This window comes from Pseudophryne corroboree, chromosome 8 (assembly GCF_028390025.1).
Source record: "Pseudophryne corroboree isolate aPseCor3 chromosome 8, aPseCor3.hap2, whole genome shotgun sequence".
In the NCBI taxonomy this organism is placed as follows: Eukaryota; Metazoa; Chordata; class Amphibia; order Anura; family Myobatrachidae; genus Pseudophryne; species Pseudophryne corroboree.
In genome coordinates, this window is record NC_086451.1 from 153,000,519 (window position 1) to 153,144,697 (window position 144,179).

Sequence of the window (144,179 nt, forward strand, 5' to 3'; positions counted from 1 at the left end):
ACTCAAATATTGAATGCTTATGTCTTATTAATTTAGTAGGAAAGTATTCTAATGACTTGCTTATGACACCCTATAGAATATATTATGTTTAGTACCTTGGACACTGTAGCTTATTCACTTAAATCTCTGATGAATTGAGTGTCTGGTATGCATAGGCTGATCAGCACAGTTAGTAAGGTATTGGGTTTGCGCTATCAAGTTTAGACTGTCATTGGTTCAAATCCCATGTTAACATGCTTTTATTTTACTAGTGTGGTTTGTGGCTCTATAATATAAATATCTATGTCTTTTAACAACAATAGTCAAGTCTTCCAATGGACTTTTTAGTGAAACCCAATAGATAGCTTTATTTTCTCTTTGTTTACTTAAATATTGAATACTTATGTCTTATTAATTTAGTAGGAAAGTATTCTAATGACTTGGTTATGACACCCTATAGAATATATTATGTTTAGTACCTTGGACACTGTAGCTTATTCACTTAAATCTCTGATGAATTGAGTGTCTGGTGTGCAATGGCTGATTAGCACAGTTAGTAAGATATTGGGTTTGCGCTATCAAGTTTAAACTGTCATTGGTTCGAATCCCATGTTAACATGCTTTTATTTTACTAGTGTGGTTTGTGGCTCTATAATATGAATGCCTATGTCTTTTAACAACAATAGTCAAGTCTTCCAATGGACTTTTAGTGAAACCCAATAGATAGCTTTATTTTCTCTTTGTTTACTCAAATATTGAACGCTTATGTATTATAAATTTAGTAGGAAAGAATTCTAATGACTTGCTTATGACACCCCATAGAATATATTATGTTTAGTACCTTGGACACTGTAGCTTATTCACTTAAATCTCTGATAAATTGGGTATCTGGTATGCACAATCTGATTAGCACAGTTAGTAAGGTATTGGATTTGCACTATCAAATTAAGACTGTCATTGGTTCGAATCCCATGTTATCATGCTTTTATTTTACTAGTGTGGTTTGTGGCTCTATAATATGAATGTCTATGTCTTTTAACAACAATAGTCAAGTCTTCCAATGGACTTTTTAGTGAAACCCAATAGATAGCTTTATTTTCTCTTTGTTTACTTAAATATTGAATGCTTATGTCTTATAAATTTAGTAGGAAAGTATTGTAATGACTTGCTTATGACACCCCATAGAATATATTATGTTTAGTACCTTGGACACTGTAGCTTATTCACTTAAATCTCTAAAAAATTGTGTGTCTGGAATGCACAGTCTGGTAAGCACAGTTAGTAAGGTGTTGGGTTTGCACTATCAAATTAAGACTGTCATTGGTTCGAATCTCATGTTATCATGTTTTTATTTTACTAGTGTGGATTGTGGCTCTATAATATGAATATCTATGTCTTTTAACAACAATAGTCAAGTCTTCCAATGGACTTTTTAGTGAAACCCAATAGATATCTTTATTTTCTCTTTGTTTACTCAAATATTGAATGCTTATGTCTTATTAATTTAGTAGGAAAGTATTCTAATGACTTGCTTATGACACCCTATAGAATATATTATGTTTAGTACCTTGGACACTGTAGCTTATTCACTTAAATCTCTGATAAATTGTGTGTGTTGCATGCACTGTCTGGTTAGCACAGTTAGTAAGGTGTTGGGTTTACACTATCAAATTAAGACTGTCATTGGTTTGAATCCCATGTTATCATGTTTTTATTTTACTAGTGTGGTTTGTGGCTCTACAATATGATTGCCTATGTCTTTTAACAACAATAGTCAAGTCTTCCAATGGACTTTTAGTGAAACCCAATAGATAGCTTTATTTTCTCTTTGTTTACTCAAATATTGAATGCTTATGTCTTATTAATTTAGTAGGAAAGTATTCTAATGACTTGCTTATGACACCCTATAGAATATATTATGTTTAGTACCTTGGACACTGAAGCTTATTCACTTAAATCTCTGATAAACTGTGCATCTTGTATGCACAATTTGATTAGCACAGTTAGTAAGGTATTGGATTTGCACTATCAAATTAAGACTGTCATTGGTTCGAATCCCATGTTACCATGTTTTTATTTTACTAGTGTGGTGTGTGGCTCTATAATATGAATGTCTATGTCTTTTAACAACAATAGTCAAGTCTTCCAATGGACTTTTTAGTGAAACCCAATAGATAGCTTTATTTTCTCTTTGTTTACTTAAATATTGAATGCTTATGTCTTATAAATTTAGTAGGAACGTATTGTAATGACTTGCTTATGACACCCCATAGAATATATTATGTTTAGTACCTTGGACACTGTAGCTTATTCACTTAAATCTCTTTTAAATTGGGTGTTTAGTATGCACAATCTGATTAGCACAGTTAGTAAGGTATTGGGTTTGCACTATCAAATTAAGACTGTCATTGGTTCGAATCCCATGTTATCATGTTTTTATTTTACTAGTGTGGTTTGTGGCTCTATAATATGAATGTCTATGTCTTTTAACAACAATACTCAAGTCTTCCATGGACTTTTTAGTGAAACCCAATTGATAGCTTTATTTTTTCTTTGTTTACTTAAATATTGAATGCTTATGTCTTATTAATTTAGTAGGAAAGTATTCTAATGACTTGCTTATGACACCCCATAGAATATATTATGTTTAGTACCTTGGACACTGTAGCTTATTCACTTAAATCTCTGATAAATTGTGTTTCGTATATATGCACAGTCTGGTTAGCACAGTTAGTAAGGTGTTGGGTTTACACTATCAAATTAAGACTGTCATTGGTTTGAATCCCATGTTATCATGTTTTTATTTTACTAGTGTGGTTTGTGGCTCTATAATATTAATGTCTATGTCTTTTAACAACAATACTCAAGTCTTCCAATGTACTTTTTAGTGAAACCCAATGGATAGCTTTATTTTCTCTTTGTTTACTTAAATATTGAATGCTTATGTCTTATAAATTTAGTAGGAAAGTATTGTAATGACTTGCTTATGACACCCCATAGAATATATTATGTTTAGTACCTTGGACACTGTAGCTTATTCACTTAAATCTCTGAAAAATTGTGTGTCTGGAATGCACAGTCTGGTAAGCACAGTTAGTAAGGTGTTGGGTTTGCACTATCAAATTAAGACTGTCATTGGTTTCGAATCCTATGTTATCATGTTTTTATTTTACTAGTGTGGTTTGTGGCTCTATAATATGAATGCCTATGTCTTTTAACAACAATAGTCAAGTCTTCCGATGGACTTTTTAGTGAAACCCAATAGATAGCTTTATTTTCTCTTTGTTTACTAAAATATTGAATGCTTATGTCTTATTAATTTAGTAGGAAAGTATTCTAATGACTTGCTTATGACACCCCATAGAATATATTATGTTTAGTACCTTGGACACTGTAGCTTATTCACTTAAATCTCTGATAAATTTTGTGTCTAGTATGCACAGTCTGGTTAGCACAGTTAGTAAGGTGTTGGGTTTGCACTATCAAATTAAGACTGTCATTGGTTCGAATCCTATGTTATCATGTTTTTATTTTACTAGTGTGGTTTCTGGCTCTATAATATGAATGCCTATGTCTTTTAACAACAATAGTCAAGTCTTTCAATGGACTTTTTAGTGAAACCCAATAGATAGCTTTATTTTCTCTTTGTTTACTAAAATATTGAATGCTTTGGTCTTATAAATTTAGTAGGAAAGTATTCTAATGACTTGCTTATCACACCCCATAGAATATATTATGTTTAGTACCTTGGACACTGTAGCTTATTCATTTAAATCTCTGATAAATTGTGTGTACGGTATGCACGGTATGGTTAACACAGTTAGTAAGGTGTTGGGTTTACACTATCAAATTAAGACTGTCATTGGTTTGAATCCCATGTTATCATGTTTTTATTCTACTAGTGTGGTTTGTGGCTCTATAATATGAATGCCTATGTCTTTTAACAACAATAGTCAAGTCTTCCAATGGACTTTTAGTAAAACCCAATAGATAGCTTTATTTTCTCTTTGTTTACTCAAATATTGAATGCTTATGTATTATAAATGTAGTAGGAAAGTATTCTAATGACTTGCTTATGACACCCCATAGAATATATTATGTTTAGTACCTTGGACATTGTAGCTTATTCACTTAAATCTCTGATAAATTGTGCTGCAGTATGCATAGTCTGGTTAGCACAGTTAGTAAGATGTTGGGTTTGTATTATCAAATTAAGACTGTCATTGGTTCGAATCCTATGTTATCATGTTTTTATTTTACTAGTGTGGTTTGTGGCTCTATAATATGAATGCCTATGTCTTTTAACAACAATAGTCAAGTCTTCCAATGGACTTTTAGTGAAACCCAATAGATAGCTTTATTTTCTCTTTGTTTACTAAAATATTGAATGCTTTGGTCTTATAAATTTAGTAGGAAAGTATTCTAATGACTTGCTTATCACACCCCATAGAATATATTATGTTTAGTACCTTGGACACTGTAGCTTATTCACTTAAATCTCTGATAAATTGAGTGTCTAGTATGCACAGTCTGATTAGCACAGTTAGTAAGGTATTGGGTTTGCACTATCAAGTTAAGACTGTCATTGGTTCGAATCTTATGTTATCATGTTTTTATTTTACTAGTGTGGTTTGTGGCTCTATAATATGAATGCCTATGTCTTTTAACAACAATAGTCAAGTCTTCCAATGGACTTTTTAGTGAAACCCAATAGATAGCTTTATTTTCTCTTTGTTTACTAAAATATTGAATGCTTATGTATTATAAATTTAGTAGGAAAGTATTCTAATGACTTGCTTATGACACCCCATAGAATATATTATGTTTAGTACCTTGGACACTGTAGCTTATTCACTTAAATCTCTGATAAATTGTGTTTCGTATATATGCACAGTCTGGTTAGCACAGTTAGTAAGGTGTTGGGTTTATACTATCAAATTAAGACTGTCATTGGTTTGAATCCCATGTTATCATGTTTTTATTTTACTAGTGTGGTTTGTGGCTCTATAATATGAATGCCTGTGTCTTTTAACAACAATAGTCAAGTCTTCCAATGGACTTTTAGTGAAACACAATAGATAGCTTTATTTTCTCTTTGTTTACTCAAATATTGAATGCTTATGTATTATAAATTTAGTAGGAAAGAATTCTAATGACTTGCTTATGACACCCCATAGAATATATTATGTTTAGTACCTTGGACACTGTAGCTTATTCACTTAAATCTCTGATAAATTGGGCAGCTGGTATGCACAATCTGATTAGCACAGTTAGTAAGGTATTGGATTTACACTATCAAATTAAGACTGTCATTGGTTTGAATCCCATGTTATCATGTTTTTATTTTACTAGTGTGGTTTCTGGCTCTATAATATGAATGCCTATGTCTTTTAACAACAATAGTCAAGTCTTTCAATGGACTTTTTAGTGAAACCCAATAGATAGCTTTATTTTCTCTTTGTTTACTAAAATATTGAATGCTTTGGTCTTATAAATTTAGTAGGAAAGTATTCTAATGACTTGCTTATCACACCCCATAGAATATATTATGTTTAGTACCTTGGACACTGTAGCTTATTCATTTAAATCTCTGATAAATTGTGTGTACGGTATGCACGGTCTGGTTAACACAGTTAGTAAGGTGTTGGGTTTACACTATCAAATTAAGACTGTCATTGGTTTGAATCCCATGTTATCATGTTTTTATTCTACTAGTGTGGTTTGTGGCTCTATAATATGAATGCCTATGTCTTTTAACAACAATAGTCAAGTCTTCCAATGGACTTTTAGTAAAACCCAATAGATAGCTTTATTTTCTCTTTGTTTACTCAAATATTGAATGCTTATGTATTATAAATGTAGTAGGAAAGTATTCTAATGACTTGCTTATGACACCCCATAGAATATATTATGTTTAGTACCTTGGACATTGTAGCTTATTCACTTAAATCTCTGATAAATTGTGCTGCAGTATGCATAGTCTGGTTAGCACAGTTAGTAAGATGTTGGGTTTGTATTATCAAATTAAGACTGTCATTGGTTCGAATCCTATGTTATCATGTTTTTATTTTACTAGTGTGGTTTGTGGCTCTATAATATGAATGCCTATGTCTTTTAACAACAATAGTCAAGTCTTCCAATGGACTTTTAGTGAAACCCAATAGATAGCTTTATTTTCTCTTTGTTTACTCAAATATTGAATGCTTATGTCTTATTAATTTAGTAGGAAATTATTCTAATGACTTGCTTATGACACCCTATAGAATATATTATGTTTAGTACCTTGGACACTGTAGCTTATTCACTTAAATCTCTGATAAATTGGGTGTTTGGTATGCACAGGCTGATTAGCACAGTTACTAGGGTATTGGTTTGTGCTATCAAATTAAGACTGTCATTGGTTCGAATCCCATGTTAACATGCTTTTATTTTACTAGTGTGGTTTGTGGCTCTATAATATGAATGCCTATGTCTTTTAACAACAATAGTCAAGTCTTTCAATGGACTTTTTAGTGAAACCCAATAGATAGCTTTATTTTCTCTTTGTTTACTAAAATATTGAATGCTTTGGTCTTATAAATTTAGTAGGAAAGTATTCTAATGACTTGCTTATCACACCCCATAGAATATATTATGTTTAGTACCTTGGACACTGTAGCTTATTCACTTAAATCTCTGATAAATTGAGTGTCTAGTATGCACAGTCTGGTTAGCACAGTTAGTAAGGTGTTGGGTTTACACTATCAAATTAAGACTGTCATTGGTTTGAATCCCATGTTACCATGATTTTATTTTACTAGTGTGGTTTGTGGCTCTATAATATGAATGCCTATGTCTTTTAACAACAATAGTCAAGTCTTCCAATGGACTTTTAGTGAAACCCAATAGATAGCTTTATTTTCTCTTTGTTTACTCAAATATTGAACGCTTATGTATTATAAATTTAGTAGGAAAGAATTCTAATGACTTGCTTATGACACCCCATAGAATATATTATGTTTAGTACCTTGGACACTGTAGCTTATTCACTTAAATCTCTGATAAATTGGGTATCTGGTATGCACAATCTGATTAGCACAGTTAGTAAGGTATTGGATTTGCGCTATCAAATTAAGACTGTCATTGGTTCGAATCCCATGTTATCATGCTTTTATTTTACTAGTGTGGTTTGTGGCACTATAATATGAATGTCTATGTCTTTTAACAACAATAGTCAAGTATTCCAATGGACTTTTTAGTGAAACCCAATAGATAGCTTTATTTTCTCTTTGTTTACTTAAATATTGAATGCTTATGTCTTATAAATTTAGTAGGAAAGTATTGTAATGACTTGCTTATGACACCCCATAGAATATATTATGTTTAGTACCTTGGACACTGTAGCTTATTCACTTAAATCTCTAAAAAATTGGGCGTCTGGTATGCACAGTCTGGTAAGCACAGTTAGTAAGGTGTTGGGTTTGCACTATCAAATTAAGACTGTCATTGGTTCGAATCCTATGTTATCATGTTTTTATTTTACTAGTGTGGTTTGTGGCTCTATAATATGATTGCCTATGTCTTTTAACAACAATAGTCAAGTCTTCCAATGGACTTTTAGTGAAACCCAATAGATAGCTTTATTTTCTCTTTGTTTACTCAAATATTGAATGCTTATGTATTATAAATTTAGTAGGAAAGTATTCTAATGACTTGCTTATGACACCCTATAGAATATATTATGTTTAGTACCTTGGACACTGTAGCTTATTCACTTAAATCTCTGATAAATTGGGTGTCTGGTATGAACAGTCTGATTAGCACAGTTAGTACGGTATTGGGTTTGCACTATCAAATTAAGACTGTCATTGGTTCGAATCCCATGTTATCATGTTTTTATTTTACTAGTGTGGATTGTGGCTCTATAATATGAATATTTATGTCTTTTAACAACAATAGTCAAGTCTTCCAATGGACTTTTTAGTGAAACCCAATAGATAGCTTTATTTTCTCTTTGTTTACTCAAATATTGAATGCTTATGTCTTATTAATTTAGTAGGAAATTATTCTAATGACTTGCTTATGACACCCTATAGAATATATTATGTTTAGTACCTTGGACACTGTAGCTTATTCACTTAAATCTCTGATAAATTGGGTGTTTGGTATGCACAGGCTGATTAGCACAGTTACTAGGGTATTGGTTTGTGCTATCAAATTAAGACTGTCATTGGTTCGAATCCCATGTTAACATGCTTTTATTTTACTAGTGTGGTTTGTGGCTCTATAATATGAATGCCTATGTCTTTTAACAACAATAGTCAAATCTTTCAATGGACTTTTTAGTGAAACCCAATAGATAGCTTTATTTTCTCTTTGTTTACTAAAATATTGAATGCTTTGGTCTTATAAATTTAGTAGGAAAGTATTCTAATGACTTGCTTATCACACCCCATAGAATATATTATGTTTAGTACCTTGGACACTGTAGCTTATTCACTTAAATCTCTGATAAATTGAGTGTCTAGTATGCACAGTCTGATTAGCACAGTTAGTAAGGTATTGGGTTTGCACTATCCAGTTAAGACTGTCGTTGGTTCGAGTCCTATGTTATCATGTTTTTATTTTACTAGTGTGGTTTGTGGCTCTATAATATGATTGCCTATGTCTTTTAACAACAATAGTCAAGTCTTCCAATGGACTTTTAGTGAAACCTAATAGATAGCTTTATTTTCTCTTTGTTTACTCAAATATTGAATGCTTATGTCTTATTAATTTAGTAGGAAAGTATTCTAATGACTTAGCTTATGACACCCTATAGAATATATTATGTTTAGTACCTTGGACACTGTAGCTTATTCACTTAAATCTCTGATAAATTGTGTGTATTGCATTCACTGTCTGGTTAGCACAGTTAGTAAGGTGTTGGGTTTACACTATCAAATTAAGACTGTCATTGGTTTAAATCCCATGTTTTTATTTTACTAGTGTGGTTTGTGGCTCTATAATATGATTGCCTATGTCTTTTAACAACAATAGTCAAGTCTTCCAATGGACTTTTAGTGAAACCCAATAGATAGCTTTATTTTCTCTTTGTTTACTCAAATATTGAATGCTTATGTATTATAAATTTAATAGGAAAGTATTCTAATGACTTGCTTATGACACCCCGTAGAATATATTATGTTTAGTACCTTGGACACTGTAGCTTATTCACTTAAATCTCTGATAAATTGTGTGTATTGCATGCATGGTCTGGTTAGCACAGTTGGTAAGGTGTTCGGTTTACACTATCAAATTAAGACTGTCATTGGTTTGAATCCCATGTTATCACGTTTTTATTTTACTAGTGTGGTTTGTGGCTCTATAATATGATTGCCTATGTCTTTTAACACCAATAGTCAAGTCTTCCAATGGACTTTTAGTGAAACTCAATAGATAGCTTTATTTTCTCTTTATTTACTCAAATATTGAATGCGTATGTCTTATTAATTTAGTAGGAAAGTATTCTAATGACTTGCTTATGACACCCTATAGAATATATTATGTTTAGTACCTTGGACACTGTAGCTTATTCACTTAAATCTCTGATAAAATGGGTGTCTGGTATGCACAGTGTGATTAGCACAGTTAGTACGGTATTGGGTTGGCACTATCAAATTAAGACTGTCATTGGTTTGAATCCCATGTTATCATGTTTTTATTCTACTAGTGTGGTTTGTGGCTCTATAATATGAATGCCTATGTCTTTTAACAACAATAGTCAAGTCTTCCAATGGACTTTTAGTGAAACCCAATAGATAGCTTTATTTTCTCTTTGTTTACTCAAATATTGAATGCTTATGTATTATAAATGTAGTAGGAAAGTATTCTAATGACTTGCTTATGACACCTCATAGAATATATTATGTTTAGTACCTTGGACATTGTAGCTTATTCACTTAAATCTCTGATAAATTGTGCTGCAGTATGCATAATCTGGTTAGCACAGTTAGTAAGGTGTTGGGTTTGTATTATCAAATTAAGACTGTCATTGGTTCGAATCCTATGTTATCATGTTTTTATTTTACTAGTGTGGTTTGTGGCTCTATAATATGAATGCCTATGTCTTTTAACAACAATAGTCAAGTCTTCCAATGGACTTTTAGTGAAACCCAATAGATAGCTTTGTTTTCTCTTTGTTTACTAAAATATTGAATGCTTTGGTCTTATAAATTTAGTAGGAAAGTATTCTAATGACTTGCTTATCACACCCCATAGAATATATTATGTTTAGTACCTTGGACACTGTAGCTTATTCACTTAAATCTCTGATAAATTGAGTGTCTAGTATGCACAGTCTGATTAGCACAGTTAGTAAGGTATTGGGTTTGCACTATCAAGTTAAGACTGTCATTGGTTCGAATCTTACGTTATCATGTTTTTATTTTACTAGTGTGGTTTGTGGCTCTATAATATGAATGCCTATGTCTTTTAACAACAATAGTCAAGTCTTCCAATGGACTTTTTAGTGAAACCCAATAGATAGCTTTATTTTCTCTTTGTTTACTCAAATATTGAATGCTTATGTATTATACATTTAGTAGGAAAGTATTCTAATGACTTGCTTATGACACCCTATAGAATATATTATGTTTAGTACCTTGGACACTGTAGCTTATTCACTTAAATCTCTGATAAATTGGGTGTCTGGTATGAACAGTCTGATTAGCACAGTTAGTACGGTATTGGGTTTGCACTATCAAATTAAGACTGTCATTGGTTCGAATCCCATGTTAACATGCTTTTATTTTACTAGTGTGGTTTGTGGCTCTATAATATGAATGCCTATGTCTTTTAACAACAATAGTCAAGTCTTCCAATGGACTTTTTAGTGAAACCCAATAGATAGCTTTATTTTCTCTTTGTTTACTCAAATATTGAATGCTTATGTATTATAAATTTAGTAGGAAAGTATTCTAATGACTTGCTTATGACACCCTATAGAATATATTATGTTTAGTACCTTGGACACTGTAGCTTATTCACTTAAATCTCTGATAAATTGGGTGTTTGGTATGCACAGGCTGATTAGCACAGTTACTAGGGTATTGGTTTGTGCTATCAAATGAAGACTGTCATTGGTTCGAATCCCATGTTAACATGCTTTTATTTTACTAGTGTGGTTTGTGGCTCTATAATATGAATGCCTATGTCTTTTAACAACAATAGTCAAATCTTTCAATGGACTTTTTAGTGAAACCCAATAGATAGCTTTATTTTATCTTTGTTTACTAAAATATTGAATGCTTTGGTCTTATAAATTTAGTAGGAAAGTATTCTAATGACTTGCTTATCACACCCCATAGAATATATTATGTTTAGTACCTTGGACACTGTAGCTTATTCACTTAAATCTCTGATAAATTGAGTGTCTAGTATGCACAGTCTGATTAGCACAGTTAGTAAGGTATTGGGTTTGCACTATCCAGTTAAGACTGTCGTTGGTTCGAGTCCTATGTTATCATGTTTTTATTTTACTAGTGTGGTTTGTGGCTCTATAATATGATTGCCTATGTCTTTTAACAACAATAGTCAAGTCTTCCAATGGACTTTTAGTGAAACCTAATAGATAGCTTTATTTTCTCTTTGTTTACTCAAATATTGAATGCTTATGTCTTATTAATTTAGTAGGAAAGTATTCTAATGACTTGCTTATGACACCCTATAGAATATATTATGTTTAGTACCTTGGACACTGTAGCTTATTCACTTAAATCTCTGATAAATTGTGTGTATTGCATTCACTGTCTGGTTAGCACAGTTAGTAAGGTGTTGGGTTTACACTATCAAATTAAGACTGTCATTGGTTTGAATCCCATGTTTTTATTTTACTAGTGTGGTTTGTGGCTCTATAATATGATTGCCTATGTCTTTTAACAACAATAGTCAAGTCTTCCAATAGACTTTTAGTGAAACCCAATAGATAGCTTTATTTTCTCTTTGTTTACTCAAATATTGAATGCTTATGTATTATAAATTTAGTAGGAAAGTATTCTAATGACTTGCTTATGACACCCCGTAGAATATATTATGTTTAGTACCTTGGACACTGTAGCTTATTCACTTAAATCTCTGATAAATTGTGTGTATTGCATGCATGGTCTGGTTAGCACAGTTGGTAAGGTGTTCGGTTTACACTATCAAATTAAGACTGTCATTGGTTTGAATCCCATGTTATCACGTTTTTATTTTACTAGTGTGGTTTGTGGCTCTATAATATGATTGCCTTTGTCTTTTAACACCAATAGTCAAGTCTTCCAATGGACTTTTAGTGAAACTCAATAGATAGCTTTATTTTCTCTTTATTTACTCAAATATTGAATGCGTATGTCTTATTAATTTAGTAGGAAAGTATTCTAATGACTTGCTTATGACACCCTATAGAATATATTATGTTTAGTACCTTGGACACTGTAGCTTATTCACTTAAATCTCTGATAAATTGGGTGTCTGGTATGCACAGTGTGATTAGCACAGTTAGTACGGTATTGGGTTGGCACTATCAAATTAAGACTGTCATTGGTTTGAATCCCATGTTATCATGTTTTTATTCTACTAGTGTGGTTTGTGGCTCTATAATATGAATGCCTATGTCTTTTAACAACAATAGTCAAGTCTTCCAATGGACTTTTAGTGAAACCCAATAGATAGCTTTATTTTCTCTTTGTTTACTCAAATATTGAATGCTTATGTATTATAAATGTAGTAGGAAAGTATTCTAATGACTTGCTTATGACACCTCATAGAATATATTATGTTTAGTACCTTGGACATTGTAGCTTATTCACTTAAATCTCTGATAAATTGTGCTGCAGTATGCATAATCTGATTAGCACAGTTAGTAAGGTATTGGGTTTGCACTATCAAGTTAAGACTGTCATTGGTTCGAATCTTATGTTATCATGTTTTTATTTTACTAGTGTGGTTTGTGGCTCTATAATATGAATGCCTATGTCTTTTAACAACAATAGTCAAGTCTTCCAATGGACTTTTTAGTGAAACCCAATAGATAGCTTTATTTTCTCTTTGTTTACTAAAATATTGAATGCTTATGTATTATAAATTTAGTAGGACAGTATTCTAATGACTTGCTTATGACACCCTATAGAATATATTATGTTTAGTACCTTGGACACTGTAGCTTATTCACTTAAATCTCTGATGAATTGAGTGTCTGGTATGCATAGGCTGATCAGCACAGTTAGTAAGGTATTGGGTTTGTGCTATCAAGTTTAGACTGTCATTGGTTCAAATCCCATGTTAACATGCTTTTATTTTACTAGTGTGGTTTGTGGCTCTATAATATAAATATCTATGTCTTTTAACAACAATAGTCAAGTCTTCCAATGGACTTTTTAGTGAAACCCAATAGATAGCTTTATTTTCTCTTTGTTTACTTAAATATTGAATACTTATGTCTTATTAATTTAGTAGGAAAGTATTCTAATGACTTGCTTATGACACCTTATAGAATATATTATGTTTAGTACCTTGGACACTGTAGCTTTTTCACTTAAATCTCTGATAAATTGGGTGTCTGGTATGCACAGTCTGATTAGCACAGTTAGTAAGGTATTGGGTTTGTACTATCATATTAAGACTGTCATTGGTTTGAATCCCATGTTACCATGATTTTATTTTACTAGTGTGGTTTGTGGCTCTATAATATGAATATCTATGTCTTTTAACAACAATAGTCAAGTCTTCCAATTGACTTTTTAGTGAAATCCAATAGATAGCTTTATTTTCTCTTTGTTTACTCAAATATTGAATGCTTATGTCTTATTAATTTAGTAGGAAAGTATTCTAATGACTTGGTTATGACACCCTATAGAATATATTATGTTTAGTACCTTGGACACTGTAGCTTATTCACTTAAATCTCTGATGAATTGAGTGTCTGGTGTGCAATGGCTGATTAGCACAGTTAGTAAGGTATTGGGTTTGTGCTATCAAGTTTGAACTGTCATTGGTTCGAATCCCATGTTAACATGCTTTTATTTTACTAGTGTGGTTTGTGGCTCTATAATATGAATGCCTATGTCTTTTAACAACAATAGTCAAGTCTTCCAATGGACTTTTAGTGAAACCCAATAGATAGCTTTATTTTCTCTTTGTTTACTCAAATATTGAACGCTTATGTATTATAAATTTAGTAGGAAAGAATTCTAATGACTTGCTTATGACACCCCATAGAATATATTATGTTTAGTACCTTGGACACTGTAGCTTATTCACTTAAATCTCTGATAAATTGGGTATCTGGTATGCACAATCTGATTAGCACAGTTAGTAAGGTATTGGATTTGCGCTATCAAATTAAGACTGTCATTGGTTCGAATCCCATGTTATCATGCTTTTATTTTACTAGTGTGGTTTGTGGCTCTATAATATGAATGTCTATGTCTTTTAACAACAATAGTCAAGTCTTCCAATGGACTTTTTAGTGAAACCCAATAGATAGCTTTATTTTCTCTTTGTTTACTTAAATATTGAATGCTTATGTCTTGTAAATTTAGTAGGAAAGTATTGTAATGACTTGCTTATGACACCCCGTAGAATATATTATGTTTAGTACCTTGGACACTGTAGCTTATTCACTTAAATCTCTAAAAAATTGGGCGTCTGGAATGCACAGTCTGGTAAGCACAGTTAGTAAGGTGTTGGGTTTGCACTATCAAATTAAGACTGTCATTGGTTCGAATCCTATGTTATCATGTTTTTATTTTACTAGTGTGGTTTGTGGCTCTATAATATGATTGCCTATGTCTTTTAACAACAATAGTCAAGTCTTCCAATGGACTTTTAGTGAAACCCAATAGATAGCTTTATTTTCTCTTTGTTTACTCAAATATTGAATGCTTATGTATTATAAATTTAGTAGGAAAGTATTCTAATGACTTGCTTATGACACCCTATAGAATATATTATGTTTAGTACCTTGGACACTGTAGCTTATTCACTTAAATCTCTGATAAATTGGGTGTCTGGTATGAACAGTCTGATTAGCACAGTTAGTACGGTATTGGGTTTGAACTATCAAATTAAGACTGTCATTGGTTTGAATCCCATGTTATCATGATTTTATTTTACTAGTGTGGTTTGTGGCTCTATAATATGAATATCTATGTCTTTTAACAACAATAGTCAAGTCTTCCAATTGACTTTTTAGTGAAATCCAATAGATAGCTTTATTTTCTCTTTGTTTACTCAAATATTGAATGCTTATGTCTTATTAATTTAGTAGGAAAGTATTCTAATGACTTGGTTATGACACCCTATAGAATATATTATGTTTAGTACCTTGGACACTGTAGCTTATTCACTTAAATCTCTGATGAATTGAGTGTCTGGTGTGCAATGGCTGATTAGCACAGTTAGTAAGGTATTGGGTTTGTGCTATCAAGTTTGAACTGTTATTGGTTCGAATCCCATGTTAACATGCTTTTATTTTACTAGTGTGGTTTGTGGCTCTATAATATGAATGCCTATGTCTTTTAACAACAATAGTCAAGTCTTCCAATGGACTTTTAGTGAAACCCAATAGATAGCTTTATTTTCTCTTTGTTTACTCAAATATTGAACGCTTATGTATTATAAATTTAGTAGGAAAGAATTCTAATGACTTGCTTATGACACCCCATAGAATATATCATGTTTAGTACCTTGGACACTGTAGCTTATTCACTTAAATCTCTGATAAATTGGGTATCTGGTATGCACAATCTGATTAGCACAGTTAGTAAGGTATTGGATTTGCGCTATCAAATTAAGACTGTCATTGGTTCGAATCCCATGTTATCATGCTTTTATTTTACTAGTGTGGTTTGTGGCTCTATAATATGAATGTCTATGTCTTTTAACAACAATAGTCAAGTCTTCCAATGGACTTTTTAGTGAAACCCAATAGATAGCTTTATTTTCTCTTAGTTTACTCAAATATTGAATGCTTATGTATTATAAATTTAGTAGGAAAGTATTCTAATGACTTGCTTATGACACCCTATAGAATATATTATGTTTAGTACCTTGGACACTGTAGCTTATTCACTTAAATCTCTGATAAATTGGGTGTCTGGTATGAACAGTCTGATTAGCACAGTTAGTACGGTATTGGGTTTGCACTATCAAATTAAGACTGTCATTGGTTCGAATCCCATGTTATCATGTTTTTATTTTACTAGTGTGGATTGTGGCTCTATAATATGAATATCTATGTCTTTTAACAACAATGGTCAAGTCTTCCAATGGACTTTTTAGTGAAACCCAATAGATAGCTTTATTTTCTCTTTGTTTACTCAAATATTGAATGCTTATGTCTTATTAATTTAGTAGAAAAGTATTCTAATGACTTGCTTATGACACCCTATAGAATATATTATGTTTAGTACCTTGGACACTGTAGCTTATTCACTTAAATCTCTGATAAATTGTGTATCTTATATAAACAGTCTGGTTAGCACAGTTAGTAAGGTGTTTGGTTTGCATTATCAAGTTAAGACTGTCATTGGTTCGAATCCCATGTTACCATGTTTTTATTTTACTAGTGTGGTTTGTGGCTCTATAATATGAATGCCTATGTCTTTTAACAACAATAGTCAAGTCTTTCAATGGACTTTTTAGTGAAACCCAATAGATAGCTTTATTTTCTCTTTGTTTACTAAAATATTGAATGCTTATGTCTTATAAATTTAGTAGGAAAGTATTCTAATGACTTGCTTATGACACCCAATAGAATATATTATGTTTAGTACCTTGGACACTGTAGCTTATTCACTTAAATCTCTGATAAATTGTGTGTGTTGCATGCACTGTCTGGTTAGCACAGTTAGTAAGGTGTTGGGTTTACACTATCAAATTAAGACTGTCATTGGTTTGAATCCCATGTTACCATGTTTTTATTTTACTAGTGTGGTGTGTGGCTCTATAATATGAATGTCTATGTCTTTTAACAACAATAGTCATGTCTTCCAATGGACTTTTTAGTGAAACCCAATAGATAGCTTTATTTTCTCTTTGTTTACTTAAATATTGAATGCTTATGTCTTATTAATTTAGTAGGAAAGTATTCTAATGACTTGCTTATGACACCCTATAGAATATATTATGTTTAGTACCTTGGACACTGAAGCTTATTCACTTAAATCTCTGATAAACTGTGCATCTTGTATGCACAATTTGATTAGCACAGTTAGTAAGGTATTGGATTTGCACTATCAAATTAATACTGTCATTGGTTCGAATCCCATGTTATCATGTTTTTATTTTACTAGTGTGGTTTGTGGCTCTATAATATGAATGTCTATGTCTTTTAACAACAATACTCAAGTCTTCCAATGGACTTTTTAGTGAAACCCAATTGATAGCTTTATTTTCTCTTTGTTTACTTAAATATTGAATGCTTATGTCTTATTAATTTAGTAGGAAAGTATTCTAATGACTTGCTTATGACACCCCATAGAATATATTATGTTTAGTACCTTGGACACTGTAGCTTATTCACTTAAATCTCTGATAAATTGTGTTTCGTATATATGTACAGTCTGGTTAGCACAGTTAGTAAGGTGTTGGGTTTACACTATCAAATTAAGACTGTCATTGGTTTGAATCCCATGTTATCATGTTTTTATTTTACTAGTGTGGTTTGTGGCTCTATAATATGAATGCCTGTGTCTTTTAACAACAATAGTCAAGTCTTCCAATGGACTTTTAGTGAAACACAATAGATAGCTTTATTTTCTCTTTGTTTACTCAAATATTGAATGCTTATGTATTATAAATTTAGTAGGAAAGAATTCTAATGACTTGCTTATGACACCCCATAGAATATATTATGTTTAGTACCTTGGACACTGTAGCTTATTCACTTAAATCTCTGATAAATTGGGCATCTGGTATGCACAATCTGATTAGCACAGTTAGTAAGGTATTGGATTTGCACTATCAAATTAAGACTGTCATTGGTTCGAATCCCATGTTATCATGTTTTTATTTTACTAGTGTGGTTTGTGGCTCTATAATATTAATGTCTATGTCTTTTAACAACAATACTCAAGTCTTCCAATGTACTTTTTAGTGAAACCCAATGGATAGATTTATTTTCTCTTTGTTTACTTAAATATTGAATGCTTATGTCTTATAAATTTAGTAGGAAAGTATTGTAATGACTTGCTTATGACACCCCATAGAATATATTATGTTTAGTATCTTGGACACAGTAGCTTATTCACTTAAATCTCTGAAAAATTGTGTGTCTGGAATGCACAGTCTGGTAAGCACAGTTAGTAAGGTGTTGGGTTTGCACTATCAAATTAAGACTGTCATTGGTTTCGAATCCTATGTTATGTTTTTATTTTACTAGTGTGGTTTGTGGCTCTATAATATGAATGCCTATGTCTTTTAACAACAATAGTCAAGTCTTCCGATGGACTTTTTAGTGAAACCCAATAGATAGCTTTATTTTCTCTTTGTTTACTCAAATATTGAATGCTTATGTCTTATTAATTTAGTAGGAAAGTATTCTAATGACTTGCTTATGACACCCCATAGAATATATGTTTAGTACCTTGGACACTGTAGCTTATTCACTTAAATCTCTGATAAATTGGGTGTCTAGGATGCACAGTCTGATTAGCACAGTTAGTAAGGTATTGGGTTTGCACTATCAAATTAAGACTGTCTTTGGTTCGAATCCCATGTTATCATGTTTTTATTTTACTAGTGTGGTTTGTGGCTCTATAATATGAATGTCTATGTCTTTTAACAACAATACTCAAGTCTTCCAATGGACTTTTAGTGAAACCCAATAGATAGCTTTATTTTCTCTTTGTTTACTCAAATATTGAATGCTTATGTATTATATATGTAGTAGGAAAGTATTCTAATGACTTGCTTATGACACCCCATAGAATATATTATGTTTAGTACCTTGGACATTGTAGCTTATTCACTTAAATCTCTGATAAATTGCGCTGCAGTATGCATAATCTGGTTAGCACAGTTAGTAAGGTGTTGGGTTTGTATTATCAAATTAAGACTGTCATTGGTTCGAATCCTATGTTATCATGTTTTTATTTTACTAGTGTGGTTTGTGGCTCTATAATATGAATGCCTATGTCTTTTAACAACAATAGTCAAGTCTTCCAATAGACTTTTAGTGAAACCCAATAGATAGCTTTATTTTCTCTTTGTTTACTCAAATATTGAATGCTTATGTATTATAAATTTAGTAGGAAAGTATTCTATTGACTTGCTTATGACACCCCATAGAATATATTATGTTTAGTACCTTGGACACTGTAGCTTATTCACTTAAATCTCTGATAAATTTTGTGTATAGTATGCACAGTCTGGTTAGCACAGTTAGTAAGGTGTTGGGTTTGCACTATCAAATTAAGACTGTCATTGGTTCGAATCCTATGTTATCATGTTTTTATTTTACTAGTGTGGTTTCTGGCTCTATAATATGAATGCCTATGTCTTTTAACAACAATAGTCAAGTCTTTCAATGGACTTTTTAGTGAAACCCAATAGATAGCTTTATTTTCTCTTTGTTTACTAAAATATTGAATGCTTTGGTCTTATAAATTTAGTAGGAAAGTATTCTAATGACTTGCTTATCACACCCCATAGAATATATTATGTTTAGTACCTTGGACACTGTAGCTTATTCACTTAAATCTCTGATAAATTAAGAGTCTAGTATGCAGAGTCTGATTAGCACAGTTAGTAAGGTATTGGGTTTGCACTATCAAGTTAAGATTGTCATTGGTTCGAATCCTATGTTATCATGTTTTTATTTTACTAGTGTGGTTTGTGGCTCTATAATATGAATGCCTATGTCTTTTAACAACAATAGTCAAGTTTTCCAATTGACTTTTTAGTGAAATCCAATAGATAGCTTTATTTTCTCTTTGTTTACTCAAATATTGAATGCTTATGTCTTATTACTTTAGTAGGAAAGTATTCTAATGACTTGCTTATGACACCCTATAGAATATATTATGTTTAGTACCTTGGACACTGTAGCTTATTCACTTAAATCTCTGATGAATTGAGTGTCTGGTATGCATAGGCTGATCAGCACAGTTAGTAAGGTATTGGGTTTGCGCTATCAAGTTTAGACTGTCATTGGTTCAAATCCCATGTTAACATGCTTTTATTTTACTAGTGTGGTTTGTGGCTCTATAATATGAATATCTATGTCTTTTAACAACAATAGTCAAGTCTTCCAATGGACTTTTTAGTGTAACCCAATAGATAGCTTTATTTTCTCTTTGTTTACTTAAATATTGAATGCTTATGTCTTATTAATTTAGTAGGAAAGTATTCTAATGACTTGGTTATGACACCCTATAGAATATATTATGTTTAGTACCTTGGACACTGTAGCTTATTCACTTAAATCTCTCATGAATTGGGTGTCTGTTGTGTAATGGCTGATTAGCACAGTTAGTAAGGTATTGGGTTTGCGCTATCAAGTTTAAACTGTCATTGGTTCGAATCCCATGTTAACATGCTTTTATTTTACTAGTGTTGTTTGTGGCTCTATAATATGAATGCCTATGTCTTTTAACAACAATAGTCAAGTCTTCCAATGGACTTTTAGTGAAACCCAATAGATAGCTTTATTTTCTCTTTGTTTACTTAAATATTGAATGCTTATGTCTTATTAATTTAGTAGGAAAGTATTCTAATGACTTGCTTATGACACCCCATAGAATATATTATGTTTAGTACCTTGGACACTGTAGCTTATTCACTTAAATCTCTGATAAATTGTGTTTCGTATATATGTACAGTCTGGTTAGCACAGTTAGTAAGGTGTTGGGTTTACACTATCAAATTAAGACTGTCATTGGTTTGAATCCCATGTTATCATGTTTTTATTTTACTAGTGTGGTTTGTGGCTCTATAATATGAATGCCTGTGTCTTTTAACAACAATAGTCAAGTCTTCCAATGGACTTTTAGTGAAACACAATAGATAGCTTTATTTTCTCTTTGTTTACTCAAATATTGAATGCTTATGTATTATAAATTTAGTAGGAAAGAATTCTAATGACTTGCTTATGACACCCCATAGAATATATTATGTTTAGTACCTTGGACACTGTAGCTTTTTCACTTAAATCTCTGATAAATTGGGTGTCTGGTATGCACAGTCTGATTAGCACAGTTAGTAAGGTATTGGGTTTGCACTATCATATTAAGACTGTCATTGGTTTGAATCCCATGTTACCATGATTTTATTTTACTAGTGTGGTTTGTGGCTCTATAATATGAATATCTATGTCTTTTAACAACAATACTCAAGTCTTCCAATGGACTTTTTAGTGAAACCCAATTGATAGCTTTATTTTCTCTTTGTTTACTTAAATATTGAATGCTTATGTCTTATTAATTTAGTAGGAAAGTATTCTAATGACTTGCTTATGACACCCCATAGAATATATTATGTTTAGTACCTTGGACACTGTAGCTTATTCACTTAAATCTCTGATAAATTGTGTTTCGTATATATGTACAGTCTGGTTAGCACAGTTAGTAATATGTTGGGTTTACACTATCAAATTAAGACTGTCATTGGTTTGAATCCCATGTTATCATGTTTTTATTTTACTAGTGTGGTTTGTGGCTCTATAATATGAATGCCTGTGTCTTTTAACAACAATAGTCAAGTCTTCCAATGGACTTTTAGTGAAACACAATAGATAGCTATATTTTCTCTTTGTTTACTCAAATATTGAATGCTTATGTATTATAAATTTAGTAGGAAAGAATTATAATGACTTGCTTATGACACCCCATAGAATATATTATGTTTAGTACCTTGGACACTGTAGCTTATTCACTTAAATCTCTGATAAATTGGGCATCTGGTATGCACAATCTGATTAGCACAGTTAGTAAGGTATTGGATTTGCACTATCAAATTAAGACTGTCATTGGTTCGAATCCCATGTTATCATGTTTTTATTTTACTAGTGTGGTTTGTGGCTCTATAATATTAATGTCTATGTCTTTTAACAACAATACTCAAGTCTTCCAATGTACTTTTTAGTGAAACCCAATGGATAGATTTATTTTCTCTTTGTTTACTTAAATATTGAATGCTTATGTCTTATAAATTTAGTAGGAAAGTATTGTAATGACTTGCTTATGACACCCCATAGAATATATTATGTTTAGTACCTTGGACACAGTAGCTTATTCACTTAAATCTCTGAAAAATTGTGTGTCTGGAATGCACAGTCTGGTAAGCACAGTTAGTAAGGTGTTGGGTTTGCACTATCAAATTAAGACTGTCATTGGTTTCGAATCCTATGTTATCATGTTTTTATTTTACTAGTGTGGTTTGTGGCTCTATAATATGAATGCCTATGTCTTTTAACAACAATAGTCAAGTCTTCCGATGGACTTTTTAGTGAAACCCAATAGATAGCTTTATTTTCTCTTTGTTTACTAAAATATTGAATGCTTATGTCTTATTAATTTAGTAGGAAAGTATTCTAATGACTTGCTTATGACACCCCATAGAATATATGTTTAGTACCTTGGACACTGTAGCTTATTCACTTAAATCTCTGATAAATTGGGTGTCTAGTATGCACAGTCTGATTAGCACAGTTAGTAAGGTATTGGGTTTGCACTATCAAATTAAGACTGTCTTTGGTTCGAATCCCATGTTATCATGTTTTTATTTTACTAGTGTGGTTTGTGGCTCTATAATATGAATGTCTATGTCTTTTAACAACAATACTCAAGTCTTCCAATGGACTTTTAGTGAAACCCAATAGATAGCTTTATTTTCTCTTTGTTTACTCAAATATTGAATGCTTATGTATTATAAATGTAGTAGGAAAGTATTCTAATGACTTGCTTATGACACCCCATAGAATATATTATGTTTAGTACCTTGGACATTGTAGCTTATTCACTTAAATCTCTGATAAATTGTGCTGCAGTATGCATAATCTGGTTAGCACAGTTAGTAAGGTGTTGGGTTTGTATTATCAAATTAAGACTGTCATTGGTTCGAATCCTATGTTATCATGTTTTTATTTTACTAGTGTGGTTTGTGGCTCTATAATATGAATGCCTATGTCTTTTAACAACAATAGTCAAGTCTTCCAATAGACTTTTAGTGAAACCCAATAGATAGCTTTATTTTCTCTTTGTTTACTCAAATATTGAATGCTTATGTATTATAAATTTAGTAGGAAAGTATTCTATTGACTTGCTTATGACACCCCATAGAATATATTATGTTTAGTACCTTGGACACTGTAGCTTATTCACTTAAATCTCTGATAAATTTTGTGTATAGTATGCACAGTCTGGTTAGCACAGTTAGTAAGGTATTGGGTTTGCACTATCAAGTTAAGATTGTCATTGGTTCGAATCCTATGTTATCATGTTTTTATTTTACTAGTGTGGTTTGTGGCTCTATAATATGAATGCCTATGTCTTTTAACAACAATAGTCAAGTCTTCCAATTGACTTTTTAGTGAAATCCAATAGATAGCTTTATTTTCTCTTTGTTTACTCAAATATTGAATGCTTATGTCTTATTACTTTAGTAGGAAAGTGTTCTAATGACTTGCTTATGACACCCTATAGAATATATTATGTTTAGTACCTTGGACACTGTAGCTTATTCACTTAAATCTCTGATGAATTGAGTGTCTGGTATGCATAGGCTGATCAGCACAGTTAGTAAGGTATTGGGTTTGCGCTATCAAGTTTAGACTGTCATTGGTTCAAATCCCATGTTAACATGCTTTTATTTTACTAGTGTGGTTTGTGGCTCTATAATATGAATATCTATGTCTTTTAACAACAATAGTCAAGTCTTCCAATGGACTTTTTAGTGTAACCCAATAGATAGCTTTATTTTCTCTTTGTTTACTTAAATATTGAATACTTATGTCTTATTAATTTAGTAGGAAAGTATTCTAATGACTTGGTTATGACACCCTATAGAATATATTATGTTTAGTACCTTGGACACTGTAGCTTATTCACTTAAATCTCTGATGAATTGGGTGTCTGTTGTGTAATGGCTGATTAGCACAGTTAGTAAGGTATTGGGTTTGCGCTATCAAGTTTAAACTGTCATTGGTTCGAATCCCATGTTAACATGCTTTTATTTTACTAGTGTTGTTTGTGGCTCTATAATATGAATGCCTATGTCTTTTAACAACAATAGTCAAGTCTTCCAATGGACTTTTAGTGAAACCCAATAGATAGCTTTATTTTCTCTTTGTTTACTCAAATATTGAACGCTTATGTATTATAAATTTAGTAGGAAAGAATTCTAATGACTTGCTTATGACACCCCATAGAATATATTATGTTTAGTACCTTGGACAATGTAGCTTATTCACTTAAATCTCTAAAAAATTGTGTGTCTGGAATGCACAGTCTGGTAAGCACAGTTAGTAAGGTGTTGGGTTTGCACTATCAAATTAAGACTGTCATTGGTTCGAATCCTATGTTATCATGTTTTTATTTTACTAGTGTGGTTTGTGGCTCTATAATATGATTGCCTATGTCTTTTAACAACAATAGTCAAGTCTTCCAATGGACTTTTAGTGAAACCCAATAGATAGCTTTATTTTCTCTTTGTTTACTCAAATATTGAATGCTTATGTATTATAAATTTAGTAGGAAAGTATTCTAATGACTTGCTTATGACACCCTATAGAATATATTATGTTTAGTACCTTGGACACTGTAGCTTATTCACTTAAATCTCTGATAAATTGGGTGTCTGGTATGCACAGTCTGATTAGCACAGTTAGTACGGTATTGGGTTTGCACTATCAAATTAAGACTGTCATTGGTTTGAATCCCATGTTATCATGTTTTTATTTTACTAGTGTGGATTGTGGCTCTATAATATGAATATCTATGTCTTTTAACAACAAAAGTCAAGTCTTCCAATGGACTTTTTAGTGAAACCCAATAGATAGCTTTATTTTCTCTTTGTTTACTCAAATATTGAATGCTTATGTCTTATTAATTTAGTAGGAAAGTATTCTAATGACTTGCTTATGACACCCTATAGAATATATTATGTTTAGTACCTTGGACACTGTAGCTTATTCACTTAAATCTTTGATAAATTGTGTGTGTTGCATGCACTGTCTGGTTAGCACAGTTAGTAAAGTGTTGGGTTTACACTATCAAATTAAGACTGTCATTGGTTTGAATCCCATGTTATCATGTTTTTATTTTACTAGTGTGGTTTGTGGCTCTATAATATGATTGCCTATGTCTTTTAACAACAATAGTCAAGTCTTCCAATGGACTTTTAGTGAAACCCAATAGATAGCTTTTTTTTCTCTTTGTTTACTCAAATATTGAATGCTTATGTCTTATTAATTTAGTAGGAAAGTATTCTAATGACTTGCTTATGACACCCTATAGAATATATTATGTTTAGTACCTTGGACACTGAAGCTTATTCACTTAAATCTCTGATAAATTGTGCATTTGGTATGCACGATTTGATTAGCACAGTTAGTAAGGTATTGGATTTGCACTATCAAATTAAGATTGTCATTGGTTCGATTCCCATGTTACCATGTTTTTATTTTACTAGTGTGGCTCTATAATATGAATGTCTATGTCTTTTAACAACAATAGTCAAGTCTTCCAATGGACTTTTTAGTGAAACCCAATAGATAGCTTTATTTTCTCTTTGTTTACTAAAATATTGAATGCTTTGGTCTTATAAATTTAGTAGGAAAGTATTCTAATGACTTGCTTATCACACCCCATAGAATATATTATGTTTAGTACCTTGGACACTGTAGCTTATTCACTTAAATCTCTGATAAATTGAGTGTCTAGTATGCACAGTCTGATTAGCACAGTTAGTAAGGTATTGGGTTTGCACTATCAAGTTAAGACTGTCATTGGTTCGAATCCTATGTTATCATGTTTTTATTTTACTAGTGTGGTTTGTGGCTCTATAATATGAATGCCTATGTCTTTTAACAACAATAGTCAAGTCTTCCAATGGACTTTTTAGTGAAACCCAATAGATAGCTTTATTTTCTCTTTGTTTACTAAAATATTGAATGCTTATGTATTATAAATTTAGTAGGAAAGTATTCTAATGACTTGCTTATGACACCCCATAGAATATATTATGTTTAGTACCTTGGACACAGTAGCTTATTCACTTAAATCTCTGATAAATTGTGTGTCTGCTATGCACAGTCTGGTTAGCACAGTTAGTAAGGTGTTGGGTTTACACTATCAAATTAAGACTGTCATTGGTTTGAATCCCATGTTATCATGTTTTTATTTTCCTAGTGTGGTTTGTGGCTCTATAATATGAATATCTATGTCTTTTAACAACAATAGTCAAATCTTCCAATTGACTTTTTAGTGAAATCCAATAGATAGCTTTATTTTCTCTTTGTTTACTCAAATATTGAATGCTTATGTCTTATTAGTTTAGTAGGAAAGTATTCTAATGACTTGCTTATGACACCTTATAGAATATATTATGTTTAGTACCTTGGACACTGTAGCTTTTTCACTTAAATCTCTGATAAATTGGGTGTCTGGTATGCACAGTCTGATTAGCACAGTTAGTAAGGTATTGGGTTTGCACTATCATATTAAGACTGTCATTGGTTCGAATCCCATGTTAACATGATTTTATTTTACTAGTGTGGTTTGTGGCTCTATAATATGAATATCTATGTCTTTTAACAACAATAGTCAAGTCTTCCAATTGACTTTTTAGTGAAATCCAATAGATAGCTTTATTTTCTCTTTGTTTACTCAAATATTGAATGCTTATGTCTTATTAATTTAGTAGGAAAGTATTCTAATGACTTGCTTATGACACCCTATAGAATATATTATGTTTAGTACCTTGGACACTGTAGCTTATTCACTTAAATCTCTGATGAATTGAGTGTCTGGTATGCATAGGCTGATCAGCACAGTTAGTAAGGTATTGGGTTTGCGCTATCAAGTTTAGACTGTCATTGGTTCAAATGCCATGTTAACATGCTTTTATTTTACTAGTGTGGTTTGTGGCTCTATAATATGAATATCTATGTCTTTTAACAACAATAGTCAAGTCTTCCAATGGACTTTTTAGTGTAACCCAATAGATAGCTTTGTTTTCTCTTTGTTTACTTAAATATTGAATACTTATGTCTTATTCATTTAGTAGGAAAGTATTCTAATGACTTGGTTATGACACCCTATAGAATATATTATGTTTAGTACCTTGGACACTGTAGCTTATTCACTTAAATCTCTGATGAATTGGGTGTCTGTTGTGCAATGGCTGATTAGCACAGTTAGTAAGGTATTGGGTTTGCGCTATTAAGTTTAAACTGTCATTGGTTCGAATCCCATGTTAACATGCTTTTATTTTACTAGTGTGGTTTGTGGCTCTATAATATGAATGCCTATGTCTTTTAACAACAATAGTCAAGTCTTCCAATGGACTTTTAGTGAAACCCAATAGATAGCTTTATTTTCTCTTTGTTTACTCAAATATTGAACGCTTATGTATTATAAATTTAGTAGGAAAGAATTCTAATGACTTGCTTATGACACCCCATAGAATATATTATGTTTAGTACCTTGGACACTGTAGCTTATTCACTTAAATCTCTGATAAATTGGGTATCTGGTATGCACAATCTGATTAGCACAGTTAGTAAGGTATTGGATTTGCACTATCAAATTAAGACTGTCATTGGTTCGAATCCCATGTTATCATGCTTTTATTTTACTTGTGTGGTTTGTGGCTCTGTAATATGAATGTCTATGTCTTTTAACAACAATAGTCAAGTCTTCCAATGGACTTTTTAGTGAAACCCAATAGATAGCTTTATTTTCTCTTTGTTTACTTAAATATTGAATGCTTATGTCTTATAAATTTAGTAGGAAAGTATTGTAATGACTTGCTTATGACACCCCATAGAATATATTATGTTTAGTACCTTGGACAATGTAGCTTATTCACTTAAATCTCTAAAAAATTGTGTGTCTGGAATGTACAGTCTGGTAAGCACAGTTAGTAAGGTGTTGGGTTTGCACTATCAAATTAAGACTGTAATTGGTTCGAATCCTATGTTATCATGTTTTTATTTTACTAGTGTGGTTTGTGGCTCTATAATATGATTGCCTATGTCTTTTAACAACAATAGTCAAGTCTTCCAATGGACTTTTAGTGAAACCCAATAGATAGCTTTATTTTCTCTTTGTTTACTCAAATATTGAATGCTTATGTATTATAAATTTAGTAGGAAAGTATTCTAATGACTTGCTTATGACACCCTATAGAATATATTATGTTTAGTACCTTGGACACTGTAGCTTATTCACTTAAATCTCTGATAAATTGGGAGTCTGGTATGCACAGTCTGGGTATGCACAGTCTGATTAACACAGTTAGTACGGTATTGGGTTTGCACTATCAAATTAAGACTGTCATTGGTTCGAATCCCATGTTATCATGTTTTTATTTTACTAGTGTGGATTGTGGCTCTATAATATGAATATCTATGTCTTTTAACAACAATAGTCAAGTCTTCCAATGGACTTTTTAGTGAAACCCAATAGATAGCTTTATTTTCTCTTTGTTTACTCAAATATTGAATGCTTATGTCTTATTAATTTAGTAGGAAAGTATTCTAATGACTTGCTTATGACACCCTATAGAATATATTATGTTTAGTACCTTGGACACTGTAGCTTATTCACTTAAATCTCTGATAAATTGGGCATCTGGTATGCACAATCTGATTAGCACAGTTAGTAAGATATTGGATTTGCACTATCAAATTAAGACTGTCATTGGTTCGAATCCCATGTTATCATGTTTTTATTTTACTAGTGTGGTTTGTGGCTCTATAATATGAATGTCTATGTCTTTTAACAACAATACTCAAGACTTCCAATGGACTTTTTAGTGAAACCCAATAGATAGCTTTATTTTCTCTTTGTTTACTTAAATATTGAATGCTTATGTCTTATAAATTTAGTAGGAAAGTATTGTAATGACTTGCTTATGACACCCCATAGAATATATTATGTTTAGTACCTTGGACACTGTAGCTTATTCACTTAAATCTCTGAAAAATTGTGTGTCTGGAATGCACAGTCTGGTAAGCACAGTTAGTAAGGTGTTGGGTTTGCACTATCAAATTAAGACTGTCATTGGTTTTGAATCCTATGTTATCATGTTTTTATTTTACTAGTGTGGTTTGTGGCTCTATAATATGAATGCCTATGTCTTTTAACAACAATAGTCAAGTCTTCCGATGGACTTTTTAGTGAAACCCAATAGATAGCTTTATTTTCTCTTTGTTTACTAAAATATTGAATGCTTATGTCTTATTAATTTAGTAGGAAAGTATTCTAATGACTTGCTTATGACACCCCATAGAATATATGTTTAGTACCTTGGACACTGTAGCTTATTCACTTAAATCTCTGATAAATTGGGAGCATTATATGCACAGTCTGGTTTGCAAATTTAGTAAGGTGTTGGGTTTGCATTATCAAATTAAGACTGTCATTGGTTCGAATCCCATGTTATCATGTTTTTATTTTACTAGTGTGGTTTGTGGCTTTATAATATGAATGCCTATGTCTTTTAACAACAATAGTCAAGTCTTTCAATTGACTTTTTAGTGAAACCCAATAGATAGCTTTATTTTCTCTTTGTTTACTCAAATATTGAATGCTTATGTCTTATTAATTTAGTAGGAAAGTATTCTAATGACTTGCTTATGACACCCTATAGAATATATTATGTTTAGTACCTTGGACACTGTAGCTTATTCACTTAAATCTCTGATAAATTGGGCATCTGGTATGCACAATCTGATTAGCACAGTTAGTAAGATATTGGATTTGCACTATCAAATTAAGACTGTCATTGGTTCGAATCCCATGTTATTATGTTTTTATTTTACTAGTGTGGTTTGTGGCTCTATAATATGAATGTCTATGTCTTTTAACAACAATACTCAAGACTTCCAATGGACTTTTTAGTGAAACCCAATAGATAGCTTTATTTTCTCTTTGTTTACTTAAATATTGAATGCTTATGTCTTATAAATTTAGTAGGAAAGTATTGTAATGACTTGCTTATGACACCCCATAGAATATATTATGTTTAGTACCTTGGACACTGTAGCTTATTCACTTAAATCTCTGAAAAATTGTGTGTCTGGAATGCACAGTCTGGTAAGCACAGTTAGTAAGGTGTTGGGTTTGCACTATCAAATTAAGACTGTCATTGGTTTTGAATCCTATGTTATCATGTTTTTATTTTACTAGTGTGGTTTGTGGCTCTATAATATGAATGCCTATGTCTTTTAACAACAATAGTCAAGTCTTCCGATGGACTTTTTAGTGAAACCCAATAGATAGCTTTATTTTCTCTTTGTTTACTAAAATATTGAATGCTTATGTCTTATTAATTTAGTAGGAAAGTATTCTAATGACTTGCTTATGACACCCCATAGAATATATGTTTAGTACCTTGGACACTGTAGCTTATTCACTTAAATCTCTGATAAATTGGGAGCATTATATGCACAGTCTGGTTTGCACATTTAGTAAGGTGTTGGGTTTGCATTATCAAATTAAGACTGTCATTGGTTCGAATCCCATGTTATCATGCTTTTATTTTACTAGTGTGGTTTGTGGCTCTATAATATGAATGTCTTCGTCTTTTAACAACAATAGTCAAGTCTTCCAATGGACTTTTTAGTGAAACCCAATAGATAGCTTTATTTTCTCTTTGTTTACTTAAATATTGAATGCTTATGTCTTATAAATTTAGTAGGAAAGTATTGTAATGACTTGCTTATGACACCCCATAGAATATATTATGTTTAGTACCTTGGACAATGTAGCTTATTCACTTAAATCTCTAAAAAATTGTGTGTCTGGAATGCACAGTCTGGTAAGCACAGTTAGTAAGGTGTTGGGTTTGCACTATCAAATTAAGACTGTCATTGGTTCGAATCCTATGTTATCATGTTTTTATTTTACTAGTGTGGTTTGTGGCTCTATAATATGATTGCCTATGTCTTTTAACAACAATAGTCAAGTCTTCCAATGGACTTTTAGTGAAACCCAATAGATAGCTTTATTTTCTCTTTGTTTACTCAAATATTGAATGCTTATGTATTATAAATTTAGTAGGAAAGTATTCTAATGACTTGCTTATGACACCCTATAGAATATATTATGTTTAGTACCTTGGACACTGTAGCTTATTCACTTAAATCTCTGATAAATTGGGTGTCTGGTATGCACAGTCTGATTAGCACAGTTAGTACGGTATTGGGTTTGCACTATCAAATTAAGACTGTCATTGGTTCGAATCCCATGTTATCATGTTTTTATTTTACTAGTGTGGATTGTGGCTCTATAATATGAATATCTATGTCTTTTAACAACAAAAGTCAAGTCTTCCAATGGACTTTTTAGTGAAACCCAATAGATAGCTTTATTTTCTCTTTGTTTACTCAAATATTGAATGCTTATGTCTTATTAATTTAGTAGGAAAGTATTCTAATGACTTGCTTATGACACCCTATAGAATATATTATGTTTAGTACCTTGGACACTGTAGCTTATTCACTTAAATCTCTGATAAATTGTGTGTGTTGCATGCACTGTCTGGTTAGCACAGTTAGTAAAGTGTTGGGTTTACACTATCAAATTAAGACTGTCATTGGTTTGAATCCCATGTTATCATGTTTTTATTTTACTAGTGTGGTTTGTGGCTCTATAATATGATTGCCTATGTCTTTTAACAACAATAGTCAAGTCTTCCAATGGACTTTTAGTGAAACCCAATAGATAGCTTTATTTTCTCTTTGTTTACTCAAATATTGAATGCTTATGTCTTATTAATTTAGTAGGAAAGTATTCTAATGACTTGCTTATGACACCCTATAGAATATATTATGTTTAGTACCTTGGACACTGAAGCTTATTCACTTAAATCTCTGATAAATTGTGCATTTGGTATGCACGATTTGATTAGCACAGTTAGTAAGGTATTGGATTTGCACTATCAAATTAAGAGTGTCATTGGTTCGATTCCCATGTTACCATGTTTTTATTTTACTAGTGTGGTGTGTGGCTCTATAATATGAATGTCTATGTCTTTTACCAACAATAGTCAAGTCTTCCAATGGACTTTTTAGTGAAACCCAATAGATAGCTTTATTTTCTCTTTGTTTACTTAAATATTGAATGCTTATGTCTTATAAATTTAGTAGGAAAGTATTGTAATGACTTGCTTATGACACCCCATAGAATATATTATGTTTAGTACCTTGGACACTGTAGCTTATTCACTTAAATCTCTTTTAAATTGGGTGTCTAGTATGCACAATCTGATTAGCACAGTTAGTAAGGTATTGGGTTTGCACTATCAAATTAGGACTGTCATTGGTTAGAATCCCATGTTATCATGTTTTTATTTTACTAGTGTGGTTTGTGGCTCTATAATATGAATGTCTATGTCTTTTAACAACAATAGTCAAGTCTTCCAATGGACTTTTTAGTGAAACCCAATAGATAGCTTTATTTTCTCTTTGTTTACTCAAATATTGAATGCTTATGTATTATAAATTTAGTAGGAAAGTATTCTAATGACTTGCTTATGACACCCCATAGAATATATTATGTTTAGTACCTTGGACACAGTAGCTTATTCACTTAAATCTCTGATAAATTGTGTGTCTGCTATGCACAGTCTGGTTAGCACAGTTAGTAAGGTGTTGGGTTTACACTATCAAATTAAGACTGTCATTGGTTTGAATCCCATGTTATCATGTTTTTATTTTCCTAGTGTGGTTTGTGGCTCTATAATATGAATATCTATGTCTTTTAACAACAATAGTCAAATCTTCCAATTGACTTTTTAGTGAAATCCAATAGATAGCTTTATTTTCTCTTTGTTTACTCAAATATTGAATGCTTATGTCTTATTAGTTTAGTAGGAAAGTATTCTAATGACTTGCTTATGACACCTTATAGAATATATTATGTTTAGTACCTTGGACACTGTAGCTTTTTCACTTAAATCTCTGATAAATTGGGTGTCTGGTATGCACAGTCTGATTAGCACAGTTAGTAAGGTATTGGGTTTGCACTATCATATTAAGACTGTCATTGGTTCGAATCCCATGTTAACATGATTTTATTTTACTAGTGTGGTTTGTGGCTCTATAATATGAATATCTATGTCTTTTAACAACAATAGTCAAGTCTTCCAATTGACTTTTTAGTGAAATCCAATAGATAGCTTTATTTTCTCTTTGTTTACTCAAATATTGAATGCTTATGTCTTATTAATTTAGTAGGAAAGTATTCTAATGACTTGCTTATGACACCCTATAGAATATATTATGTTTAGTACCTTGGACACTGTAGCTTATTCACTTAAATCTCTGATGAATTGAGTGTCTGGTATGCATAGGCTGATCAGCACAGTTAGTAAGGTATTGGGTTTGCGCTATCAAGTTTAGACTGTCATTGGTTCAAATGCCATGTTAACATGCTTTTATTTTACTAGTGTGGTTTGTGGCTCTATAATATGAATATCTATGTCTTTTAACAACAATAGTCAAGTCTTCCAATGGACTTTTTAGTGTAACCCAATAGATAGCTTTATTTTCTCTTTGTTTACTTAAATATTGAATACTTATGTCTTATTCATTTAGTAGAAAAGTATTCTAATGACTTGGTTATGACACCCTATAGAATATATTATGTTTAGTACCTTGGACACTGTAGCTTATTCACTTAAATCTCTGATGAATTGGGTGTCTGTTGTGCAATGGCTGATTAGCACAGTTAGTAAGGTTTTGGGTTTGCGCTATTAAGTTTAAACTGTCATTGGTTCGAATCCCATGTTAACATGCTTTTATTTTACTAGTGTGGTTTGTGGCTCTATAATATGATTGCCTATGTCTTTTAACAACAATAGTCAAGTCTTCCAATGGACTTTTAGTGAAACCCAATAGATAGCTTTATTTTCTCTTTGTTTACTCAAATATTGAATGCTTATGTATTATAAATTTAGTAGGAAAGTATTCTAATGACTTGCTTATGACACCCTATAGAATATATTATGTTTAGTACCTTGGACACTGTAGCTTATTCACTTAAATCTCTGATAAATTGGGTGTCTGGTATGCACAGTCTGATTAACACAGTTAGTACGGTATTGGGTTTGCACTATCAAATTAAGACTGTCATTGGTTCGAATCCCATGTTATCATGTTTTTATTTTACTAGTGTGGATTGTGGCTCTATAATATGAATATCTATGTCTTTTAACAACAATAGTCAAGTCTTCCAATGGACTTTTTAGTGAAACCCAATAGATAGCTTTATTTTCTCTTTGTTTACTCAAATATTGAATGCTTATGTCTTATTAATTTAGTAGGAAAGTATTCTAATGACTTGCTTATGACACCCTATAGAATATATTATGTTTAGTACCTTGGATACTGTAGCTTATTCACTTAAATCTCTGATAAATTGGGCATCTGGTATGCACAATCTGATTAGCACAGTTAGTAAGATATTGGATTTGCACTATCAAATTAAGACTGTCATTGGTTCGAATCCCATGTTATCATGTTTTTATTTTACTAGTGTGGTTTGTGGCTCTATAATATGAATGTCTATGTCTTTTAACAACAATACTCAAGACTTCCAATGGACTTTTTAGTGAAACCCAATAGATAGCTTTATTTTCTCTTTGTTTACTTAAATATTGAATGCTTATGTCTTATAAATTTAGTAGGAAAGTATTGTAATGACTTGCTTATGACACCCCATAGAATATATTATGTTTAGTACCTTGGACACTGTAGCTTATTCACTTAAATCTCTGAAAAATTGTGTGTCTGGAATGCACAGTCTGGTAAGCACAGTTAGTAAGGTGTTGGGTTTGCACTATCAAATTAAGACTGTCATTGGTTTTGAATCCTATGTTATCATGTTTTTATTTTACTAGTGTGGTTTGTGGCTCTATAATATGAATGCCTATGTCTTTTAACAACAATAGTCAAGTCTTCCGATGGACTTTTTAGTGAAACCCAATAGATAGCTTTATTTTCTCTTTGTTTACTAAAATATTGAATGCTTATGTCTTATTAATTTAGTAGGAAAGTATTCTAATGACTTGCTTATGACACCCCATAGAATATATGTTTAGTACCTTGGACACTGTAGCTTATTCACTTAAATCTCTGATAAATTGGGAGCATTATATGCACAGTCTGGTTTGCACATTTAGTAAGGTGTTGGGTTTGCATTATCAAATTAAGACTGTCAATGGTTCGAATCCCATGTTATCATGTTTTTATTTTACTAGTGTGGTTTGTGGCTTTATAATATGAATGCCTATGTCTTTTAACAACAATAGTCAAGTCTTTCAATTGACTTTTTAGTGAAACCCAATAGATAGCTTTATTTTCTCTTTGTTTACTAAAATATTGAATGCTTATGTCTTATAAATTTAGTAGGAAAGTATTCTAATGACTTGCTTATGACACCCCATAGAATATATTATGTTTAGTACCTTGGACACTGTAGCTTATTCACTTAAATCTCTGATAAATTGGGTGTATTGAATGCACGGTCTGGTTAGCACAGTTAGTAAGGTGTTGGGTTTACACTATCAAATTAAGACTGTCATTGGTTTGAATCCCATGTTATCATGTTTTTATTTTACTAGTGTGGTTTGTGGCTCTATAATATGAATGCCTATGTCTTTTAACAACAATAGTCAAGTCTTCCAATGGACTTTTAGTGAAACCCAATAGATAGCTTTATTTTCTCTTTGTTTACTCAAATATTAAATGCTTATGTATTATAAATTTAGTAGGAAAGTATTCTAATGACTTGCTTATGACACCCCATAGAATATATTATGTTTAGTACCTTGGACACTGTACCTTATTTACTTAAATCTCTGATAAATTGGGTGTCTGGTATGCACAGTCTGATTAGCACAGTTAGTACGGTATTGGGTTTGCACTATCAAATTAAGACTGTCATTGGTTCGAATCCCATGTTAACATGTTTTTATTTTACTAGTGTGGTTTGTGGCTCTATAATATGAATATCTATGTCTTTTAACAACAATAGTCAAGTCTTCCAATGGACTTTTTAGTGAAACCCAATAGATAGCTTTATTTTCTCTTTGTTTACTTAAATATTGAATGCTTATGTCTTATTAATTTAGTAGGAAAGTATTCTAATGACTTGCTTATGACACCCCATAGAATATATTATGTTTAGTACCTTGGACACTGTAGCTTATTCACTTAAATCTCTGATAAATTGTGTGTGTTGCATGCACTGTCTGGTTAGCACAGTTAGTAAGGTGTTGGGTTTACACTATCAAATTAAGACTGTCATTGGTTTGATTCCCATGTTATCATGTTTTTATTTTACTAGTGTGGTTTGTGGCTCTATAATATGAATATCTATGTCTTTTAACAACAATAGTCAAGTCTTCCAATGGACTTTTTAGTGAAACCCAATAGATAGCTTTATTTTCTCTTTGTTTACTCAAATATTGACTGCTTATGTCTTATTAATTTAGTAGGAAAGTATTCTAATGACTTGCTTATGACACCCTATAGAATATATTATGTTTAGTACCTTGGACACTGTAGCTTATTCACTTAAATCTCTGATAAATTGTGTGTATGGTATGCACGGTCTGGTTAGCACAGTTAGTAAGGTGTTGTGTTTACACTATCAAATTAAAACTGTCATTGGTTTGAATCCTATGTTATCATGTTCTTATTTTACTAGTGTGGTTTGTGGCTCTATAATATGAATGCCTATGTCTTTTAACAACAATACTCAAGTCTTCCAATGGACTTTTTAGTGAAACCCAATAGATAGCTTTATTTTCTCTTTGTTTACTCAAATATTGACTGCTTATGTCTTATTAATTTAGTAGGAAAGTATTCTAATGACTTGCTTATGACACCCTATAGAATATATTATGTTTAGTACCTTGGACACTGTAGCTTATTCACTTAAATCTCTGATAAATTGTGTGTATGGTACGCACGGTCTGGTTAGCACAGTTAGTAAGGTGTTGTGTTTACACTATCAAATTAAAACTGTCATTGGTTCGAATCCCATGTTATCATGTTTTTATTTTACTAGTGTGGTTTGTGGCTCTATAATATGAATGTCTATGTCTTTTAACAACAATAGTCAAGTCTTCCAATGGACTTTTTAGTGAAACCCAATTGATAGCTTTATTTTCTCTTTGTTTACTCAAATATTGAATGCTTATATCTTATAAATCTAGTAGGAAAGTATTCTAATGACTTGGTTATGACACCCCATAGAATATATTATGTTTAGTACCTTGGACACTGTAGCTTATTCACTTAAATCTCTGATAAATTGGATGCCTTATATGCACAGTCTGGTTTGCACATTTAGTAAGGTGTTGGGTTTGCATTATCAAATTAAGACTGTCATTGGTTCGAATCCCATGTTATCATGTTTTTATTTTACTAGTGTGGTTTGTGGCTCTATAATATGAATGCCTATGTCTTTTAACAACAATAGTCAAGTCTTTCAATTGACTTTTTAGTGAAACCCAATAGATAGCTTTATTTTCTCTTTGTTTACTAAAATATTGAATGCTTATGTCTTATAAATTTAGTAGGAAAGTATTCTAATGACTTGCTTATGACACCCCATAGAATATATGTTTAGTACCTTGGACACTGTAGCTTATTCACTTAAAACTCTGATAAATTGGGTGTCTAGTATGCACAGTCTGATTAGCACAGTTAGTAAGGTATTGGGTTTGCACTATCAAATTAAGACTGTCATTGGTTCGAATCCAATGTTATCATGTTTTTATTTTACTAGTGTGGTTTGTGGCTCTATAATATGAATGCCTATGTCTTTTAACAACAATAGTCAAGTCTTTCAATTGACTTTTTAGTGAAACCCAATATATAGCTTTATTTTCTCTTTGTTTACTAAAATATTGAATGCTTATGTCTTATAAATTTAGTAGGAAAGTATTCTAATGACTTGCTTATGACACCCCATAGAATATATTATGTTTAGTACCTTGGACACTGTAGCTTATTCACTTAAATCTCTGATAAATTGTGTGCATTGAATGCACAGTCTGGTTAGCACAGTTAGTAAGGTGTTGGGTTTACACTATCAAATTAAGACTGTCATTGGTTCGAATCCCATGTTATCATGTTTTTATTTTACTAGTGTGGTTGGTGGCTCTATAATATGAATGCCTATGTCTTTTAACAACAATAGTCAAGTCTTCCAATGGACTTTTAGTGAAACCCAATAGATAGCTTTATTTTCTCTTTGTTTACTCAAATATTAAATGCTTATGTATTATAAATTTAGTAGGAAAGTATTCTAATGACTTGCTTATGACACCCTATAGAATATATTATGTTTAGTACCTTGGACACTGTAGCTTATTCACTTAAATTACTGATAAATTGGGTGTCTGGTATGCACAGTCTGATTAGCACAGTTAGTACGGTATTGGGTTTGCACTATCAAATTAAGTCTGTCATTGGTTCGAATCCCATGTTAACATGTTTTTATTTTACTAGTGTGGTTTGTGGCTCTATAATATGAATATATATGTCTTTTAACAACAATAGTCAAGTCTTCCAATGGACTTTTTAGTGAAACCCAATAGATAGCTTTATTTTCTCTTTGTTTACTTAAATATTGAATGCTTATGTCTTATTAATTTAGTAGGAAAGTATTCTAATGACTTGCTTATGACACCCTATAGAATATATTATGTTTAGTACCTTGGACACTGTAGCTTATTCACTTAAATCTCTGATAAATTGTGTTTCGTATATATGCACAGTCTGGTTAGCACAGTTAGTAAGGTGTTGGGTTTGCACTATCAAATTAAGACTGTCATTGGTTTGAATCCCATGTTATCATGTTCTTATTTTACTAGTGTGGTTTGTGGCTCTATAATATGAATGCCTATGTCTTTTAACAACAATAGTCAAGTCTTCCAATGGACTTTTAGTGAAACCCAATAGATAGCTTTATTTTCTCTTTGTTTACTCAAATATTGAATGCTTATGTATTATAAATTTAGTAGGAAAGAATTCTAATGACTTGCTTATGACACCCCATAGAATATATTATGTTTAGTACCTTGGACACTGTAGCTTATTCACTTAAATCTCTGATAAATTGGGCATCTGGTATGCACAATCTGATTAGCACAGTTAGTAAGGTGTTGGGTTTGCACTATCAAATTGAGACTGTCATTGGTTCGAATCCCATGTTATCATGTTTTTATTTTACTAGTGTGGTTTGTGGCTCTATAATATGAATGTCTATGTCTTTTAACAACAATACTCAAGTCTTCCAATGGACTTTTTAGTGAAACCCAATTGATAGCTTTATTTTCTCTTTGTTTACTCAAATATTGAATGCTTATATCTTATAAATTTAGTAGGAAAGTATTCTAATGGCTTGCTTATGACACCCCATAGAATATATTATGTTTAGTACCTTGGACACTGTAGCTTATTCACTTAAATCTCTGATAAATTGTGTTTATGGTATGCACGGTCTGGTTAGCACAGTTAGTAAGGTGTTGTGTTTACATTATCAAATTAAAACTGTCATTGGTTTGAATCCTATGTTATCATGTTCTTATTTTACTAGTGTGGTTTGTGGCTCTATAATATGAATGCCTATGTCTTTTAACAACAATAGTCAAGTCTTCCAATGGACTTTTAGTGAAACCCAATAGATAGCTTTATTTTCTCTTTGTTTACTCAAATATTTAATGCTTATGTATTATAAATTTAGTAGGAAAGTATTCTAATGACTTGCTTATGACACCCCATAGAATATATTATGTTTAGTACCTTGGACACTGCAGCTTATTCACTTAAATCTCTGATAAATTGTTTGTCTTGTATGCACAGTCTGGTTAGCACAGTTAGTAAGGTGTTGGGTTTGCACTGTCAAATTAAGACTGTTATTGGTTCGAATCCCATGTTATCATGTTTTTATTTTACTAGTGTGGTTTGTGGCTCTATAATATGAATATCTATGTCTTTTAACAACAATAGTCAAGTCTTCCAATGGACTTTTTAGTGAAACCCAATAGATAGCTTTATTTTCTCTTTGTTTACTTAAATATTGAATGCTTATGTCTTATTAATTTAGTAGGAAAGTATTCTAATGACTTGCTTATGACACCCCATAGAATATATTATGTTTAGTACCTTGGACACTGTAGCTTATTCACTTAAATCTCTGATAAATTGGGCGTCTTATATGAACAGTCTGGTTAGCACAGTTAGTAAGGTGTTGGGTTTGCATTATCAAATTAAGACTGTCATTGGTTCGAATCCCATGTTATCATTTTTTTATTTTACTAGTGTGGTTTGTGGCTCTATAATATGAATGCCTATGTCTTTTAACAACAATAGTCAAGTCTTTCAATGGACTTTTTAGTGAAACCCAATAGATAGCTTTATTTTCTCTTTGTTTACTAAAATATATAATGCTTATGTCTTATAAATTTAGTAGGAAAGTATTCTAATGACTTGCTTATGACACCCCATAGAATATATTATGTTTAGTACCTTGGACACTGTAGCTTATTCACTTAAATCTCTAATAAATTGTCTGTGTTGCATGCACTGTCTGGTTAGCACAGTTAGGAAGGTGTTGGGTTTACACTATCAAATTAAGACTGTCATTGGTTTGAATCCCATGTTATCATGTTTTTATTTTACTAGTGTGGTTTGTGGCTCTATAATATGATTGCCTATGTCTTTTAACAACAATAGTCAAGTCTTCCAATGGACTTTTAGTGAAACCCAATAGATAGCTTTATTTTCTATTTGTTTACTTAAATATTGAATGCTTATGTCTTATAAATTTAGTAGGAAAGTATTCTAATGACTTGCTTATGACACCCTATAGAATATATTATGTTTAGTACCTTGGACACTGTAGCTTATTCACTTAAATCTCTGATAAATTGGGCATCTGGTATGCACAATCTGATTAGCACAGTTAGTAAGGTATTGGATTTGCACTATCAAATTAATACTGTCATTGGTTCGAATCCCATGTTATCATGTTTTTATTTTACTAGTGTGGTTTGTGGCTCTATAATATGAATGTCTATGTCTTTTAACAACAATACTCAAGACTTCCAATGGACTTTTTAGTGAAACCCAATAGATAGCTTTATTTTCTCTTTGTTTACTTAAATATTGAATGCTTATGTCTTATAAATTTAGTAGGAAAGTATTGTAATGACTTGCTTATGACACCCCATAGAATATATTATGTTTAGTACCTTGGACACTGTAGCTTATTCACTTAAATCTCTGAAAAATTGTGTGTCTGGAATGCACAGTCTGGTAAGCACAGTTAGTAAGGTGTTGGGTTTGCACTATCAAATTAAGACTGTCATTGGTTTTGAATCCTATGTTATCATGTTTTTATTTTACTAGTGTGGTTTGTGGCTCTATAATATGAATGCCTATGTCTTTTAACAACAATAGTCAAGTCTTCCGATGGACTTTTTAGTGAAACCCAATAGATAGCTTTATTTTCTCTTTGTTTACTAAAATATTGAATGCTTATGTCTTATTAATTTAGTAGGAAAGTATTCTAATGACTTGCTTATGACACCCCATAGAATATATGTTTAGTACCTTGGACACTGTAGCTTATTCACTTAAATCTCTGATAAATTGGGAGCATTATATGCACAGTCTGGTTTGCACATTTAGTAAGGTGTTGGGTTTGCATTATCAAATTAAGACTGTCAATGGTTCGAATCCCATGTTATCATGTTTTTATTTTACTAGTGTGGTTTGTGGCTTTATAATATGAATGCCTATGTCTTTTAACAACAATAGTCAAGTCTTTCAATTGACTTTTTAGTGAAACCCAATAGATAGCTTTATTTTCTCTTTGTTTACTAAAATATTGAATGCTTATGTCTTATAAATTTAGTAGGAAAGTATTCTAATGACTTGCTTATGACACCCCATAGAATATATTATGTTTAGTACCTTGGACACTGTAGCTTATTCACTTAAATCTCTGATAAATTGGGTGTATTGAACGCACGGTCTGGTTAGCACAGTTAGTAAGGTGTTGGGTTTACACTATCAAATTAAGACTGTCATTGGTTTGAATCCCATGTTATCATGTTTTTATTTTACTAGTGTGGTTTGTGGCTCTATAATATGAATGCCTATGTCTTTTAACAACAATAGTCAAGTCTTCCAATGGACTTTTAGTGAAACCCAATAGATAGCTTTATTTTCTCTTTGTTTACTCAAATATTAAATGCTTATGTATTATAAATTTAGTAGGAAAGTATTCTAATGACTTGCTTATGACACCCCATAGAATATATTATGTTTAGTACCTTGGACACTGTACCTTATTTACTTAAATCTCTGATAAATTGGGTGTCTGGTATGCACAGTCTGATTAGCACAGTTAGTACGGTATTGGGTTTGCACTATCAAATTAAGACTGTCATTGGTTCGAATCCCATGTTAACATGTTTTTATTTTACTAGTGTGGTTTGTGGCTCTATAATATGAATATCTATGTCTTTTAACAACAATAGTCAAGTCTTCCAATGGACTTTTTAGTGAAACCCAATAGATAGCTTTATTTTCTCTTTGTTTACTTAAATATTGAATGCTTATGTCTTATTAATTTAGTAGGAAAGTATTCTAATGACTTGCTTATGACACCCCATAGAATATATTATGTTTAGTACCTTGGACACTGTAGCTTATTCACTTAAATCTCTGATAAATTGTGTGTGTTGCATGCACTGTCTGGTTAGCACAGTTAGTAAGGTGTTGGGTTTACACTATCAAATTAAGACTGTCATTGGTTTGATTCCCATGTTATCATGTTTTTATTTTACTAGTGTGGTTTGTGGCTCTATAATATGATTGCCTATGTCTTTTAACAACAATAGTCAAGTATTCCAATGGACTTTTAGTGAAACCCAATAGATAGCTTTATTTTCTCTTTGTTTACTCAAATATTGAATGCTTATGTCTTATTAATTTAGTAGGAAAGTATTCTAATGACTTGCTTATGACACCCTATAGAATATATTATGTTTAGTACCTTGGACACTGTAGCTTATTCACTTAAATCTCTGATAAATTGGGTGTCTGGTATGCACAGTCTGATTAGCACAGTTAGTACGGTATTTTGTTTGCACTATCAAATTAAGACTGTCATTGGTTCGAATCCCATGTTAACATGTTTTTATTTTACTAGTGTGGTTTGTGGCTCTATAATATGAATATCTATGTCTTTTAACAACAATAGTCAAGTCTTCCAATGGACTTTTTAGTGAAACCCAATAGATAGCTTTATTTTCTCTTTGTTTACTCAAATATTGACTGCTTATGTCTTATTAATTTAGTAGGAAAGTATTCTAATGACTTGCTTATGACACCCTATAGAATATATTATGTTTAGTACCTTGGACACTGTAGCTTATTCACTTAAATCTCTGATAAATTGTGTGTATGGTATGCACGGTCTGGTTAGCACAGTTAGTAAGGTGTTGTGTTTACACTATCAAATTAAAACTGTCATTGGTTTGAATCCTATGTTATCATGTTCTTATTTTACTAGTGTGGTTTGTGGCTCTATAATATGAATGCCTATGTCTTTTAACAACAATAGTCAAGTCTTCCAATGGACTTTTAGTGAAACCCAATAGATAGCTTTATTTTCTCTTTGTTTACTCAAATATTAAATGCTTATGTATTATAAATTTAGTAGGAAAGTATTCTAATGACTTGCTTATGACACCCCATAGAATATATTATGTTTAGTACCTTGGACACTGTACCTTATTTACTTAAATCTCTGATAAATTGGGTGTCTGGTATGCACAGTCTGATTAGCACAGTTAGTACGGTATTGGGTTTGCACTATCAAATTAAGACTGTCATTGGTTCGAATCCCATGTTAACATGTTTTTATTTTACTAGTGTGGTTTGTGGCTCTATAATATGAATATCTATGTCTTTTAACAACAATAGTCAAGTCTTCCAATGGACTTTTTAGTGAAACCCAATAGATAGCTTTATTTTCTCTTTGTTTACTTAAATATTGAATGCTTATGTCTTATTAATTTAGTAGGAAAGTATTCTAATGACTTGCTTATGACACCCCATAGAATATATTATGTTTAGTACCTTGGACACTGTAGCTTATTCACTTAAATCTCTGATAAATTGTGTGTGTTGCATGCACTGTCTGGTTAGCACAGTTAGTAAGGTGTTGGGTTTACACTATCAAATTAAGACTGTCATTGGTTTGATTCCCATGTTATCATGTTTTTATTTTACTAGTGTGGTTTGTGGCTCTATAATATGATTGCCTATGTCTTTTAACAACAATAGTCAAGTATTCCAATGGACTTTTAGTGAAACCCAATAGATAGCTTTATTTTCTCTTTGTTTACTCAAATATTGAATGCTTATGTCTTATTAATTTAGTAGGAAAGTATTCTAATGACTTGCTTATGACACCCTATAGAATATATTATGTTTAGTACCTTGGACACTGTAGCTTATTCACTTAAATCTCTGATAAATTGGGTGTCTGGTATGCACAGTCTGATTAGCACAGTTAGTACGGTATTTTGTTTGCACTATCAAATTAAGACTGTCATTGGTTCGAATCCCATGTTAACATGTTTTTATTTTACTAGTGTGGTTTGTGGCTCTATAATATGAATATCTATGTCTTTTAACAACAATAGTCAAGTCTTCCAATGGACTTTTTAGTGAAACCCAATAGATAGCTTTATTTTCTCTTTGTTTACTCAAATATTGACTGCTTATGTCTTATTAATTTAGTAGGAAAGTATTCTAATGACTTGCTTATGACACCCTATAGAATATATTATGTTTAGTACCTTGGACACTGTAGCTTATTCACTTAAATCTCTGATAAATTGTGTGTATGGTATGCATGGTCTGGTTAGCACAGTTAGTAAGGTGTTGTGTTTACACTATCAAATTAAAACTGTCATTGGTTTGAATCCTATGTTATCATGTTCTTATTTTACTAGTGTGGTTTGTGGCTCTATAATATGAATGCCTATGTCTTTTAACAACAATACTCAAGTCTTCCAATGGACTTTTTAGTGAAACCCAATAGATAGCTTTATTTTCTCTTTGTTTACTCAAATATTGACTGCTTATGTCTTATTAATTTAGTAGGAAAGTATTCTAATGACTTGCTTATGACACCCTATAGAATATATTATGTTTAGTACCTTGGACACTGTAGCTTATTCACTTAAATCTCTGATAAATTGTGTGTATGGTACGCACGGTCTGGTTAGCACAGTTAGTAAGGTGTTGTGTTTACACTATCAAATTAAAACTGTCATTGGTTCGAATCCCATGTTATCATGTTTTTATTTTACTAGTGTGGTTTGTGGCTCTATAATATGAATGTCTATGTCTTTTAACAACAATAGTCAAGTCTTCCAATGGACTTTTTAGTGAAACCCAATTGATAGCTTTATTTTCTCTTTGTTTACTCAAATATTGAATGCTTATATCTTATAAATCTAGTAGGAAAGTATTCTAATGACTTGGTTATGACACCCCATAGAATATATTATGTTTAGTACCTTGGACACTGTAGCTTATTCACTTAAATCTCTGATAAATTGGATGCCTTATATGCACAGTCTGGTTTGCACATTTAGTAAGGTGTTGGGTTTGCATTATCAAATTAAGACTGTCATTGGTTCGAATCCCATGTTATCATGTTTTTATTTTACTAGTGTGGTTTGTGGCTCTATAATATGAATGCCTATGTCTTTTAACAACAATAGTCAAGTCTTTCAATTGACTTTTTAGTGAAACCCAATAGATAGCTTTATTTTCTCTTTGTTTACTAAAATATTGAATGCTTATGTCTTATAAATTTAGTAGGAAAGTATTCTAATGACTTGCTTATGACACCCCATAGAATATATGTTTAGTACCTTGGACACTGTAGCTTATTCACTTAAAACTCTGATAAATTGGGTGTCTAGTATGCACAGTCTGATTAGCACAGTTAGTAAGGTATTGGGTTTGCACTATCAAATTAAGACTGTCATTGGTTCGAATCCAATGTTATCATGTTTTTATTTTACTAGTGTGGTTTGTGGCTCTATAATATGAATGCCTATGTCTTTTAACAACAATAGTCAAGTCTTTCAATTGACTTTTTAGTGAAACCCAATATATAGCTTTATTTTCTCTTTGTTTACTAAAATATTGAATGCTTATGTCTTATAAATTTAGTAGGAAAGTATTCTAATGACTTGCTTATGACACCCCATAGAATATATTATGTTTAGTACCTTGGACACTGTAGCTTATTCACTTAAATCTCTGATAAATTGTGTGCATTGAATGCACAGTCTGGTTAGCACAGTTAGTAAGGTGTTGGGTTTACACTATCAAATTAAGACTGTCATTGGTTCGAATCCCATGTTATCATGTTTTTATTTTACTAGTGTGGTTGGTGGCTCTATAATATGAATGCCTATGTCTTTTAACAACAATAGTCAAGTCTTCCAATGGACTTTTAGTGAAACCCAATAGATAGCTTTATTTTCTCTTTGTTTACTCAAATATTAAATGCTTATGTATTATAAATTTAGTAGGAAAGTATTCTAATGACTTGCTTATGACACCCTATAGAATATATTATGTTTAGTACCTTGGACACTGTAGCTTATTCACTTAAATCTCTGATAAATTGTGTTTCGTATATATGCACAGTCTGGTTAGCACAGTTAGTAAGGTGTTGGGTTTGCACTATCAAATTAAGACTGTCATTGGTTTGAATCCCATGTTATCATGTTCTTATTTTACTAGTGTGGTTTGTGGCTCTATAATATGAATGCCTATGTCTTTTAACAACAATAGTCAAGTCTTCCAATGGACTTTTAGTGAAACCCAATAGATAGCTTTATTTTCTCTTTGTTTACTCAAATATTGAATGCTTATGTATTATAAATTTAGTAGGAAAGAATTCTAATGACTTGCTTATGACACCCCATAGAATATATTATGTTTAGTACCTTGGACACTGTAGCTTATTCACTTAAATCTCTGATAAATTGGGCATCTGGTATGCACAATCTGATTAGCACAGTTAGTAAGGTGTTGGGTTTGCACTATCAAATTAAGACTGTCATTGGTTTTGAATCCTATGTTATCATGTTTTTATTTTACTAGTGTGGTTTGTGGCTCTATAATATGAATGCCTATGTATTTTAACAACAATAGTCAAGTCTTCCGATGGACTTTTTAGTGAAACCCAATAGATAGCTTTATTTTCTCTTTGTTTACTAAAATATTGAATGCTTATGTCTTATTAATTTAGTAGGAAAGTATTCTAATGACTTGCTTATGACACCCCATAGAATATATGTTTAGTACCTTGGACACTGTAGCTTATTCACTTAAATCTCTGATAAATTGAGTGTCTAGTATGCACAGTCTGATTAGCACAGTTAGTATGGTATTGGGTTTGCACTATCAAATTGAGACTGTCATTGGTTCGAATCCCATGTTATCATGTTTTTATTTTACTAGTGTGGTTTGTGGCTCTATAATATGAATGTCTATGTCTTTTAACAACAATACTCAAGTCTTCCAATGGACTTTTTAGTGAAACCCAATTGATAGCTTTATTTTCTCTTTGTTTACTCAAATATTGAATGCTTATATCTTATAAATTTAGTAGGAAAGTATTCTAATGGCTTGCTTATGACACCCCATAGAATATATTATGTTTAGTACCTTGGACACTGTAGCTTATTCACTTAAATCTCTGATAAATTGTGTTTATGGTATGCACGGTCTGGTTAGCACAGTTAGTAAGGTGTTGTGTTTACATTATCAAATTAAAACTGTCATTGGTTTGAATCCTATGTTATCATGTTCTTATTTTACTAGTGTGGTTTGTGGCTCTATAATATGAATGCCTATGTCTTTTAACAACAATAGTCAAGTCTTCCAATGGACTTTTAGTGAAACCCAATAGATAGCTTTATTTTCTCTTTGTTTACTCAAATATTTAATGCTTATGTATTATAAATTTAGTAGGAAAGTATTCTAATGACTTGCTTATGACACCCCATAGAATATATTATGTTTAGTACCTTGGACACTGCAGCTTATTCACTTAAATCTCTGATAAATTGTTTGTCTTGTATGCACAGTCTGGTTAGCACAGTTAGTAAGGTGTTGGGTTTGCACTGTCAAATTAAGACTGTTATTGGTTCGAATCCCATGTTATCATGTTTTTATTTTACTAGTGTGGTTTGTGGCTCTATAATATGAATATCTATGTCTTTTAACAACAATAGTCAAGTCTTCCAATGGACTTTTTAGTGAAACCCAATAGATAGCTTTATTTTCTCTTTGTTTACTTAAATATTGAATGCTTATGTCTTATTAATTTAGTAGGAAAGTATTCTAATGACTTGCTTATGACACCCCATAGAATATATTATGTTTAGTACCTTGGACACTGTAGCTTATTCACTTAAATCTCTGATAAATTGGGCGTCTTATATGAACAGTCTGGTTAGCACAGTTAGTAAGGTGTTGGGTTTGCATTATCAAATTAAGACTGTCATTGGTTCGAATCCCATGTTATCATTTTTTTATTTTACTAGTGTGGTTTGTGGCTCTATAATATGAATGCCTATGTCTTTTAACAACAATAGTCAAGTCTTTCAATGGACTTTTTAGTGAAACCCAATAGATAGCTTTATTTTCTCTTTGTTTACTAAAATATATAATGCTTATGTCTTATAAATTTAGTAGGAAAGTATTCTAATGACTTGCTTATGACACCCCATAGAATATATTATGTTTAGTACCTTGGACACTGTAGCTTATTCACTTAAATCTCTAATAAATTGTCTGTGTTGCATGCACTGTCTGGTTAGCACAGTTAGGAAGGTGTTGGGTTTACACTATCAAATTAAGACTGTCATTGGTTTGAATCCCATGTTATCATGTTTTTATTTTACTAGTGTGGTTTGTGGCTCTATAATATGATTGCCTATGTCTTTTAACAACAATAGTCAAGTCTTCCAATGGACTTTTAGTGAAACCCAATAGATAGCTTTATTTTCTATTTGTTTACTTAAATATTGAATGCTTATGTCTTATAAATTTAGTAGGAAAGTATTCTAATTACTTGCTTATGACACCCTATAGAATATATTATGTTTAGTACCTTGGACACTGTAGCTTATTCACTTAAATCTCTGATAAATTGGGCATCTGGTATGCACAATCTGATTAGCACAGTTAGTAAGGTATTGGATTTGCACTATCAAATTAAGACTGTCATTGGTTTGAATACTATGTTATCATGTTTTTATTTTACTAGTGTGGTTTGTGGCTCTATAATATGAATGCCTATGTCTTTTAACAACAATAGTCAAGTCTTCCAATGGACTTTTTAGTGAAACCCAATAGATAGCTTTATTTTCTATTTGTTTACTTAAATATTGAATGCTTATGTCTTATAAATTTAGTAGGAAAGTATTGTAATGACTTGCTTATGACACCCCATAGAATATATGTTTAGTACCTTGGACACTGTAGCTTATTCACTTAAATCTCTGAAAAATTGTGTGTCTGGAATGCACAGTCTGGTAAGCACAGTTAGTAAGGTGTTGGGTTTGCACTATCAAATTAAGACTGTCATTGGTTTGAATCCTATGTTATCATGTTTTTATTTTACTAGTGTGGTTTGTGGCTCTATAATATGAATGCCTATGTCTTTTAACAACAATAGTCAAGTCTTCCGATGGACTTTTTAGTGAAACCCAATAGATCGCTTTATTTTCTCTTTGTTTACTTAAATATTGAATGCTTATGTCTTATAAATTTAGTAGGAAAGTATTGTAATGACTTGCTTATGACACCCCATAGAATATATTATGTTTAGTACCTTGGACACTGTAGCTTATTCACTTAAATCTCTGATAAATTGTGCGGCTTATATGCACAGTCTGGTTAGCACAGTTAGTAAGGTGTTGGGTTTACTCTATCAAATTAAGACTGTCATTGGTTTGAATCCCATGTTATCATGTTTTTATTTTACTAGTGTGGTTTGTGGCTCTATAATATGAATGCCTATGTCTTTTAACAACAATAGTCAAGTCTTCCAATGGACTTTTAGTGAAACCCAATAGATAGCTTTATTTTCTCTTTGTTTACTCAAATATTGAATGCTTATGTATCATAAATTTAGTAGGAAAGAATTCTAATGACTTGCTTATGACACCCCATAGAATATATTATGTTTAGTACCTTGGACACTGTAGCTTATTCACTTAAATCTCTGATAAATTGGGCATCTGGTATGCACAATCTGATTAGCACAGTTAGTAAGGTATTGGATTTGCACTATCAAATTAAGACTGTCATTGGTTTGAATACTATGTTATCATGTTTTTATTTTACTAGTGTGGTTTGTGGCTCTATAATATGAATGCCTATGTCTTTTAACAACAATAGTCAAGTCTTCCAATGGATTTTTTAGTGAAACCCAATAGATAGCTTTATTTTCTCTTTGTTTACTCAAATATTGAATGCTTATGTATTATAAATTTAGTAGGAAAGTATTCTAATGACTTGCTTATGACACCCCATAGAATATATTATGTTTAGTACCTTGGACACTGTAGCTTATTCACTTAAATCTCTGATAAATTGTGTGTCTGGTATGCACAGTCTGGTTAGCACAGTTAGTAAGGTGTTGGGTTTGTACTATCAAATTAAGACTGTCATTGGTTCGAATACTATGTTATCATGTTTTTATTTTACTAGTGTGGTTTGTGGCTCTATAATATGAATGCCTATGTCTTTTAACAACAATAGTCAAGTCTTCCAATGGACTTTTTAGTGAAACCCAATAGATAGCTTTATTTTCTCTTTGTTTACTCAAATATTGAATGCTTATGTCTTATTAATTTAGTAGGAAAGTATTCTAATGACTTGCTTATGACACCCTATAGAATATATTATGTTTAGTACCTTGGACACTGCAGCTTATTCACTTAAATCTCTGATAAATTGGGTGTCTGGTATGCACGGTCTGATTAGCACAGTTAGTACGGTATTGGGTTTGCACTATCAAATTAAGACTGTCATTGGTTCGAATCCCATGTTAACATGTTTTTATTTTACTAGTGTGGTTTGTGGCTCTATAATATGAATATCTATGTCTTTTAACAACAATAGTCTAGTCTTCCAATGGACTTTTTAGTGAAACCCACTAGATAGCTTTATTTTCTTTTTGTTTACTCAAATATTGAATGCTTATGTCTTATTAATTTAGTAGGAAAGTATTCTAATGACTTGCTTATGACACCCTATAGAATATATTATGTTTAGTACCTTGGACACTGTAGCTTATTCACTTAAATCTCTGATAAATTGGGTTCCTGGTATGCACAGGCTGATTAGCACAGTTAGTAAGGTATTGGGTTTGCGCTATCAAATTAAGACTGTCATTGGTTCGAATCCCATGTTAACATGCTTTTATTTTACTAGTGTGGTTTGTGGCTCTATAATATGAATATCTATGTCTTTTAACAACAATAGTCAAGTCTTCCAATGGACTTTTTAGTGAAACCCAATAGATAGCTTTATTTTCTCTTTGTTTACTTAAATATTGAATGCTTATGTCTTATTAATTTAGTAGGAAAGTATTCTAATGACTTGCTTATGACACCCCATAGAATATATTATGTTTAGTACCTTGGACACTGTAGCTTATTCACTTAAATCTCTGATAAATTGTGTGTATTGTATGCACGGTCTGGTTAGCACAGTTAGTAAGGTGTTGGGTTTACACTATCAAATTAAGACTGTCATTGGTTTGAATCCCATGTTATCATGTTTTTATTTTACTAGTGTGGTTTGTGGCTCTATAATATGAATATCTATGTCTTTTAACAACAATAGTCAAGTCTTCCAATGGACTTTTTAGTGAAACCCAATAGATAGCTTTATTTTCTTTTTGTTTACTCAAATATTGAATGCTTATGTCTTATTAATTTAGTAGGAAAGTATTCTAATGACTTGCTTATGACACCCTATAGAATATATTATGTTTAGTACCTTGGACACTGTAGCTTATTCACTTAAATCTCTGAAAAATTGTGTGTCTGGAATGCACAGTCTGGTAAGCACAGTTAGTAAGGTGTTGGGTTTGCACTATCAAATTAAGACTGTCATTGGTTCGAATCCTATGTTATCATGTTTTTATTTTACTAGTGTGGTTTGTGGCTCTATAATATGAATGCCTATGTCTTTTAACAACAATAGTCAAGTCTTCCGATGGACTTTTTAGTGAAACCCAATAGATAGCTTTATTTTCTCTTTGTTTACTTAAATATTGAATGCTTATGTCTTATTAATTTAGTAGGAAAGTATTCTAATGACTTGCTTATGACACCCCATAGAATATATTATGTTTAGTACCTTGGACACTGTAGCTTATTCACTTAAATCTCTGATAAATTGTGTGTATTGCATACACTGTCTGGTTAGCACAGTTAGTAAGGTGTTGGGTTTACACTATCAAATTAAGACTGTCATTGGTTTGAATCCCATGTTATCATGTTTTTATTTTACTAGTGTGGTTTGTGGCTCTATAATATGATTGCCTATGTCTTTTAACAACAATAGTCAAGTCTTCCAATGGACTTTTAGTGAAACCCAATAGATAGCTTTATTTTCTCTTTGTTTACTCAAATATTGAATGCTTATGTCTTATTAATTTAGTAGGAAAGTATTCTAATGACTTGCTTATGACACCCTATAGAATATATTATGTTTAGTACCTTGGACACTGTAGCTTATTCACTTAAATCTCTGAAAAATTGTGTGTCTGGAATGCACAGTCTGGTAAGCACAGTTAGTAAGGTGTTGGGTTTGCACTATCAAATTAAGACTGTCATTGGTTCGAATCCTATGTTATCATGTTTTTATTTTACTAGTGTGGTTTGTGGCTCTATAATATGAATGCCTATGTCTTTTAACAACAATAGTCAAGTCTTCCGATGGACTTTTTAGTGAAACCCAATAGATAGCTTTATTTTCTCTTTGTTTACTCAAATATTGAATGCTTATGTCTTATTAATTTAGTAGGAAAGTATTCTAATTACTTGCTTATGACACCCCATAGAATATATTATGTTTAGTACCTTGGACACTGTAGCTTATTCACTTAAATCTCTGATAAATTGTGTGTATTGTATGCACGGTCTGGTTAGCACAGTTAGTAAGGTGTTGGGTTTACACTATCAAATTAAGACTGTCATTGGTTTGAATCCCATGTTATCATGTTTTTATTTTACTAGTGTGGTTTGTGGCTCTATAATATGAATATCTATGTCTTTTAACAACAATAGTCAAGTCTTCCAATGGACTTTTTAGTGAAACCCAATAGATAGCTTTATTTTCTTTTTGTTTACTCAAATATTGAATGCTTATGTCTTATTAATTTAGTAGGAAAGTATTCTAATGACTTGCTTATGACACCCTATAGAATATATTATGTTTAGTACCTTGGACACTGTAGCTTATTCACTTAAATCTCTGAAAAATTGTGTGTCTGGAATGCACAGTCTGGTAAGCACAGTTAGTAAGGTGTTGGGTTTGCACTATCAAATTAAGACTGTCATTGGTTCGAATCCTATGTTATCATGTTTTTATTTTACTAGTGTGGTTTGTGGCTCTATAATATGAATGCCTATGTCTTTTAACAACAATAGTCAAGTCTTCCGATGGACTTTTTAGTGAAACCCAATAGATAGCTTTATTTTCTCTTTGTTTACTTAAATATTGAATGCTTATGTCTTATTAATTTAGTAGGAAAGTATTCTAATGACTTGCTTATGACACCCCATAGAATATATTATGTTTAGTACCTTGGACACTGTAGCTTATTCACTTAAATCTCTGATAAATTGTGTGTATTGCATACACTGTCTGGTTAGCACAGTTAGTAAGGTGTTGGGTTTACACTATCAAATTAAGACTGTCATTGGTTTGAATCCCATGTTATCATGTTTTTATTTTACTAGTGTGGTTTGTGGCTCTATAATATGATTGCCTATGTCTTTTAACAACAATAGTCAAGTCTTCCAATGGACTTTTAGTGAAACCCAATAGATAGCTTTATTTTCTCTTTGTTTACTCAAATATTGAATGCTTATGTCTTATTAATTTAGTAGGAAAGTATTCTAATGACTTGCTTATGACACCCTATAGAATATATTATGTTTAGTACCTTGGACACTGTAGCTTATTCACTTAAATCTCTGAAAAATTGTGTGTCTGGAATGCACAGTCTGGTAAGCACAGTTAGTAAGGTGTTGGGTTTGCACTATCAAATTAAGACTGTCATTGGTTCGAATCCTATGTTATCATGTTTTTATTTTACTAGTGTGGTTTGTGGCTCTATAATATGAATGCCTATGTCTTTTAACAACAATAGTCAAGTCTTCCGATGGACTTTTTAGTGAAACCCAATAGATAGCTTTATTTTCTCTTTGTTTACTCAAATATTGAATGCTTATGTCTTATTAATTTAGTAGGAAAGTATTCTAATTACTTGCTTATGACACCCCATAGAATATATTATGTTTAGTACCTTGGACACTGTAGCTTATTCACTTAAATCTCTGATAAATTGTGTGTATTGTATGCACGGTCTGGTTAGCACAGTTAGTAAGGTGTTGGGTTTACACTATCAAATTAAGACTGTCATTGGTTTGAATCCCATGTTATCATGTTTTTATTTTACTAGTGTGGTTTGTGGCTCTATAATATGAATATCTATGTCTTTTAACAACAATAGTCAAGTCTTCCAATGGACTTTTTAGTGAAACCCAATAGATAGCTTTATTTTCTTTTTGTTTACTCAAATATTGAATGCTTATGTCTTATTAATTTAGTAGGAAAGTATTCTAATGACTTGCTTATGACACCCTATAGAATATATTATGTTTAGTACCTTGGACACTGTAGCTTATTCACTTAAATCTCTGAAAAATTGTGTGTCTGGAATGCACAGTCTGGTAAGCACAGTTAGTAAGGTGTTGGGTTTGCACTATCAAATTAAGACTGTCATTGGTTTGAATCCTATGTTATCATGTTTTTATTTTACTAGTGTGGTTTGTGGCTCTATAATATGAATGCCTATGTCTTTTAACAACAATAGTCAAGTCTTCCGATGGACTTTTTAGTGAAACCCAATAGATAGCTTTATTTTCTCTTTGTTTACTTAAATATTGAATGCTTATGTCTTATTAATTTAGTAGGAAAGTATTCTAATGACTTGCTTATGACACCCCATAGAATATATTATGTTTAGTACCTTGGACACTGTAGCTTATTCACTTAAATCTCTGATAAATTGTGTGTATTGCATACACTGTCTGGTTAGCACAGTTAGTAAGGTGTTGGGTTTACACTATCAAATTAAGACTGTCATTGGTTTGAATCCCATGTTATCATGTTTTTATTTTACTAGTGTGGTTTGTGGCTCTATAATATGATTGCCTATGTCTTTTAACAACAATAGTCAAGTCTTCCAATGGACTTTTAGTGAAACCCAATAGATAGCTTTATTTTCTCTTTGTTTACTCAAATATTGAATGCTTATGTCTTATTAATTTAGTAGGAAAGTATTCTAATGACTTGCTTATGACACCCTATAGAATATATTATGTTTAGTACCTTGGACACTGTAGCTTATTCACTTAAATCTCTTAAAAATTGTGTGTCTGGAATGCACAGTCTGGTAAGCACAGTTAGTAAGGTGTTGGGTTTGCACTATCAAATTAAGACTGTCATTGGTTCGAATCCTATGTTATCATGTTTTTATTTTACTAGTGTGGTTTGTGGCTCTATAATATGAATGCCTATGTCTTTTAACAACAATAGTCAAGTCTTCCGATGGACTTTTTAGTGAAACCCAATAGATAGCTTTATTTTCTCTTTGTTTACTCAAATATTGAATGCTTATGTCTTATTAATTTAGTAGGAAAGTATTCTAATTACTTGCTTATGACACCCCATAGAATATATTATGTTTAGTACCTTGGACACTGTAGCTTATTCACTTAAATCTCTGATAAATTGTGTCTATTGTATGCACGGTCTGGTTAGCACAGTTAGTAAGGTGTTGGGTTTACACTATCAAATTAAGACTGTCATTGGTTTGAATCCCATGTTATCATGTTTTTATTTTACTAGTGTGGTTTGTGGATCTATAATATGATTGCCTATGTCTTTTAACAACAATAGTCAAGTCTTCCAATGAAATTTTAGTGAAACCCAATAGATAGCTTTATTTTCTCTTTGTTTACTCAAATATTGAATGCTTATGTATTATAAATTTAGTAGGAAATTATTCTAATGACTTGCTTATGACACCCCATAGAATATATTATGTTTAGTACCTTGGACACTGTAGCTTATTCACTTAAATCTCTGATAAATTGTGTGTCTGGTATGCACAGTTAGTAAGGTGTTGGGTTTGTACTATCAAATTAAGACTGTCATTGGTTCGAATACTATGTTATCATGTTTTTATTTTACTAGTGTGGTTTGTGGCTCTATAATATGAATGCCTATGTCTTTTAACAACAATAGTCAAGTCTTCCGATGGACTTTTTAGTGAAACCCAATAGATAGCTTTATTTTCTCTTTGTTTACTCAAATATTGAATGCTTATGTCTTATTAATTTAGTAGGAAAGTATTCTAATGACTTGCTTATGACACCCTATAGAATATATTATGTTTAGTACCTTGGACACTGTAGCTTATTCACTTAAATCTCTTAAAAAATGTGTGTCTGGAATGCACAGTCTGGTAAGCACAGTTAGTAAGGTGTTGGGTTTGCACTATCAAATTAAGACTGTCATTGGTTCGAATCCTATGTTATCATGTTTTTATTTTACTAGTGTGGTTTGTGGCTCTATAATATGAATGCCTATGTCTTTTAACAACAATAGTCAAGTCTTCCGATGGACTTTTTAGTGAAACCCAATAGATAGCTTTATTTTCTCTTTGTTTACTCAAATATTGAATGCTTATGTCTTATTAATTTAGTAGGAAAGTATTCTAATGACTTGCTTATGACACCCTATAGAATATATTATGTTTAGTACCTTGGACACTGCAGCTTATTCACTTAAATCTCTGATAAATTGGGTGTCTGGTATGCACAGTCTGATTAGCACAGTTAGTACGGTATTGGGTTTGCACTATCAAATTAAGACTGTCATTGGTTCGAATCCCATGTTAACATGTTTTTATTTTACTAGTGTGGTTTGTGGCTCTATAATATGAATATCTATGTCTTTTAACAACAATAGTCAAGTCTTCCAATGGACTTTTTAGTGAAACCCAATAGATAGCTTTATTTTCTTTTTGTTTACTCAAATATTGAATGCTTATGTCTTATTAATTTAGTAGGAAAGTATTCTAATGACTTGCTTATGACACCCTATAGAATATATTATGTTTAGTACCTTGGACACTGCAGCTTATTCACTTAAATCTCTGATAAATTGGGTGTCTGGTATGCACAGTCTGATTAGCACAGTTAGTATGGTATTGGGTTTGCACTATCAAATTAAGACTGTCATTGGTTCGAATCCCATGTTAACATGTTTTTATTTTACTAGTGTGGTTTGTGGCTCTATAATATGAATATCTATGTCTTTTAACAACAATAGTCAAGTCTTCCAATGGACTTTTTAGTGAAACCCAATAGATAGCTTTATTTTCTTTTTGTTTACTCAAATATTGAATGCTTATGTCTTATTAATTTAGTAGGAAAGTATTCTAATGACTTGCTTATGACACCCTATAGAATATATTATGTTTAGTACCTTGGACACTGTAGCTTATTCACTTAAATCTCTGATAAATTGGGTTCCTGGTATGCACAGGCTGATTAGCACAGTTAGTAAGGTATTGGGTTTGCGCTATCAAATTAAGACTGTCATTGGTTCGAATCCCATGTTAACATGCTTTTATTTTACTAGTGTGGTTTGTGGCTCTATAATATGAATTTCTATGTCTTTTAACAACAATAGTCAAGTCTTCCAATGGACTTTTTAGTGAAACCCAATAGATAGCTTTATTTTCTCTTTGTTTACTTAAATATTGAATGTTTATGTCTTATTAATTTAGTAGGAAAGTATTCTAATGACTTGCTTATGACACCCCATAGAATATATTATGTTTAGTACCTTGGACACTGTAGCTTATTCACTTAAATCTCTGATAAATTGTGTGTATTGCATACAATGTCTGGTTAGCACAGTTAGTAAGGTGTTGGGTTTACACTATCAAATTAAGACTGTCATTGGTTTGAATCCCATGTTATCATGTTTTTATTTTTCTAGTGTGGTTTGTGGCTCTATAATATGATTGCCTATGTCTTTTAACAACAATAGTCAAGTCTTCCAATGGACTTTTAGTGAAACCCAATAGATAGCTTTATTTTCTCTTTGTTTACTCAAATATTGAATGCTTATGTCTTATTAATTTAGTAGGAAAGTATTCTAATGACTTGCTTATGACACCCTATAGAATATATTATGTTTAGTACCTTGGACACTGTAGCTTATTCACTTAAATCTCTGATAAATTGGGTGTCTGGTATGCACAGTCTGATTAGCACAGTTAGCATGGTATTTTGTTTGCACTATCAAATTAAGACTGTCATTGGTTCGAATCCCATGTTAACATGTTTTTATTTTACTAGTGTGGTTTGTGGCTCTATAATATGAATATCTATGTCTTTTAACAACAATAGTCAAGTCTTCCAATGGACTTTTTAGTGAAACCCAATAGATAGCTTTATTTTCTCTTTGTTTACTCAAATATTGAATGCTTTTGTCTTATTAATTTAGTAGGAAAGTATTCTAATGACTTGCTTATGACACCCTAAAGAATATATTATGTTTAGTACCTTGGACACTGTAGCTTATTTACTTAAATCTCTAATAAATTGTGTGTATGGTATGCACGGTCTGGTTAGCACAGTTAGTAAGGTGCTGTGTTTACACTATCAAATTAAAACTGTCATTGGTTTGAATCCTATGTTATCATGTTCTTATTTTACTAGTGTGGTTTGTGGCTCTATAATATGAATGCCTATGTCTTTTAACAACAATAGTCAAGTCTTCCAATGGACTTTTTAGTGAAACCCAATAGATAGCTTTATTTTCTCTTTGTTTACTTAAATATTGAATGCTTATGTCTTATAAATTTAGTAGGAAAGTATTGTAATGACTTGCTTATGACACCCCATAGAATATATTATGTTTAGTACCTTGGACACTGTAGCTTATTCACTTAAATCTCTGATAAATTGTGTGTCTGGTATGCACAGTTAGTAAGGTGTTGGGTTTGTACTATCAAATTAAGACTGTCATTGGTTCGAATACTATGTTATCATGTTTTTATTTTACTAGTGTGGTTTGTGGCTCTATAATATGAATGCCTATGTCTTTTAACAACAATAGTCAAGTCTTCCGATGGACTTTTTAGTGAAACCCAATAGATAGCTTTATTTTCTCTTTGTTTACTCAAATATTGAATGCTTATGTCTTATTAATTTAGTAGGAAAGTATTCTAATGACTTGCTTATGACACCCTATAGAATATATTATGTTTAGTACCTTGGACACTGTAGCTTATTCACTTAAATCTCTTAAAAAATGTGTGTCTGGAATGCACAGTCTGGTAAGCACAGTTAGTAAGGTGTTGGGTTTGCACTATCAAATTAAGACTGTCATTGGTTCGAATCCTATGTTATCATGTTTTTATTTTACTAGTGTGGTTTGTGGCTCTATAATATGAATGCCTATGTCTTTTAACAACAATAGTCAAGTCTTCCGATGGACTTTTTAGTGAAACCCAATAGATAGCTTTATTTTCTCTTTGTTTACTCAAATATTGAATGCTTATGTCTTATTAATTTAGTAGGAAAGTATTCTAATGACTTGCTTATGACACCCTATAGAATATATTATGTTTAGTACCTTGGACACTGCAGCTTATTCACTTAAATCTCTGATAAATTGGGTGTCTGGTATGCACAGTCTGATTAGCACAGTTAGTACGGTATTGAGTTTGCACTATCAAATTAAGACTGTCATTGGTTCGAATCCCATGTTAACATGTTTTTATTTTACTAGTGTGGTTTGTGGCTCTATAATATGAATATCTATGTCTTTTAACAACAATAGTCAAGTCTTCCAATGGACTTTTTAGTGAAACCCAATAGATAGCTTTATTTTCTTTTTGTTTACTCAAATATTGAATGCTTATGTCTTATTAATTTAGTAGGAAAGTATTCTAATGACTTGCTTATGACACCCTATAGAATATATTATGTTTAGTACCTTGGACACTGCAGCTTATTCACTTAAATCTCTGATAAATTGGGTGTCTGGTATGCACAGTCTGATTAGCACGGTTAGTACGGTATTGGGTTTGCACTATCAAATTAAGACTGTCATTGGTTCGAATCCCATGTTAACATGTTTTTATTTTACTAGTGTGGTTTGTGGCTCTATAATATGAATATCTATGTCTTTTAACAACAATAGTCAAGTCTTCCAATGGACTTTTTAGTGAAACCCAATAGATAGCTTTATTTTCTTTTTGTTTACTCAAATATTGAATGCTTATGTCTTATTAATTTAGTAGGAAAGTATTCTAATGACTTGCTTATGACACCCTATAGAATATATTATGTTTAGTACCTTGGACACTGTAGCTTATTCACTTAAATCTCTGATAAATTGGGTTCCTGGTATGCACAGGCTGATTAGCACAGTTAGTAAGGTATTGGGTTTGCGCTATCAAATTAAGACTGTCATTGGTTCGAATCCCATGTTAACATGCTTTTATTTTACTAGTGTGGTTTGTGGCTCTATAATATGAATTTCTATGTCTTTTAACAACAATAGTCAAGTCTTCCAATGGACTTTTTAGTGAAACCCAATAGATAGCTTTATTTTCTCTTTGTTTACTTAAATATTGAATGTTTATGTCTTATTAATTTAGTAGGAAAGTATTCTAATGACTTGCTTATGACACCCCATAGAATATATTATGTTTAGTACCTTGGACACTGTAGCTTATTCACTTAAATCTCTGATAAATTGTGTGTATTGCATACAATGTCTGGTTAGCACAGTTAGTAAGGTGTTGGGTTTACACTATCAAATTAAGACTGTCATTGGTTTGAATCCCATGTTATCATGTTTTTATTTTTCTAGTGTGGTTTGTGGCTCTATAATATGATTGCCTATGTCTTTTAACAACAATAGTCAAGTCTTCCAATGGACTTTTAGTGAAACCCAATAGATAGCTTTATTTTCTCTTTGTTTACTCAAATATTGAATGCTTATGTCTTATTAATTTAGTAGGAAAGTATTCTAATGACTTGCTTATGACACCCTATAGAATATATTATGTTTAGTACCTTGGACACTGTAGCTTATTCACTTAAATCTCTGATAAATTGGGTGTCTGGTATGCACAGTCTGATTAGCACAGTTAGCATGGTATTTTGTTTGCACTATCAAATTAAGACTGTCATTGGTTCGAATCCCATGTTAACATGTTTTTATTTTACTAGTGTGGTTTGTGGCTCTATAATATGAATATCTATGTCTTTTAACAACAATAGTCAAGTCTTCCAATGGACTTTTTAGTGAAACCCAATAGATAGCTTTATTTTCTCTTTGTTTACTCAAATATTGAATGCTTTTGTCTTATTAATTTAGTAGGAAAGTATTCTAAAGACTTGCTTATGACACCCTAAAGAATATATTATGTTTAGTACCTTGGACACTGTAGCTTATTTACTTAAATCTCTAATAAATTGTGTGTATGGTATGCACGGTCTGGTTAGCACAGTTAGTAAGGTGCTGTGTTTACACTATCAAATTAAAACTGTCATTGGTTTGAATCCTATGTTATCATGTTCTTATTTTACTAGTGTGGTTTGTGGCTCTATAATATGAATGCCTATGTCTTTTAACAACAATAGTCAAGTCTTCCAATGGACTTTTTAGTGAAACCCAATAGATAGCTTTATTTTCTCTTTGTTTACTTAAATATTGAATGCTTATGTCTTATAAATTTAGTAGGAAAGTATTGTAATGACTTGCTTATGACACCCCATAGAATATATTATGTTTAGTACCTTGGACACTGTAGCTTATTCACTTAAATCTCTGATAAATTGTGTGTCTGGTATGCACAGTTAGTAAGGTGTTGGGTTTGTACTATCAAATTAAGACTGTCATTGGTTCGAATACTATGTTATCATGTTTTTATTTTACTAGTGTGGTTTGTGGCTCTATAATATGAATGCCTATGTCTTTTAACAACAATAGTCAAGTCTTCCGATGGACTTTTTAGTGAAACCCAATAGATAGCTTTATTTTCTCTTTGTTTACTCAAATATTGAATGCTTATGTCTTATTAATTTAGTAGGAAAGTATTCTAATGACTTGCTTATGACACCCTATAGAATATATTATGTTTAGTACCTTGGACACTGTAGCTTATTCACTTAAATCTCTTAAAAAATGTGTGTCTGGAATGCACAGTCTGGTAAGCACAGTTAGTAAGGTGTTGGGTTTGCACTATCAAATTAAGACTGTCATTGGTTCGAATCCTATGTTATCATGTTTTTATTTTACTAGTGTGGTTTGTGGCTCTATAATATGAATGCCTATGTCTTTTAACAACAATAGTCAAGTCTTCCGATGGACTTTTTAGTGAAACCCAATAGATAGCTTTATTTTCTCTTTGTTTACTCAAATATTGAATGCTTATGTCTTATTAATTTAGTAGGAAAGTATTCTAATGACTTGCTTATGACACCCTATAGAATATATTATGTTTAGTACCTTGGACACTGCAGCTTATTCACTTAAATCTCTGATAAATTGGGTGTCTGGTATGCACAGTCTGATTAGCACAGTTAGTACGGTATTGGGTTTGCACTATCAAATTAAGACTGTCATTGGTTCGAATCCCATGTTAACATGTTTTTATTTTACTAGTGTGGTTTGTGGCTCTATAATATGAATATCTATGTCTTTTAACAACAATAGTCAAGTCTTCCAATGGACTTTTTAGTGAAACCCAATAGATAGCTTTATTTTCTTTTTGTTTACTCAAATATTGAATGCTTATGTCTTATTAATTTAGTAGGAAAGTATTCTAATGACTTGCTTATGACACCCTATAGAATATATTATGTTTAGTACCTTGGACACTGCAGCTTATTCACTTAAATCTCTGATAAATTGGGTGTCTGGTATGCACAGTCTGATTAGCACGGTTAGTACGGTATTGGGTTTGCACTATCAAATTAAGACTGTCATTGGTTCGAATCCCATGTTAACATGTTTTTATTTTACTAGTGTGGTTTGTGGCTCTATAATATGAATATCTATGTCTTTTAACAACAATAGTCAAGTCTTCCAATGGACTTTTTAGTGAAACCCAATAGATAGCTTTATTTTCTTTTTGTTTACTCAAATATTGAATGCTTATGTCTTATTAATTTAGTAGGAAAGTATTCTAATGACTTGCTTATGACACCCTATAGAATATATTATGTTTAGTACCTTGGACACTGTAGCTTATTCACTTAAATCTCTGATAAATTGGGTTCCTGGTATGCACAGGCTGATTAGCACAGTTAGTAAGGTATTGGGTTTGCGCTATCAAATTAAGACTGTCATTGGTTCGAATCCCATGTTAACATGCTTTTATTTTACTAGTGTGGTTTGTGGCTCTATAATATGAATTTCTATGTCTTTTAACAACAATAGTCAAGTCTTCCAATGGACTTTTTAGTGAAACCCAATAGATAGCTTTATTTTCTCTTTGTTTACTTAAATATTGAATGTTTATGTCTTATTAATTTAGTAGGAAAGTATTCTAATGACTTGCTTATGACACCCCATAGAATATATTATGTTTAGTACCTTGGACACTGTAGCTTATTCACTTAAATCTCTGATAAATTGTGTGTATTGCATACAATGTCTGGTTAGCACAGTTAGTAAGGTGTTGGGTTTACACTATCAAATTAAGACTGTCATTGGTTTGAATCCCATGTTATCATGTTTTTATTTTTCTAGTGTGGTTTGTGGCTCTATAATATGATTGCCTATGTCTTTTAACAACAATAGTCAAGTCTTCCAATGGACTTTTAGTGAAACCCAATAGATAGCTTTATTTTCTCTTTGTTTACTCAAATATTGAATGCTTATGTCTTATTAATTTAGTAGGAAAGTATTCTAATGACTTGCTTATGACACCCTATAGAATATATTATGTTTAGTACCTTGGACACTGTAGCTTATTCACTTAAATCTCTGATAAATTGGGTGTCTGGTATGCACAGTCTGATTAGCACAGTTAGCATGGTATTTTGTTTGCACTATCAAATTAAGACTGTCATTGGTTCGAATCCCATGTTAACATGTTTTTATTTTACTAGTGTGGTTTGTGGCTCTATAATATGAATATCTATGTCTTTTAACAACAATAGTCAAGTCTTCCAATGGACTTTTTAGTGAAACCCAATAGATAGCTTTATTTTCTCTTTGTTTACTCAAATATTGAATGCTTTTGTCTTATTAATTTAGTAGGAAAGTATTCTAATGACTTGCTTATGACACCCTAAAGAATATATTATGTTTAGTACCTTGGACACTGTAGCTTATTTACTTAAATCTCTGATAAATTGTGTGTATGGTATGCACGGTCTGGTTAGCACAGTTAGTAAGGTGCTGTGTTTACACTATCAAATTAAAACTGTCATTGGTTTGAATCCTATGTTATCATGTTCTTATTTTACTAGTGTGGTTTGTGGCTCTATAATATGAATGCCTATGTCTTTTAACAACAATAGTCAAGTCTTCCAATGGACTTTTTAGTGAAACCCAATAGATAGCTTTATTTTCTCTTTGTTTACTTAAATATTGAATGCTTATGTCTTATAAATTTAGTAGGAAAGTATTGTAATGACTTGCTTATGACACCCCATAGAATATATTATGTTTAGTACCTTGGACACTGTAGCTTATTCACTTAAATCTCTGATAAATTGTGCTTCGTATATATGCACAGTCTGGTTAGCACAGTTAGTAAGGTGTTGGGTTTACACTATCAAATTATGACTGTCATTGGTTTGAATCCCATGTTATCATGTTTTTATTTTACTAGTGTGGTTTGTGGCTCTATAATATGAATGCCTATGTCTTTTAACAACAATAGTCGAGTCTTCCAATGGACTTTTTAGTGAAACCCAATAGATAGCTTTATTTTCTCTTTGTTTACTAAAATATTGAATGCTTATGTCTTATTAATTTAGTAGGAAAGTATTCTAATGACTTGCTTATGACACCCCATAGAATATATTATGTTTAGTACCTTGGACACTGTAGCTTATTCACTTAAATCTCTGATAAATTGGGAATCTGGTATGCACAATCTGATTAGCATAGTTAGTAAGGTATTGGATTTGCACTATCAAATTAAGACTGTCATTGGTTCGAATCCCATGTTATCATGTTTTTATTTTACTAGTGTGGTTTGTGGCTCTATAATATGAATGTCTATGTCTTTTAACAACAATAGTCAAGTCTTCCAATGGACTTTTTAGTGAAACCCAATAGATAGCTTTATTTTCTCTTTGTTTACTTAAATATTGAATGCTTATGTCTTATAAATTTAGTAGGAAAGTATTGTAATGACTTGCTTATGACACCCCATAGAATATATTATGTTTAGTACCTTGGACACTGTAGCTTATTCACTTAAATCTCTGAAAAATTGTGTGTCTGGAATGCACAGTCTGGTAAGCACAGTTAGTAAGGTGTTGGGTTTGCACTATCAAATTAAGACTGTCATTGGTTTCGAATCCTATGTTATCATGTTTTTATTTTACTAGTGTGGTTTGTAGCTCTATAATATGAATGCCTATGTCTTTTAACAACAATAGTCAAGTCTTCCAATGGACTTTTTTAGTGAAACCCAATAGATAGCTTTATTTTCTCTTTGTTTACTAAAATATTGAATGCTTATGTCTTATTAATTTAGTAGGAAAGTATTCTAATGACTTGCTTATGACATCCCATAGAATATATGTTTAGTACCTTGGACACTGTAGCTTATTCACTTAAATCTCTGATAAATTGGGTGTCTAGTATGCACAGTCTGATTAGCACAGTTAGTAAGGTATTGGGTTTGCACTATCAAATTAAGACTGTCATTGGTTCTAATCCCATGTTATCATGTTTTTATTTTACTAGTGTGGTTTGTGGCTCTATAATATGAATGTCTATGTCTTTTAACAACAATACTCAAGTCTTCCAATGGACTTTTTAGTGAAACCCAATTGATAGCTTTATTTTCTCTTTGTTTACTCAAATATTGAATGCTTATGTCTTATTAATTTAGTAGGAAAGTATTCTAATGACTTGCTTATGACACCCTATAGAATATATTATGTTTAGTACCTTGGACACTGTAGCTTATTCACTTAAATCTCTGATAAATTGGGTGCCTGGTATGCACAGGCTGATTAGCACAGTTAGTAAGGTATTGGGTTTGCGCTATCAAATTAAGACTGTCATTGGTTCGAATCCCATGTTAACATGCTTTTATTTTACTAGTGTGGTTTGTGGCTCTATAATATGAATATCTATGTCTTTTAACAACAATAGTCAAGTCTTCCAATGGACTTTTTAGTGAAACCCAATAGATAGCTTTATTTTCTCTTTGTTTACTCAAATATTGAATGCTTATGTCTTATTAATTTAGTAGGAAAGTATTCTAATGACTTGCTTATGACACCCTATAGAATATATTATGTTTAGTACCTTGGACACTGTAGCTTATTCACTTAAATCTCTGATAAATTGTGTGTATGGTATGCACGGTCTGGTTAGCACAGTTAGTAAGGTGTTGTGTTTACACTATCAAATTAAAACTGTCATTGGTTTGAATCCTATGTTATCATGTTCTTATTTTACTAGTGTGGTTTGTGGCTCTATAATATGAATGCCTATGTCTTTTAACAACAATAGTCAAGTCTTCCAATGGACTTTTTAGTGAAACCCAATAGATAGCTTTATTTTCTCTTTGTTTACTTAAATATTGAATGCTTATGTCTTATAAATTTAGTAGGAAAGTATTGTAATGACTTGCTTATGACACCCCATAGAATATATTATGTTTAGTACCTTGGACACTGTAGCTTATTCGCTTAAATATCTGATAAATTGTGTTTTGTATATATGCACAGTCTGGTTAGCACAGTTAGTAAGGTGTTGGGTTTACACTATCAAATTAAGACTGTCATTGGTTTGAATCCCATGTTATCATGTTTTTATTTTACTAGTGTGGTTTGTGGCTCTATAATATGAATGCCTATATCTTTTAACAACAATAGTCAAGTCTTCCAATGGACTTTTAGTGAAACCCAATAGATAGCTTTATTTTCTCTTTGTTTACTCAAATATTGAATGCTTATGTATTATAAATTTAGTAGGAAAGAATTCTAATGACTTGCTTATGACACCCCATAGAATATATTATGTTTAGTACCTTGGACACTGTAGCTTATTCACTTAAATCTCTGATAAATTGGGTGTCTAGTATGCACAGTCTGATTAGCACAGTTAGTAAGGTATTGGGTTTGCACTATCAAATTAAGACTGTCATTGGTTCGAATCCCATGTTATCATGTTTTTATTTTACTAGTGTGGTTTGTGGCTCTATAATATGAATGTATATGTCTTTTAACAACAATACTCAAGTCTTCCAATGGACTTTTTAGTGAAACCCAATTGATAGCTTTATTTTCTCCTTGTTTACTCAAATATTGAATGCTTATATCTTATAAATTTAGTAGGAAAGTATTCTAATGACTTGCTTATGACACCCCATAGAATATATTATGTTTAGTACCTTGGACACTGTAGCTTATTCACTTAAATCTCTGATAAATTGGGTGTCTAGTATGCACAGTCTGATTAGCACAGTTAGTGAGGTTTTGGGTTTGCACTATCAAATTAAGACTGTCATTGGTTTGAATCCTATGTTATCATGTTTTTATTTTACTAGTGTGGTTTGTGGCTTTATAATATGATTGCCTATGTCTTTTAACAACAATAGTTAAGTCTTCCAATGGACTTTTAGTGAAACCCAATAGATAGCTTTATTTTCTCTATGTTTACTCAAATATTAAATGCTTATGTATTATAAATTTAGTAGGAAAGTATTCTAATGACTTGCTTATGACACCCCATAGAATATATTATGTTTAGTACCTTGGACACTGTAGCTTATTCACTTAAATCTCTGATAAATTGGGTGTCTAGTATGCACAGTCTGATTAGCACAGTTAGTAAGGTATTGGGTTTGCACTATCAAATTAAGACTGTCATTGGTTCGAATCCCATGTTATCATGTTTTTATTTTACTAGTGTGGTTTGTGGCTCTATAATATGAATGTATATGTCTTTTAACAACAATACTCAAGTCTTCCAATGGACTTTTTAGTGAAACCCAATTGATAGCTTTATTTTCTCTTTGTTTACTCAAATATTGAATGCTTATATCTTATAAATTTAGTAGGAAAGTATTCTAATGACTTGCTTATGACACCCCATAGAATATATTATGTTTAGTACCTTGGACACTGTAGCTTATTCACTTAAATCTCTGATAAATTGGGTGTCTAGTATGCACAGTCTGATTAGCACAGTTAGTGAGGTTTTGGGTTTGCACTATCAAATTAAGACTGTCATTGGTTTGAATCCCATGTTATCATGTTTTTATTTTACTAGTGTGGTTTGTGGCTTTATAATATGATTGCCTATGTCTTTTAACAACAATAGTTAAGTCTTCCAATGGACTTTTAGTGAAACCCAATAGATAGCTTTATTTTCTCTATGTTTACTCAAATATTAAATGCTTATGTATTATAAATTTAGTAGGAAAGTATTCAAATGACTTGCTTATGACACCCCATAGAATATATTATGTTTAGTACCTTGGACACTGTAGCTTATTCACTTAAATCTCTGATAAATTGTGTGTCTGGTATGCAGAGTCTGGTTAGCACAGTTAGTAAGGTGTTGGGTTTGCATTATCAAATTAAAACTGTCATTGGTTTGAATCCTATGTTATCATGTTCTCATTAAACTAGTGTGGTTTGTGGCTCTATAATATGAATGCCTATATCTTTTAACAACAATAGTCAAGTCTTCCAATGGACTTTTTAGTGAAACCCAATAGATAGCTTTATTTTCTCTTTGTTTACTTAAATATTGAATGCTTATGTCTTATAAATTTAGTAGGAAAGTATTGTAATGACTTGCTTATGACACCCCATAGAATATATTATGTTTAGTACCTTGGACACTGTAGCTTATTCACTTAAATCTCTGATAAATTGTGTTTTGTATATATGCACAGTCTGGTTAGCACAGTTAGTAAGGTGTTGGGTTTGCATTATCAAATTAAGACTGTCATTGGTTCGAATACCATGTTATCATGTTTTTATTTTACTAGTGTGGTTTGTGGCTCTATATTATGAATGCCTATGTCTTTTAACAACAATAGTCAAGTCTTTCAATTGACTTTTTAGTGAAACACAATAGATAGCTTTATTTTCTCTTTGTTTACTAAAATATTGAATGCTTATGTCTTATAAATTTAGTAGGAAAGTATTCTAATGACTTGCTTATGACACCCCATAGAATATATTATGTTTAGTACCTTGGACACTGTAGCTTATTCACTTAAATCTCTGATAAATTGTGCGCATTGAATGCACGGTCTGGTTAGCACAGTTAGTAAGGTGTTGGGTTTACACTATCAAATTAAGACTGTCATTGGTTTGAATCCCATGTTATCATGTTTTTATTTTACTAGTGTGGTTTGTGGCTCTATAATATGATTGCCTATGTCTTTTAACAACAATAGTCAAGTCTTCCAATGGACTTTTAGTGAAACCCAATAGATAGCTTTATTTTCTCTTTGTTTACTCAAATATTAAATGCTTATGTATTATAAATTTAGTAGGAAAGTATTCTAATGACTTGCTTATGACACCCCATAGAATATATTATGTTTAGTACCTTGGACACTGTAGCTTATTCACTTAAATCTCTGATAAATTGTGTGTCTGGTATGCAGAGTCTGGTTAGCACAGTTAGTAAGGTGTTGGGTTTGTACTATCAAATTAAGACTGTCATTGGTTTGAATACTATGTTATCGTGTTTTTATTTTACTAGTGTGGTTTGTGGCTCTATAATATGAATGCCTATGTCTTTTAACAACAATAGTCAAGTCTTCCAATGGACTTTTTAGTGAAACCCAATAGATAGCTTTATTTTCTCTTTGTTTACTCAAATATTGAATGCTTATGTCTTATTAATTTAGTAGGAAAGTATTCTAATGACTTGCTTATGACACCCTATAGAATATATTATGTTTAGTACCTTGGACACTGTAGCTTATTCACTTAAATCTCTGATAAATTGGGTGCCTGGTATGCACAGGCTGATTAGCACAGTTAGTAAGGTATTGGGGTTGCGCTATCAAATTAAGACTGTCATTGGTTCGAATCCCATGTTAACATGCTTTTATTTTACTAGTGTGGTTTGTGGCTCTATAATATGAATATCTATGTCTTTTAACAACAATAGTCAAGTCTTCCAATGGACTTTTTAGTGAAACCCAATAGATAGCTTTATTTTCTCTTTGTTTACTTAAATATTGAATGCTTATGTCTTATAAATTTAGTAGGAAAGTATTGTAATGACTTGCTTATGACACCCCATAGAATATATTATGTTTAGTACCTTGGACACTGTAGCTTATTCACTTAAATCTCTGATAAATTGTGTTTTGTATATATGCACAGTCTGGTTAGCACAGTTAGTAAGGTGTTGGGTTTACACTATCAAATTAAGACTGTCATTGGTTTGAATCCCATGTTATCATGTTTTTATTTTACTAGTGTGGTTTGTGGCTCTATAATATGAATGTCTATGTCTTTTCACAACAATAGTCAAGTCTTCCAATGGACTTTTAGTGAAACCCAATAGATAGCTTTATTTTCTCTTTGTTTACTCAAATATTGAATGCTTATGTATTATAAATTTAGTAGGAAAGAATTCTAATGACTTGCTTATGACACCCCATAGAATATATTATGTTTAGTACCTTGGACACTGTAGCTTATTCACTTAAATCTCTTATAAATTGGGTGTCTAGTATGCACAGTCTGATTAGCACAGTTAGTAAGGTATTGGGTTTGCACTATCAAATTAAGACTGTCATTGGTTCGAATCCCATCTTATCATGTTTTTATTTTACTAGTGTGGTTTGTGGCTCTATAATATGAATGTCTATGTCTTTTAACAACAATACTCAAGTCTTCCAATGGACTTTTTAGTGAAACCCAATTGATAGCTTTATTTTCTCTTTGTTTACTCAAATATTGAATGCTTATATCTTATAAATTTAGTAGGAAAGTATTCTAATGACTTGCTTATGACACCCCATAGAATATATTATGTTTAGTACCTTGGACACTGTAGCTTATTCACTTAAATCTCTGATAAATTGGGTGCCTTATATGCACAGACTGGTTTGCACATTTAGTAAGGTGTTGGGTTTGCATTATCAAATTAAGACTGTCATTGGTTCGAATCCCATGTTATCGTGTTTTTATTTTACTAGTGTGGTTTGTGGCTCTATAATATGAATGTCTATGTCTTTTAACAACAATACTCAAGTCTTCCAATGGACTTTTTAGTGAAACCCAATTGATAGCTTTATTTTCTCTTTGTTTACTCAAATATTAAATGCTTATGTATTATAAATTTAGTAGGAAAGTATTCTAATGACTTGCTTTTGACACCACATAGAATATATTATGTTTAGTACCTTGGACACTGTAGCTTATTCACTTAAAGCTCTGATAAATTGTGTGTCTGGTATGCAGAGTCTGGTTAGCACAGTTAGTAAGGTGTTGGGTTTGTACTTTCAAATTAAGACTGTCATTGGTTTGAATACTATGTTATCATGTTTTTATTTTACTAGTGTGGTTTGTGGCTCTATAATATGAATGCCTATGTCTTTTAACAACAATAGTCAAGTCTTCCAATGGACTTTTTAGTGAAACCCAATAGATAGCTTTATTTTCTCTTTGTTTACTCAAATATTGAATGCTTATGTCTTATTAATTTAGTAGGAAAGTATTCTAATGACTTGCTTATGACACCCTATAGAATATATTATGTTTAGTACCTTGGACACTGTAGCTTATTCACTTAAATCTCTGATAAATTGGGTGCCTGGTATGCACAGGCTGATTAGCACAGTTAGTAAGGTACTGGGTTTGCGCTATCAAATTAAGACTGTCATTGGTTCGAATCCCATGTTAACATGCTTTTATTTTACTAGTGTGGTTTGTGGCTCTATAATATGAATATCTATGTCTTTTAACAACAATAGTCAAGTCTTCCAATGGACTTTTTAGTGAAACCCAATAGATAGCTTTATTTTCTCTTTGTTTACTTAAATATTGAATGCTTATGTCATATTAATTTAGTAGGAAAGTATTCTAATGACTTGCTTATGACACCCCATAGAATATATTATGTTTAGTACCTTGGACACTGTAGCTTATTCACTTAAATCTCTGATAAATTGTGTTTATGGTATGCACGGTCTGTTTAGCACAGTTATTAAGGTGTTGTGTTTACACTATCAAATTACAACTGTCATTGGTTTGAATCCTATGTTATCATGTTCTTATTTTACTAGTGTGGTTTGTGGCTCTATAATATGAATGCCTATGTCTTTTAACAACAATAGTCAAGTCTTCCAATGGACTTTTAGTGAAACCCAATAGATAGCTTTGTTTTCTCTTTGTTTACTCAAATATTGAATGCTTATGTATTATAAATTTAGTAGGAAAGTATTCTAATGACTTGCTTATGACACCCCATAGAATATATTATGTTTAGTACCTTGGACACTGCAGCTTATTCACTTAAATCTCTGATAAATTGTTTGTCTTGTACGCACAGTCTGGTTAGCACAGTTAGTAAGGTGTTGGGTTTGCACTATCAAATTAAGACTGTCATTGGTTCGACTCCCATGTTATCATGTTTTTATTTTACTAGTGTGGTTTGTGGCTCTATAATATGAATATCTATGTCTTTTAACAACAATAGTCAAGTCTTCCAATGGACTTTTTAGTGAAACCCAATAGATAGCTTTATTTTCTCTTTGTTTACTTAAATATTGAATGCTTATGTCTTATAAATTTAGTAGGAAAGTATTCTAATGACTTGCTTATGACACCCCATAGAATATATTATGTTTAGTACCTTGGACACTGTAGCTTATTCACTTAAATCTCTGATAAATTAGGCGTCTTATATGAACAGTCTGGTTAGCACAGTTAGTAAGGTGTTGGGTTTGCATTATCAAATTAAGACTGTCATTGGTTCGAATCCCATGTTATTATGTTTTTATTTTACTAGTGTGGTTTGTGGCTCTATAATATGAATGCCTATGTCTTTTAACAACAATAGTCAAGTCTTTCAATGGACTTTTTAGTGAAACCCAATAGATAGCTTTATTTTCTCTTTGTTTACTAAAATATTGAATGCTTATGTCTTATAAATTTAGTAGGAAAGTATTCTAATGACTTGCTTATGACACCCCATAGAATATATTATGTTTAGTACCTTGGACACTGTAGCTTATTCACTTAAATCTCTGATAAATTGGGTGCCTTATATGCACAGTCTGGTTTGCACATTTAGTAAGGTGTTGGGTTTGCATTATCAAATTAAGACTGTCATTGGTTCGAATCCCATGTTATCATGTTTTTATTTTACTAGTGTGGTTTGTGGCTCTATAATATCAATGTCTATGTCTTTTAACAACAATACTCAAGTCTTCCAATGGACTTTTTAGTGAAACCCAATTGATAGCTTTATTTTCTCTTTGTTTACTCAAATATTAAATGCTTATGTATTATAAATTTAGTAGGAAAGTATTCTAATGACTTGCTTTTGACACCACATAGAATATATTATGTTTAGTACCTTGGACACTGTAGCTTATTCACTTAAAGCTCTGATAAATTGTGTGTCTGGTATGCAGAGTCTGGTTAGCACAGTTAGTAAGGTGTTGGGTTTGTACTTTCAAATTAAGACTGTCATTGGTTTGAATACTATGTTATCATGTTTTTATTTTACTAGTGTGGTTTGTGGCTCTATAATATGAATGCCTATGTCTTTTAACAACAATAGTCAAGTCTTCCAATGGACTTTTTAGTGAAACCCAATAGATAGCTTTATTTTCTCTTTGTTTACTCAAATATTGAATGCTTATGTATTATAAATTTAGTAGGAAAGTATTCTAATGACTTGCTTATGACACCCCATAGAATATATTATGTTTAGTACCTTGGACACTGCAGCTTATTCACTTAAATCTCTGATAAATTGTTTGTCTTGTACGCACAGTCTGGTTAGCACAGTTAGTAAGGTGTTGGGTTTGCACTATCAAATTAAGACTGTCATTGGTTCGACTCCCATGTTATCATGTTTTTATTTTACTAGTGTGGTTTGTGGCTCTATAATATGAATATCTATGTCTTTTAACAACAATAGTCAAGTCTTCCAATGGACTTTTTAGTGAAACCCAATAGATAGCTTTATTTTCTCTTTGTTTACTAAAATATTGAATGCTTATGTCTTATAAATTTAGTAGGAAAGTATTCTAATGACTTGCTTATGACACCCCATAGAATATATTATGTTTAGTACCTTGGACACTGTAGCTTATTCACTTAAATCTCTGATAAATTGGGTGCCTGGTATGCACAGGCTGATTAGCACAGTTAGTAAGGTATTGGGTTTGCGCTATCAAATTAAGACTGTCATTGGTTCGAATCCCATGTTAACATGCTTTTATTTTACTAGTGTGGTTTGTGGCTCTATAATATGAATATCTATGTCTTTTAACAACAATAGTCAAGTCTTCCAATGGACTTTTTAGTGAAACCCAATAGATAGCTTTATTTTCTCTTTGTTTACTTAAATATTGAATGCTTATGTCATATTAATTTAGTAGGAAAGTATTCTAATGACTTGCTTATGACACCCCATAGAATATATTATGTTTAGTACCTTGGACACTGTAGCTTATTCACTTAAATCTCTGATAAATTGTGTTTATGGTATGCACGGTCTGTTTAGCACAGTTATTAAGGTGTTGTGTTTACACTATCAAATTACAACTGTCATTGGTTTGAATCCTATGTTATCATGTTCTTATTTTACTAGTGTGGTTTGTGGCTCTATAATATGAATGCCTATGTCTTTTAACAACAATAGTCAAGTCTTCCAATGGACTTTTAGTGAAACCCAATAGATAGCTTTGTTTTCTCTTTGTTTACTCAAATATTGAATGCTTATGTATTATAAATTTAGTAGGAAAGTATTCTAATGACTTGCTTATGACACCCCATAGAATATATTATGTTTAGTACCTTGGACACTGTAGCTTATTCACTTAAATCTCTGATAAATTGTGTTTATGGTATGCACGGTCTGTTTAGCACAGTTATTAAGGTGTTGTGTTTACACTATCAAATTACAACTGTCATTGGTTTGAATCCTATGTTATCATGTTCTTATTTTACTAGTGTGGTTTGTGGCTCTATAATATGAATGCCTATGTCTTTTAACAACAATAGTCAAGTCTTCCAATGGACTTTTAGTGAAACCCAATAGATAGCTTTATTTTCTCTTTGTTTACTAAAATATTGAATGCTTATGTCTTATAAATTTAGTAGGAAAGTATTCTAATGACTTGCTTATGACACCCCATAGAATATATTATGTTTAGTACCTTGGACACTGTAGCTTATTCACTTAAATCTCTGATAAATTGTGCGCATTGAATGCACGGTCTGGTTAGCACAGTTAGTAAGGTGTTGGGTTTACACTATCAAATTAAGACTGTCATTGGTTTGAATCCCATGTTATCATGTTTTTATTTTACTAGTGTGGTTTGTGGCTCTATAATATGATTGCCTATGTCTTTTAACAACAATAGTCAAGTCTTCCAATGGACTTTTAGTGAAACCCAATAGATAGCTTTATTTTCTCTTTGTTTACTCAAATATTAAATGCTTATGTATTATAAATTTAGTAGGAAAGTATTCTAATGACTTGCTTATGACACCCCATAGAATATATTATGTTTAGTACCTTGGACACTGTAGCTTATTCACTTAAATCTCTGATAAATTGTGTGTCTGGTATGCAGAGTCTGGTTAGCACAGTTAGTAAGGTGTTGGGTTTGTACTATCAAATTAAGACTGTCATTGGTTTGAATACTATGTTATCATGTTTTTATTTTACTAGTGTGGTTTGTGGCTCTATAATATGAATGCCTATGTCTTTTAACAACAATAGTCAAGTCTTCCAATGGACTTTTTAGTGAAACCCAATAGATAGCTTTATTTTCTCTTTGTTTACTCAAATATTGAATGCTTATGTCTTATTAATTTAGTAGGAAAGTATTCTAATGACTTGCTTATGACACCCTATAGAATATATTATGTTTAGTACCTTGGACACTGTAGCTTATTCACTTAAATCTCTGATAAATTGGGTGCCTGGTATGCACAGGCTGATTAGCACAGTTAGTAAGGTATTGGGGTTGCGCTATCAAATTAAGACTGTCATTGGTTCGAATCCCATGTTAACATGCTTTTATTTTACTAGTGTGGTTTGTGGCTCTATAATATGAATATCTATGTCTTTTAACAACAATAGTCAAGTCTTCCAATGGACTTTTTAGTGAAACCCAATAGATAGCTTTATTTTCTCTTTGTTTACTTAAATATTGAATGCTTATGTCTTATTAATTTAGTAGGAAAGTATTCTAATGACTTGCTTATGACACCCCATAGAATATATTATGTTTAGTACCTTGGACACTGTAGCTTATTCACTTAAATCTCTGATAAATTGTGTGTATTGCATGCACTGTCTGGTTAGCACAGTTAGTAAGGAGTTGGGTTTACACTATCAAATTGAGACTGTCATTGGTTTGAATCCCATGTTATCATGTTTTTATTTTACTAGTGTGGTTTGTGGCTCTATAATATGAATGTCTATGTCTTTTCACAACAATAGTCAAGTCTTCCAATGGACTTTTTAGTGAAACCCAATAGATAGCTTTATTTTCTCTTTGTTTACTTAAATATTGAATGCTTATGTCTTATAAATTTAGTAGGAAAGTATTGTAATGACTTGCTTATGACACCCCATAGAATATATTATGTTTAGTACCTTGGACACTGTAGCTTATTCACTTAAATCTCTGATAAATTGTGTTTTGTATATATGCACAGTCTGGTTAGCACAGTTAGTAAGGTGTTGGGTTTACACTATCAAATTAAGACTGTCATTGGTTTGAATCCCATGTTATCATGTTTTTATTTTACTAGTGTGGTTTGTGGCTCTATAATATGAATGTCTATGTCTTTTCACAACAATAGTCAAGTCTTCCAATGGACTTTTAGTGAAACCCAATAGATAGCTTTATTTTCTCTTTGTTTACTCAAATATTGAATGCTTATGTATTATAAATTTAGTAGGAAAGAATTCTAATGACTTGCTTATGACACCCCATAGAATATATTATGTTTAGTACCTTGGACACTGTAGCTTATTCACTTAAATCTCTTATAAATTGGGTGTCTAGTATGCACAGTCTGATTAGCACAGTTAGTAAGGTATTGGGTTTGCACTATCAAATTAAGACTGTCATTGGTTCGAATCCCATCTTATCATGTTTTTATTTTACTAGTGTGGTTTGTGGCTCTATAATATGAATGTCTATGTCTTTTAACAACAATACTCAAGTCTTCCAATGGACTTTTTAGTGAAACCCAATTGATAGCTTTATTTTCTCTTTGTTTACTCAAATATTGAATGCTTATATCTTATAAATTTAGTAGGAAAGTATTCTAATGACTTGCTTATGACACCCCATAGAATATATTATGTTTAGTACCTTGGACACTGTAGCTTATTCACTTAAATCTCTGATAAATTGGGTGCCTTATATGCACAGACTGGTTTGCACATTTAGTAAGGTGTTGGGTTTGCATTATCAAATTAAGACTGTCATTGGTTCGAATCCCATGTTATCGTGTTTTTATTTTACTAGTGTGGTTTGTGGCTCTATAATATGAATGTCTATGTCTTTTAACAACAATACTCAAGTCTTCCAATGGACTTTTTAGTGAAACCCAATTGATAGCTTTATTTTCTCTTTGTTTACTCAAATATTAAATGCTTATGTATTATAAATTTAGTAGGAAAGTATTCTAATGACTTGCTTTTGACACCACATAGAATATATTATGTTTAGTACCTTGGACACTGTAGCTTATTCACTTAAAGCTCTGATAAATTGTGTGTCTGGTATGCAGAGTCTGGTTAGCACAGTTAGTAAGGTGTTGGGTTTGTACTTTCAAATTAAGACTGTCATTGGTTTGAATACTATGTTATCATGTTTTTATTTTACTAGTGTGGTTTGTGGCTCTATAATATGAATGCCTATGTCTTTTAACAACAATAGTCAAGTCTTCCAATGGACTTTTTAGTGAAACCCAATAGATAGCTTTATTTTCTCTTTGTTTACTCAAATATTGAATGCTTATGTCTTATTAATTTAGTAGGAAAGTATTCTAATGACTTGCTTATGACACCCTATAGAATATATTATGTTTAGTACCTTGGACACTGTAGCTTATTCACTTAAATCTCTGATAAATTGGGTGCCTGGTATGCACAGGCTGATTAGCACAGTTAGTAAGGTACTGGGTTTGCGCTATCGAATTAAGACTGTCATTGGTTCGAATCCCATGTTAACATGCTTTTATTTTACTAGTGTGGTTTGTGGCTCTATAATATGAATATCTATGTCTTTTAACAACAATAGTCAAGTCTTCCAATGGACTTTTTAGTGAAACCCAATAGATAGCTTTATTTTCTCTTTGTTTACTTAAATATTGAATGCTTATGTCATATTAATTTAGTAGGAAAGTATTCTAATGACTTGCTTATGACACCCCATAGAATATATTATGTTTAGTACCTTGGACACTGTAGCTTATTCACTTAAATCTCTGATAAATTGTGTTTATGGTATGCACGGTCTGTTTAGCACAGTTATTAAGGTGTTGTGTTTACACTATCAAATTACAACTGTCATTGGTTTGAATCCTATGTTATCATGTTCTTATTTTACTAGTGTGGTTTGTGGCTCTATAATATGAATGCCTATGTCTTTTAACAACAATAGTCAAGTCTTCCAATGGACTTTTAGTGAAACCCAATAGATAGCTTTGTTTTCTCTTTGTTTACTCAAATATTGAATGCTTATGTATTATAAATTTAGTAGGAAAGTATTCTAATGACTTGCTTATGACACCCCATAGAATATATTATGTTTAGTACCTTGGACACTGCAGCTTATTCACTTAAATCTCTGATAAATTGTTTGTCTTGTACGCACAGTCTGGTTAGCACAGTTAGTAAGGTGTTGGGTTTGCACTATCAAATTAAGACTGTCATTGGTTCGACTCCCATGTTATCATGTTTTTATTTTACTAGTGTGGTTTGTGGCTCTATAATATGAATATCTATGTCTTTTAACAACAATAGTCAAGTCTTCCAATGGACTTTTTAGTGAAACCCAATAGATAGCTTTATTTTCTCTTTGTTTACTTAAATATTGAATGCTTATGTCTTATAAATTTAGTAGGAAAGTATTCTAATGACTTGCTTATGACACCCCATAGAATATATTATGTTTAGTACCTTGGACACTGTAGCTTATTCACTTAAATCTCTGATAAATTAGGCGTCTTATATGAACAGTCTGGTTAGCACAGTTAGTAAGGTGTTGGGTTTGCATTATCAAATTAAGACTGTCATTGGTTCGAATTCCATGTTATTATGTTTTTATTTTACTAGTGTGGTTTGTGGCTCTATAATATGAATGCCTATGTCTTTTAACAACAATAGTCAAGTCTTTCAATGGACTTTTTAGTGAAACCCAATAGATAGCTTTATTTTCTCTTTGTTTACTAAAATATTGAATGCTTATGTCTTATAAATTTAGTAGGAAAGTATTCTAATGACTTGCTTATGACACCCCATAGAATATATTATGTTTAGTACCTTGGACACTGTAGCTTATTCACTTAAATCTCTGATAAATTGGGTGCCTTATATGCACAGTCTGGTTTGCACATTTAGTAAGGTGTTGGGTTTGCATTATCAAATTAAGACTGTCATTGGTTCGAATCCCATGTTATCATGTTTTTATTTTACTAGTGTGGTTTGTGGCTCTATAACATGAATGTCTATGTCTTTTAACAACAATACTCAAGTCTTCCAATGGACTTTTTAGTGAAACCCAATTGATAGCTTTATTTTCTCTTTGTTTACTCAAATATTAAATGCTTATGTATTATAAATTTAGTAGGAAAGTATTCTAATGACTTGCTTTTGACACCACATAGAATATATTATGTTTAGTACCTTGGACACTGTAGCTTATTCACTTAAAGCTCTGATAAATTGTGTGTCTGGTATGCAGAGTCTGGTTAGCACAGTTAGTAAGGTGTTGGGTTTGTACTTTCAAATTAAGACTGTCATTGGTTTGAATACTATGTTATCATGTTTTTATTTTACTAGTGTGGTTTGTGGCTCTATAATATGAATGCCTATGTCTTTTAACAACAATAGTCAAGTCTTCCAATGGACTTTTTAGTGAAACCCAATAGATAGCTTTATTTTCTCTTTGTTTACTCAAATATTGAATGCTTATGTATTATAAATTTAGTAGGAAAGTATTCTAATGACTTGCTTATGACACCCCATAGAATATATTATGTTTAGTACCTTGGACACTGCAGCTTATTCACTTAAATCTCTGATAAATTGTTTGTCTTGTACGCACAGTCTGGTTAGCACAGTTAGTAAGGTGTTGGGTTTGCACTATCAAATTAAGACTGTCATTGGTTCGACTCCCATGTTATCATGTTTTTATTTTACTAGTGTGGTTTGTGGCTCTATAATATGAATATCTATGTCTTTTAACAACAATAGTCAAGTCTTCCAATGGACTTTTTAGTGAAACCCAATAGATAGCTTTATTTTCTCTTTGTTTACTAAAATATTGAATGCTTATGTCTTATAAATTTAGTAGGAAAGTATTCTAATGACTTGCTTATGACACCCCATAGAATATATTATGTTTAGTACCTTGGACACTGTAGCTTATTCACTTAAATCTCTGATAAATTGGGTGCCTGGTATGCACAGGCTGATTAGCACAGTTAGTAAGGTATTGGGTTTGCGCTATCAAATTAAGACTGTCATTGGTTCGAATCCCATGTTAACATGCTTTTATTTTACTAGTGTGGTTTGTGGCTCTATAATATGAATATCTATGTCTTTTAACAACAATAGTCAAGTCTTCCAATGGACTTTTTAGTGAAACCCAATAGATAGCTTTATTTTCTCTTTGTTTACTTAAATATTGAATGCTTATGTCATATTAATTTAGTAGGAAAGTATTCTAATGACTTGCTTATGACACCCCATAGAATATATTATGTTTAGTACCTTGGACACTGTAGCTTATTCACTTAAATCTCTGATAAATTGTGTTTATGGTATGCACGGTCTGTTTAGCACAGTTATTAAGGTGTTGTGTTTACACTATCAAATTACAACTGTCATTGGTTTGAATCCTATGTTATCATGTTCTTATTTTACTAGTGTGGTTTGTGGCTCTATAATATGAATGCCTATGTCTTTTAACAACAATAGTCAAGTCTTCCAATGGACTTTTAGTGAAACCCAATAGATAGCTTTGTTTTCTCTTTGTTTACTCAAATATTGAATGCTTATGTATTATAAATTTAGTAGGAAAGTATTCTAATGACTTGCTTATGACACCCCATAGAATATATTATGTTTAGTACCTTGGACACTGCAGCTTATTCACTTAAATCTCTGATAAATTGTTTGTCTTGTACGCACAGTCTGGTTAGCACAGTTAGTAAGGTGTTGGGTTTGCACTATCAAATTAAGACTGTCATTGGTTCGACTCCCATGTTATCATGTTTTTATTTTACTAGTGTGGTTTGTGGCTCTATAATATGAATGTCTATGTCTTTTAACAACAATAGTCAAGTCTTTCAATGGACTTTTTAGTGAAACCCAATAGATAGCTTTATATTCTCTTTGTTTACTAAAATATTGAATGCTTATGTCTTATAAATTTAGTAGGAAAGTATTCTAATGACTTGCTTATGACACCCCATAGAATATATTATGTTTAGTACCTTGGACACTGTAGCTTATTCACTTAAATCTCTGATAAATTGGGGGCCTTATATGCACAGTCTGGTTTGCACATTTAGTAAGGTGTTGGGTTTGCATTATCAAATTAAGACTGTCATTGGTTCGAATCCCATGTTATCATGTTTTTATTTTACTAGTGTGGTTTGTGGCTCTATAATATGAATGTCTATGTCTTTTAACAACAATACTCAAGTCTTCCAATGGACTTTTTAGTGAAACCCAATTGATAGCTTTATTTTCTCTTTGTTTACTCAAATATTAAATGCTTATGTATTATAAATTTAGTAGGAAAGTATTCTAATGACTTGCTTTTGACACCACATAGAATATATTATGTTTAGTACCTTGGACACTGTAGCTTATTCACTTAAAGCTCTGATAAATTGTGTGTCTGGTATGCAGAGTCTGGTTAGCACAGTTAGTAAGGTGTTGGGTTTGTACTATCAAATTAAGACTGTCATTGGTTTGAATACTATGTTATCATGTTTTTATTTTACTAGTGTGGTTTGTGGCTCTATAATATGAATGCCTATGTCTTTTAACAACAATAGTCAAGTCTTCCAATGGACTTTTTAGTGAAACCCAATAGATAGCTTTATTTTCTCTTTGTTTACTCAAATATTGAATGCTTATGTCTTATTAATTTAGTAGGAAAGTATTCTAATGACTTGCTTATGACACCCTATAGAATATATTATGTTTAGTACCTTGGACACTGTAGCTTATTCACTTAAATCTCTGATAAATTGGGTGCCTGGTATGCACAGGCTGATTAGCACAGTTAGTAAGGTATTGGGTTTGCGCTATCAAATTAAGACTGTCATTGGTTCGAATCCTATGTTAACATGCTTTTATTTTACTAGTGTGGTTTGTGGCTCTATAATATGAATATCTATGTCTTTTAACAACAATAGTCAAGTCTTCCAATGGACTTTTTAGTGAAACCCAATAGATAGCTTTATTTTCTCTTTGTTTACTTAAATATTGAATGCTTATGTCATATTAATTTAGTAGGAAAGTATTCTAATGACTTGCTTATGACACCCCATAGAATATATTATGTTTAGTACCTTGGACACTGTAGCTTATTCACTTAAATCTCTGATAAATTGTGTTTATGGTATGCACGGTCTGTTTAGCACAGTTATTAAGGTGTTGTGTTTACACTATCAAATTACAACTGTCATTGGTTTGAATCCTATGTTATCATGTTCTTATTTTACTAGTGTGGTTTGTGGCTCTATAATATGAATGCCTATGTCTTTTAACAACAATAGTCAAGTCTTCCAATGGACTTTTAGTGAAACCCAATAGATAGCTTTGTTTTCTCTTTGTTTACTCAAATATTGAATGCTTATGTATTATAAATTTAGTAGGAAAGTATTCTAATGACTTGCTTATGACACCCCATAGAATATATTATGTTTAGTACCTTGGACACTGCAGCTTATTCACTTAAATCTCTGATAAATTGTTTGTGTTGTATGCACAGTCTGGTTAGCACAGTTAGTAAGGTGTTGGGTTTGCACTATCAAATTAAGACTGTCATTGGTTCGACTCCCATGTTATCATGTTTTTATTTTACTAGTGTGGTTTGTGGCTCTATAATATGAATATCTATGTCTTTTAACAACAATAGTCAAGTCTTCCAATGGACTTTTTAGTGAAACCCAATAGATAGCTTTATTTTCTCTTTGTTTACTTAAATATTGAATGCTTATGTCTTATAAATTTAGTAGGAAAGTATTCTAATGACTTGCTTATGACACCCCATAGAATATATTATGTTTAGTACCTTGGACACTGTAGCTTATTCACTTAAATCTCTGATAAATTAGGCGTCTTATATGAACAGTCTGGTTAGCACAGTTAGTAAGGTGTTGGGTTTGCATTATCAAATTAAGACTGTCATTGGTTCGAATCCCATGTTATTATGTTTTTATTTTACTAGTGTGGTTTGTGGCTCTATAATATGAATGCCTATGTCTTTTAACAACAATAGTCAAGTCTTTCAATGGACTTTTTAGTGAAACCCAATAGATAGCTTTATTTTCTCTTTGTTTACTAAAATATTGAATGCTTATGTCTTATAAATTTAGTAGGAAAGTATTCTAATGACTTGCTTATGACACCCCATAGAATATATTATGTTTAGTACCTTGGACACTGTAGCTTATTCACTTAAATCTCTGATAAATTGTCTGTGTTGCATGCACTGTCTGGTTAGCACAGTTAGGAAGGTGTTGGGTTTACACTATCAAATTAAGACTGTCATTGGTTTGAATCCCATGTTATCATGTTTTTATTTTACTAGTGTGGTTTGTGGCTCTATAATATGAATGCCTATGTCTTTTAACAACAATAGTCAAGTCTTCCAATGGACTTTTAGTGAAACCCAATAGATAGCTTTATTTTCTCTTTGTTTACTCAAATATTGAATGCTTATGTCTTATTAATTTAGTAGGAAAGTATTCTAATGACTTGCTTATGACACCCTATAGAATATATTATGTTTAGTACCTTGGACACTGAAGCTTATTCACTTAAATCTCTGATAAATTGGGTGCCTTATATGCACAGTCTGGTTTGCACATTTAGTAAGGTGTTGGGTTTGCATTATCAAATTAAGACTGTTATTGGTTTGAATCCCATGTTATCATGTTTTTATTTTACTAGTGTGGTTTGTGGCTCTATAATATGAATGTCTATGTCTTTTAACAACAATACTCAAGTCTTCCAATGGACTTTTTAGTGAAACCCAATTGATAGCTTTATTTTCTCTTTGTTTACTTAAATATTGAATGCTTATGTCTTATTCATTTAGTAGGAAAGTATTCTAATGACTTGCTTATGACACATCATAGAATATATTATGTTTAGTACCTTGGACACTGTAGCTTATTCACTTAAATCTCTGAGAAATTGTGTTTCGTATATGCACAGTCTGGTTAGGACAGTTAGTAAGGTGTTGGGTTTACACTATCAAATTAAGACTGTCATTGGTTTGAATCCCATGTTATCATGTTTTTATTTTACTAGTGTCGTTTGTGGCTCTATAATATGAATGCCTATGTCTTTTAACAACAATAGTCAAGTCTTCCAATGGACTTTTAGTGAAACCCAATAGATAGCTTTATTTTCTCTTTGTTTACTCAAATATTGAATGCTTATGTATTATAAATTTAGTAGGAAAGAATTCTAATGACTTGCTTATGACACCCCATAGAATATATTATGTTTAGTACCTTGGACACTGTAGCTTATTCAATTAAATCTCTGATAAATTGGGTATCTGGTATGCACAATCTGATTAGCACAGTTAGTAAGGTATTGGATTTGCACTATCAAATTAAGACTGTCATTGGTTCGAATCCCATGTTATCATGTTTTTATTTTACTAGTGTGGTTTGTGGCTCTATAATATGAATGTCTATGTCTTTTAACAACAATAGTCAAGTCTTCCAATGGACTTTTTAGTGAAACCCAATAGATAGCTTTATTTTCTCTTTGTTTACTTAAATATTGAATGCTTATGTCTTATAAATTTAGTAGGAAAGTATTGTAATGACTTGCTTATGACACCCCATAGAATATATGTTTAGTACCTTGGACACTGTAGCTTATTCACTTAAATCTCTGAAAAATTGTGTGTCTGGAATGCACAGTCTGGTAAGCACAGTTAGTAAGGTGGGTTTGCACTATCAAATTAAGACTGTCATTGGTTTGAATCCTATGTTATCATGTTTTTATTTTACTAGTGTGGTTTGTGGCTCTATAATATGAATGCCTATGTCTTTTAACAACAATAGTCAAGTCTTCCGATGGACTTTTTAGTGAAACCCAATAGATAGCTTTATTTTCTCTTTGTTTACTCAAATATTGAATGCTTATGTCTTATTAATTTAGTAGGAAAGTATTCTAATGACTTGCTTATGACACCCTATAGAATATATTATGTTTAGTACCTTGGACACTGTAGCTTATTCAATTAAATCTCTGATAAATTGGGTATCTGGTATGCACAATCTGATTAGCACAGTTAGTAAGGTATTGGATTTGCACTATCAAATTAAGACTGTCATTGGTTCGAATCCCATGTTATCATGTTTTTATTTTACTAGTGTGGTTTGTGGCTCTATAATATGAATGTCTATGTCTTTTAACAACAATAGTCAAGTCTTCCAATGGACTTTTTAGTGAAACCCAATAGATAGCTTTATTTTCTCTTTGTTTACTTAAATATTGAATGCTTATGTCTTATAAATTTAGTAGGAAAGTATTGTAATGACTTGCTTATGACACCCCATAGAATATATGTTTAGTACCTTGGACACTGTAGCTTATTCACTTAAATCTCTGAAAAATTGTGTGTCTGGAATGCACAGTCTGGTAAGCACAGTTAGTAAGGTGGGTTTGCACTATCAAATTAAGACTGTCATTGGTTTGAATCCTATGTTATCATGTTTTTATTTTACTAGTGTGGTTTGTGGCTCTATAATATGAATGTCTATGTCTTTTCACAACAATAGTCAAGTCTTCCAATGGACTTTTTAGTGAAACCCAATAGATAGCTTTATTTTCTCTTTGGTTACTCAAATATTGAATGCTTATGTATCATAAATTTAGTAGGAAAGAATTCTAATGACTTGCTTATGACACCCCATAGAATATATTATGTTTAGTACCTTGGACACTGTAGCTTATTCACTTAAATCTCTGATAAATTGGGCATCTGGTATGCACAATCTGATTAGCACAGTTAGTAAGGTATTTGATTTGCACTATCAAATTAAGACTGTCATTGGTTCAAATCCCATGTTATCATGTTTTTATTTTACTAGTGTGGTTTGTGGCTCTATAATATGAATGTCTATGTCTTTTAACAACAATAGTCAAGTCTTCCAAAGGACTTTTTAGTGAAACCCAATAGATAGCTTTATTTTCTCTTTGTTTACTTAAATATTGAATGCTTATGTCTTATTAATTTAGTAGGAAAGTATTCTAATGACTTGCTTATGACACCCCATAGAATATATGTTTAGTACCTTGGACACTGTAGCTTATTCACTTAAATCTCTGATAAATTGGATGTCCAGTATGCACAGTCTGCTTAGCACAGTTAGTAAGGTATTGGGTTTTCACTATCAAATTAAGACTGTCATTGGTTTGAATCCCATGCTATCATGTTTTTATTTTACTAGTGTGGTTTGTGGCTCTATAATATGATTGCCTATGTCTTTTAACAACAATAGTCAAGTCTTCCAATGGACTTTTAGTGAAACCCAATAGATAGCTTTATTTTCTCTTTGTTTACTCAAATATTGAATGCTTATGTATTATAAATTTAGTAGGAAAGTATTCTAATGACTTGCTTATGACACCCCATAGAATATATTATGTTTAGTACCTTGGACACTGTAGCTTATTCACTTAAATCTCTGATAAATTGTGTGTATTGCATGCACGGTCTGGTTAGCACAGTTAGTAAGGTGTTGGGTTTACACTATCAAATTAAGACTGTCATTGGTTTGAATCCCATGTTATCATGTTTTTATTTTACTAGTGTGGTTTGTGGCTCTATAATATGATTGCCTATGTCTTTTAACAACAATAGTCAAGTCTTCCAATGGACTTTTAGTGAAACCCAATAGATAGCTTTATTTTCTCTTTGTTTACTCAAATATTGAATGCTTATGTATTATAAATTTAGTAGGAAAGTATTCTAATGACTTGCTTATGACACCCCATAGAATATATTATGTTTAGTACCTTGGACACTGTAGCTTATTCACTTAAATCTCTGATAAATTGTGTGTCTGGTATGCACAGTCTGGTTAGCACAGTTAGTAAGGTGTTGGGTTTATACTATCAAATTAAGACTGTCAGTGGTTCGAATACTATGTTATCTAGTTTTTATTTTACTAGTGTGGTTTGTGGCTCTATAATATGAATGCCTATGTCTTTTAACAACAATAGTCAAGTCTTCCAATGGACTTTTTAGTGAAACCCAATAGATATCTTTATTTTCTCTTTGTTTACTCAAATATTGAATGCTTATGTCTTATTAATTTAGTAGGAAAGTATTCTAATGACTTGCTTATGACACCCTATAGAATATATTATGTTTAGTACCTTGGACACTGTAGCTTATTCACTTAAATCTCTGATAAATTGGGTGTCTAGTATGCACTGTCTGATTAGCACAGTTAGTACGGTATTGGGTTTGCACTATCAAATTAAGACTGTCATTGGTTCGAATCCCATGTTAACATGTTTTTATTTTACTAGTGTGGTTTGTGGCTCTATAATATGAATATCTATGTCTTTTAACAACAATAGTCAAGTCTTCCAATGGACTTTTTAGTGAAACCCAATAGATAGCTTTATTTTCTCTTTGTTTACTCAAATATTGAATGCTTATGTGTCATAAATTTAGTAGGAAAGAATTCTAATGACTTGCTTATGACACCCCATAGAATATATTATGTTTAGTACCTTGGACACTGTAGCTTATTCACTTAAATCTCTGATAAATTGTGCATCTGGTATGCACAATCTGATTAGCACAGTTAGTCAGGTATTGGATTTGCACTATCAAATTAAGACTGTCATTGGTTCGAATCCCATGTTATCATGTTTTTATTTTACTAGTGTGGTTTGTGGCTCTATAATATGAATGTCTATGTCTTTTAACAACAATAGTCAAGTCTTCCAAAGGACTTTTTAGTGAAACCCAATAGATAGCTTTATTTTCTCTTTGTTTACTTAAATATTGAATGCTTATGTATTATAAATTTAGTAGGAAAGTATTGTAATGACTTGCTTATGACACCCCATAGAATATATTATGTTTAGTACCTTGGACACTGTAGCTTATTCACTTAAATCTCTGATAAATTGGGTGCCTTATATGCACAGTCTGGTTTGCACATTTAGTAAGGTGTTGGGTTTGCATTATCAAATTAAGACTGTTATTGGTTTGAATCCCATGTTATCATGTTTTTATTTTACTAGTGTGGTTTGTGGCTCTATAATATGAATGTCTATGTCTTTTAACAACAATACTCAAGTCTTCCAATGGACTTTTTAGTGAAACCCAATTGATAGCTTTATTTTCTCTTTGTTTACTGAAATATTGAATGCTTATGTATTATAAATTTAGTAGGAAAGTATTCTAATGACTTGCTTATGACACCCCATAGAATATATTATGTTTAGTACCTTGGACACTGTAGCTTATTCACTTAAATCTCTGATAAATTGTGTGTCTGGTATGCACAGTCTGGTTAGCACAGTTAGTAAGGTGTTGGGTTTGTACTATCAAATTAAGACTGTCATTGGTTCGAATACTATGTTATCATGTTTTTATTTTACTAGTGTGGTTTGTGGCTCTATAATATGAATGCCTATGTCTTTTAACAACAATAGTCAAGTCTTCCAATGGACTTTTTAGTGAAACCCAATAGATAGCTTTATTTTCTCTTTGTTTACTCAAATATTGAATGCTTATGTCTTATTAATTTAGTAGGAAAGTATTCTAATGACTTGCTTATGACACCCTATAGAATATATTATGTTTAGTACCTTGGACACTGTAGCTTATTCACTTAAATCTCTGATAAATTGGGTGTCTGGTATGCACAGTCTGATTAGCACAGTTAGTACGGTATTGGGTTTGCACTATCAAATTAAGACTGTCATTGGTTCGAATCCCATGTTAACATGTTTTTATTTTACTAGTGTGGTTTGTGGCTCTATAATATGAATATCTATGTCTTTTAACAACAATAGTCAAGTCTTCCAATGGACTTTTTAGTGAAACCCAATAGATAGCTTTATTTTCTCTTTGTTTACTCAAATATTGAATGCTTATGTCTTATTAATTTAGTAGGAAAGTATTCTAATGACTTGCTTATGACACCCTATAGAATATATTATGTTTAGTACCTTGGACACTGTAGCTTATTCACTTAAATCTCTGATAAATTGGGTGCCTGGTATGCACAATCTGATTAGCACAGTAAGTAAGGTATTGGATTTGCACTATCAAATTAAGACTGTCATTGGTTTGAATCCCAAGTTACCATGTTTTTATTTTACTAGTGTGGTTTGTGGCTCTATAATATGAATGTCTATGTCTTTTCACAACAATAGTCAAGTCTTCCAATGGACTTTTTAGTGAAACCCAATAGATAGCTTTATTTTCTCTTTGTTTACTTAAATATTGAATGCTTATGTCTTATAAATTTAGTAGGAAAGTATTGTAATGACTTGCTTATGACACCCCATAGAATATATTATGTTTAGTACCTTGGACACTGTAGCTTATTCACTTAAATCTCTGATAAATTGGGTGTCTAGTATGCACAATCTGATTAGCACAGTTAGTAAGGTATTGGGTTTGCATTATCAATTTAAGACTGTCATTGGTTCGAATCCCATGTTATCATGTTTTTATTTTACTAGTGTGGTTTGTGGCTCTATAATATGAATGTCTATGTCTTTTAACAACAATACTCAAGTCTTCCAATGGACTTTTTAGTGAAACCCAATTGATAGCTTTATTTTCTCTTTGTTTACTTAAATATTGAATGCTTATGTCTTATTAATTTAGTAGGAAAGTATTCTAATGACTTGCTTATGACACCCCATAGAATATATTATGTTTAGTACCTTGGACACTGTAGCTTATTCACTTAAATCTCTGATAAATTGGGCATCTGGTATGCACAATCTGATTAGCACAGTTAGTAAGGTATTGGATTTGCACTATCAAATTAAGACTGTCATTGGTTCGAATCCCATGTTATCATGTTTTTATTTTACTAGTGTGGTTTGTGGCTCTATAATATGAATGTCTATGTCTTTTCACAACAATAGTCAAGTCTTCCAATGGACTTTTTAGTGAAACCCAATAGATAGCTTTATTTTCTCTTTGTTTACTTAAATATTGAATGCTTATGTCTTATAAATTTAGTAGGAAAGTATTGTAATGACTTGCTTATGACACCCCATAGAATATATTATGTTTAGTACCTTGGACACTGTAGCTTATTCACTTAAATCTCTGATAAATTGGGCATCTGGTATGCACAGTCTGGTTAGCACAGTTAGTAAGGTGTTGGGTTTGTACTATCAAATTAAGACTGTCATTGGTTCGAATACTATGTTATCATGTTTTTATTTTACTAGTGTGGTTTGTGGCTCTATAATATGAATGCTATGTCTTTTAACAACAATAGTCAAGTCTTCCAATGGACTTATTAGTGAAACCCAATAGATAGCTTTATTTTCTCTTTGTTTACTCAAATATTGAATGCTTATGTCTTATTAATTTAGTAGGAAAGTATTCTAATGACTTGCTTATGACACCCTATAGAATATATTATGTTTAGTACCTTGGACACTGTAGCTTATTCACTTAAATCTCTGATAAATTGGGTGCCTGGTATGCACAGGCTGATTAGCACAGTTAGTAAGGTATTGGGTTTGCGCTATCAAATTAAGACTGTCATTGGTTCGAATCCCATGTTAACATGCTTTTATTTTACTAGTGTGGTTTGTGGCTCTATAATATGAATATCTATGTCTTTTAACAACAATAGTCAAGTCTTCCAAAGGACTTTTTAGTGAAACCCAATAGATAGCTTTATTTTCTCTTTGTTTACATAAATATTGAATGCTTATGTCTTATTAATTTAGTAGGAAAGTATTCTAATGACTTGCTTATGACACCCCATAGAATATATTATGTTTAGTACCTTGGACACTGTAGCTTATTCACTTAAATCTCTGATAAATTGTGTGTCTTATATGAACAGTCTGGTTAGCACAGTTAGTAAGGTGTTGGGTTTGCATTATCAAATTAAGACTGTCATTGGTTCGAATCCCATGTTATCATGTTTTTATTTTACTAGTGTGGTTTGTGGCTCTATAATATGAATGCCTATGTCTTTTAACAACAATAGTCAAGTCTTTCAATGGACTTTTTAGTGAAACCCAATAGATAGCTTTATTTTCTCTTTGTTTACTCAAATATTGAATGCTTATGTCTTATTAATTTAGTAGGAAAGTATTCTAATGACTTGCTTATGACACCCTATAGAATATATTATGTTTAGTACCTTGGACACTGTAGCTTATTCACTTAAATCTCTGATAAATTGGGTGCCTGGTATGCACAGGCTGATTAGCACAGTTAGTAAGGTATTGGGTTTGCGCTATCAAATTTAGACTGTCATTGGTTCGAATCCCATGTTAACATGCTTTTATTTTACTAGTGTGGTTTGTGGCTCTATAATATGAATATCTATGTCTTTTAACAACAATAGTCAAGTCTTCCAATGGACTTTTTAGTGAAACCCAATAGATAGCTTTATTTTCTCTTTGTTTACATAAATATTGAATGCTTATGTCTTATTAATTTAGTAGGAAAGTATTCTAATGACTTGCTTATGACACCCCATAGAATATATTATGTTTAGTACCTTGGACACTGTAGCTTATTCACTTAAATCTCTGATAAATTGTGTGTCTTATATGAACAGACTGGTTAGCACAGTTAGTAAGGTGTTGGGTTTGCTTTATCAAATTAAGACTGTCATTGGTTCGAATCCCATGTTATCATGTTTTTATTTTACTAGTGTGGTTTGTGGCTCTATAATATGAATGCCTATGTCTTTTAACAACAATAGTCAAGTCTTTCAATGGACTTTTTAGTGAAACCCAATAGATAGCTTTATTTTCTCTTTGTTTACTAAAATATTGAATGCTTATGTCTTATAAATTTAGTAGGAAAGTATTCTAATGACTTGCTTATGACACCCCATAGAATATATTATGTTTAGTACCTTGGACACTGTAGCTTATTCACTTAAATCTCTGATAAATTGTGTGTATTGCATGCACTGGCTGGTTAGCACAGTTAGTAAGGTGTTGGGTTTACACTATCAAATTAAGACTGTCATTGGTTTGAATCCCATGTTATCATGTTTTTATTTTACTAGTGTGGTTTGTGGCTCTATAATATGATTGCCTATGTCTTTTAACAACAATAGTCAAGTCTTCCAGTGGACTTTTAGTGAAACCCAATAGATAGCTTTATTTTCTTTTTGTTTACTCAAATATTGAATGCTTATGTATTATAAATTTAGTAGGAAAGTTTTCTAATGACTTGCTTATGACACCCCATAGAATATATTATGTTTAGTACTATGGACACTGTAGCTTATTCACTTAAATCTCTTATAAATTGTGTGTATGGTATGCACGGTCTGGTTAGCACAGTTAGTAAGGTGTTGTGTTTACACAATCAAATTAAAACTGTCATTGGTTTGAATCCTTTGTTATCATGTTATTATTTTACTAGTGTGGTTTGTGGCTCTATAATATGTATGCCTATGTCTTTTAACAACAATAGTCAAGTCTTCCGAAGGACTTTTAGTGAAACCCAATAGATAGCTTTATTTTCTCTTTGTTTACATAAATATTGAATGCTTATGTCTTATTAATTTAGTAGGAAAGTATTCTAATGACTTGCTTATGACACCCCATAGAATATATTATGTTTAGTACCTTGGACACTGTAGCTTATTCACTTAAATCTCTGATAAATTGGGTGCCTTATATGCACAGTCTGGTTTGCACATTTAGTAAGGTGTTGGGTTTGCATTATTAAATTAAGACTGTTATTGGTTCGAATCCCATGTTATCATGTTTTTATTTTACTAGTGTGGTTTGTGGCTCTATAATATAAATGCCTATGTCTTTTAACAACAGTAGTCAAGTCTTTCAATGGACTTTTTAGTGAAACCCAATAGATAGCTTTATTTTCTCTTTGTTTACTAAAATATTGAATGCTTATGTCTTATAAATTTAGTAGGAAAGTATTCTAATGACTTGCTTATGACACCCCATAGAATATATTATGTTTAGTACCTTGGACACTGTAGCTTATTCACTTAAATCTCTGAAAAATTGTGTGTCTGGAATGCACAGTCTGGCAAGCACAGTTAGTAAGGTGTTGGGTTTACACTATCAAATTAAGACTGTCATTGGTTTGAAAACCCATGTTATCATGTTTTTATTTTACTAGTGTGGTTTGTGGCTCTATAATATGATTGCCTATGTCTTTTAACAACAATAGTCAAGTCTTCCAATGGACTTTTAGTGAAACCCAATAGATAGCTTTATTTTCTCTTTGTTTACTGAAATATTGAATGCTTATGTATTATAAATTTAGTAGGAAAGTATTCTAATGACTTGCTTATGACACCCCATAGAATATATTATGTTTAGTACCTTGGACACTGTAGCTTATTCACTTAAATCTCTGATAAATTGTGTGTCTGGTATGCACAGTCTGGTTAGCACAGTTAGTAAGGTGTTGGGTTTGTACTATCAAATTAAGACTGTCATTGGTTCGAATACTATGTTATCATGTTTTTATTTTACTAGTGTGGTTTGTGGCTCTATAATATGAATGCCTATGTCTTTTAACAACAATAGTCAAGTCTTCCAATGGACTTTTTAGTGAAACCCAATAGATAGCTTTATTTTCTCTTTGTTTACTCAAATATTGAATGCTTATGTCTTATTAATTTAGTAGGAAAGTATTCTAATGACTTGCTTATGACACCCTATAGAATATATTATGTTTAGTACCTTGGACACTGTAGCTTATTCACTTAAATCTCTGATAAATTGGGTGTTTGGTATGCACAGTCTGATTAGCACAGTTAGTACGGTATTGGGTTTGCACTATCAAATTAAGACTGTCATTGGTTCGAATCCCATGTTAACATGTTTTTATTTTACTAGTGTGGTTTGTGGCTCTATAATATGAATATCTATGTCTTTTAACAACAATAGTCAAGTCTTCCAATGGACTTTTTAGTGAAACCCAATAGATAGCTTTATTTTCTCTTTGTTTACTGAAATATTGAATGCTTATGTATTATAAATTTAGTAGGAAAGTATTCTAATGACTTGCTTATGACACCCCATAGAATATATTATGTTTAGTACCTTGGACACTGTAGCTTATTCACTTAAATCTCTGATAAATTGTGTGTCTGGTATGCACAGTCTGGTTAGCACAGTTAGTAAGGTGTTGGGTTTGTACTATCAAATTAAGACTGTCATTGGTTCGAATACTATGTTATCATGTTTTTATTTTACTAGTGTGGTTTGTGGCTCTATAATATGAATGCCTATGTCTTTTAACAACAATAGTCAAGTCTTTCAATGGACTTTTTAGTGAAACCCAATAGATAGCTTTATTTTCTCTTTGTTTACATAAATATTGAATGCTTATGTCTTATTAATTTAGTAGGAAAGTATTCTAATGACTTGCTTATGACACCCCATAGAATATATTATGTTTAGTACCTTGGACACTGTAGCTTATTCACTTAAATCTCTGATAAATTGTGTGTCTTATATGAACAGACTGGTTAGCACAGTTAGTAAGGTGTTGGGTTTGCTTTATCAAATTAAGACTGTCATTGGTTCGAATCCCATGTTATCATGTTTTTATTTTACTAGTGTGGTTTGTGGCTCTATAATATGAATGCCTATGTCTTTTAACAACAATAGTCAAGTCTTTCAATGGACTTTTTAGTGAAACCCAATAGATAGCTTTATTTTCTCTTTGTTTACTAAAATATTGAATGCTTATGTCTTATAAATTTAGTAGGAAAGTATTCTAATGACTTGCTTATGACACCCCATAGAATATATTATGTTTAGTACCTTGGACACTGTAGCTTATTCACTTAAATCTCTGATAAATTGTGTGTATTGCATGCACTGGCTGGTTAGCACAGTTAGTAAGGTGTTGGGTTTACACTATCAAATTAAGACTGTCATTGGTTTGAATCCCATGTTATCATGTTTTTATTTTACTAGTGTGGTTTGTGGCTCTATAATATGATTGCCTATGTCTTTTAACAACAATAGTCAAGTCTTCCAGTGGACTTTTAGTGAAACCCAATAGATAGCTTTATTTTCTTTTTGTTTACTCAAATATTGAATGCTTATGTATTATAAATTTAGTAGGAAAGTTTTCTAATGACTTGCTTATGACACCCCATAGAATATATTATGTTTAGTACTATGGACACTGTAGCTTATTCACTTAAATCTCTTATAAATTGTGTGTATGGTATGCACGGTCTGGTTAGCACAGTTAGTAAGGTGTTGTGTTTACACAATCAAATTAAAACTGTCATTGGTTTGAATCCTTTGTTATCATGTTATTATTTTACTAGTGTGGTTTGTGGCTCTATAATATGTATGCCTATGTCTTTTAACAACAATAGTCAAGTCTTCCGAAGGACTTTTAGTGAAACCCAATAGATAGCTTTATTTTCTCTTTGTTTACATAAATATTGAATGCTTATGTCTTATTAATTTAGTAGGAAAGTATTCTAATGACTTGCTTATGACACCCCATAGAATATATTATGTTTAGTACCTTGGACACTGTAGCTTATTCACTTAAATCTCTGATAAATTGGGTGCCTTATATGCACAGTCTGGTTTGCACATTTAGTAAGGTGTTGGGTTTGCATTATTAAATTAAGACTGTTATTGGTTCGAATCCCATGTTATCATGTTTTTATTTTACTAGTGTGGTTTGTGGCTCTATAATATAAATGCCTATGTCTTTTAACAACAGTAGTCAAGTCTTTCAATGGACTTTTTAGTGAAACCCAATAGATAGCTTTATTTTCTCTTTGTTTACTAAAATATTGAATGCTTATGTCTTATAAATTTAGTAGGAAAGTATTCTAATGACTTGCTTATGACACCCCATAGAATATATTATGTTTAGTACCTTGGACACTGTAGCTTATTCACTTAAATCTCTGAAAAATTGTGTGTCTGGAATGCACAGTCTGGCAAGCACAGTTAGTAAGGTGTTGGGTTTACACTATCAAATTAAGACTGTCATTGGTTTGAAAACCCATGTTATCATGTTTTTATTTTACTAGTGTGGTTTGTGGCTCTATAATATGATTGCCTATGTCTTTTAACAACAATAGTCAAGTCTTCCAATGGACTTTTAGTGAAACCCAATAGATAGCTTTATTTTCTCTTTGTTTACTGAAATATTGAATGCTTATGTATTATAAATTTAGTAGGAAAGTATTCTAATGACTTGCTTATGACACCCCATAGAATATATTATGTTTAGTACCTTGGACACTGTAGCTTATTCACTTAAATCTCTGATAAATTGTGTGTCTGGTATGCACAGTCTGGTTAGCACAGTTAGTAAGGTGTTGGGTTTGTACTATCAAATTAAGACTGTCATTGGTTCGAATACTATGTTATCATGTTTTTATTTTACTAGTGTGGTTTGTGGCTCTATAATATGAATGCCTATGTCTTTTAACAACAATAGTCAAGTCTTCCAATGGACTTTTTAGTGAAACCCAATAGATAGCTTTATTTTCTCTTTGTTTACTCAAATATTGAATGCTTATGTCTTATTAATTTAGTAGGAAAGTATTCTAATGACTTGCTTATGACACCCTATAGAATATATTATGTTTAGTACCTTGGACACTGTAGCTTATTCACTTAAATCTCTGATAAATTGGGTGTTTGGTATGCACAGTCTGATTAGCACAGTTAGTACGGTATTGGGTTTGCACTATCAAATTAAGACTGTCATTGGTTCGAATCCCATGTTAACATGTTTTTATTTTACTAGTGTGGTTTGTGGCTCTATAATATGAATATCTATGTCTTTTAACAACAATAGTCAAGTCTTCCAATGGACTTTTTAGTGAAACCCAATAGATAGCTTTATTTTCTCTTTGTTTACTTAAATATTGAATGCTTATGTCTTATAAATTTAGTAGGAAAGTATTGTAATGACTTGCTTATGACACCCCATAGAATATATTATGTTTAGTACCTTGGACACTGTAGCTTATTCACTTAAATCTCTGATAAATTGGGTGTCTAGTATGCACAATCTGATTAGCACAGTTAGTAAGGTATTGGGTTTGCACTATCAATTTAAGACTGTCATTGGTTTGAATCCCATGTTACCATGTTTTTATTTTACTAGTGTGGTTTGTGGCTCTATAATATGAATGTCTATGTCTTTTCACAACAATAGTCAAGTCTTCCAATGGACTTTTTAGTGAAACCCAATAGATAGCTTTATTTTCTCTTTGTTTACTTAAATATTGAATGCTTATGTCTTATAAATTTAGTAGGAAAGTATTGTAATGACTTGCTTATGACACCCCATAGAATATATTATGTTTAGTACCTTGGACACTGTAACTTATTCACTTAAATCTCTGATAAATTGGGTGTCTAGTATGCACAATCTGATTAGCACAGTTAGTAAGGTATTGGGTTTGCACTATCAATTTAAGACTGTCATTGGTTCGAATCCCATGTTGTCATGTTCTTATTTTACTAGTGTGGTTTGTGGCTCTATAATATGAATGTCTATGTCTTTTAACAACAATACTCAAGTCTTCCAATGGACTTTTTAGTGAAACCCAATTGATAGCTTTATTTTATCTTTGTTTACTTAAATATTGAATGCTTATGTCTTATTAATTTAGTAGGAAAGTATTCTAATGACTTGCTTATGACACCCCATAGAATATATTATGTTTAGTACCTTGGACACTGTAGCTTATTCACTTAAATCTCTGATAAATTGGATGTCTAGTATGCACAATCTGATTAGCACAGTTAGTAAGGTATTGGGTTTGCACTATCAATTTAAGACTGTCATTGGTTCGAATCCCATGTTATCATGTTTTTATTTTACTAGTGTGGTTTGTGGCTCTATAATATGAATGTCTATGTCTTTTAACAACAATAGTCAAGTCTTCCAAAGGACTTTTTAGTGAAACCCAATAGATAGCTTTATTTTCTCTTTGTTTACTTAAATATTGAATGCTTATGTCTTATAAATTTAGTAGGAAAGTATTGTAATGACTTGCTTATGACACCCCATAGAATATATTATGTTTAGTACCTTGGACACTGTAGCTTATTCACTTAAATCTCTGATAAATTGTGTGTCTGGAATGCACAGTCTGGCAAGCACAGTTAGTAAGGTGTTCGGTTTGCACTATCACATTAAGACTGTCATTGGTTCGACTCCTATGTTATCATGTTTTTATTTTACTAGTGTGGTTTGTGGCTCTATAATATGAATGCCTATGTCTTTTAACAACAATAGTCAAGTCTTCCGATTGACTTTTTAGTTAAACCCAATAGATAGCTTTATTTTCTCTTTGTTTACTCAAATATTGAATGCTTATGTCTTATTAATTTAGTAGGAAAGTATTCTAATGACTTGCTTATGACACCCCATAGAATATATTATGTTTAGTACCTTGGACACTGTAGCTTATTCACTTAAATCTCTGATAAATTGGCTGCCTTATATGCACAGTCTGGTTTGCACATTTAGTAAGGTGTTGGGTTTGCATTATCAAATTAAGACTGTCATTGGTTCGAATCCCATGATATCATGTTTTTATTTTACTAGTGTGGTTTGTGGCTCTATAATATGAATGCCTATGTCTTTTAACAACAATAGTCAAGTCTTTCAATGGACTTTTTAGTGAAACCCAATAGATAGCTTTATTTTCTCTTTGTTTACTAAAATATTGAATGCTTATGTCTTATAAATTTAGTAGGAAAGTATTCTAATGACTTGCTTATGACACCCCATAGAATATATTATGTTTAGTACCTTGGACACTGTAGCTTATTCACTTAAATCTCTGATAAATTGTGTGCATTGCATGCACGGTCTGGTTAGCACAGTTAGTAAGGTGTTGGGTTTACACTATCAAATTAAGACTGTCATTGGTTTGAATCCCATGTTATCATGTTTTTATTTTACTAGTGTGGTTTGTGGCTCTATAATATGATTGCCTATGTCTTTTAACAACAATAGTCAAGTCTTCCAATGGACTTTTAGTGAAACCCAATAGATAGCTTTATTTTCTCTTTGTTTACTCACATATTGAATGCTTATGTATTATAAATTTAGTAGGAAAGTATTCTAATGACTTGCTTATGACACCCCATAGAATATATTATGTTTAGTACCTTGGACACTGTAGCTTATTCACTTAAATCTCTGATACATTGGGCATCTGGTATGCACAGTCTGGTTAGCACAGTTAGTAAGGTGTTGGGTTTGTACTATCAAATTAAGACTGTCATTGGTTCGAATACTATGTTATCATGTTTTTATTTTACTATTGTGGTTTGTGGCTCTATAATATGAATGCCTATGTCTTTTAACAACAATAGTCAAGTCTTCCAATGGACTTTTTAGTGAAACCCAATAGATAGCTTTATTTTCTCTTTGTTTACTCAAATATGGAATGCTTATGTCTTATTAATTTAGTAGGAAAGTATTCTAATGACTTGCTTATGACACCCTATAGAATATATTATGTTTAGTACCTTGGACACTGTAGCTTATTCACTTAAATCTCTGATAAATTGGGTGCCTGGTATGCACAGGCTGATTAGCACAGTTAGTAAGGTATTGGGTTTGCGCTATCAAATTAAGACTGTCATTGGTTCTAATCCCATGTTAACATGCTTTTATTTTACTAGTGTGGTTTGTGGCTCTATAATATGAATATCTATGTCTTTTAACAACAATAGTCAAGTCTTCCAATGGACTTTTTAGTGAAACCCAATAGATAGCTTTATTTTCTCTTTGTTTACATAAATATTGAATGCTTTTGTCTTATTAATTTAGTAGGAAAGTATTCTAATGACTTGCTTATGACACCCCATAGAATATATTATGTTTAGTACCTTGGACACTGTAGCTTATTCACTTAAATCTCTGATAAATTGTGTGTCTTATATGAACAGTCTGGTTAGCACAGTTAGTAAGGTGTTGGGTTTGCATTATCAAATTAAGACTGTCATTGGTTCGAATCCCATGTTATCATGTTTTTATTTTACTAGTGTGGTTTGTGGCTCTATAATATGAATGCCTATGTCTTTTAACAACAATAGTCAAGTCTTTCAATGGACTTTTTAGTGAAACCCAATAGATAGCTTTATTTTCTCTTTGTTTACTAAAATATTGAATGCTTATGTCTTATAAATTTAGTAGGAAAGTATTCTAATGACTTGCTTATGACACCCCATAGAATATATTATGTTTAGTACTATGGACACTGTAGCTTATTCACTTAAATCTCTTATAAATTGTGTGTATGGTATGCACGGTCTGGTTAGCACAGTTAGTAAGGTGTTGTGTTTACACAATCAAATTAAAACTGTCATTGGTTTGAATCCTTTGTTATCATGTTCTTATTTTACTAGTGTGGTTTGTGGCTCTATAATATGAATGCCTATGTCTTTTAACAACAATAGTCAAGTCTTCCGAAGGACTTTTAGTGAAACCCAATAGATAGCTTTATTTTCTCTTTGTTTACTCAAATATTGTATGCTTATGTATTATAAATTTAGTAGGAAAGTATTCTAATGACTTGCTTATGACACCCCATAGAATATATTATGTTTAGTACCTTGGACACTGTAGCTTATTCACTTAAATCTCTGATAAATTGTGTGCATGGTATGCACGGTCTGGTTAGCACAGTTAGTAAGGTGTTGTGTTTACACTATCAAATTAAAACTGTCATTGGTTTGAATCCTCTGTTATCATGTTCTTATTTTACTAGTGTGGTTTGTGGCTCTATAATATGAATGCCTATGTCTTTTAACAACAATAGTCAAGTCTTCCAATGGACTTTTAGTGAAACCCAATAGATAGCTTTATTTTCTCTTTGTTTACTCAAATATTGAATGCTTATGTATTATAAATTTAGTAGGAAAGTATTCTAATGACTTGCTTATGACACCCCATAGAATATATTATGTTTAGTACCTTGGACACTGTAGCTTATTCACTTAAATCTCTGATAAATTGTTTGTCTGGAATGCACAGTCTGGTTAGCACAGTTAGTAAGGTGTAGGGTTTGCACTATCAAATTAAGACTGTCATTGGTTCGAATCCTATGTTATCATGTTTTTATTTTACTAGTGTGGTTTGTGGCTCTATAATATGAATATCTATGTCTTTTAACAACAATAGTCAAGTCTTCCAATGGACTTTTTAGTGAAACCCAATATATAGCTTTATTTTCTCTTTGTTTACTTAAATATTGAATGCTTATGTCTTATTAATTTAGTAGGAAAGTATTCTAATGACTTGCTTATGACACCCCATAGAATATATTATGTTTAGTACCTTGGACACTGTAGCTTATTCACTTAAATCTCTGATAAATTGTGAGTCTTATATGAACAGTCTGGTTAGCACAGTTAGTAAGGTGTTGGGTTTGCATTATAAAATTAAGACTGTCATTGGTTCGAATCCCATGTTATCATATTTTTATTTTACTGGTGTGGTTTGTGGCTCTATAATATGAATGCCTATGTCTTTTAACAACAATAGTCAAGTCTTTCAATGGACTTTTTAGTGAAACACAATAGATAGCTTTATTTTCTCTTTGTTTACTAAAATATTGAATGCTTATGTCTTGTAAATTTAGTAGGAAAGTATTCTAATGACTTGCTTATGACACCCCATAGAATATATTATGTTTAGTACCTTGGACACTGTAGCTTATTCACTTAAATCTCTGATAAATTGTGTGTATTGCATGCACTGGCTGGTTAGCACAGTTAGTAAGGTGTTGGGTTTACACTATCAAATTAAGATTGTCATTGGTTTGAATCCCATGTTATCATGTTTTTATTTTACTAGTGTTGTTTGTGGCTCTATAATATGATTGCCTATGTCTTTTAACAACAATAGTCAAGTCTTCCAATGGACTTTTTAGTGAAACCCAATAGATAGCTTTATTTTCTCTTTGTTTACTCAAATATTGAATGCTTATGTCTTATTAATTTAGTAGGAAAGTATTCTAATGACTTGCTTATGACACCCTATAGAATATATTATGTTTAGTACCTTGGACACTGTAGCTTATTCACTTAAATCTCTGATAAATTTGGTGCCTGGTATGCACAGGCTGATTAGCACAGTTAGTAAGGTATTGGGTTTGCGCTATCAAATTAAGACTGTCATTGGTTTGACTCCCATGTTAACATGCTTTTATTTTACTAGTGTGGTTTGTGGCTCTATAATATGAATATCTATGTCTTTTAACAACAATAGTCAAGTCTTCCAATGGACTTTTTAGTGAAACCCAATAGATAGCTTTATTTTCTCTTTGTTTACTAAAATATTGAATGCTTATGTCTTATAAATTTAGTAGGAAAGTATTCTAATGACTTGCTTATGACACCCCATAGAATATATTATGTTTAGTACCTTGGACACTGTAGCTTATTCACTTAAATCTCTGATAAATTGTGTGCATTGCATGCACGGTCTGGTTAGCACAGTTAGTAAGTTGTTGGGTTTACACTATCAAATTAAGACTGTCATTGGTTTGAATCCCATGTTATCATGTTTTTATTTTACTAGTGTGGTTTGTGGCTCTATAATATGATTGCCTATGTCTTTTAACAACAATAGTCAAGTCTTCCAATGGACTTTTTAGTGAAACCCAATAGATAGCTTTATTTTCTCTTTGTTTACTCAAATATTGAATGCTTATGTATTATAAATTTAGTAGGAAAGTATTCTAATGACTTGCTTATGACACCCCATAGAATATATTATGTTTAGTACCTTGGACACTGTAGCTTATTCACTTAAATCTCTGATACATTGGGCATCTGGTATGCACAGTCTGGTTAGCACAGTTAGTAAGGTGTTGGGTTTGTACTATCAAATTAAGACTGTCATTGGTTCGAATACTATGTTATCATGTTTTTATTTTACTAGTGTGGTTTGTGGCTCTATAATATGAATGCCTATGTCTTTTAACAACAATAGTCAAGTCTTTCAATGGACTTTTTAGTGAAACCCAATAGATAGCTTTATTTTCTCTTTGTTTACTCAAATATTGAATGCTTATGTCTTATTAATTTAGTAGGAAAGTATTCTAATGACTTGCTTATGACACCCTATAGAATATATTATGTTTAGTACCTTGGACACTGTAGCTTATTCACTTAAATCTCTGATAAATTGGGTGCCTGGTATGCACAGGCTGATTAGCACAGTTAGTAAGGTATTGGGTTTGCGCTATCAAATTAAGACTGTCATTGGTTCTAATCCCATGTTAACATGCTTTTATTTTACTAGTGTGGTTTGTGGCTCTATAATATGAATATCTATGTCTTTTAACAACAATAGTCAAGTCTTCCAATGGACTTTTTAGTGAAACCCAATAGATAGCTTTAATTTCTCTTTGTTTACATAAATATTGAATGCTTTTGTCTTATTAATTTAGTAGGATAGTATTCTAATGACTTGCTTATGACACCCCATAGAATATATTATGTTTAGTACCTTGGACACTGTAGCTTATTCACTTAAATCTCTGATAAATTGTGTGTCTTATATGAACAGTCTGGTTAGCACAGTTAGTAAGGTGTTGCGTTTGCATTATCAAATTAAGACTGTCATTGGTTCGAATCCCATGTTATCATGTTTTTATTTTACTAGTGTGGTTTGTGGCTCTATAATATGAATGCCTATGTCTTTTAACAACAATAGTCAAGTCTTTCAATGGACTTTTTAGTGAAACCCAATAGATAGCTTTATTTTCTCTTTGTTTACTAAAATATTGAATGCTTATGTCTTATAAATTTAGTAGGAAAGTATTCTAATGACTTGCTTATGACACCCCATAGAATATATTATGTTTAGTACCTTGGACACTGTAGCTTATTCACTTAAATCTCTGATAAATTGTGTGTATTGCATGCACTGGCTGGTTAGCACAGTTAGTAAGGTGTTGGGTTTACACTATCAAATTAAGACTGTCATTGGTTTGAATCCCATGTTATCATGTTTTTATTTTACTAGTGTGGTTTGTGGCTCTATAATATGATTGCCTATGTCTTTTAACAACAATAGTCAAGTCTTCCAATGGACTTTTAGTGAAACCCAATAGATAGCTTTATTTTCTTTTTGTTTACTCAAATATTGAATGCTTATGTATTATAAATTTAGTAGGAAAGTTTTCTAATGACTTGCTTATGACACCCCATAGAATATATTATGTTTAGTACTATGGACACTGTAGCTTATTCACTTAAATCTCTTATAAATTGTGTGTATGGTATGCACGGTCTGGTTAGCACAGTTAGTAAGGTGTTGTGTTTACACAATCAAATTAAAACTGTCATTGGTTTGAATCCTTTGTTATCATGTTCTTATTTTACTAGTGTGGTTTGTGGCTCTATAATATGAATGCCTATGTCTTTTAACAACAATAGTCAAGTCTTCCGAAGGACTTTTAGTGAAACCCAATAGATAGCTTTATTTTCTCTTTGTTTACTCAAATATTGTATGCTTATGTATTATAAATTTAGTAGGAAAGTATTCTAATGACTTGCTTATGACACCCCATAGAATATATTATGTTTAGTACCTTGGACACTGTAGCTTATTCACTTAAATCTCTTATAAATTGTGTGCATGGTATGCACGGTCTGGTTAGCACAGTTAGTAAGGTGTTGTGTTTACACTATCAAATTAAAACTGTCATTGGTTTGAATCCTCTGTTATCATGTTCTTATTTTACTAGTGTGGTTTGTGGCTCTATAATATGAATGCCTATGTCTTTTAACAACAATAGTCAAGTCTTCCAATGGACTTTTAGTGAAACCCAATAGATAGCTTTATTTTCTCTTTGTTTACTCAAATATTGAATGCTTATGTATTATAAATTTAGTAGGAAAGTATTCTAATGACTTGCTTATGACACCCCATAGAATATATTATGTTTAGTACCTTGGACACTGTAGCTTATTCACTTAAATCTCTGATAAATTGTTTGTCTGGAATGCACAGTCTGGTTAGCACAGTTAGTAAGGTGTAGGGTTTGCACTATCAAATTAAGACTGTCATTGGTTCGAATCCTATGTTATCATGTTTTTATTTTACTAGTGTGGTTTGTGGCTCTATAATATGAATATCTATGTCTTTTAACAACAATAGTCAAGTCTTCCAATGGACTTTTTAGTGAAACCCAATATATAGCTTTATTTTCTCTTTGTTTACTTAAATATTGAATGCTTATGTCTTATTAATTTAGTAGGAAAGTATTCTAATGACTTGCTTATGACACCCCATAGAATATATTATGTTTAGTACCTTGGACACTGTAGCTTATTCACTTAAATCTCTGATAAATTGTGAGTCTTATATGAACAGTCTGGTTAGCACAGTTAGTAAGGTGTTGGGTTTGCATTATAAAATTAAGACTGTCATTGGTTCGAATCCCATGTTATCATGTTTTTATTTTACTAGTGTGGTTTGTGGCTCTATAATATGAATGCCTATGTCTTTTAACAACAATAGTCAAGTCTTCCAATGGACTTTTAGTGAAACCCAATAGATAGCTTTATTTTCTTTTTGTTTACTCAAATATTGAATGCTTATGTATTATAAATTTAGTAGGAAAGTTTTCTAATGACTTGCTTATGACACCCCATAGAATATATTATGTTTAGTACTATGGACACTGTAGCTTATTCACTTAAATCTCTTATAAATTGTGTGTATGGTATGCACGGTCTGGTTAGCACAGTTAGTAAGGTGTTGTGTTTACACTATCAAATTAAGACTGTCATTGGTTTGAATCCCATGTTATCATGTTTTTATTTTACTAGTGTGGTTTGTGGCTCTATAATATGATTGCCTATGTCTTTTAACAACAATAGTCAAGTCTTCCAATGGACTTTTAGTGAAACCCAATAGATAGCTTTATTTTCTTTTTGTTTACTCAAATATTGAATGCTTATGTATTATAAATTTAGTAGGAAAGTTTTCTAATGACTTGCTTATGACACCCCATAGAATATATTATGTTTAGTACTATGGACACTGTAGCTTATTCACTTAAATCTCTTATAAATTGTGTGTATGGTATGCACGGTCTGGTTAGCACAGTTAGTAAGGTGTTGTGTTTACACAATCAAATTAAAACTGTCATTGGTTTGAATCCTTTGTTATCATGTTCTTATTTTACTAGTGTGGTTTGTGGCTCTATAATATGAATGCCTATGTCTTTTAACAACAATAGTCAAGTCTTCCGAAGGACTTTTAGTGAAACCCAATAGATAGCTTTATTTTCTCTTTGTTTACTCAAATATTGTATGCTTATGTATTATAAATTTAGTAGGAAAGTATTCTAATGACTTGCTTATGACACCCCATAGAATATATTATGTTTAGTACCTTGGACACTGTAGCTTATTCACTTAAATCTCTGATAAATTGTGTGCATGGTATGCACGGTCTGGTTAGCACAGTTAGTAAGGTGTTGTGTTTACACTATCAAATTAAAACTGTCATTGGTTTGAATCCTCTGTTATCATGTTCTTATTTTACTAGTGTGGTTTGTGGCTCTATAATATGAATGCCTATGTCTTTTAACAACAATAGTCAAGTCTTCCAATGGACTTTTAGTGAAACCCAATAGATAGCTTTATTTTCTCTTTGTTTACTCAAATATTGAATGCTTATGTATTATAAATTTAGTAGGAAAGTATTCTAATGACTTGCTTATGACACCCCATAGAATATATTATGTTTAGTACCTTGGACACTGTAGCTTATTCACTTAAATCTCTGATAAATTGTTTGTCTGGAATGCCCAGTCTGGTTAGCACAGTTAGTAAGGTGTAGGGTTTGCACTATCAAATTAAGACTGTCATTGGTTCGAATCCTATGTTATCATGTTTTTATTTTACTAGTGTGGTTTGTGGCTCTATAATATGAATATCTATGTCTTTTAACAACAATAGTCAAGTCTTCCAATGGACTTTTTAGTGAAACCCAATATATAGCTTTATTTTCTCTTTGTTTACTTAAATATTGAATGCTTATGTCTTATTAATTTAGTAGGAAAGTATTCTAATGACTTGCTTATGACACCCCATAGAATATATTATGTTTAGTACCTTGGACACTGTAGCTTATTCACTTAAATCTCTGATAAATTGTGAGTCTTATATGAACAGTCTGGTTAGCACAGTTAGTAAGGTGTTGGGTTTGCATTATAAAATTAAGACTGTCATTGGTTCGAATCCCATGTTATCATATTTTTATTTTACTGGTGTGGTTTGTGGCTCTATAATATGAATGCCTATGTCTTTTAACAACAATAGTCAAGTCTTTCAATGGACTTTTTAGTGAAACACAATAGATAGCTTTATTTTCTCTTTGTTTACTAAAATATTGAATGCTTATGTCTTGTAAATTTAGTAGGAAAGTATTCTAATGACTTGCTTATGACACCCCATAGAATATATTATGTTTAGTACCTTGGACACTGTAGCTTATTCACTTAAATCTCTGATAAATTGTGTGTATTGCATGCACTGGCTGGTTAGCACAGTTAGTAAGGTGTTGGGTTTATACTATCAAATTAAGATTGTCATTGGTTTGAATCCCATGTTATCATGTTTTTATTTTACTAGTGTTGTTTGTGGCTCTATAATATGATTGCCTATGTCTTTTAACAACAATAGTCAAGTCTTCCAATGGACTTTTTAGTGAAACCCAATAGATAGCTTTATTTTCTCTTTGTTTACTCAAATATTGAATGCTTATGTCTTATTAATTTAGTAGGAAAGTATTCTAATGACTTGCTTATGACACCCTATAGAATATATTATGTTTAGTACCTTGGACACTGTAGCTTATTCACTTAAATCTCTGATAAATTTGGTGCCTGGTATGCACAGGCTGATTAGCACAGTTAGTAAGGTATTGGGTTTGCGCTATCAAATTAAGACTGTCATTGGTTCGACTCCCATGTTAACATGCTTTTATTTTACTAGTGTGGTTTGTGGCTCTATAATATGAATATCTGTGTCTTTTAACAACAATAGTCAAGTCTTCCAATGGACTTTTTAGTGAAACCCAATAGATAGCTTTATTTTCTCTTTGTTTACTTAAATATTGAATGCTTATGTCTTATTAATTTAGTAGGAAAGTATTCTAATGACTTGCTTATGACACCCCATAGAATATATAATGTTTAGTACCTTGGACACTGTAGCTTATTCACTTAAATCTCTGATAAATTGCGTGTCTTATATGAACAGTCTGGTTAGCACAGTTAGTAAGGAGTTGGGTTTGCATTATCAAATTAAGACTGTCATTGGTTCGAATCCCATGTTATCATGTTTTTATTTTACTAGTGTGGTTTGTGGCTCTATAATATGAATGCCTATGTCTTTTAACAACAATAGTCAAGTCTTTCAATGGACTTTTTAGTGAAACCCAATAGATAGCTTTATTTTCTCTTTGTTTACTAAAATATTGAATGCTTATGTATTATAAATTTAGTAGGAAAGTATTCTAATGACTTGCTTATGACACCCTATAGAATATATTATGTTTAGTACCTTGGACACTGTAGCTTATTCACTTAAATCTCTGATAAATTGGGTGTCTGGTATGCACAGTCTGATTAGCACAGTTAGTACGGTATTGGGTTTGCACTATCAAATTAAGACTGTCATTGGTTCGAATCCCATGTTAACATGGTTTTATTTTACTAGTGTGGTTTGTGGCTCTATACTATGAATATCTATGTCTTTTAACAACAATAGTCAAGTCTTCCAATGGACTTTTTAGTGAAACCCAATAGATAGCTTTATTTTCTCTTTGTTTACTCAAATATTGAATGCTTATGTCTTATTAATTTAGTAGGAAAGTATTCTAATGACTTGCTTATGACACCCTATAGAATATATTATGTTTAGTACCTTGGACACTTTAGCTTATTCACTTAAATCTCTGATAAATTGGGTGCCTGGTAAGCACATGCTGATTAGCACAGTTAGTAAGGTATTGGGTTTGCGCGATCAAATTAAGACTGTCATTGTTTCGACTCCCATGTTAACATGCTTTTATTTTACTAGTGTGGTTTGTGGCTCTATAATATGAATATATATGTCTTTTAACAACAATAGTCAAGTCTTCCAATGGACTTTTTAGTGAAACCCAATAGATAGCTTTATTTTTCTCTTTGTTTACTTAAATATTGAATGCTTATGTCTTATTAATTTAGTAGGAAATTATTCTAATGACTTGCTTATGACACCCCATAGAATATATTATGTTTAGTACCTTGGACACTGTAGCTTATTCACTTAAATCTCTGATAAATTGTGTGTCATATATGAACAGTCTGGTTAGCACAGTTAGTAAGGTGTTGTGTTTACACTATCAAATTAAGACTGTTATTGGTTCGAATCCCATGTTATCATGCTTTTATTTTACTAGTGTGGTTTGTGGCTCTATAATATGAATGCCTATGTCTTTTAACAACAATAGTCAAGTCTTTCAATTGACTTTTTAGTGAAACCCAATAGATAGCTTTATTTTCTCTTTGTTTACTAAAATATTGAATGCTTATGTCTTAAAAATTTAGTAGGAAAGTATTCTAATGACTTGCTTATGACACCCCATAGAATATATTATGTTTAGTACCTTGGACACTGTAGTTTATTCACTTAAATCTCTGATAAATTGTAGGTATGGTATGCACGGTCTGGTTAGCACAGTTAGTAAGGTGTTGTGTTTACACTATCAAATTAAAACTGTCATTGGTTTGAATCCTATGTTATCATGTTCTTATTTTACTAGTGTGGTTTGTGGCTCTATAATATGAATGCCTATGTCTTTTAACAACAATAGTCAAGTCTTCCAATGGACTTTTAGTGAAACCCAATAGATAGCTTTATTTTCTCTTTGTTTACTTAAATATTGAATGCTTATGTCTTATTAATTTAGTAGGAAAGTATTCTAATGACTTGCTTATGACACCCTATAGAATATATTATGTTTAGTACCTTGGACACTGTAGCTTATTCACTTAAATCTCTGATAAATTGTTTGTCTGGTATGCACAGTCTGGTTAGCACAGTTAGTAAGGTGTTGTGTTTACACTATCAAATTAAGACTGTCATTGGTTCGAATCCTATATTATCATGTTTTTATTTTACTAGTGTGGTTTGTGGCTCTATAATATGAATATCTATGTCTTTTAACAACAATAGTCAAGTCTTCCAATGGACTTTTAGTGAAACCCAATAGATAGCTTTATTTTCTCTTTGTTTACTCAAATATTGAATGCTTATGTATTATAAATTTAGTAGGAAAGTATTCTAATGACTTGCTTATGACACCCCATAGAATATATTATGTTTAGTACCTTGGACACTGTAGCTTATTCACTTAAATCTCTGATAAATTGTTTGTTTGGTATGCACAGTCTGGTTAGCACAGTTAGTAAGGTGTTGGGTTTGCACTATCAAATTAAGACTGTCATTGGTTCGAATCCTCTGTTATCATGTTTTTATTTTACTAATGTGGTTTGTGGCTCTATAATATGAATGCCTATGTCTTTTAACAACAATAGTCAAGTCTTCCAATGGACTTTTTAGTGAAACCCAATAGATAGCTTTATTTTCTCTTTGTTTACTAAAATATTGAATGCTTATGTCTTATAAATTTAGTAGAAAAGTATTCTAATGACTTGCTTATGACACCCCATAGAATATATTATGTTTAGTACCTTGGACACTGTAGCTTATTCACTTAAATCTCTGATAAATTGCGTGTATTGCATGCATGGTCTGGTTAGCACAGTTAGTAGGGTGTTGGGTTTACACTATCAAATTAAGACTGTCATTGGTTTGAATCCCATGTTATCATGTTTTTATTTTACTAGTGTGGTTTGTGGCTCTATAATATGATTGCCTATGTCTTTTAAGAATAATAGTCAAGTCTTCCAATGGACTTTTAGTGAAACCCAATAGATAGCTTTATTTTCTCTTTGTTTACTCAAATATTGAATGCTTATGTCTTATTAATTTAGTAGGAAAGTATTCTAATGACTTGCTTATGACACCCCATAGAATATATTATGTTTAGTACCTTGGACACTGTAGCTTATTCACTTAAATCTCTGATAAATGGTGTGTCTTATATGAACAGTCTGGTTAGCACAGTTAGTAAGGTGTTGGGTTTGCATTATCAAATTAAGACTGTCATTGGTTCGAATCCCATGTTATCATGTTTTTATTTTACTAGTGTGGTTTGTGGCTCTATAATATGAATGCCTATGTCTTTTAACAACAATAGTCAAGTCTTCCAATGGACTTTTTAGTGAAACCCAATAGATAGCTTTATTTTCTCTTTGTTTACTCAAATACTGAATGCTCATGTCTTATTAATTTAGTAGGAAAGTATTCTAATGACTTGCTTATGACACCCCATAGAATATATTATGTTTAGTACCTTGGACACTGTAGCTTATTCCCTTGAATCTCTGATACATTGTGTGTTTGGTATGCACAGTCTGGTTAGCACAGTTAGTAAGGTGTTGGGTTTGCACTATCAAATTAAGGCTGTCATTGGTTCGCATCCTATGTTATCATGTTTTTATTTTACTAGTGTGGTTTGTGGCTCTATAATATGAATGCCTATGTCTTTTAACAACAATAGTCAAGTCTTCCAATGGAAATTTTAGTGAAACCCAATAGATAGCTTTATTTTCTCTTTGTTTACTCAAATATTGAATGCTTATGTCTTATAAATTTAGTAGTAAAGTATTCTAATGACTTGCTTATGACACCCTATAGAATATATTATGTTTAGTACCTTGGACACTGTAGCTTATTCACTTAAATCTCTGATAAATTGGGTGCCTGGTATGCACATGCTGATTAGCACAGTTAGTAAGGTATTGGGTTTGCGCTATCAAATTAAGACTGTCATTGGTTCGACTCCCATGTTAACATGCTTTTATTTTACTAGTGTGGTTTGTGGCTCTATAATATGAATATATATGTCTTTTAACAACAATAGTCAAGTCTTCCAATGGACTTTTTAGTGAAACCCAATAGATAGCTTTATTTTCTCTTTGTTTACTTAAATATTGAATGCTTATGTCTTATTAATTTAGTAGGAAAGTATTCTAATGACTTGCTTATGACACCCCATAGAATATATTATGTTTAGTACCTTGGACACTGTAGCTTATTCACTTAAATCTCTGATAAATTGTGTGTCATATATGAACAGTCTGGTTAGCACAGTTAGTAAGGTGTTGTGTTTACACTATCAAATTAAGACTGTTATTGGTTCGAATCCCATGTTATCATGTTTTTATTTTACTAGTGTGGTTTGTGGCTCTATAATATGAATATCTATGTCTTTTAACAACAATAGTCAAGTCTTCCAATGGACTTTTAGTGAAACCCAATAGATAGCTTTATTTTCTCTTTGTTTACTCAAATATTGAATGCTTATGTATTATAAATTTAGTAGGAAAGTATTCTAATGACTTGCTTATGACACCCCATAGAATATATTATGTTTAGTACCTTGGACACTGTAGCTTATTCACTTAAATCTCTGATAAATTGTGTGTTTGGTATGCACAGTCTGGTTAGCACAGTTAGTAAGGTGTTGGGTTTGCACTATCAAATTAAGACTGTCATTGGTTCGAATCCTCTGTTATCATGTTTTTATTTTACTAATGTGGTTTGTGGCTCTATAATATGAATGCCTATGTCTTTTAACAACAATAGTCAAGTCTTCCAATGGACTTTTTAGTGAAACCCAATAGATAGCTTTATTTTCTCTTTGTTTACTAAAATATTGAATGCTTATGTCTTATAAATTTAGTAGAAAAGTATTCTAATGACTTGCTTATGACACCCCATAGAATATATTATGTTTAGTACCTTGGACACTGTAGCTTATTCACTTAAATCTCTGATAAATTGCGTGTATTGCATGCATGGTCTGGTTAGCACAGTTAGTAGGGTGTTGGGTTTACACTATCAAATTAAGACTGTCATTGGTTTGAATCCCATGTTATCATGTTTTTATTTTACTAGTGTGGTTTGTGGCTCTATAATATGATTGCCTATGTCTTTTAAGAATAATAGTCAAGTCTTCCAATGGACTTTTAGTGAAACCCAATAGATAGCTTTATTTTCTCTTTGTTTACTCAAATATTGAATGCTTATGTCTTATTAATTTAGTAGGAAAGTATTCTAATGACTTGCTTATGACACCCCATAGAATATATTATGTTTAGTACCTTGGACACTGTAGCTTATTCACTTAAATCTCTGATAAATGGTGTGTCTTATATGAACAGTCTGGTTAGCACAGTTAGTAAGGTGTTGGGTTTGCATTATCAAATTAAGACTGTCATTGGTTCGAATCCCATGTTATCATGTTTTTATTTTACTAGTGTGGTTTGTGGCTCTATAATATGAATGCCTATGTCTTTTAACAACAATAGTCAAGTCTTCCAATGGACTTTTTAGTGAAACCCAATAGATAGCTTTATTTTCTCTTTGTTTACTCAAATACTGAATGCTCATGTCTTATTAATTTAGTAGGAAAGTATTCTAATGACTTGCTTATGACACCCCATAGAATATATTATGTTTAGTACCTTGGACACTGTAGCTTATTCCCTTGAATCTCTGATACATTGTGTGTCTGGTATGCACAGTCTGGTTAGCACAGTTAGTAAGGTGTTGGGTTTGCACTATCAAATTAAGGCTGTCATTGGTTCGCATCCTGTGTTATCATGTTTTTATTTTACTAGTGTGGTTTGTGGCTCTATAATATGAATGCCTATGTCTTTTAACAACAATAGTCAAGTCTTCCAATGGAAATTTTAGTGAAACCCAATAGATAGCTTTATTTTCTCTTTGTTTACTCAAATATTGAATGCTTATGTCTTATAAATTTAGTAGTAAAGTATTCTAATGACTTGCTTATGACACCCCATAGAATATATTATGTTTAGTACCTTGGACACTGTAGCTTATTCACTTAAATCTCTGATAAATTGGGTGTCTGGTATGCACAGTCTGATTAGCACAGTTAGTACGGTATTGGGTTTGCACTATCAAATTAAGACTGTCATTGGTTCGAATCCCATGTTAACATGGTTTTATTTTACTAGTGTGGTTTGTGGCTCTATACTATGAATATCTATGTCTTTTAACAACAATAGTCAAGTCTTCCAATGGACTTTTTAGTGAAACCCAATAGATAGCTTTATTTTCTCTTTGTTTACTCAAATATTGAATGATTATGTCTTGTTAATTTAGTAGGAAAGTATTCTAATGACTTGCTTATGACACCCTATAGAATATATTATGTTTAGTACCTTGGACACTGTAGCTTATTCACTTAAATCTCTGATAAATTGGGTGCCTGGTATGCACATGCTGATTAGCACAGTTAGTAAGGTATTGGGTTTGCGCTATAAAATTAAGACTGTCATTGGTTCGACTCCCATGTTAACATGCTTTTATTTTACTAGTGTGGTTTGTGGCTCTATAATATGAATATATATGTCTTTTAACAACAATAGTCAAGTCTTCCAATGGACTTTTTAGTGAAACCCAATAGATAGCTTTATTTTCTCTTTGTTTACTTAAATATTGAATGCTTATGTCTTATTAATTTAGTAGGAAAGTATTCTAATGACTTGCTTATGACACCCCATAGAATATATTATGTTTAGTACCTTGGACACTGTAGCTTATTCACTTAAATCTCTGATAAATTGTGTGTCATATATGAACAGTCTGGTTAGCACAGTTAGTAAGGTGTTGTGTTTACACTATCAAATTAAGACTGTTATTGGTTCGAATCCCATGTTATCATGTTTTTATTTTACTAGTGTGGTTTGTGGCTCTATAATATGAATGCCTATGTCTTTTAACAACAATAGTCAAGTCTTTCAATTGACTTTTTAGTGAAACCCAATAGATAGCTTTATTTTCTCTTTGTTTACTAAAATATTGAATGCTTATGTCTTATAAATTTAGTAGGAAAGTATTCTAATGACTTGCTTATGACACCCCATAGAATATATTATGTTTAGTACCTTGGACACTGTAGTTTATTCACTTAAATCTCTGATAAATTGTGGGTATGGTATGCACGGTCTGGTTAGCACAGTCAGTAAGGTGTTGTGTTTACACTATCAAATTAAAACTGTCATTGGTTTGAATCCTAAGTTATCATGTTCTTATTTTACTAGTGTGGTTTGTGGCTCTATAATATGAATGCCTATGTCTTTTAACAACAATAGTCAAGTCTTCCAATGGACTTTTAGTGAAACCCAATAGATAGCTTTATTTTCTCTTTGTTTACTTAAATATTGAATGCTTATGTCTTATAAATTTAGTAGTAAAGTATTCTAATGACTTGCTTATGACACCCTATAGAATATATTATGTTTAGTACCTTGGACACTGTAGTTTATTCACTTGAATCTCTGATAAATTGTGGGTATGGTATGCACGGTCTGGTTAGCACAGTTAGTAAGGTGTTGTGTTTACACTATCAAATTAAAACTGTCATTGGTTTGAATCCTATGTTATCATGTTTTATTTTACTAGTGTGGTTTGTGGCTCTATAATATGAATGCCTATGTCTTTTAACAACAATAGTCAAGTCTTCCAATGGACTTTTAGTGAAACCCAATAGATAGCTTTATTTTCTCTTTGTTTACTTAAATATTGAATGCTTATGTCTTATTAATTAAGTAGGAAAGTATTCTAATGACTTGCTTATGACACCCTATAGAATATATTATGTTTAGTACCTTGGACACTGTAGCTTATTCACTTAAATCTCTGATAAATTGTTTGTCTGGTATGCACAGTCTGGTTAGCACAGTTAGTAAGGTGTTGGGTTTACACTATCAAATTAAGACTGTCATTGGTTCGAATCCTATGTTATCATGTTTTTATTTTACTAGTGTGGTTTGTGGCTCTATAATATGAATATCTATGTCTTTTAACAACAATAGTCAAGTCTTCCAATGGACTTTTTAGTGAAACCCAATAGATAGCTTTATTTTCTCTTTGTTTACTCAAATATTGAATGCTTATGTCTTATTAATTTAGTAGGAAAGTATTCTAATGACTTGCTTATGACACCCTATAGAATATATTATGTTTAGTACCTTGGACACTGTAGCTTATTCACTTAAATCTCTGATAAATTGTGTGTATGGTATGCACGGTCTGGTTAGCACAGTTAGGAAGGTGTTGGGTTTACACTATCAAATTAAAACTGTCATTGATTTGAATCCTATGTTATCCTGTTCTTATTTTACTAGTGTGGTTTGTGGCTCTATAATATGAATGCCTTTGTCTTTTAACAACAATAGTCAAGTCTTTCAATGGACTTTTTAGTGAAACCCAATAGATAGCTTTATTTTCTCTTTGTTTACTAAAATATTGAATGCTTATGTCTTATAACTTTAGTAGGAAAGTATTCTAATGACTTGCTTATCACACCCCATAGAAAATATTATGTTTAGTACCTTGGACACTGTAGCTTATTCACTTAAATCTCTGATAAATTCTGTGTATGTTATGCACTGTCTGGTTAGCACAGTTAGTAAGGTGTTGGGTTTACACTATCAAATTAAGACTGTGATTGGTTTGAATCCCTTTTTATCATGTTTTTTTTACTAGTGTGGTTTGTGGCTCTATAATATGAATGCCTATGTCTTTTAACAACAATAGTCAAGTCTTCCAATGGACTTTTATTGAAACCCAATAGATAGCTTTATTTTCTTTTTGTTTACTCAAATATTGAATGCTTATGTATTATAAATTTATTAGGAAAGTTTTCTAATGACTTGCGTATGACACCCCATAGAATATATTATGTTTAGTACCTTGGACACTGTAGCTTATTCACTTAAATCTCTGATAAATTGTGTGTATGGTATGCACGGGCTGGTTAGCACAGTTAGTAAGGTGTTGTGTTTACACTATCAAATTAAAACTGTCATTGGTTTGAATCCTATGTTATCATGTTCTTATTTTACTAGTGTGGTTTGTGGCTCTATAATATGAATGCCTATGTCTTTTAACAACAATAGTCAAGTCTTCCAATGGACTTTTAGTGAAACCCAATAGATAGCTTTATTTTCTCTTTGTTTACTCAAATATTGAATGCTTATGTATTATAAATTTAGTAGGAAAGTATTCTAATGACTTGCTTATGACACCCCATAGAATATATTATGTTTAGTACCTTGGACACTGTAGCTTATTCACTTAAATCTCTGATAAATTGTTTGTCTGGTATGCACAGTCTGGTTAGCACAGTTAGTAAAGTGTTGGGTTTGCACTATCAAATTAAGACTGTCATTGGTTCGAATCCTCTGTTATCATGGTTTTATTTTACTAATGTGGTTTGTGGCTCTATAATATGAATGCCTATGTCTTTTAACAACAATAGTCAAGTCTTCCAATGGACTTTTTAGTGAAACCCAATAGATAGCTTTATTTTCTCTTTGTTTACTAAAATATTGAATGCTTATGTCTTATAAATTTAGTAGAAAAGTATTCTAATGACTTGCTTATGACACCCCATAGAATATATTATGTTTAGTACCTTGGACACTGTAGCTTATTCACTTAAATCTCTGATAAATTGCGTGTATTGCATGCATGGTCTGGTTAGCACAGTTAGTAAGGTGTTGGGTTTGCACTATCAAATTAAGACTGTCATTGGTTTGAATCCCATGTTATCATGTTTTTATTTTACTAGTGTGGTTTGTGGCTCTATAATATGATTGCCTATGTCTTTTAACAACAATAGTCAAGTCTTCCAATGGACTTTTAGTGAAACCCAATAGATAGCTTTATTTTCTCTTTGTTTACTCAAATATTGAATGCTTATGTATTATAAATTTAGTAGGAAAGTATTCTAATGACTTGCTTATGACACCCCATAGAATATATTATGTTTAGTACCTTGGACACTGTAGCTTATTCACTTAAATCTCTGATAAATTGTGTACCTGGTATGCAAGTCTGGTTAGCACAGTTAGTAAGGTGTTGGGTTTGCATTATCAAATTAAGACTGTCATTGGTTCGAATCCCATGTTATCATGTTTTTATTTTACTAGTGTGGTTTGTGGCTCTATAATATGAATGCCTATGTCTTTTAACAATAGTCAAGTCTTCCAATGGACTTTTTAGTGAAACCCAATAGATAGCTTTATTTTCTCTTTGTTTACTAAAATATTGAATGCTTATGTCTTATAAATTTAGTAGAAAAGTATTCTAATGACTTGCTTATGACACCCCATAGAATATATTATGTTTAGTACCTTGGACACTGTAGCTTATACACTTAAATCTCTGATAAATTGCGTATATTGCATGCTTGGTCTGGTTAGCATGGTTAGTAAGGTGTTGGGTTTACACTATCAAATTAAGACTGTCATTGGTTCGACTCCCATGTTAACATGCTTTTATTTTACTAGTGTGGTTTGTGGCTCTATAATATGAATATCTATGTCTTTTAACAACAATAGTCAAGTCTTCCAATGGACTTTTTAGTGAAACCCAATAGATAGCTTTATTTTATCTTTGTTTACTTAAATATTGAATGCTTATGTCTTATTAATTTAGTAGGAAAGTATTCTAATGACTTGCTTATGACACCCCATAGAATATATTATGTTTAGTACCTTGGACACTGTAGCTTATTCACTTAAATCTCTGATAAATTGTGGGTCTTATATGAACAGTCTGGTTAGCACAGTTAGTAAGGTGTTGGGTTTGCATTATCAAATTAAGACTGTCATTGGTTCGAATCCCATGTTATCATGTTTTTATTTTACTAGTGTGGTTTGTGGCTCTATAATATGAATGCCTATGTCTTTTAACAACAATAGTCAAGTCTTTCAATGGACTTTTTAGTGAAACCCAATAGATAGCTTTATTTTCTCTTTGTTTACTCAAATATTGAATGCTTATGTATTATAAATTTAGTAGCAAAGTATTCTAATGACTTGCTTATGACACCCCATAGAATATATTATGTTTAGTACCTTGGACACTGTAGCTTATTCACTTAAATCTCTGATAATTTGTGTGCCTGGTATGCACAGTCTGGTTAGCACAGTTAGTAAGGTATTGGGTTTGCGCTATCAAATTAAGACTGTCATTGGTTCGACTCCCATGTTAACATGCTTTTATTTTACTAGTGTGGTTTGTGGCTCTATAATATGAATATCTATGTCTTTTAACAACAATAGTCAAGTCTTCCAATGGACTTTTTAGTGAAACCCAATAGATAGCTTTATTTTATCTTTGTTTACTTAAATATTGAATGATTATGTCTTATTAATTTAGTAGGAAAGTATTCTAATGACTTGCTTATGACACCCCATAGAATATATTATGTTTAGTACCTTGGACACTGTAGCTTATTCACTTAAATCTCTGATAAATTGTGTGGCTTATATGAACAGTCTGGTTAGCACAGTTAGTAAGGTGTTGGGTTTGCATTATCAAATTAAGACTGTCATTGGTTCGAATCCCATGTTATCATGTTTTTATTTTACTAGTGTGGTTTGTGGCTCTATAATATGAATGCCTATGTCTTTTAACAACAATAGTCAAGTCTTTCAATGGACTTTTTAGTGAAACCCAATAGATAGCTTTATTTTCTCTTTGTTTACTCAAATATTGAATGCTTATGTATTATAAATTTAGTAGGAAAGTATTCTAATGACTTGCTTATGACACCCCATAGAATATATTATGTTTAGTACCTTGGACACTGTAGCTTATTCACTTAAATCTCTGATAAATTGTGTGCCTGGTATGCACAGTCTGGTTAGCACAGTTAGTAAGGTGTTGGGTTTGCACTGTCAAATTAAGACTGTCATTGTTTCGAATCCTATGTTATCATGTTTTTATTTTACTAGTGTGGTTTGTGGCTCTATAATATGAATGCCTATGTCTTTTAACAACAATAGTCAAGTCTTCCAATGGACTTTTTAGTGAAACCCAATAGATAGCTTTATTTTCTCTTTGTTTACTCAAATATTGAATGCTTATGTCTTATTAATTTAGTAGGAAAGTATTCTAATGACTTGCTTATGACACCCTATAGAATATATTATGTTTAGTACCTTGGACACTGTAGCTTATTCACTTAAATCTCTGATAAATTGTGTGCCTGGTATGCACAGTCTGGTTAGTACAGTTAGTAAGGTATTGGGTTTGCGCTATCAAATTAAGACTGTCATTGGTTCGACTCCCATGTTAACATGCTTTTATTTTACTAGTGTGGTTTGTGGCTCTATAATATGAATATCTATGTCTTTTAACAACAATAGTCAAGTCTTCCAATGGACTTTTTAGTGAAACCCAATAGATAGCTTTATTTTCTCTTTGTTTACTTAAATATTGAATGCTTATGTCTTATTAATTTAGTAGGAAAGTATTCTAATGACTTGCTTATGACACCCCATAGAATATATTATGTTTAGTACCTTGGACACTGTAGCTTATTCACTTAAATCTCTGATAAATTGTGTGTCTTATATGAACAGTCTGGTTAGCACAGTTAGTAAGGTGTAGGGTTTGCACTATCAAATTAAGACTGTCATTGGTTCGAATCCCATGTTATCATGTTTTTATTTTACTAGTGTGGTTTGTGGCTCTATAATATGAATGCCTATGTCTTTTAACAACAATAGTCAAGTCTTTCAATGGACTTTTTAGTGAAACCCAATAGATAGCTTATTTTCTCTTTGTTTACTCAAATATTGAATGCTTATGTATTATAAATTTAGTAGGAAAGTATTCTAATGACTTGCTTATGACACCCCATAGAATATATTATGTTTAGTACCTTGGACACTGTAGCTTATTCACTTAAATCTCTGATAAATTGTGTGTGTGGTGTGCACAGTCTGGTTAGCACAGTTAGTAAGGTGTTGGGTTTGCACTATCAAATTAAGACTGTCATTGGTTCGAATCCTATGTTATCATGTTTTTATTTTACTAGTGTGGTTTGTGGCTCTTTAATATGAATGCCTATGTCTTTAAACAACAATAGTCAAGTCTTCCAATGGACTTTTTAGTGGAACCCAATAGATAGCTTTATTTTCTCTTTGTTTACTTAAATATTGAATGTTTATGTCTTATAAATTTAGTAGGAAAGTATTCTAATGACTTGCTTATGACACCCCATAGAATATATTATGTTTAGTACCTTGGACACTGTAGCTTATTCACTTAAATCTCTGATAAATTGGGTGTCTTATATGCACAGTCTGGTTTGCACATTTAGTAATGTGTTGGGTTAGCATTATCAAATTAAGACTGTCATTGGTTCAAATCCCATGTTATCATGTTTTTATTTTCCTAGTGTGGTTTGTGGCTCTATAATATGAATGCCTTTGTCTTTTAACAACAATAGTCAAGTCTTTCAATGGACTTTTTAGTGAAACCCAATAGATAGCTTTATTTTCTCTTTGTTTACTAAAATATTGAATGCTTATGTCTTATAACTTTAGTAGGAAAGTATTCTAATGACTTGCTTATCACACCCCATAGAATATATTATGTTTAGTACCTTGGACACTGTAGCTTATTCACTTAAATCTCTGATAAATTCTGTGTATGTTATGCACTGTCTGGTTAGCACAGTTAGTAAGGTGTTGGGTTTACACTATCAAATTAAGACTGTGATTGGTTTGAATCCCATGTTATCATGTTTTTTTTTTTACTAGTGTGGTTTGTGGCTCTATAATATGAATGCCTATGTCTTTTAACAACAATAGTCAAGTCTTCCAATGGACTTTTATTGAAACCCAATAGATAGCTTTATTTTCTTTTTGTTTACTCAAATATTGAATGCTTATGTATTATAAATTTATTAGGAAAGTTTTCTAATGACTTGCTTATGACACCCCATAGAATATATTATGTTTAGTACCTTGGACACTGTAGCTAATTCACTTAAATCTCTGATAAATTGTGTGTCTTATATGAACAGTCTGGTTAGCACAGTTAGTAAGGTGTTGGGTTTGCATTATCAAATTAAGACTGTCATTGGTTCGAATCCCATGTTATCATGTTTTTATTTTACTAGTGTGGTTTGTGTCTCTATAATATGAATGCCTATGTCTTTTAACAACAATAGTCAAGTCTTTCAATGGACTTTTTAGTGAAACCCAATAGATAGCTTTATTTTCTCTTTGTTTACTCAAATATTGAATGCTTATGTATTATAAATTTAGTAGGAAAGTATTCTAATGACTTGCTTATGACACCCCATAGAATATATTATGTTTAGTACCTTGGACACTGTAGCTTATTCACTTAAATCTCTGATAAATTGCGTGTATTGCATGCATGGTCTGGTTAGCACAGTTAGTAAGGTGTTGGGTTTGCACTATCAAATTAAGACTGTCATTGGTTTGAATCCCATGTTATCATGTTTTTATTTTACTAGTGTGGTTTGTGGCTCTATAATATGATTGCCTATGTCTTTTAACAACAATAGTCAAGTCTTCCAATGGACTTTTAGTGAAACCCAATAGATAGCTTTATTTTCTCTTTGTTTACTCAAATATTGAATGCTTATGTATTATAAATTTAGTAGGAAAGTATTCTAATGACTTGCTTATGACACCCCATAGAATATATTATGTTTAGTACCTTGGACACTGTAGCTTATTCACTTAAATCTCTGATAAATTGTGTACCTGGTATGCAAGTCTGGTTAGCACAGTTAGTAAGGTGTTGGGTTTGCATTATCAAATTAAGACTGTCATTGGTTCGAATCCCATGTTATCATGTTTTTATTTTACTAGTGTGGTTTGTGGCTCTATAATATGAATGCCTATGTCTTTTAACAATAGTCAAGTCTTCCAATGGACTTTTTAGTGAAACCCAATAGATAGCTTTATTTTCTCTTTGTTTACTAAAATATTGAATGCTTATGTCTTATAAATTTAGTAGAAAAGTATTCTAATGACTTGCTTATGACACCCCATAGAATATATTATGTTTAGTACCTTGGACACTGTAGCTTATACACTTAAATCTCTGATAAATTGCGTATATTGCATGCTTGGTCTGGTTAGCACAGTTAGTAAGGTGTTGGGTTTACACTATCAAATTAAGACTGTCATTGGTTCGACTCCCATGTTAACATGCTTTTATTTTACTAGTGTGGTTTGTGGCTCTATAATATGAATATCTATGTCTTTTAACAACAATAGTCAAGTCTTCCAATGGACTTTTTAGTGAAACCCAATAGATAGCTTTATTTTATCTTTGTTTACTTAAATATTGAATGCTTATGTCTTATTAATTTAGTAGGAAAGTATTCTAATGACTTGCTTATGACACCCCATAGAATATATTATGTTTAGTACCTTGGACACTGTAGCTTATTCACTTAAATCTCTGATAAATTGTGTGTCTTATATGAACAGTCTGGTTAGCACAGTTAGTAAGGTGTTGGGTTTGCATTATCAAATTAAGACTGTCATTGGTTCGAATCCCATGTTATCATGTTTTTATTTTACTAGTGTGGTTTGTGGCTCTATAATATGAATGCCTATGTCTTTTAACAACAATAGTCAAGTCTTTCAATGGACTTTTTAGTGAAACCCAATAGATAGCTTTATTTTCTCTTTGTTTACTCAAATATTGAATGCTTATGTATTATAAATTTAGTAGCAAAGTATTCTAATGACTTGCTTATGACACCCCATAGAATATATTATGTTTAGTACCTTGGACACTGTAGCTTATTCACTTAAATCTCTGATAATTTGTGTGCCTGGTATGCACAGTCTGGTTAGCACAGTTAGTAAGGTATTGGGTTTGCGCTATCAAATTAAGACTGTCATTGGTTCGACTCCCATGTTAACATGCTTTTATTTTACTAGTGTGGTTTGTGGCTCTATAATATGAATATCTATGTCTTTTAACAACAATAGTCAAGTCTTCCAATGGACTTTTTAGTGAAACCCAATAGATAGCTTTATTTTATCTTTGTTTACTTAAATATTGAATGATTATGTCTTATTAATTTAGTAGGAAAGTATTCTAATGACTTGCTTATGACACCCCATAGAATATATTATGTTTAGTACCTTGGACACTGTAGCTTATTCACTTAAATCTCTGATAAATTGTGTGGCTTATATGAACAGTCTGGTTAGCACAGTTAGTAAGGTGTTGGGTTTGCATTATCAAATTAAGACTGTCATTGGCTCGAATCCCATGTTATCATGTTTTTATTTTACTAGTGTGGTTTGTGGCTCTATAATATGAATGCCTATGTCTTTTAACAACAATAGTCAAGTCTTTCAATGGACTTTTTAGTGAAACCCAATAGATAGCTTTATTTTCTCTTTGTTTACTCAAATATTGAATGCTTATGTATTATAAATTTAGTAGGAAAGTATTCTAATGACTTGCTTATGACACCCCATAGAATATATTATGTTTAGTACCTTGGACACTGTAGCTTATTCACTTAAATCTCTGATAAATTGTGTGCCTGGTATGCACAGTCTGGTTAGCACAGTTAGTAAGGTGTTGGGTTTGCACTGTCAAATTAAGACTGTCATTGTTTCGAATCCTATGTTATCATGTTTTTATTTTACTAGTGTGGTTTGTGGCTCTATAATATGAATGCCTATGTCTTTTAACAACAATAGTCAAGTCTTCCAATGGACTTTTTAGTGAAACCCAATAGATAGCTTTATTTTCTCTTTGTTTACTCAAATATTGAATGCTTATGTCTTATTAATTTAGTAGGAAAGTATTCTAATGACTTGCTTATGACACCCTATAGAATATATTATGTTTAGTACCTTGGACACTGTAGCTTATTCACTTAAATCTCTGATAAATTGTGTGCCTGGTATGCACAGTCTGGTTAGTACAGTTAGTAAGGTATTGGGTTTGCGCTATCAAATTAAGACTGTCATTGGTTCGACTCCCATGTTAACATGCTTTTATTTTACTAGTGTGGTTTGTGGCTCTATAATATGAATATCTATGTCTTTTAACAACAATAGTCAAGTCTTCCAATGGACTTTTTAGTGAAACCCAATAGATAGCTTTATTTTCTCTTTGTTTACTTAAATATTGAATGCTTATGTCTTATTAATTTAGTAGGAAAGTATTCTAATGACTTGCTTATGACACCCCATAGAATATATTATGTTTAGTACCTTGGACACTGTAGCTTATTCACTTAAATCTCTGATAAATTGTGTGTCTTATATGAACAGTCTGGTTAGCACAGTTAGTAAGGTGTAGGGTTTGCACTATCAAATTAAGACTGTCATTGGTTCGAATCCCATGTTATCATGTTTTTATTTTACTAGTGTGGTTTGTGGCTCTATAATATGAATGCCTATGTCTTTTAACAACAATAGTCAAGTCTTTCAATGGACTTTTTAGTGAAACCCAATAGATAGCTTATTTTCTCTTTGTTTACTCAAATATTGAATGCTTATGTATTATAAATTTAGTAGGAAAGTATTCTAATGACTTGCTTATGACACCCCATAGAATATATTATGTTTAGTACCTTGGACACTGTAGCTTATTCACTTAAATCTCTGATAAATTGTGTGTGTGGTGTGCACAGTCTGGTTAGCACAGTTAGTAAGGTGTTGGGTTTGCACTATCAAATTAAGACTGTCATTGGTTCGAATCCTATGTTATCATGTTTTTATTTTACTAGTGTGGTTTGTGGCTCTTTAATATGAATGCCTATGTCTTTAAACAACAATAGTCAAGTCTTCCAATGGACTTTTTAGTGGAACCCAATAGATAGCTTTATTTTCTCTTTGTTTACTTAAATATTGAATGTTTATGTCTTATAAATTTAGTAGGAAAGTATTCTAATGACTTGCTTATGACACCCCATAGAATATATTATGTTTAGTACCTTGGACACTGTAGCTTATTCACTTAAATCTCTGATAAATTGGGTGTCTTATATGCACAGTCTGGTTTGCACATTTAGTAATGTGTTGGGTTAGCATTATCAAATTAAGACTGTCATTGGTTCAAATCCCATGTTATCATGTTTTTATTTTCCTAGTGTGGTTTGTGGCTCTATAATATGAATGCCTTTGTCTTTTAACAACAATAGTCAAGTCTTTCAATGGACTTTTTAGTGAAACCCAATAGATAGCTTTATTTTCTCTTTGTTTACTAAAATATTGAATGCTTATGTCTTATAACTTTAGTAGGAAAGTATTCTAATGACTTGCTTATCACACCCCATAGAATATATTATGTTTAGTACCTTGGACACTGTAGCTTATTCACTTAAATCTCTGATAAATTCTGTGTATGTTATGCACTGTCTGGTTAGCACAGTTAGTAAGGTGTTGGGTTTACACTATCAAATTAAGACTGTGATTGGTTTGAATCCCATGTTATCATGTTTTTTTTTTTACTAGTGTGGTTTGTGGCTCTATAATATGAATGCCTATGTCTTTTAACAACAATAGTCAAGTCTTCCAATGGACTTTTATTGAAACCCAATAGATAGCTTTATTTTCTTTTTGTTTACTCAAATATTGAATGCTTATGTATTATAAATTTATTAGGAAAGTTTTCTAATGACTTGCGTATGACACCCCATAGAATATATTATGTTTAGTACCTTGGACACTGTAGCTTATTCACTTAAATCTCTGATAAATTGTGTGTATGGTATGCACGGGCTGGTTAGCACAGTTAGTAAGGTGTTGTGTTTGCATTATCAAATTAAGACTGTCATTTGTTCGTATCCCATGTTATCATGTTTTTATTTTACTAGTGTGGTTTGTGGCTCTATAATATGAATGCCTATGTCTTTTAACTACAATAGTCAAGTCTTCCAATGGACTTTTTAGTGAAACCCAATAGATAGCTTTATTTTCTCTTTGTTTACTAAAATATTGAATGCTTATGTCTTATAAATTTAGTAGAAAAGTATTCTAATGACTTGCTTATGACACCCCATAGAATATATTATGTTTAGTACCTTGGACATTGTAGCTTATTCACTTAAATCTCTGATAAATTGCGTGTATTGCATGCATGGTCTGGTTAGCACAGTTAGTAAGGTGTTGGGTTTACACTATCAAATTAAGACTGTCATTGGTTTGAATCCCATGTTATCATGTTTTTATTTTACTAGTGTGGTTTGTGGCTCTATAATATGATTGCCTATGTCTTTTAACAACAATAGTCAAGTCTTCCAATGGACTTTTAGTGAAACCCAATAGATAGCTTTATTTTCTCTTTGTTTACTCAAATATTGAATGCTTATGTATTATAAATTTAGTAGGAAAGTATTCTAATGACTTGCTTATGACACCCCATAGAATATATTATGTTTAGTACCTTGGACACTGTAGCTTATTCACTTAAATCTCTGATAAATTGTGTGCCTGGTATGCACAGTCTGGTTAGCACAGTTAGTAAGGTGTTGGGTTTGCACTATCAAATGAAGACTGTCATTGGTTCGAATCCAATGTTATCATGTTTTTATTTTACTAGTGTGGTTTGTGGCTCTATAATATGAATGCCTATGTCTTTTAACAACAATAGTCAAGTCTTCCAATGGACTTTTTAGTGAAACCCAATAGATAGCTTTATTTTATCTTTGTTTACTTAAATATTGAATGCTTATGTCTTATTAATTTAGTAGGAAAGTATTCTAATGACTTGCTTATGACACCCCATAGAATATATTATGTTTAGTACCTTGGACACTGTAGCTAATTCACTTAAATCTCTGATAAATTGTGTGTCTTATATGAACAGTCTGGTTAGCACAGTTAGTAAGGTGTTGGGTTTGCATTATCAAATTAAGACTGTCATTGGTTCGAATCCCATGTTATCATGTTTTTATTTTACTAGTGTGGTTTGTGTCTCTATAATATGAATGCCTATGTCTTTTAACAACAATAGTCAAGTCTTTCAATGGACTTTTTAGTGAAACCCAATAGATAGCTTTATTTTCTCTTTGTTTACTCAAATATTGAATGCTTATGTATTATAAATTTAGTAGGAAAGTATTCTAATGACTTGCTTATGACACCCCATAGAATATATTATGTTTAGTACCTTGGACACTGTAGCTTATTCACTTAAATCTCTGATAAATTGTGTGCCTGGAATGCACAGTCTGGTTAGCACAGTTAGTAAGGTGTTGGGTTTGCACTATCAAATTAAGACTGTCATTGGTTCGAATCCTATGTTATCATGTTTTTATTTTACTAGTGTGGTTTGTGGCTCTTTAATATGAATGCCTATGTCTTTAAACAACAATAGTCAAGTCTTCCAATGGACTTTTTAGTGGAACCCAATAGATAGCTTTATTTTCTCTTTGTTTACTTAAATATTGAATGTTTATGTCTTATAAATTTAGTAGGAAAGTATTCTAATGACTTGCTTATGACACCCCATAGAATATATTATGTTTAGTACCTTGGACACTGTAGCTTATTCACTTAAATCTCTGATAAATTGCGTGTATTGCATGCATGGTCTGGTTAGCACAGTTAGTAAGGTGTTGGGTTTACACTATCAAATTAAGACTGTCATTGGTTTGAATCCCATGTTATCATGTTTTTATTTTACTAGTGTGGTTTGTGGCTCTATAATATGATTGCCTATGTCTTTTAACAACAATAGTCAAGTCTTCCAATGGACTTTTAGTGAAACCCAATAGATAGCTTTATTTTCTCTTTGTTTACTCAAATATTGAATGCTTATGTCTTATTAATTTAGTAGGAAAGTATTCTAATGACTTGCTTATGACACCCTATAGAATATATTATGTTTAGTACCTTGGACACTGTAGCTTATTCACTTAAATATCTGATAAATTGTGTGTCTTATATGAACAGTCTGGTTAGCACAGTTAGTAAGGTGTTGGGTTTGCATTATCAAATTAAGACTGTCATTGGTTCAAATACCATGTTATCATGTTTTTATTTTACTAGTGTGGTTTGTGGCTCTATAATATGAATGCCTATGTCTTTTAACAAAAAAAGTCAAGTCTTTCAATGGACTTTTTAGTGAAACCCAATAGATAGCTTTATTTTCTCTTTTTTTACTCAAATATTGAATGCTTATGTATTATAAATTTAGTAGGAAAGTATTCTAATGACTTGCTTATGACACCCCATAGAATATATTATGTTTAGTACCTTGGACACTGTAGCTTATTCACTTAAATCTCTGATAAATTGTGTGCTTGGTATGCACAGTCTGGTTAGTACAGTTAGTAAGGTGTTGGGTTTGCACTATCAAATTAAGACTGTCATTGGTTCGAATCCAATGTTATCATGTTTTTATTTTACTAGTGTGGTTTGTGGCTCTATAGTATGAATGCCTATGTCTTTTAACAACAATAGTCAAGTCTTCCAATGGACTTTTTAGTGAAACCCAATAGATAGCTTTATTTTCTCTTTGTTTACTCAAATATTGAATGCTTATGTCTTATTAATTTAGTAGGAAAGTATTCTAATGACTTGCTTATGACACCCTATAGAATATATTATGTTTAGTACCTTGGACACTGTAGCTTATTCACTTAAATCTCTGATAAATTGTGTGCCTGGTATGCACAGTCTGGTTAGTACAGTTAGTAAGGTATTGAGTTTGCGCTATCAAATTAAGACTGTCATTGGTTCGACTCCCATGTTAACATGCTTTTATTTTACTAGTGTGGTTTGTGGCTCTATAATATGAATATCTATGTCTTTTAACAACAATAGTCAAGTCTTCCAATGGACTTTTTAGTGAAACCCAATAGATAGCTTTATTTTCTCTTTGTTTACTTAAATATTGAATGCTTATGTCTTATTAATTTAGTAGGAAAGTATTCTAATGACTTGCTTATGACACCCCATAGAATATATTATGTTTAGTACCTTGGACACTGTAGCTTATTCACTTAAATCTCTGATAAATTGTGTGCCTGGTATGCACAGTCTGGTTAGTACAGTTAGTAAGGTATTGGGTTTGCGCTATCAAATTAAGACTGTCATTGGTTCGACTCCCATGTTAACATGCTTTAATTTTACTAGTGTGGTTTGTGGCTCTTTAATATGAATGCCTATGTCTTTTAACAACAATAGTCAAGTCTTCCAATGGACTTTTTAGTGGAACCCAATAGATAGCTTTATTTTCTCTTTGTTTACTTAAATATTGAATGCTTATGGCTTATTAATTTAGTAGGAAAGTATTCTAATGACTTGCTTATGACACCCCATAGAATATATTATGTTTAGTACCTTGGACACTGTAGCTTATTCACTTAAATCTCTGATAAATTGTGTGTCTTATATGAACAGTCTGGTTAGCACAGTTAGTAAGGTGTTGGGTTTGCATTATCAAATTAAGACTGTCATTGGTTCGAATACCATGTTATCATGTTTTTATTTTACTAGTGTGGTTTGTGGCTCTATAATATGAATGCCTATGTCTTTTAACAACAATAGTCAAGTCTTTCAATGGACTTTTTAGTGAAACCCAATAGATAGCTTTATTTTCTCTTTGTTTACTCAAATATTGAATGCTTATGTATTATAAACTTAGTAGGAAAGTATTCTAATGACTTGCTTATGACACCCCATAGAATATATTATGTTTAGTACCTTGGACACTGTAGCTTATTCACTTAAATCTCTGATAAATTGTGTGTCTTATATGAACAGTCTGGTTAGCACAGTTAGTAAGGTGTTGGGTTTGCATTATCAAATTAAGACTGTCATTGGTTCGAATCCCATGTTATCATGTTTTTATTTTACTAGTGTGGTTTGTGGCTCTATAATATGAATGCCTATGTCTTTTAACAACAATAGTCAAGTCTTTCAATGGACTTTTTAGTGAAACCCAATAGATAGCTTTATTTTCTCTTTGTTTACTCAAATATTGAATGCTTATGTATTATAAATTTAGTAGGAAAGTATTCTAATGACTTGCTTATGACACCCCATAGAATATATTATGTTTAGTACCTTGGACACTGTAGCTTATTCACTTAAATCTCTGATAAATTCTGTGTATGTTATGCACTGTCTGGTTAGCACAGTTAGTAAGGTGTTGGGTTTACACTATCAAATTAAGACTATGATTGGTTTGAATCCCATGTTATCATGTTTTTTTTTTACTAGTGTGGTTTGTGGCTCTATAATATGAATGCCTATGTCTTTTAACAACAATAGTCAAGTCTTCCAATGGACTTTTTAGTGAAACCCAATAGATAGCTTTATTTTCTCTTTGTTTACTCAAATATTGAATGCTTATGTCTTATTAATTTAGTAGGAAAGTATTCTAATGACTTGCTTATGACACCCTATAGAATATATTATGTTTAGTACCTTGGACACTGTAGCTTATTCACTTAAATCTCTGATAAATTGTGTGTTTTATATGAACAGTCTGGTTAGCACAGTTAGTAAGGTGTTGGGTTTGCATTATCAAATTAAGACTGTCATTGGTTCAAATCCCATGTTATCATGTTTTTATTTTACTAGTGTGGTTTGTGGCTCTATAATATGAATGCCTATGTCTTTTAACAAAAAAAGTCAAGTCTTTCAATGGACTTTTTAGTGAAACCCAATAGATAGCTTTATTTTCTCTTTTTTTACTCAAATATTGAATGCTTATGTATTATAAATTTAGTAGGAAAGTATTCTAATGACTTGCTTATGACACCCCATAGAATATATTATGTTTAGTACCTTGGATACTGTAGCTTATTCACTTAAATCTCTGATAAATTGTGTGCCTGGTATGCACAGTCTGGTTAGTACAGTTAGTATGGTGTTGGGTTTGCACTATCAAATTGAGATTGTCATTGGTTCGAATCCAATGTTATCATGTTTTTATTTTACTAGTGTGGTTTGTGGCTCTATAATATGAATGCCTATGTCTTTTAACAACAATAGTCAAGTCTTCCAATGGACTTTTTAGTGAAACCCAATAGATAGCCTTATTTTCTCTTTGTTTACTCAAATATTGAATGCTTATGTCTTATTAATTTAGTAGGAAAGTATTCTAATGACTTGCTTATGACACCCTATAGAATATATTATGATTAGTACCTTGGACACTGTAGCTTATTCACTTAAATCTCTGATAAATTGTGTGCCTGGTATGCACAGTCTGGTTAGTACAGTTAGTAAGGTATTGGGTTTGCGCTATCAAATTAAGACTGTCATTGGTTCGACTCCCATGTTAACATGCTTTTATTTTACTAGTGTGGTTTGTGGCTCTATAATATGAATATCTATGTCTTTTAACAACAATAGTCAAGTCTTCCAATGGACTTTTTAGTGAAACCCAATAGATAGCTTTATTTTCTCTTTGTTTACTTAAATATTGAATGCTTATGTCTTATTAATTTAGTAGGAAAGTATTCTAATGACTTGCTTATGACACCCCATAGAATATATTATGTTTAGTACCTTGGACACTGTAGCTTATTCACTTAAATCTCTGATAAATTGTATGTCTTATATGAACAGTCTGGTTAGCACAGTTAGTAAGGTGTTGGGTTTGCATTATCAAATTAAGACTGTCATTGGTTCGACTCCCATGTTAACATGCTTTTATTTTACTAGTGTGGTTTGTTGCTCTTTAATATGAATGCCTATGTCTTTTAACAACAATAGTCAAGTCTTCCAATGGACTTTTTAGTGGAACCCAATAGATAGCTTTATTTTCTCTTTGTTTACTTAAATATTGAATGCTTATGTCTTATTAATTTAGTAGGAAAGTATTCTAATGACTTGCTTATGACACCCCATAGAATATATTATGTTTAGTACCTTGGACACTGTAGCTTATTCACTTAAATCTCTGATAAATTGTGTGTCTTATATGAACAGTCTGGGTAGCACAGTTAGTAAGGTGTTGGGTTTGCATTATCAAATTAAGACTGTCATTGGTTCGAATCCCATGTTATCATGTTTTTATTTTACTAGTGTGGTTTGTGGCTCTATAATATGAATGCCTATGTCTTTTAACAACAATAGTCAAGTCTTTCAATGGACTTTTTAGTGAAACCCAATTGATAGCTTTATTTTCTCTTTGTTTACTCAAATATTGAATGCTTATGTATAATAAATTTAGTAGGAAAGTATTCTAATGACTTGCTTATGACACCCCATAGAATATATTATGTTTAGTACCTTGGACACTGTAGCTTATTCACTTAAATCTCTGATAAATTGTGTACCTGGTATGCACAGTCTGGTTAGTACAGTTAGTAAGGAGTTGGGTTTGCACTATCAAATTAAGACTGTCTTTGGTTCGAATCCAATGTTATCATGTTTTTATTTTCCTAGTGTGGTTTGTGGCTCTCTAATATGAATGCCTTTGTCTTTTAACAACAATAGTCAAGTCTTTCAATGGACTTTTTAGTGAAACCCAATAGATAGCTTTATTTTCTCTTTGTTTACTAGAATATTGAATGCTTATGTCTTATAACTTTAGTAGGAAAGTATTCTAATGACTTGCTTATCACACCCCATAGAATATATTATGTTTAGTACCTTGGACACTGTAGCTTATTCACTTAAATCTCTGATAAATTCTGTGTATGTTATGCACTGTCTTGTTAGCACAGTTAGTAAGGTGTTGGGTTTACACTATCAAATTAAGACTGTGATTGGTTTGAATCCCATGTTATCATGTTTTTTTTTTACTAGTGTGGTTTGTGGCTCTATAATATGAATGCCTATGTCTTTTAACAACAATAGTCAAGTCTTCCAATGGACTTTTAGTGAAACCCAATAGATAGCTTTATTTTCTTTTTGTTTACTCAAATATTGAATGCTTATGTATTATAAATTTAGTAGGAAAGTATTCTAATGACTTGCTTATGACACCCCATAGAATATATTATGTTTAGTACCTTGGACACTGTAGCTTATTCACTTAAATCTCTGATAAATTGTGTGTCTTATATGAACAGTCTGGTTAGCACAGTTAGTAAGGTGTTGGGTTTGCATTATCAAATTAAGACTGTCATCGGTTCAAATCCCATGTTATCATGTTTTTATTTTACTAGTGTGGTTTGTGGCTCTATAATATGAATGCCTATGTCTTTTAACAACAATAGTCAAGTCTTCCAATGGACTTTTATTGAAACCCAATAGATAGCTTTATTTTCTTTTTGTTTACTCAAATATTGAATGCTTATGTATTATAAATTTATTAGGAAAGTTTTCTAATGACTTGCGTATGACACCCCATAGAATATATTATGTTTAGTACCTTGGACACTGTAGCTTATTCACTTAAATCTCTGATAAATTGCATGTATTGCATGCATGGTCTGGTTAGCACAGTTAGTAAGGTGTTGGGTTTACACTATCAAATTAAGACTGTCATTGGTTTGAATCCCATGTTATCATGTTTTTATTTTACTAGTGTGGTTTGTGGCTCTATAATATGATTGCCTATGTCTTTTAACAACAATAGTCAAGTCTTCCAATGGACTTTTAGTGAAACCCAATAGATAGCTTTATTTTCAATTTGTTTACTCAAATATTGAATGCTTATGTATTATAAATTTAGTAGGAAAGTATTCTAATGACTTGCTTATGACACCCCATAGAATATATTATGTTTAGTACCTTGGACACTGTAGCTTATTCACTTAAATCTCTGATAAATTGTGTGCCTGGTATGCACAGTCTGGTTAGTACAGTTAGTACGGTGTTGGGTTTGCACTATCAAATTAAGACTGTCATTGGTTCGAATCCAATGTTATCATGTTTTTATTTTACTAGTGTGGTTTGTGGCTCTATAATATGAATGCCTATGTCTTTTAACAACAATAGTCAAGTCTTCCAATGGACTTTTTAGTGAAACCCAATCGATAGCTTTATTTTCTCTTTGTTTACTCAAATATTGAATGCTTATGTCTTATTAATTTAGTAGGAAAGTATTCTAATGACTTGCTTATGACACCCTATAGAATATATTATGATTAGTACCTTGGACACTGTAGCTTATTCACTTAAATCTCTGATAAATTGTGTGCCTGGTATGCACAGTCTGGTTAGTACAGTTAGTAAGGTATTGGGTTTGCGCTATCAAATTAAGACTGTCATTGGTTCGACTCCCATGTTAACATGCTTTTATTTTACTAGTGTGGTTTGTGGCTCTATAATATGAATATCTATGTCTTTTAACAACAATAGTCAAGTCTTCCAATGGACTTTTTAGTGAAACCCAATAGATAGCTTTATTTTCTCTTTGTTTACTTAAATATTGAATGCTTATGTCTTATTAATTTAGTAGGAAAGTATTCTAATGACTTGCTTATGACACCCCATAGAATATATTATGTTTAGTACCTTGGACACTGTAGCTTATTCACTTAAATCTCTGATAAATTGTGTGCCTGGTATGCACAGTCTGGTTAGCACAGTTAGTAAGGTGTTGGGTTTGCACTATCAAATTAAGACTGTCATTGGTTCGAATCCTATGTTATCATGTTTTTATTTTACTAGTGTGGTTTGTGGCTCTTTAATATGAATGCCTATGTCTTTTAACAACAATAGTCAAGTCTTCCAATGGACTTTTTAGTGGAACCCAATAGATAGCTTTATTTTCTCTTTGTTTACTTAAATATTGAATGTTTATGTCTTATAAATTTAGTAGGAAAGTATTCTAATGACTTGCTTATGACACCCCATAGAATATATTATGTTTAGTACCTTGGACACTGTAGCTTATTCACTTAAATCTCTGATAAATTGGGTGTCTTATATGCACAGTCTGGTTTGCACATTTAGTAAGGTGTTGGGTTAGCATTATCAAATTAAGACTGTCATTGGTTCAAATCCCATGTTATCATGTTTTTATTTTCCTAGTGTGGTTTGTGGCTCTATAATATGAATGCCTTTGTCTTTTAACAACAATAGTCAAGTCTTTCAATGGACTTTTTAGTGAAACCCAATAGATAGCTTTATTTTCTCTTTGTTTACTCAAATATTGAATGCTTATGTATTATAAACTTAGTAGGAAAGTATTCTAATGACTTGCTTATGACACCCCATAGAATATATTATGTTTAGTACCTTGGACACTGTAGCTTATTCACTTAAATCTCTGATAAATTGTGTGTCTTATATGAACAGTCTGGTTAGCACAGTTAGTAAGGTGTTGGGTTTGCATTATCAAATTAAGACTGTCATTGGTTCGAATCCCATGTTATCATGTTTTTATTTTACTAGTGTGGTTTGTGGCTCTATAATATGAATGCCTATGTCTTTTAACAACAATAGTCAAGTCTTTCAATGGACATTTAGTGAAACCCAATAGATAGCTTTATTTTCTCTTTGTTTACTCAAATATTGAATGCTTATGTATTATAAATTTAGTAGGAAAGTATTCTAATGACTTGCTTATGACACCCCATAGAATATATTATGTTTAGTACCTTGGACACTGTAGCTTATTCACTTAAATCTCTGATAAATTGTGTACCTGGTATGCACAGTCTGGTTAGTACAGTTAGTAAGATGTTGGGTTTGCACTATCAAATTAAGACTGTCTTTGGTTCGAATCCAATGTTATCATGTTTTTATTTTCCTAGTGTGGTTTGTGGCTCTATAATATGAATGCCTTTGTCTTTTAACAACAATAGTCAAGTCTTTCAATGGACTTTTTAGTGAAACCCAATAGATAGCTTTATTTTCTCTTTGTTTACTCAAATATTGAATGCTTATGTATTATAAATTTAGTAGGAAAGTATTCTAATGACTTGCTTATGACACCCCATAGAATATATTATGTTTAGTACCTTGGACACTGTAGCTTATTCACTTAAATCTCTGATAAATTCTGTGTATGTTATGCACTGTCTGGTTAGCACAGTTAGTAAGGTGTTGGGTTTACACTATCAAATTAAGACTGTGATTGGTTTGAATCCCATGTTATCATGTTTTTTTTTTACTAGTGTGGTTTGTGGCTCTATAATATGAATGCCTATGTCTTTTAACAACAATAGTCAAGTCTTCCAATGGACTTTTTAGTGAAACCCAATAGATAGCTTTATTTTCTCTTTGTTTACTCAAATATTGAATGCTTATGTCTTATTAATTTAGTAGGAAAGTATTCTAATGACTTGCTTATGACACCCTATAGAATATATTATGTTTAGTACCTTGGACACTGTAGCTTATTCACTTAAATCTCTGATAAATTGTGTGTTTTATATGAACAGTCTGGTTAGCACAGTTAGTAAGGTGTTGGGTTTGCATTATCAAATTAAGACTGTCATTGGTTCAAATCCCATGTTATCATGTTTTTATTTTACTAGTGTGGTTTGTGGCTCTATAATATGAATGCCTATGTCTTTTAACAAAAAAAGTCAAGTCTTTCAATGGACTTTTTAGTGAAACCCAATAGATAGCTTTATTTTCTCTTTTTTTACTCAAATATTGAATGCTTATGTATTATAAATTTAGTAGGAAAGTATTCTAATGACTTGCTTATGACACCCCATAGAATATATTATGTTTAGTACCTTGGACACTGTAGCTTATTCACTTAAATCTCTGATAAATTGTGTGTCTTATATGAACAGTCTGGTTAGCACAGTTAGTAAGGTGTTGGGTTTGCATTATCAAATTAAGACTGTCATTGGTTCGAATCCCATGTTATCATGTTTTTATTTTACTAGTGTGGTTTGTGGCTCTATAATATGAATGCCTATGTCTTTTAACAACAATAGTCAAGTCTTTCAATGGACATTTAGTGAAACCCAATAGATAGCTTTATTTTCTCTTTGTTTACTCAAATATTGAATGCTTATGTATTATAAATTTAGTAGGAAAGTATTCTAATGACTTGCTTATGACACCCCATAGAATATATTATGTTTAGTACCTTGGACACTGTAGCTTATTCACTTAAATCTCTGATAAATTGTGTACCTGGTATGCACAGTCTGGTTAGTACAGTTAGTAAGATGTTGGGTTTGCACTATCAAATTAAGACTGTCTTTGGTTCGAATCCAATGTTATCATGTTTTTATTTTCCTAGTGTGGTTTGTGGCTCTATAATATGAATGCCTTTGTCTTTTAACAACAATAGTCAAGTCTTTCAATGGACTTTTTAGTGAAACCCAATAGATAGCTTTATTTTCTCTTTGTTTACTCAAATATTGAATGCTTATGTATTATAAATTTAGTAGGAAAGTATTCTAATGACTTGCTTATGACACCCCATAGAATATATTATGTTTAGTACCTTGGACACTGTAGCTTATTCACTTAAATCTCTGATAAATTCTGTGTATGTTATGCACTGTCTGGTTAGCACAGTTAGTAAGGTGTTGGGTTTACACTATCAAATTAAGACTGTGATTGGTTTGAATCCCATGTTATCATGTTTTTTTTTTACTAGTGTGGTTTGTGGCTCTATAATATGAATGCCTATGTCTTTTAACAACAATAGTCAAGTCTTCCAATGGACTTTTTAGTGAAACCCAATAGATAGCTTTATTTTCTCTTTGTTTACTCAAATATTGAATGCTTATGTCTTATTAATTTAGTAGGAAAGTATTCTAATGACTTGCTTATGACACCCTATAGAATATATTATGTTTAGTACCTTGGACACTGTAGCTTATTCACTTAAATCTCTGATAAATTGTGTGTTTTATATGAACAGTCTGGTTAGCACAGTTAGTAAGGTGTTGGGTTTGCATTATCAAATTAAGACTGTCATTGGTTCAAATCCCATGTTATCATGTTTTTATTTTACTAGTGTGGTTTGTGGCTCTATAATATGAATGCCTATGTCTTTTAACAAAAAAAGTCAAGTCTTTCAATGGACTTTTTAGTGAAACCCAATAGATAGCTTTATTTTCTCTTTTTTTACTCAAATATTGAATGCTTATGTATTATAAATTTAGTAGGAAAGTATTCTAATGACTTGCTTATGACACCCCATAGAATATATTATGTTTAGTACCTTGGATACTGTAGCTTATTCACTTAAATCTCTGATAAATTGTGTGCCTGGTATGCACAGTCTGGTTAGTACAGTTAGTATGGTGTTGGGTTTGCACTATCAAATTGAGATTGTCATTGGTTCGAATCCAATGTTATCATGTTTTTATTTTACTAGTGTGGTTTGTGGCTCTATAATATGAATGCCTATGTCTTTTAACAACAATAGTCAAGTCTTCCAATGGACTTTTTAGTGAAACCCAATAGATAGCCTTATTTTCTCTTTGTTTACTCAAATATTGAATGCTTATGTCTTATTAATTTAGTAGGAAAGTATTCTAATGACTTGCTTATGACACCCTATAGAATATATTATGATTAGTACCTTGGACACTGTAGCTTATTCACTTAAATCTCTGATAAATTGTGTGCCTGGTATGCACAGTCTGGTTAGTACAGTTAGTAAGGTATTGGGTTTGCGCTATCAAATTAAGACTGTCATTGGTTCGACTCCCATGTTAACATGCTTTTATTTTACTAGTGTGGTTTGTGGCTCTATAATATGAATATCTATGTCTTTTAACAACAATAGTCAAGTCTTCCAATGGACTTTTTAGTGAAACCCAATAGATAGCTTTATTTTCTCTTTGTTTACTTAAATATTGAATGCTTATGTCTTATTAATTTAGTAGGAAAGTATTCTAATGACTTGCTTATGACACCCCATAGAATATATTATGTTTAGTACCTTGGACACTGTAGCTTATTCACTTAAATCTCTGATAAATTGTATGTCTTATATGAACAGTCTGGTTAGCACAGTTAGTAAGGTGTTGGGTTTGCATTATCAAATTAAGACTGTCATTGGTTCGACTCCCATGTTAACATGCTTTTATTTTACTAGTGTGGTTTGTTGCTCTTTAATATGAATGCCTATGTCTTTTAACAACAATAGTCAAGTCTTCCAATGGACTTTTTAGTGGAACCCAATAGATAGCTTTATTTTCTCTTTGTTTACTTAAATATTGAATGCTTATGTCTTATTAATTTAGTAGGAAAGTATTCTAATGACTTGCTTATGACACCCCATAGAATATATTATGTTTAGTACCTTGGACACTGTAGCTTATTCACTTAAATCTCTGATAAATTGTGTGTCTTATATGAACAGTCTGGGTAGCACAGTTAGTAAGGTGTTGGGTTTGCATTATCAAATTAAGACTGTCATTGGTTCGAATCCCATGTTATCATGTTTTTATTTTACTAGTGTGGTTTGTGGCTCTATAATATGAATGCCTATGTCTTTTAACAACAATAGTCAAGTCTTTCAATGGACTTTTTAGTGAAACCCAATTGATAGCTTTATTTTCTCTTTGTTTACTCAAATATTGAATGCTTATGTATAATAAATTTAGTAGGAAAGTATTCTAATGACTTGCTTATGACACCCCATAGAATATATTATGTTTAGTACCTTGGACACTGTAGCTTATTCACTTAAATCTCTGATAAATTGTGTACCTGGTATGCACAGTCTGGTTAGTACAGTTAGTAAGGAGTTGGGTTTGCACTATCAAATTAAGACTGTCTTTGGTTCGAATCCAATGTTATCATGTTTTTATTTTCCTAGTGTGGTTTGTGGCTCTCTAATATGAATGCCTTTGTCTTTTAACAACAATAGTCAAGTCTTTCAATGGACTTTTTAGTGAAACCCAATAGATAGCTTTATTTTCTCTTTGTTTACTAGAATATTGAATGCTTATGTCTTATAACTTTAGTAGGAAAGTATTCTAATGACTTGCTTATCACACCCCATAGAATATATTATGTTTAGTACCTTGGACACTGTAGCTTATTCACTTAAATCTCTGATAAATTCTGTGTATGTTATGCATTGTCTTGTTAGCACAGTTAGTAAGGTGTTGGGTTTACACTATCAAATTAAGACTGTGATTGGTTTGAATCCCATGTTATCATGTTTTTTTTTTACTAGTGTGGTTTGTGGCTCTATAATATGAATGCCTATGTCTTTTAACAACAATAGTCAAGTCTTCCAATGGACTTTTAGTGAAACCCAATAGATAGCTTTATTTTCTTTTTGTTTACTCAAATATTGAATGCTTATGTATTATAAATTTAGTAGGAAAGTATTCTAATGACTTGCTTATGACACCCCATAGAATATATTATGTTTAGTACCTTGGACACTGTAGCTTATTCACTTAAATCTCTGATAAATTGTGTGTCTTATATGAACAGTCTGGTTAGCACAGTTAGTAAGGTGTTGGGTTTGCATTATCAAATTAAGACTGTCATCGGTTCAAATCCCATGTTATCATGTTTTTATTTTACTAGTGTGGTTTGTGGCTCTATAATATGAATGCCTATGTCTTTTAACAACAATAGTCAAGTCTTCCAATGGACTTTTATTGAAACCCAATAGATAGCTTTATTTTCTTTTTGTTTACTCAAATATTGAATGCTTATGTATTATAAATTTATTAGGAAAGTTTTCTAATGACTTGCGTATGACACCCCATAGAATATATTATGTTTAGTACCTTGGACACTGTAGCTTATTCACTTAAATCTCTGATAAATTGCATGTATTGCATGCATGGTCTGGTTAGCACAGTTAGTAAGGTGTTGGGTTTACACTATCAAATTAAGACTGTCATTGGTTTGAATCCCATGTTATCATGTTTTTATTTTACTAGTGTGGTTTGTGGCTCTATAATATGATTGCCTATGTCTTTTAACAACAATAGTCAAGTCTTCCAATGGACTTTTAGTGAAACCCAATAGATAGCTTTATTTTCAATTTGTTTACTCAAATATTGAATGCTTATGTATTATAAATTTAGTAGGAAAGTATTCTAATGACTTGCTTATGACACCCCATAGAATATATTATGTTTAGTACCTTGGACACTGTAGCTTATTCACTTAAATCTCTGATAAATTGTGTGCCTGGTATGCACAGTCTGGTTAGTACAGTTAGTACGGTGTTGGGTTTGCACTATCAAATTAAGACTGTCATTGGTTCGAATCCAATGTTATCATGTTTTTATTTTACTAGTGTGGTTTGTGGCTCTATAATATGAATGCCTATGTCTTTTAACAACAATAGTCAAGTCTTCCAATGGACTTTTTAGTGAAACCCAATCGATAGCTTTATTTTCTCTTTGTTTACTCAAATATTGAATGCTTATGTCTTATTAATTTAGTAGGAAAGTATTCTAATGACTTGCTTATGACACCCTATAGAATATATTATGATTAGTACCTTGGACACTGTAGCTTATTCACTTAAATCTCTGATAAATTGTGTGCCTGGTATGCACAGTCTGGTTAGTACAGTTAGTAAGGTATTGGGTTTGCGCTATCAAATTAAGACTGTCATTGGTTCGACTCCCATGTTAACATGCTTTTATTTTACTAGTGTGGTTTGTGGCTCT